The sequence below is a fragment of the Artibeus jamaicensis genome, unplaced genomic scaffold (assembly GCF_021234435.1).
Source record: "Artibeus jamaicensis isolate MK-2021 breed Jamaican fruit bat unplaced genomic scaffold, CSHL_Jam_final scaffold_369, whole genome shotgun sequence".
NCBI classification, from domain to species: domain Eukaryota; kingdom Metazoa; phylum Chordata; class Mammalia; order Chiroptera; family Phyllostomidae; genus Artibeus; species Artibeus jamaicensis.
Window position 1 is genome coordinate 5714337 of NW_026522042.1, and position 144179 is coordinate 5858515.

The following is a 144179-nucleotide window of genomic DNA, read 5'->3' on the forward strand; positions in this document are numbered from 1 at the left end:
TTTTATTTTACCCAATGTCACTGTCTCTAAGCATCATCTGTAGCTACATCCGGGGAAGACTGCAAGCCCCAGCAATGCCTTCAAACGGGCACCTTCCTCATCCAAAGAAATCCCAGGAGGCACGCTGCTACTGACGTACCCATGGGGGCTGCGCCACAGGTTTTGCAAGTGAGGCCTGCACTTGCCCACTTTGTAGAACGGCTTGGCTGGCTTTTGACCTTACTTTGTTACTATCTGAGTCAGCTACTGACGCTGCCTATAACATCACACATAATAGAACACACATCTTATAACTAAACCACAGAGAGTGCCCAGGTACAGAAAGAACCCAGGAAATGCACACTTAAACCATAAACTGCTCAAACAGAATAGCTACCGAAGGATCTGCAAGTATAGATGCCAAGTGCTTCTCAGGGGTTAAATAGCCACATTTTAAGATTCCTCCATGGCTGCTGCCCTGGCCTCACTTTTAAAAGCCTCCATCATTTCTCAAGGAATCACATTGAACAAAAGGCCACATCTAGTTCCCCTGAAATCAAGATTTAGCCTACTATTACTGGAGCTGTTTAGGGCATAGAAATAAAGCATGCCTTCCAGAGGGTGAAAAAAAAGAGAGAAAAACAGCCTTTTCGAATGAGTAGGTCTCACTCTAATCTGAAGCTTGTACTGTCCTTTTCAATTGCTGCAGAGAAACAATTAATAAAGGAACCCATTAAGACCTGATTATTGCTGCAAAAAAAGGAAGGTAGAGTTTCAGTCCTTTGAAGTAACTTAGAATGATTCAGGCCTCATTACAGAGATATAATCTACATTCATACATTTATGTTAGTGATTCGAATCTATTGGGAGAGATTGAATTCCGTTAAATAGAGCATCTTTCGTGCAGAACTTTTCTCAGGCTTTCTCCAGCTAACCTCAGAGGCGACCTAACAATGCAAAGCACTGGACTATTTAGGGATTCGGCTGTGCTGCAAAAGAAAGGCTGCACAGAAAAGAAAAAGAAGAATGAGATATAATCTAAAAAGCTATGTCAGCTTTTCCTTTGGGCCGTTTTGTCAATACCCTTCCTGTCATCGTGCCGTACAGGAAAGCAGGGAAAGGACTCTAGAAGTTTAAACAGCGCACCTGCTGCAAACAGATTTTTAACATCGAACTTTGGAAGATGCATTTCCCCTAATGTCAGACAGAATAAAAACAGAAATCTTCTACTTTAAAGATCTGAATAGCTTCTTCCACTGGCTCAGAAAGTCAGAAGATAGATATGGGTGAGAAAGATGGGTGGGGGAGAAGGAGAGAGAGGAAGAGAAAGAGAGACTCCTTTTGGGGTGGGGGTGGGGTGTCTCTTGTAAGTTAAAAGGTTCTCAAGTGGCATCAATAGTGTAAATGTCCAGTGCAGAGAAACCTCAAGTAACTTCTTGTGTTTTGCAATTTTTCACCACAGAATTTTTATTGTATGCTTTCATCAGACATCATTTAAAAAAAACATATAATTTTAATTAGTTGTCAATTCAAACATTTGGATTCTGCTGAACAATTGGGCTGAATGAAACTCTAGTCCCTTAGGGAAACTACACTGTCTTTCAGGCATTTGTCAGTTCAAGTAGAAAACTGCGAACTAGAATATTGAAATTAGACTGTGAGTTCATTTTTAAGTATCCTTGCTGAAAGAGCAAGATTTGTTTGACGTATGTTGTTTATTTGCTTCACTCTCCAATTAATAGCTACGGAAATCAGAACTAATTATATTACATTTAAAATTTTAAAATGTGGTATCACCCTATTGTCAAAATCTTCTGAATGTGCGTTGCAATGGCTTCAAAATAATGCAGTTAAAACCTCTGATTCTAGTTTTAAATGCTTCTATTTCAAAGGCTCTAAATGCACAGGAAAACATAGGAATATTCACGTAAAGTCGTTTTTTGGTCACTAAACAACATCAGTGGGCAACATCATTCCAAATGCCTATCTCAAAGGTGAGGTTTTTTTTTTTTCCTTCTTTGTAACTTCTCCTGTTCCCAGTGAAGATTGAGGCCAAATTGACAGCGGAGGGATTCTGGCTTATTGTATGTACACAAGCTCTTCCGACCAGGTGCCTCCAAATTATAGTTGCAGAGGGCAAACTCCCAAGTTCACCTACAAGTGATGCTTCCTCTTAGAACAGCAGCTGAAATATATTAGGTGAAACCACATGAAATTGCCATTTCTTTTTAGGTGAAAAACCGGCAATTTCACATGGTTTAACCTGACACAAAAGTCCACTTGCTTTACAAAATACATATATTTTACACCAGTTCACCTTTAGCCACTCCCCCCAAGCAAGCTTTCCCTAGTTTGATGTAATTCTTCAAGAAGTGACCCTGAAGGCGCTGTCTCTCACTCATATTGGAACCGGTGATCACGGTCTTTCTTCCTGTCGCTCTTAATTCTTGGCCAAGGTTTTCTTAACTGAGGACTTGGTTTTGCCTATGCCTGGGCCGCGTGCGAGTTTCTGTTAGCGATGAGGGCGTCGTGGGCTGGAGAGTGTGAAAAAGTCAGAGAGACTGGTAGTGCAGTTACGTTGTAAAATGCAGCTCTTTGAAACGTTACATTTGAAGATAGAAAAAAGAAAACGCCCCTTTATGGCAAAGTGCAAAGGAAATCGCGTGGAAAAAAGAACAGCAGAATATTAGCCAAATTGTGTGCTTAAATCTCTGCAACCCTAATAAAGTGAGTTCACTTTGAAGTGCACGCAAGGTTCTGTCAACGACTCAGGTTAGCAATGACAGATCCGTCCATCATTGGGGTCCCCGATTTCATCTGCGCCCAGAGAGGCAACCTTTACACTCCGTGAGCTTAAAAGGCAGAGAGGGCCCAAGTGTGAACTTTTTACTCCAACAGCGGAAGGAGAAATCAGTGACTCATTAAAGCAGAGACCTCCTTGGAAGCTGGCAGAGAGGAGGGAAGAAAGCTAATTATTCTCTCTCTCTCTCTCTCTCTCTCTCTCTCTCTCTCTCTCTCTCTCTCTCTCTCTCTCTCTCTCTCTCCTGTGCTTGCTTCGACCCGTTTATACTCTGCTGGTCTGGAGCGTTTGTCCTCAGCATCCTCTGCTTTCTCCCACCGCCCTCCCCTCCTGCTGGGAGTGCGAGGGGGAGGGAAAAAGTCAGCCAAGCACCAGGCTCCAGGTGGCTCTCAAGTACTTCGCTGCCAAAAGGGGGGAAAAAAAGGAAAAGAAAAAAAAAAAAAAAAGAAATCCTACGCAGGAAAACAAGTGAGAAAGGGGCTCCCCGGAGGGGATTGGTTCCGGCTGGAAGGCAGCAAAATTGGGAAAGCCTGAGGACAGGGCTCGCGCTGGTGGCCTGCGCAGGGAGCACAGGGCACCGCGGCGGCAATTAGCCGGAGCTGCAGGCGCAGCGGGGTGGAGGCTGCGGCTGGGGCGCGGGGAGAGGACCCACAGCCCCCCAGCCCCCGCAGAGCGAGCGCGCTCCCTTCTCCTCGGTCCCGGCTCCCCACTCTCGGCCCCCTCCCTCCTCCCTCTCCCTGGCGTTCCCAGCAGCCCGGGGTTTCAGATGTCCCACCGCCGTTTGACCCCCTCCCCCTGCTTCTCCACCCTGCAAATGAGGTTTGACCAGCAGACGCAGAGCCCACCTCTGGCTCAGAATCACTGACATTTAGACTCCTGGCTTCAACCTGTTTACAAGCCGGCTTTCCAAAGGAGGGGGGTGGAGGGACACGGGGCCAAACAAAACACCAACTGCCCAACTGCCGTCCCCCCAAAACCAGAAGTGACTTTCTGCAGACCTCACATCCACAGGCACCACCAAAAAGAGAAAGCAAGAGGCAGAAGAGAACAGCGGCTGGTGACGGGGCAGCTGCCTCCGGCCCCGACAGCCCGGGAGGAGGGACGCGGGAGCCGTCCAGGGGCTGGGGCTCCGCAGAGAGGGGCCGGCGGGCGCGACCTCGGGCGGGAGCAGTGCGCTGCCCCAGCCTCGCGCCCCAGCCTCTGCGGGTCTCGTTCCCCGTGCTGTCATCTGTTTTTTCAGACTATTTTCTTTTTTCGTCTAACATGGTGAAGAAAGGAGTGAAGAAGAGAACAAAGTAACTCCTGGGGGAGTGAAGATCGCCGGTGACCCGCTGCTCTATCGCCACCCAGCAGCTCCCGCGACCGCGGCCACCCACCCTGGTCCACCATCGCCCGGAGCCTGCAGGGGCGCCCAGCGGATCCCGGACGGGAGCGAGGAGAGGCAGCGGCCCGTGCGAGGAGTGATGGATGGTGGTGCATTGCCTGCTGGCCAGATCTGCACCCAGAGGGAGCTAGGCAGCGGCCGCCACCTCCAGCTGTCTCCTTGCCGCCGCGCACCGGGTCTCACCCTTCCAGTATGTTCGTTCTGATAAGACAATCTCCAGCGCCGAGAGTTTCAGTACAATGTGGAAATGGATACTGACACATTGTGCCTCAGCCTTTCCCCACCTGCCCGGCTGCTGCTGCTGCTGCTTCTTGTTGCTGTTCTTGGTGTCTTCCGTCCCTGTCACCTGCCAAGCCCTTGGTCAGGACATGGTGTCACCAGAGGCCACCAACTCCTCTTCTTCCTCCTCCTTCTCCTCTCCCCCCAGTGCCGGGAGGCACGTGCGGAGCTACAATCACCTCCAAGGGGATGTCCGCTGGAGAAAGCTCTTCTCTTTCACCAAGTACTTTCTCAAGATCGAGAAGAACGGGAAGGTCGGCGGCACCAAGAAGGAGAACTGCCCGTACAGTAAGTAACCACTGTGCACTGCCTCCCCGCAGGCACCCACCCCCACCCCGCAGGGGGGAATCTGTTCCAGATGTGGCCGGCTAAATATTTACGTCCCCAACCCCTGTAAAATGATTAAGTGGAATACTTTCACACTAAATCACCCCCCCCGCCCCGTGTATACATTGTGCGGCCTCACCCCTGCCTGCGGGGCCGCTGCACGTCCCCCCACTCCCTGTCACCCTGTCTCTGGGCTTGTCACTCGCCTCGCGGGACGCCGCAGAGCGGTTGCGGCGCACCGACACCCCCTCGGTCTCCATCGCCCTTGCCTACTTCAGCCAAAGGTCCCCTTCCCCTCCCTTCAGAAAATGGCTCAAGTAAACACATTTTGTTTCTTTTCGCTGGCAATCTTATTAAGCGTTTTTTGGGACAGTTTCCTCAAGCTGAAAATAATTACCCGCTGTCAATTACAGGGACTTTATGGCAACTTTATTTAAGAAAGAAAAGTCCATTCCACTCGCTCCCCACCCCCATCCCGTTCCCCCGCCACCTCTCTAGATAGGAGCGAAAGCATTTTTCTGGTTTTGATTGTTTTTTTGGGAGGGTCCCTCATGTTGGCTTGAGTGATTGCAGTCCACAAAGTCCGCTTTTCCGGCACCGCTATTAGTCCCGGGCCTGCCTTCTCTCTGGGTAACATGATGCTCCTGTCTGCGCTGTCTGTAGCGTCTGCGCTGCTTCGTGGCGTCCCGTTGTACCGTTTCTTCTGAAACCTCTCAGATTGCAGAGCCCTACTGCTCCGGCATTGGGAACATCTGGGGCCGGATTCACACAGACCTCACACAAATTCCATTGTCATTCTTCTGTTTTCAAAGTAAAAGTCATACGTCTGTTTCCATGGCTGAAGTTTACCCCGGGAGCATGAGGTTTTTCTCCTTGCTCAAATTATGCCCTGGATTTCTGGATTTCTTTCCTTTTTGCCCCCCTCTCTCTCTTTTCTCCTTTGGCTCTTTTTCTTCTTTTCTTTCTTGCAGGGGTGTGGGCTGGGAGGGGGTGGGAGCAGTAGAAGGGAAGGGTGGATACTGTGTCTCTTCTTGAATCAGTCCAGCAAAGCCAGATGACTCTGTTGGCTTCCTCTCTGAGTTACTTTCAAGTGGGGAGACTTACTCACCCTCTATTGATTGCTGTTTGAAAGGGTCCCAGGCAATGCCCCGACACCACATACAGTAGACAAAGGCGTTTCAACATCTTTAAGGACCAGTTCGAATCATCTCAATGGTACTTTCAAGTCACCTTTCAAAGGGACTTTTTTGTGTCAGCTGTTCGGGAATCTGAACCCTGTTTGCCCGTCACTTAAATACATGGGTCCCACATTTCAAGGTCCCTTGGCCCAGAAAGGATCTGGTGTGAACAGGAAAGACGGTTAACCAGAACTTAGCATTTTTCTTTTTAAATAAGGATGGATGAGAATGAAGACTTCATTTTCGTATGAGGGGCTCATGGACTTTCACCATTAACTTCTGTTTTCCTTAGCTGCTTCTTCCATGTCTAAGATTAGCACTATGTTTACAAGTAATCATAGTTGTAGAAGGATTTTGAAGTATTCCATTTTACGTTCGATACTAAAGGTGTGAAAAGCCCATTGCCTATATGTGCTTTTCATGCTGGTTTATAGAAAGCGGCTGGAATAATGTCATTTACGATGAAGATTTTTCTGATTGTTGCCTGAATTCATTAGGTTCTCTCTGTGGAGATGCCACCGGTGATTAAAAATTTGACACTTCGTTCAATGACTGTGGTGTCATCCAGGAAGGAGCGGTCCAAACACTTACTGAACAGTGAGCCGAGAGGTTAAAACAAAAAATATCCATGGACCGAAATTCTTTTTGTATGTTTAGTTCATAAAGATAACTCAGAGAAACATAATAAAATTCTAAAGTGTTACCCTTGAGCAAACTTTCTTTCTCTCTCTCTTTTTTTTTTTTTTTGACACTAACTGGATTTTGCTGTTGTTGTATGTCAAGTGTCTTTATGATGTGGGACCCACCCACACTGGTTTATTTATGCAACTTGAATTACTAATTTCTAAAATAGCAATCACTGTGTGATTAATGGTTTCACAAAATGATTTCCAGGGTGCAAATTGAATTATGTTTTTACAGTTAAGAATTATCTGCAAAGAGAAAGGTATACGACTTTCACTGCATAGAAACAAGTGTGAAAAATTTTCATCCTAACTGTCCAAATATACTCATGTCTCTTCCAGATGATAAAGTACACTAATAGTTCTTGTTAAAATTACAGTATCTTATATAGCAATGCAATCTTAACAAGTGGTTGAAAATGAAAGGGGGAGGGTCTCACTCTGTTAAACAAGGTCAAGCAGTAAATAATTTAGGCTTTTAAAGAACATCTGTATAAGGACATAGCACGTGGAAAGTAAAGGTTGAAAGAGACTTAATTTCACATGTGGCCAGGTAATCAGAACGCTGCTACAATTTCCAGCTGGACTGATGTAGCTGAACTACATGGTATCATTAAGATATTGTCTAAATGCTCCATAATTACATGTGAACTAACTTGCGCCATGCCCACGGGGTAACCAGCCAGCCAGCCCTCCCACCACATGGTAGCCTGTTAAATATTAGGGTATCTAACCTCTGAAGAGTGTTAGTTCCTTATCCAAAAACCACATTTCAGTAACATTTTCCTAAACAAGTTATTAATTATTCTCAATACACAAAGCTGTTCTTTTGAGGTTTGCTTATTTGAAGCTTAATTTTCTTTGTTACTTTTGACCCTAGTATTGCTGCTAAAATACAATAACAGCTTATCTAAGAGGTTACATGTTTGTGATGTTCAGAAGCTTAATTAAACAACTGCTTTACTGGCTCTCTGCCAACAAAATGCTAACAAAAGGGAAGTAAGGAAATCACCCCTAAGCATTGCAAAATCATTTGTAACTTCTACCTCCAAAGCTGGTTCCCAGAATTTGGGTGGTTCTAAAAATATTGCATGTGCTAAAGAAACTCTTCTCAGTTTGGGTGATTATTGTAATCTCTTTTTTGGAGGGGGTATTTTTTTTTCTTCTTAGCCATTATAGGATAGTAGAATAAAGGAGAGCAGAGCTGAATTATGTTTCTCCCGTTAGAGGTCTGAGAAAGCCTGAATAATTTAGAGTAGCTGCGGTGTGTCTGTCACTAGATATGCTCAGGCTCATTGAGGTCTGTTTTATCATTCTTTACATCTAGAGCTTTGCCCTTGAAACATTACCACTCAGCTCCAGCTCTGGCCTCCTAGGAAGGCTGGATACAGCTGTTAGGTACCCTTGCAACCGGGGCTGGTGGATGAATTTCAGAACATAAGTAAAACAGCTGTGAGCTTCTCCCATGCTCGTCACTTACTTGGAGGAAAGGGGAGTCTAGGGCAAAGAAAGTGTAGCCCTCAACTTGAGACAACAAAGGCTGGATATTCTCAAAATGGAAAGCCACCATGCCTATGAGTCTTTCCAGAAAAGGAGCATGGGCAACAGTAGAGAAATCAGTATGTACTGAATACGCAATACATGCCTTACCTCATTTGACACCCATAAGAGGCCTATGATTTACATATAACTACCCACATTCTCCACATATGAAGACTAAACATGGAAAAAAGTAAATTATTCAAGGTCATCGACTAGAATTTGGCAGAGCTTAGATTCAAGCCCAAGTCCACGCGGTGATATCGCTCCTTATTTCCCCTACCTCTCTGCTACTGGCAACACTGGTACGCACGTATCAGGATTATGGTGGATGCCCCCAAACTCTAAAAAAACAAATTATGCAAAAGCATAATACCAACAACTCCTCAGATTAAATTGGAATGGGAGCAAAGTGATGGTGGAAGAGAAAAGAACTACCTCAAAGGTGTCACTGCAGGTGGCTGTGTGGCATCATAGTCTGCTGGGCACCCTCTAGGTGAAACAACTTGTGTGATATGATGTTTGGGAATATGATCACATACGGGTACACAAAATACACATACATCAATCTCACTCATTTCAACAGAGGGCATTAGAAATGCAAGACTATTGAAGAAAACTCCATGAATGTCATTGTATATAGTAATTGTTTACAGCTGAGGGTGGAATGTTTAATTGATTCCATGTGTAATAAAATAATTGGATTGTAAATACCAGTGTGAAATTGGGCTTTTGCAGAAACTTCTGAGATATGAATCTAAATGGAGCAAACTCTTAAGAGTCCTAAAGACAGATAGATCTATACACAGAGACTACAAGCTTCCAAATGAGTCTACACGTGAAAAAGACACTTCACCCCCCCAAAACTAAACATTATTGTTTAGGATTAAAGGTTCATATTATTGCTTTTTAATCAAAATGAAAGCTTACTGTAGGAAGTTCAATAAAGTGAGAAGATTGTTGAGGAAAATGGGGATTCATATATTGTCTCCTAAAAATAACACAACAGCTTCCCAGGAAGGAAGCCAGTATTACAACTGGAGGCTTCCACTGGTGTCTGATTTAAGTTGTGGTCGTTTCTAGAGTTCGGTTGCGTAATTTATAACCGGCAGCATTTAATCACAAGCACTGAGGATTTATGAAGGGAAGGCACTGTATTTAATGTTTACATGACACTGGTCCTGTTACCTTTACTGCATCCCTACCATGTGGACCCTCCACTTCGATGGCTTTATCATAAATCCATTAAAAATGCACAATTACAGAGAGTTTCCTCTTCATAAACCTGATTTATAACCATCTACCAGGAAAAAAAAACACAAGAAAAAAACAGAAATCACATGCCAATACTAAAGTATGAGAATTCAGAGACGCCGATGTCTAGGGCTTGGGTAACCTAGTACCCAAAGGTATGGACTAGTCTTTCCAAACAGGCTTTTCACAATGATGTTTAAGAATGGAATTGGAAAGAATGTCTTATAGAAGGAAGGAAACTCCATTGTATGCATGTTTCCGGTACATTTTTACTATCCAGTTTAGAGTGCAAAGTGTTATTCCAGTATATTTCTTTTCATGTTTAATGAACTTATAGAACATGAATGAGCACTTTAAATTCCTGCACAATTACCTTAATGTTCAGAGGCAAACCCCATTTATTATCCACATGTCTGACTTTCCACAAGCCAAAATGTTGGGAAAAAAGTTGACAGCTCATTTGAAATGGAGTTAATGTTCCTTACATTTATGAGCTGCCTATGAATATCTATATCTCTCCTAAGCCTTAAATGTCTATATGCTTATCCAAAACTGTAGTACAAATGATATTTCTTTATTATGCTTCAGAAGGAAGATGAATGCATGTGTATTAGTTCAAAGTGATTTTAATCTATCTTAACATTAATTCTGTGAACTTTGCAATGAAGAGTAATTCAGATGACGTTTTTAGTATTACTGTTCCAACATTTGTCAGCATTAATAGTTGATGTTTGCTTAATGTAAGTCAGTAAAATATTAGCGTTTCCCTCCAAGAAATTAAAGTTCTCTTTTAATTTTCCAGTATGATGGCACATAAGATTCATGTTTATGTAATTTTAATACAGTTCTATTTGTCTAGAAAAGTAATGAGCCTCATTTTGTCTCAAGTCCTTTATGCAGAAGTACTTTAATCGCATGGTATATTGCAATGATGGAAGGTCATTTACATTTGCCATTTGACCAATAGTATTTGTTATTTGGGTTTGCAGATTCAAAATGTTTACTTTTCATAATTGGCACTCTTCTTGTTTTCAGTGCCTGTTAACTCTACCCCTGCCTGTCAGTCAGTAGAACAAGTGATAACCTAGAAACTCGCCCTTAGTGTTAGTGAGAAAACAAGGCTACATCCTGGGAAGCCACCAGCGACATTCAGATCCTGAATTAATGAATACAAAATGGCCATGCATGTCAGATACGGTGGCAAACCAAGTATTTCATTAACACAGTTTTTACACAAATTGCAAGTTTTAAGATCTCTAAAAGGAAGCCAGGTGACCCACCAAATAATTGTCTTCAAGGCTCCCTGGCTATTAAATCAGGTCAGTTGTGTCCTTTCTTTGAACACTGTGTTCTAATTGGAACAATAAATCAAAGATGACGCACAGAGTAGATTCCCATGTAAGGTGGACAACTGGACAGTGACTTTTTACTGCTGCTAACACGTGCATCCAATTACCATCCGATAGATCCGTGGTGCCAGCAGTAAAGCATTGCCTCATTTTATAGTTCGCCTCATAATTCTTCACCCTAAGTCTGTCCAGCTTTACCTATATCTAATCTGTCAGTATGCATGTTATCATTAACGAGGAATTTTTGAATGTCTGGCATGCTTCCCACAATGAACAATGACACTGAGATATTAACGAATCATTTAGTTAATCAGAATAGAAGAGGCAAAGTATTAAGTCGCTATATCCCCAACTTCAAGTCGTTGTGAACTAAATATAACCTAATAATTAAATTAACACTACAATTTAATTATTAACAGTACAGTTTAACTGCAGTTTACTTTTACATAGTAACAGTTAACTACAAAATTAGGAACTTAAAAAAGACATTTTTTGCCCTGCCTAACCCAAAACATATTTCTCTCCCTCTCTCCTTCCCCCCTTCCCCTCTAAAGATAAATAAATAAAATCTTTTTAAAAAAGACATTTTTCTATCATTATTATTTTCTTTCATGGCCCTTGAGTTAATGTTCTTCACTGAAAAATATCCATGGTAGTTCATGCTTGACCTTTTTCAAGGCATTGCCCTGTATCAGGATTTGACATATTCACTGAGTCTTTACAACTCAGTCCCATCAGCTTCGTGCTAATAGTTCTGCCTTGAGGCAGTTTGACTTCTGAAATACTGGCCACCTGAGACAACGCTGCCTCTGAGACCTCGAGAATCCCTGACACTTTATCACCCCTTCACCACTCCATTATTTTCCCCTCCTTTTTTCCCTTCCTTTAGCTCTAAACCCCTTGCATAGTTTCATCCATTATTGGTGCTTAGCATCCCACGGTACAGTGCAAGTCAGTGGCCTGGACAGTTTTGGGTGGGTAGTATCCAAAATAGATAGTTAATAGTCTATGCATAAAAGTCTTCAGCAAATTCAACAGGCTCCAAAGGGAGCCTTTCCTAATTTTGAATCACCATGGAAGTCACCTTTCTCCCAGCAGGCAGGCCAATTTCTTACAGCTTTGCCTTTTAGTGAAGTTAGAAAACCAAAGATAAGCACCTTCAGAGAATGGATGCTGACTGTCTAGTGACTAGACAGTCATCACTCTGCATCTTTGCGCCAGACTCAATATTCTGTTCCAAATGACTCTTCCTGCAGGTTCATTTAACCTTTCTCTCAAATTGTTTTAGTACCTGCAGCATGTACCAGCTGCTTTGTCAATTTCCTTATCTTTTGCATTTATCTGGACTCTTATAAGAGGAAGAAAGTGAAGATGATTGAGGAAGTCAAATAATTATTCCTCTTCTGTTTTAGTCATCATTTATTTCAAAGAAGATGAATACTAATTGAGAAATCTTTAACATTTCCAACTTTCAGAATGCCCCCTACATTATAAAGCTTCTCTGTGCAGTCCTGCCAAATACGGCTCCTTAGAATGAAACCCATATTCTCACTCATAGTGGTTATCAAAGGGGAAAAATGTACAGCACTCACGCATGTCCACTCCAGGCTGACCAAATAGAGACATGTGCACATCTTCATTAGAAAGATTTTGAGATGCCAACGGAAGTTAGAATTCTATATAAGCTTACTTGTGTTCACATCTTTCACTGACTGCCAAGTTATTTTTATTATATGCAGAAGCTGACTATTTACATATGTCAAGTCGGTTGTTCCTGTAATGATAATTAAATGCCAACCTTCTTTTTATAGTTGGTTTCAAATTATGTAGTGATACAGATATAAGCATATTTCCATATCCTAAATATCTTTGATGTATTGATAGAATTATTAAAAGAAAAATTAAAATTTCACAACATGGGTAAATGATAATACATGGATGCTAAACTGCATACTATTTATGATATACAGTGAGCTATATTTAAGGACAATGCTATTAGTAATTGTCATTTACATTGTAATAAAACTTTTAGGGGATTTTTTTGGACATCTCTGTAGAAGGCTATGATTCACAAATATAAAAACAAAAGTACTGGGGATGCTTAATGAACAAAATTACAGAAGGGCTTTAAAGCTGAAGCAGGAAAGATGGTAAAAGGTATATAATTAGGATGTTAAAAGCCAGAGGAAAAGCAGAAGAGGCCATGGAGCATTCAGACAGACTGTGAAGGGGGGAGGAGATGTTTGGCTGGAGTGATGGAGACAAGGGTTTTGAACTCCCAGGGAAGAAATCAAGCTAATGAGTCGCAATGCACAAGGGCTGACATGACGAGAAAGGTGTGAGGGAAATATAACCCAAGCCCTGGCATTTGACTGCTTGTTAAATGAACTGAAATGAGAACCTGTGATCTAAAAGGAATCCCACTGAAGTAATCGCAGCCAGGGTATCAGAGGCAGGAAAGCTACGTCTAAGCTGCTGCTCGAGGCAGTGGGCTGGAGGGACTAAAAGTGTGGACTCGAACCAGAAGTGACCCCCAATCCGGGCCTGGATTGAAAGTGAGCTTTGGAGACACGGGGTGGTTGCATTTGAGGCTCCGCACTGCCAAAGAATAGTATGTTACTTGGGCAAGTTGTCATCAGTGACACAGGATATTCACAATCCCTACCTCTTTCCTACATGGTAAAGATTTAATGAGGTCATTCCTTCATTCAACAGAAATTTATTGAGTGCCTGCTTTGTGTCAGATACCGTGTGACACTTAAATACACGGCTGGAGAAAACAATGCCGGGTCTGCTCTCACAGAGCTTTCTTCCCCAGTGTCAAAAACTGAGCAAGTAAATAAGGAGATGTGTGATGAAAATTTGGGGGTTCTGTAACAAAACAATTGGGACCTCTTTTGAGCCTCATGGCCAGAGAAGCCTTTGAAGGGGGGAGGGAGGGACCCCTGTGGGGTGAGTCTAATGCATACCCCAAAAGTATGGAAAAGGCACACTGAGCCCAGGCAGGGTGAGAAGTTTGGTGAAGTTGGAGTTAATGCATATAACAGCTTAACAGTGCTTGGTGCATCATAAGCCCTTATGAAGTGGATAGTATAAAAAAAATAACTATGATGCTTCCCCTTGTGTGAAGGGAAAGCATTAGAAAAGCAACTAGATGATTTGATGAAGTTGGAATTAAAATATGGGAATTGAAGAAAGAGGCAGGAATGAGGAATACACCTGGCTTTTTGTTTTTACAAAGGGAAAAACCAGAACCTCTGAAATTATTGAAGATTTAGAATTGCAGTGTTTATCATGTTGTGAAGCTTTGAGAAAAAGCTGGTTCATTGCGAGATGAGCTGCAGATATTTGAAAATTGAAAGTAACTTGAGGAGCGAGGGAAGAGCTGAAAAGAAAGAATAGATGGTGGGGAATATGTTCAAGGACTCAACTACAAAACAGAACAAAAGAAAGTAAAGAACAAAAATAGGGCCCACACAGGTCCTGGATGGAGCTGGGAGAAGGCAGAGTATTTGGTAAAAGGCAAAAGGGAAAGTGACTCAGTTTTTAAATATTTCAAAACAAATCTAGTATTTCAAGTTACGATATGGTTTTGAAGCAGGATTATCACAGTTGCTCGGCTTTCAGTAAAGTCTGCGGTTCAGGGTCTTGCTTCTCCTCCCGTGACTGTGACCTTTTTGGCCCAGGCCCTCCCAAGAGTCTGCGATCCGGAGACAGGAGAATGTCACGGGGAGCTGGAAGATAATATAAGGCCATTTATACTACACGCCAAAGAAGCAGGGCAGAAAACCAGCAACCTGCAGGAGAGGGAGGGGTGAGTGACCTGAGGAGGGTCACACTGAGGATAAGGGAGTAGACATAGACTCAGATAAAAAGAGAGGAGCAAGCACATCCTTAAAGAAAGCACCGAACCTTACATGAGGTTTTCCAGAAATAGGCAGGCCAGAGGGCCGGAGCAGAGTGGACGAACTGGTGGGTATATTATGAAACACACAGCAAATGCACTGAAATGCGTTACCACCTACAAGCGAAGCAGGTAAATATCCTTTGATTTGAGTACTTAGGTTTCTTTTTTTGCTAAAATATTAGGTTAGCAAGGTTTTCACTTAAAATTGGCCTTCATTTGTTTATTTTACTTTTCGAAGTAAAGAATAAACAAAGAGAACGCAGGGGAGTATTTGGGAAAAAACATACACTGAACTACAATGGACATAACCTAAATACATTACAATTGTAGTTTGATTGGAAAACAAAAACAGTGCTTGTTTTACACTAGGAGCATGAGGCTGTAGTTCTTCTGACATGGACCGAATGCCATCGTCCTCAGCATTCCTGATTTGCTAAATGGTCACAGCTTAAAAATGTAATAAATAGGCCCCACTGCAGAAGTGAACGCATGGCCTGTCCCTGGGGGTCAGGGGGTCTGCCCCTTCACAGCAGGTCCCCAAGGGAACTGGGGAGGCTCCAGGATTACCTTCTGCCCTTGGGTATTTTTCCTTGTCATTCCTGTACTAAAACGTTAAAAAGAAACAAAGGAGACTAGAGCTCTTCGTCTTGCAAAAGAGGATGCTTAAGGACTTCTTTTTAAAACAAATTAGGGCCATGACACAACAAGACAGCCTTATGCAACCAAGTCCACTGGCAAGACCTTGGGCTCTGGGGACAAACTTCTTCATGAAGAATCTAGGTTCCTAAACTGTGTGGCTTTGGACAAGCTACTTCCTGGGCCTGGATCTCTGCGACTGTTAAGTGAGGATAATATCACCCACCTTAATCACTGTTGGGAGGGTGGGTTTGTAAATTTACAAATGAGGCTCTAAATGCAAAGGTCCCAGTACAGGCCCTGGCACATTTTCAGAGCTCAGAGATGTTAGTTCTCTCTACTGGTTTTTTTGTGCTATGACTACTGTGTTGATTTTAATTTTACCACTTGATGAAAAGATACCCAAGTCATAGGATAATAAACAATTTAGAAAATTGGTATTCTATCACCTTATTTGATAGGTATAAAGTGCTTGGATGTTCTCATAAACTGGTTGTCAGAAATGGATGAAGTGATCATTGTTACTGTTGTGCTGTGTTTGGGTGAGAAAATCGGGGTTAACAGTTACGGTGCAGCCTGCAGGGTCACAGCCAGCCAGGCACACTTGGTCAGCAACTGTGATTCAGAATTCAGACCTAGGCCGTCTCAGCTAGTGTGACCCTCTGCTTTGGCATGCCTGGGACAGCCTCAGTGTGCAGGCATTGTTCTAATATATTATTAAGGAGACCCCATTCATTCTCAAATGACCCATCACAAAGTCACCCCTGTCTTAGCCTCTCTGGTTTGCATGAGGCGCAAACCCAACCAGCTGCTTTCCTAGCAGATACGTGTCTTCCCAGCATCCTCAGATAACAGCTACATTTTTTTTCATGTCAGGATTTGTTCCCTGCCGACCCCCTTCTACCTCATTTTCTACGATCCTCCCACTACAGATGCGCTGAGCTCATTTTAGTTCCGGAACGTGCCATTCCCCAGGTGCAGCATTTGTGCACAGGAATGGGTCTGGCTGGGGTGATATTCCTGCCCTCGCTGTCCCCAGGACTCTTTCTTTTCAGGTGTCAGGTAGACGTCATCTCTAGGAAGCCTTCCTGACCACTCCATTTTCCCAAAGCCTGTGTTCCCCAACACCCTGAATCTACTATTTTAACCCGGTCTCACGTTTGATTAATTTGCCCAGGCCCTTTCCTCACACACAGAGAGCTTGTTGAGTGGGAGGGCTGGGTGTCCCCACTGACCTTTGCCTGTAGGCCTTGATACAATGTCTGGCATATAATGGCTTCTTTCTATGTAGTTATCGGGTAAATTGCTTTGTAACTGCGTCCTTGACACAGGGCACCAAGACTCTCTTCGGTTTAGTCGCCTGGCCTAGAAAGTGTGATTAATACACTACCTACCTGCAAAACTATGGTTGAAGTCAATTGTGTTTTAACACTTCACTTCAGTTCTAAGTTCTACAATTCTGAGAACTTAGAAAATAAGTGAGAGCCACCAATTACTTAAATGAATGTTAAGTATTTAATGTCATACAAACGTGTGAGTGGAAATCATGTGTAATCCTTGCAAAGGATTGTTTCCTGTGTATGTCTCCGAGTCACCTGAGGTTACTATTGGCTTTGTTGGGGGGGGGGATACATGAGGACCGCACTCCACCGCAAAACTGAGACTGGCTGTGAGATGGTTGTGGATGGTTTCAGAGCTGCCTTTGGGCTGTGGGGTAATTCGGTAACCGTTGAGAAACAAACGAGCCTTGGTACTTCATGGAGAAAAGAGTAATGAACTGCAAAGTGTGGGAGTGAAGGGACCTGGTTCATAGTCTTGGCTGTGTCGACACATCCGCCATTCGGTCCTGGGCAGGTCTGCTCGTTATCTGGCCCTCAGAGACTTAATCTACGAAATGAGTGTACTGAACTAAATTATAATTCATATTTGTGTTCAATATGTTCATTTCCCACTGTCCAGATGAAGGACTCAATTCTAGGAGCATACCTGTTAGCAGATAACAGATGCAGCCTGCTGAATAATAGGCACCCGGAGATACCAGGCCTTGATTCCTGCAGCCAGTGACTGTTACTCCACAGGACAAAATTTTTACAGATGTGATCAAGTTATGGATTTGGAGATGAGGAGATTATCCTGCCTTATCCGTGTGAGCACTAAATGGGGTCACTTGTTCTTAATTATAAGAGAGACAGAAAACGGTTAAGCTCATGGAGAAGGCAGAAAAGGATTTGATGATGGAGTCGGAGAAAAAGAGAGTTGTAGACACAGTTGTTTGGCTTCTAAGGCAGATGAAGAAGACCTGAGCCAAGGAATGGAGCTGCAGAAGCTGGCAGAGGAGAGAAGCAGTTTTTCCCTCTAGACTCAATGGGAGGAAATTGGCCCTACTATTGACTTGATCTGGGCCCAGTGAAACTGATACTGGACTTCTGGCTTCCAGAACTGTGAGGGAATCAATTTCTATTGTTTTAAAACACCGATCTTTGGTAATCTGTTTTAGCAGCCACAGGGAACTAATATAGATTTTGATACTCAAAGTGGGGTGCTCCTGTAACAAATCCCTAAAAGTGTGGAGTAGCTTTGGAATTGAATAATGGATATAGACTGAAAAAATGTTGAGGCACTCGATTAAAAAAATGTCTACATTGCCTTCAACAGACTTCTGGTAGGAATATAGATGTTGGAGTCCCTCTGGTAAGGGCTCAGAAGAGCACAGTAGACAAAGCCTGGGTCATTTTACAGAATACGTATATCTTCATCACAGAGAGTTGGTAGAAACATAGCCGTTGAAAGTGCTCCCGGTGGGAGCCTGTTGCTGGAAACTGGAGGGAAGGCAATCCCTGTCACAATGGGGCAGACACTTAGTTGAACTGGGCCGTAGAGTTGTATGGAAAGCAGGACTTGAAAGAGATGAGCTTGCAGATTTAGTTGATGAGATTTCCAAGAAAAATGTTAAAGGTGAAGCCCATTTTCTTCTTGCTGCTTATCATAGAATGTGAGAGGAAAGAGGTGGAGTAAAGAAAGACATGTCTCATGAAGTAAAACCAACTCTTGATGATTCGTGAATTTCTCAGCCTACCCAGATTGCAAAAGAGGCTAAATTAGGAGGTTTATTCGTCGGAAAGTGTGCTCTAAGGCCAAAGATGTGGCTGGATGGCCTTAGGCTAGTGCTGAAAGATTAGACATGGGACTGATGGGTTTCCCCCAGCCATCTCAACAAAGCTGGGAAAAGAGATTGTCAAGGGAAAATCTCCGGAGGACGATATACCCAGGAGACACACAAACTTTTTCAGAATGTTGTATCAGCAGAAACACTGCCAGCTTGGACAGAAAGAAATAGAGTTAGGACAAGATGAAAGAAAGCTCTCAGACTCCCAAAATTCTACAGACAGGAAATAAGCTGGTAAACCTATGCAGCTGTGAACATATGGAATCTTCAAGCAGAAGGAAGACTCGTGGCGACCGCAAAGCCTTGGGCACAGAGGGCAGAACCACAGGCCCAGAGGCAGAGAACCTAATAACCATAGGCCCAGGAGCTTCAAGCATAGCGGACTATTCCTAGGCTTCGGAACATAATTTAACTTTTCCTGCTGGATTTTGAAATTGGTTGGGACTGGTGAGGCTTTCCTTCCTTCCATTTTTCCTTTTCTGTAATGAGAATGTCTGTAATTGTTGTACTGGGCCTATCCCATCCTCCTGCTTTGCAGCGGATGCCTTACTGTCTAGTTTTACAGATCCAGAATAAAAAAATTTTGCCTCAAGGTGGGTCATAGCCAGAGTCTCACCCATACCTGATTTAGATTAGATAGATGATGAGATTTGGGGTTTTTGAGCTGATGATATTTAAATGACTTTCGGACTGGAGCTTCTGCTATAATGGGTGGTAACTTTTGCAGGTGGGGTGAACTTAGTTTACGTATGGGATGGATGTGAATTCTGGGGTCTAGGAGGTGGGCTGAAATACAATGAATAATGGCCATTTGAAGATATCAGGTCCTAAACTCTGGAACCTGGACTGTTATATGAGTAAATTTTGACTATATAAAACATTATATAGTAGTTTCACATATGTGATTAAAGTAAGGGTACTGAGATCAGGAGGTTATCCTGGGTTGTCCAAACACCACCAGAAATGTCTTTACAATGTAGAGACAGTGGAAGACTTGATGTAGATACAGAGGGTAGCAAATGAGTTGATGATAAAGGCGTAGAGAGAGATCTGAAGATGCTATCTTGCTGGCCTTGAAGAAGGAGGAAGAGTCCTTAGTGAAGGAATGTGGCCCAAGGACTGGTTTGCCCCTAGGGACCCTGGCATCTTAATTTCAGTCCAGTGAACCTGGTATTGGACTTCTGGCTTCCGGTACTGTCAAAGGAGAAGTTTCTACTGTTTTAAGCCAACAATTTTGTGGTTGTTTTGTTACAGCAGCCACAGGAAACTAATACTGTAACCCATGACGACTTCGTGTGGTCCAAATTAAGGATAATTTGACCAAAGGGTATTTTAGCATAGAAAGTACTAAGCAGTGACTCACTCACAGATGTGAGTTCAAACACTTTATCTACCTCTTATCAATTGTGTGACTGAGATAGGTCTCCGAGCTTCTGAGTCTCCAGCTGATGAAGGAAGATTAGAATGATTTATGCAAAAATACCTAGCAAAGTATCAGGCTCATAATGGAACCCCAAATTTTAGTTTGGTCTAAGTTGTTCAGTTTCAGTGACTATCAGTAAAAGTGTTTAAAAATATAGTACATTTGCTGAGTATACTTGCTGCTGGGCACTATGAGAACAAAGGGGTGACTTTGATGGTTGTGTGCAGAACCTGGCTGTACAGGTGGTCTGGTTTTGCATTGGGTCATAAATTCAATCTGTATTAAAGAGAGTTGTTCTCTTCCTCCTCATGCGTCCAAGAACCACTCTCCTGAAGTTGAATGCTAAACCCATGAGAACCTTTCCAACCTAAAGCAGATCCTTTATAAGTTATAAGTTAAGGATGACAGAAGAACCATTTACTAAATGGATAATTAGTACAATTAAAATGTGAGCGACCTTCCTGAAATATTTCAGTGTTTAACTCTATTGGAGTTGGTGTACATTCGTTGCTTTCTTTGACGCCTGTACTGTCTGTCCTCTCTCAGTAGGGATAACATCCATGCGACATCCTACATTTCGGCTTCTCACATCTAAAAATGCTTCCATCAAAGTGCCACTCTCAAAATTTAGTAATCATGACTGTTTATGTCACTGAAATTTTCAGGCCTGGAACAGAAGCATGGTTCCAAACCTGGCCTTTCCTTGCACAGAAAAGTAGCTTCTCACACTCAGAGGGGCCACGCAAGTCGTAGACAGCAGATGGATGTGTGGCTCTGTGTTAGGGCACCGGGACTTCTTAGGAGCTGAGGCCAACAGCAGCATCTCCAAATGTCGTGTTACAAGCCCACTCCCATTTCTCTTTCACACTCGTTGTTAACGTTGTTAACCGAGGGCTGGGGCCACAGTCATTTGAAAAGACAGGTCGTGGTGGTGGTACTGGGAAAGGTGAGTGCAGTCAGGAACAACCTTCTGCTGCAAGGGGCGTGGATACCAGGTCTGACCCGGATCAGCTGGAGCGAGCTAGAGATGAGGGCCAAACGACCGGCCATGGTGGCTTCAAAGAGTTCTACTTCTATTCTCCAAGACCAGGGGAACAGCATCAGTCCTTCCAAATCGACAGGAGGCTTTTGAAACTTTCTTGATAATGGAATGGCTGTTGAGGACAATTGTGAATGCTTTTGAGATCCAACCCCTACCATCTCCCTTCAAAAAGATAAGATTCCTCTAACACATACTTAGAAGAGAGGTTTGAAGCAAATGGAGAAAGAGGCCAGATTTCAAATAGCTGGTAATACCAAGTACTAGGTTTTTCTCAAATGTGGGCCTATGGACCACATGCTCAGAATAACTAGGTTGTTTGCTCAAAACACAAATCACCAAGTCCTATTCCAGAAGTGCTACTCAGGGGAAAAAGGATGGATCCAAAAAGGGGTCCACGCAAGGAAACCTGAACTTTAATAAATACCCCAAGCATTTCTTAATCCCAACCCACCCCTAAGAAACAATAAAACTAAGGTTGACACTGTTAAGGGTGGATGTGACCGGACGAAAGGCCGAAGGTGTGCAGCAGAATGAATTTCTAACACACAGTCCACATTCACAGATTTCCCTTCTTACACATATTGTGGCCAAGGAGAAACTGCCGGTATAAAGAGGAAGTCATTTTTGAAGTTAAAACATATGCTAATGTTTAAATACTTCTTGGTTGGTAGAAGATTTTCCAGTAAATCTGAGATTAGATCAGTTTTCAACTCAAGATTGTAAACGTGCTAAGTCTGGGTGAGGGGCGGGAAGACGAGGTACCCACTGAAGCTGGCTGTTTGCCCCCACATCAGAGACCTCTCCCTCTGCTATTTAGGAGGAAGAGCTTGGATGCCACACCAAATGACAATAGTGTAAACACACCCTCAGAGATTCGGGGCTCCTCCCTATTTTTTTTAAAGCCACAGGAATTTGTGTATAACCGCCTCTAACCCCAAGAGTGTTGGCCGGAGCCTGGCCCTCAACGTGACCGAGGCACGGCTGTGGCACGGCTTCCAAGGCTAGACACGTGGAACAGGGAATATTGATGAGATTCCATCGTTTCCTTGGGAACATTCTTTTGAACTCAAGCAGCCCCTTCACATCTTATCTGTTACTGAGAGGAATTCCTCTTTATTGTGAGAAGTTCTTTCCCTCAACTGTGGAAATTTGTTTTGTTTCAGTTCCTGTAAATGACCCTTTGGTCAGGTATTGGGACAAAATGGCCTGCAGGAAAGCTGCGACCATGTCCACCTTGGGTGTCTCACGGGTAGGAAAGTTATGGGCCCCTGTTGGTATCCTGACATTTCTTTGCACCTCCAGAAGACACCCGAGACTAGATGGATGGCCCCATAGAACAGGAAAATTACAAAGTCCTGTTCCCCATGCCAAGTCACGGGGAATGTGACTCTGGAAATGCTAATAAAAATTAAAAACACTTAGCACACCCTCTGATGCATCTTTATTTTTTCTCTATATGTCTTGTACACATATTTCTTCTTTGTACTGAAGGCTTCAAAGTCATTTAATGAGATTAACCAGGATCTGTTCAGCTGAGTTTAGCAGTACGTAACCACTGTCATTGGCCTTAATTTATTAGCCCGAAGTGGTTACTGCACCGGCCAACTGAAAGTGCTGTGACTGGGTTTTTCACAATCCAAAAAGACTCCAAGGGGTTTGAAATTATTTGTTATATCCTGTTGTGCTATGAGTATATGAGGCATTCGGCCAAAGGCATTTTGCCCTAATATTTTGTACTCCAAAGAATACTTCAAATTATTTGAACTATTGCAGAATCTGAAATAGAACACTACGTATTCTGTTCGGCACAAAGGAGGCCATCCATCAACTGTCATATCACTTTTCCTCTTGGTGACAGCGGTTATAGAATAAAAGCGTGCTGCTCTGGACTCTCCTAAGATCACATGCCCTTACTTAGCAACTGATACTTGCATTGAATGAACAACGTTTTCAACTAATGACAGTGACATTTTGTGATGCAGTGGAATTGAATACTAGAAAGAGAAAAATTAGAACTTGTAACAAGTTATATTATTAAATTCATCTTATATTAAAAATGAAGCATTCAGTAATATTCCTACAATCTCTTAAATTGACTACATAAAAACCTTTGTTTTTCTATGTTGATCGTGGAAAACATTTTGAGGCAGTTCAGTTTTAATCACCATACGGGTTCTCTGCGGACCATTGTTTATCATTTTGGATACTGGCAGAATCCACTGAATGAAGTTATTTTTTTTTTAAACTGATATAACAAGGATTGTTTTAGGCAACATTGGATAATCGATTTAAACAGATTGAACAGTAGCAGCCATTTCAGTGCGGTTTTTATAATGGGATAAAATAATAATAATAGCTAATGGCATCAAATGCTTAGTTAGTGCTAAATAGTTCACATGTGTCCTCATTTAATCTCCAAACAGTGCTAGGGTATGAATGTCAGTGTCTTTCTCATTTATAGATGGGAGAATCTGAAGCTGCTAAAAGACTGAAAAACTTAACTGCAGTCGTACAGTTAACAAAGTGGCAGAGCTAGGATTTGAACCTGCTGAGAGTGACTTCAGTGCCTATGCAATCAATCACTATATTATTGTGCCCTTCCCTAGGTAAAATATAAACCAGTCCACTGTGAAATCCTTTGTGAAGCAAAGGATTGTGAAATCCACTGTGAAGCAGAGGCAAACCGAACACTGTGGTACATCAGCATATTCAATTCTATAGCTAGAAGTGTCTGTGTAGTATCCTATGCTTTCTTTATTCAACTTCACCTACATAAAGACTGAAGAATATCACTCCTTACCATTGACAAATTTATACCTGAAGCTGCAAAAATCTACCTACTGATCATTTTTGTCTTGATACTCCCCGTGACAAAAAAAAAAAAAAAGAGAGAGAGTGAGAAAATATGTGCTTTTCCAGTAGTGACCTCTTTAAAGAGTGATAACTGGACATATTTTAAAGATAAAGTTTTATTGTACATTAATTTTTTTAGCTTGAAATTCTTTCTGTAATTTATTTAATATCAAAGATGATACTCTTACTCAAGTACATATGAGGAAAAAATACTTATTCTGATTTCTTGCAGTTTGGAAAATATTTGTCTTGATGCCAAACTGCCCAAAGACATCCTCTTTCACTATGAAAGCAAAGTTTTAGGAGAGTTTACTTAGAATTGCTGATCTTTTTCCTTTTCTTTAAGGTTCCCATAGTGCCCAAGTTCACCACCTGGAGTATTCTCTTTACTAGAGTCATTTGTATTAAACTCCTCTATCTACATGCAGCCATTTTTAAGTCCAAAGCAGAACTTAAGAATGATCCAAATATCTAATCAAATGAAAGATTTATTTCTTCATCTTGGCAAATGTCTTTCCTAATGAGTTTCAACCAAACTAACCTAGAATTAACTTTTGGCATATCTCATGCTAATGGTAGATTTGCTTTCTACTTTTGAAGGCAAATTGATATTCACAAATCATACGTCACAAGCCACTAAAAGTGTCAGAATCCTACAGCAGGCCCATGGTGGCTTGTTAATCTCTCCTGTTTAAAGGAAACAGACTAATTCACTTAAATATAATGAAAGCCATACCTACTGCTGCCCAGTCCCTCAAAGGGTTCCAGCCCATGCTAGTCCTGCCTTCTTTCTTCACCTCCTTTCCTGGCTTGGACCATTAGACATGAAGCGAAGAAGCAACGATTCCCTTAATGTTGCCATGTCTGAGTTACTTCAGATGCCACATGTTTCTGAAATGTAGAAGACTTTTTCTTTTTTGCATTGAAAATATACGCAAGTAGGGTATCCCTGCCCCTCTTTCACCATTGTTTTCAACAAAGCATAAAAGATAAACCAGGATGTTAAATCGAGGGGCCACAGGTATATATAACCTTTTGCCCTCACTATTCTAATTGGCTTCCAGTAGGGGGAGGGAGAGAAAAATAAAATAGTACAACACAGGAAAAAATAGGTGTGAGAGTGAACTTTTATAGTGGATTGGCTAAAATCGACATGCTATGATTGTGACGGAAGAACAGTTTTCAAAAGGATCAAACCAAAGATGATTGGCATAATATTAACAGAAAGAGGAAAAAAATCTTCATGTATGTGTCCAGAAATTGTCCAACTGTGATCAATTGTCCCAAAGACACATTCTTTTTAACATTTCTCATACTGACGTTCATTGCTGTACTTGGAAGAGTCAGACCTTCTCTGCCTACTGCACATGCCCTACACACGTTGGGCTAATAGTTTTGTAGTGAGTTTTCCCCTTCCCTGCACGTGTCTCCTTTCTGACAGCACTATTTGTGGCTCTCCATGCTGAAACTAACTGCCACGTGTGGGTCTTCCTATCACAAACCCTGAGCTAAAAACTCCCTAGAATGAAACAGAATTTTACTGTTGACCTGTGTCTTAATCAAGGACTGAAAATCTGAGTGTTAGGATATTTAGGGGAAAGCAATTTCCATTGCAAACATACTGTACATGTTAGTCATGGCCTGATAGAACAGGAGAATTGTGAAGCAAGAAGGGGATTTTGAGTTTTCTTCTAAATGAATTTTTAAATAGCATTACAGAATCAGAATTTGTGAAGAAAAGAGGACAAGAGCAACAACAAAGAAAACTTCTTCCCTTGGCAAATTACATGAGAACTGAATTGACCCCTGGGAAAGGGCATAAAGAGACTGCAATGAGCTGATTGATTGAAGAGCCCCAGAGCGTAGCAATGTCTGGGGTCCCCCAGGACAACCTGCCAGGGCTTCCTGACAGCTAATCTCGCAGTATAAAGTCTTGGTGGAGGTTGTAGGTTTGGAAGGAGCTTTCCAAGGTCACCTAGGTCACCCCTACTCTTCCCCCAGAAACCACACTCTTCGTCATTGGAGATATCTCACACCCACACCGATGTTTGACAATAATCATCACAATTGGAGGCTCTACCATACTCAATAGCCAATTATGGTGTTTAGATATAATATGTGTATATACATATGCATATTTAAATTTTTTAATTTAACCCTTTGGTTATCTAAGTTTTAGCTTATTTTGTATTGAATCCTCCTCATGAAACATGAATCCAAATATCCTGCTTAAAACCCTTTACATTTCTCATGTATTACTATCTTAATTATTTCATGGATGCTCTATTACTTTCCGTGTACAGGCTGTTTCTTCTTTGTTAAATTTAACCCTGAGTATTTTACAGTGATGCTGCCATTAATGGGATAGTTTTCTTCTTTTTCAGAGGGTTGGTTGTTTGTATACAGAAATATGGCTGATTTTGTATCCTACAACCTTCCACTTTCCACAGTATAACCATCTACAGAAAACCACCAACAGAGATTATATTGCTATATTTCTACCTTAATTTTCTCAAATCAAAGGGATTCATATTATGATTGAATTCATTTAGACACTTTCTTTGGTGGACAGGATACTTTTACATATAGGATCATATTTGGTTTTCCCAGCAGCTCTTTCAGTTAGGCAGGGCAGGTGGCAATATCTTCACCACGTCTGTGTACACACTGATGATTCTGCACTTACACTAGAATCCTCTCCTCTGATGTCTAATCAATAATATTGCTGCTGTACTTACCATGTCTCCTAGATCAGGGTTTCTTAGCCACGGCATTGTGGATATTTTGGATTGGACAATTCTTTGTTGTGGGTGGCTGGCCTAAGAACTGTAGGATGTTTAGCAGTGTTCCTGGTCTAGATGCCACTAGACACCAGTAATACCCTTTTCCCAGTTGTGACAACAACAAAAAAAATTATTGTCATAGGCCATAGGCTATGTGAGTGACGGTCTGATTATGTACGGAGAATAACTGTATTAACTTACTGTTAGGTGTCATGAAATTCCCTAGATGTTACATGTGTATCTTCATATTAATATGGAGAGGACTGTGGCATCGTCACCTTTTTGATAACAAAGGTGCCTGTCTAGTCAGGAAGGATATCATTCAGCACCTCCCCTTAATGCTGCGAAGGCCTTTAGTTTCCCATCATAAAGGAGTTTTCCATCTTTCCTACAGGAGGAGTCGCAGTAAGAGTGTTAACTGGGTTTTCTTTGCTTCTCTAAAGTTTAAATTGCAAAAGAAGACATGTAACTTGGAGTTTGGAAGTCTCTTAGCCACCTGGGCCTTGGTCTATAGCCCAGGCCTGAGCCAAAAGTCTTTCTTTTTTCAGTCCGAAGCTGTTAGCTTCTGAAAAATTTCATGAATTCTACAGTATAACTCAAATATGAGGAAGTCACGTTTATTGCCTGGGACCAATTCGTCAACTCATTGCCCTCTGACCCAGAGCTACGTCACCTTGTGCAGTGGTGGGTATACAAGAGAGCTGGGGAGACAAAGGAAGGAGAAAAATGTATCTGTGGAAACCAAGAAGATAACTAAGGAGAACAAATAGAATAATTAAAATTTCCAGTGGACCAAGACCGTTTACAAATTTATGAGTGATTTCAAGTTGATATGTAGACAGTAACACTCTACCTTCCAAGTCAATGATAAATTTCCTAATAACACAGAACAAATACCAGGTTTCCAAAAATTACTATCTTCATAGTGCAGACAAGGTCTCATCGATCAGCGAAGAAAGATATTGGCACTGATCTCATTGGAAAGTCACATTTAAACTGGACAAATCCTTCACACTCTATTTTCACTTTTCTACAAACTTATCATTTTTAGTAATTGTTGAGTATATAAGGCAATTTGTGTGAAACTTTCTCAGTCCAAATTCTTAGAGAAAATTTATAGCAGTCAAGCTTTATTTGAAATGTCTTTAAACCTTCTAATCTTTATCTTTTTTGAAATCACTATTATTTTAAGAATATCTAATGGCTGAATCTTGCTGGGTCACCACAATTAGTAATTTTATTTTCTTATCAAATTTTATTACTTCTATTTATCTAAGTTTCCTGATGACATTCACAATTATATATTAAAAGGAAATTATTTCTAATTGAGATAGATCAGTTATTTTAATGCTAGTCTTCACTTGAAAAGCCATTCATTATCTTTTGTGTTGCAAATCAAAAATTATGGAAATGATGGATATTTAGAGATCTGAGCAAGTGAAACACAACTTATTTATCACATGTAATTTTTGGTAAATTATATTCATCTGGTGTTTTTCCCCACAATGAACTCCAGGAAAATTGATATTGTTGTAGAATACTGAAAAAGTTACAGAGCATAATTATTTGGAAATGCATTCATTATTTAACATATATATTATTTATCCTCAACCAAGGATATGCTTATTGACTTTTTTAGAATGAAGGGAAGGGAGGATGAAAGAGAGGGAAGCATCTATGTGAGAGAGAGAGGAATCAATTGGTTTGCCATTCATACGCATACTGACCAGGAACTGAACCCACAATCTAGGGTTGTGCACTGAATGGGGATTGAGCCTGCACCCTTTCTGTTTACAGGACAATGATCCAACCAACTGAGCCACACTGGGCAGGGTGTTATTTAACAAATACTTTTTGAGAACGTACTACATAATAGGCCCTGTGGAATATCTTAGGGACAGCAAAATCTGTCACTGCTGTGGGAGTTACAGTCTATAACCAGAGATAGACTCCTAAGCACAAAATCCTACAGAACAGCAAAATAACAAAGCAATGGAGACACAAAAAGAGGGAAGAGTTTGGGGCAGGAATACTCAGAGAAGAGTGATGTCGATTCAAGTTTCTCCAGGGTCAAGGAGGACCTCTTCGACAGAGAAGAATACATAGAATATCTCCAGGAGTTCAGGTACCTTGTGGGTAGGGTGAGAGGAGCACACAGAAGGGTAGATTGGATGAAACAATTTCTCATGTTTAGGGAAGCAAAATACACTTTCCTTAGTATTTATTCTCCAGCACATAGCATCCATTGATACGCCATGATATGTCTACACAGAAGAGAGAATAATGACAAAACGCAAAGGACCAAGCTACTGTCAATATGTTAATGCTGTCAGATTCAAGGAAATATAAAACTAGCTACTATATTCTATGCTGTGTTATAGAAGCTTTACATATGTCTCAGCTAATTCTACCAAAAATATTACGAAACAGATGTGGGTATTTTTTTTCCATTTTTTAAGCAGAACTAAGGGATAATCTGTCAAAGTTGACAAAGACAGCAAGTAGCTATGGGGCCAAGCTAGTTCTCCAATCTCATCATTACAGAATGTTGACCCTCTTCTATGTGCTTCGTCAGGTATAGTAAGACTTTTAAGAGAGTGTAGTCCCCTCAAAGGACCTTCAGGAATGGAAGTAGAAAGCATAAAGTCACAGGATTTGTTTGGATAAAGGAAGTACCAATCACTTTTCTAGTAAGAAAGCATCTGAGAGAGTGGTAGCAGGTGACTTTGTGTGTATTTTTTGAGAGAGACTTTTTGCAAATGCAGATGAAAGGAGCAAGAAATGGCGTCCAGGTACTTAGGAAATGGAAACTACAAAACTGCTGAGCAGACAAATCAAAATCAGCAAAAAATGTCAAGTAAATTTACAGAAAATATCAAATGCAGATTTATTAAGTGCAATGTAATAATGAGTTTGTGAGGCACAAAGAATCTGTCGAAGTCCAACATTTCTAAGGCTTGCCAGACTATCCAAGACAGGCTTCTCTCTCCTCCTTGGCTCGGCTCCTAAACAGAGCTATTATCTGGAGAGATAATTCCGGATGCTCTGACCCCTTCCAAATTCTTATTTGATGATCAGTCATCTGGAGTGGAACTCTTATTCTCATTGGGTTTTCAGAGTGATGCACCAAGCTTTGCTCTCCTAATTAACCCTCTGGGTCATCTCCACGCACCCAGTAGTTCTTGAAGACTGTCAGAATTCTCAAATCTATGACATTGCCCTTGGGAGGGGAGGGTTGGGCGGACCCCTTGAGTGGCCTTCAGATGCCTCAGCATTAAAATAGAAGTTTCTCATGAGTGTCTGAAAAATCTCAGCTGTTATTTTCTCCAACTTAAAATTTTCTTGAACTCAGAAAGCAATAAACTACAAGCTAGCGAGACCCAGAGAGCTTCCGTGGGGCGGCAGAAGCTGTTTCTTAGCTGAATTAGCAAACTCTTCATTGTCATCATTCCAGTCAGGATTTCAACACTGAGGAATAAACTTGACAAAGAGAGTTGCATCCACAAGGCCATCTTTCCATTTAAGATTTTTATTATTGCCTGTAAGTACATGGAGTGCCTATTAACACAGACATTTCAGGGCCTGTTGGTTTACGTTTTATATGGGTCAATGAGATAACTAGGGCACTTATTCAGAAAACATTAGAAGTCAAAGTTAGAAAAAATTAGGATTTTGTCCATGTTTTCATCAGCAGAGTCCTCCGTAGAAGATCCAAATCTTAAAATACCATTTCGTAGATAAAGCCATGCCCTTAATATTGTTTGTCAAACATTCAGTTTGGGATGGAGCAGTGAGAGGTGTCTTGCTCCTTTGGGTGGAAGTGATAATGATTGTTATCATATGCTGCAGACCTTCATGAAGAACCTATGGGCATATGGTTCTAGCTCCCAAGCTAAAGAGTCTTACTGTCTCATTTAGGACAGAGGGTTGATAGTATAGTAATGAGGATCTATAAAAATACCTAATTATTGATTTCAAGTGAAATGGTAGATAAAATCAATACAGAGGCAGTCATTAAGAAGCAGGAAGAATTATACAATCAGAGAAGTGGCTGAGACAGCAAGGAATTCAAGATGGTGGCCACGGATGGAGATAAATAATGAAGCTAGTGTGTTCAGGGATCCAGAACCAGAGGAGTGTGGCAGAATGAATGGTGGCCACAGAGAAGGGGCAGTGGGGGACCAGCAGGAAAATCTTATGGGGCGTAGCAAAAGCCATCAGAAAATCTCAAATGTGAGAAAGTTCCATGAACACCTTAAATGCCTTACCCTTCAAAACTACTTTTCTTGATGCAGTATATATTGAACAATGAAATAAAATCTGTTTTAATGAAAGAGGATTCTTATGTGGTTAAGATAATATCATTTCATAGTGGAATAATTCTAACATGTGGACTTCAAAATTCTCCAAATGTCACCGTGAGCCAGGACATTGGATGGACAGTGGTAGGTGCAGGGCTTTTTGTGGTTTGCAGGACTAGGAGGTAGGAATGATTTGAAAAGGGCGACTTTTAGGGTTCCTAAAGGTCACAGGTATTCCAAGAAGGTGATTCAGTTCAGGAAAATGGCATATTCTACCAGAGGTGTTCAACCTTTTGACGTCTCTGGGCCACCCTGGAAGCAGAAGAGTTGTCTTGGGCCACACATTAAATATACAAACAGTAATGAAAACTGATGATCCAAAAATAAAGGTTCTAAGTAAATTTACGATTTTGTGTTTGGCTGCATTCACAGCCATCCTGAGCCACATGTGGCCCGTGGGCCACACGATAGATACCTCTGTTTAAACATAGACAGCATATTTTCAAGATGGACTCAGGTTTTCCAGTCCAGCCAAATGAGACCACCATCACCTAGCCAAGCTCTCTGGGGCTGTAAGGGGCCGTACGAGAATGCTAGTGTATAGGTGTGCACTGAGAAGTCCGATGAACAGCACTCTCTCCTCTGATTCACTCTGCAGGATTGGCCCCAAAGACGTTATGTAGTTCCAACTCCCCCCTCCCCAGTAACGTGGAGGACTGTGTGGTTTCCCGGGAAAGCTGTCCAATGGCCGCTTGGTAGAATAATTAAGGATTATGTTGCTTAGGAGATCCAAGACGTGTCCATGTTTTCGAATACTCATGTGGTTTTTGCATTACTATCTTTCCAATGTGTGTCAACATCATTTTCCTTGCAAAATCCCTTTTGTAAAAATGTGCAGGTTCAGAACATTCCTAAAGCAGAAAGAAAACCCTCAAATTAAAAGAGAAACTAAGAAAATAAGCGCTCTGTGAGCTACTGGGGATGGTTCAAGAGAAGTGCATGGTGGTACCCCAACTTCACAGATGTTGGCTGTCATTCAGAGGCTTCCGCTGGGGTGTGAGACTGCACAGAATCCATTGCTGAAAGGCTTGAGCCCCTGCACGGGCTGCGGCGTGGAGGTTTGGGACTGTGAGCATTGCATCGTGTTGAAAACAATTGCACCACAAAAGGAGAGAGTCCCTCTTGGAAAATATCATTCTGAAATCCTCTATTTTTGGAGGCTAATCCTATTTATTATATAATTCCATTTGTTTCTTTTCAAAAGAGATACATCAATTTAAGATACAATGTACTAACTTTCAGTGTTGTCATGGGTAGAACATGTACCATTCAAACTGATGTGTGGAGATAATACACACCACATGGTTTCTTATGTCTATATGTCTGGCTTTAATCACAGATTCTTCATGAAATGTTGCAATCCTGGGGTGAGCTAGCTGTGAGATTCTTCTGGGGTACAGGCTGGCCTGTGGATTATAGGTGGGACTGCATGACGAGGCTACTGAGGTTAATTACGTCTGAGGGTTTGCAGTCCATCCACATCTGTTGACACTCCGTGCACACTACATAAACAATCTGGAGCCAGTGAGCCCTTTATTAGCAGAGCAAGAAAGCAGCGAGCTGTCTGTGCTCTATAACGTCCTTTTGTTTTTTAGAGCTTCTGACTCAGCCCTTCTGTTTGCTTAACGTATGCTTAGTCAAAGGTCTGGGTAGTAAGCCAAATCATTAAGAGCCAAGAGGATCGAAACGCGGAATACAAATTCTCTGTCGAAGGGAACGGTTCTCGTGTTAAGATTCTGGGCTCCAGCACAGCAGGCCACACTGTGCGCCCGGTGTTTACCCGGAACTTGCATGTTCGTGATTCGTGCTGGGAGTCTTCCTAACGTGCAGAACTTGTATAAAGAAAGCCAACAAGCACAGATGAAAGATCTCCCTGGAGTATGTGGTCGGTGCCGTGTCCACTGAAGCTCGTGCCATGTAGAAGCCTCCCAAGTCTCAATGAGTCACAACGCTCTTATCTGTAACTCTTTTAGTCTCAGACAAAGGAAGGGCGGAAACACACCAGGGGCACCATGGCCTAAGCCGACTGGGAAATGCCTTTGCCTCCCATCCAGTCTCCTGACTTTGCAGTCACTCAGCCTCTGAAATTGCCCAGCCTCTGAAAGGCACTGGCTCTCCTTTTCCTCACATGGGCTCTGCTTCCTCATCATATAATTTAGTGGGTATGGTAAGTTCTGTAGGAGAAGGAGGGAAATGAGCAAGTCCTATAGGGCCTCCTAAGTGCCTCTGTGGCAGAGAAGATTACAAAGCTTTAGGGTCCAGATAACCTGACAAGTGAAAACGCGCCATACTTAGCTACAGAGAGAAATCTACAGTTACCAAGAAGTTGAGAAAGCAGGGAAATTTTGTCCCACATGACACCTTTGTCATTAAACTCCTTCAGCACCTCACAAAGAGAGGCAAAGTAGCATCATGGTCAAGAAAAAAGACACCAGCTGTAACATTGAATTTGAATCCTGGCTTCCCCATTGAACAGGGCAGAAGGCCTCAGGCAGGCTACTGAACTCCGATGCTTTTAGTATCTGCAAAACAGATACTACCTGTGCCTCACTCATAGAGCCATTGGACAGCTAATTCATATGTCAAACAAAATTTCTACCGGAAATTCTCTAGTACATCCTTTTCTCTGATATCAAGTTCACTGTTAGTCCCTTACCTAGAGATCAATTCTTATATCTGTAAACTAATGAGAAAAGAAATGCACGCAAGGTACAGGATCATCTGTTTCCTCTCCAGCCCTGGCAAGTTATGTGACTGGATCTTTTCAGGTTCAGGCTCAGGTTCCCTCCGCGGTAATATGAGGAGGTGGACGTAGGTTGCTTCCTTGGCCCCTTTTGGGGCTAACATCCAGTTACTTCGACTTGAGTTTTGTGAGTGCCAAGGCTAAATAACTCATCGTGTTTCCAAATTGCATTAGAATGTTTTTTTCTTTATTTTTTTCAGGTTTCAACTACAGTTGACATTCAATATTATATGAGATCCAGGTGGATAACAAAGTGGTTAGATATTTCTATAATTAATTACAATGTTTGTTTTTCAATAAAATCTTGGGAAATTACAGGTAGTGTGAGTGATCTAAATGGCATCCCTTACCTACGCACGCATGCGTATTTTCTGTAACAGATTTTTTTTTTCTAAAAGTTTGGCCAGTGGAGCAGGAAGTGAAAGACTAGATTTCTGAAAGTCAAGTATGTTGCAGGGAAAGGGTTCCAAGGTCACCTGGTTAGTCTGAAGTGTGCAATTCTCTTCTCTCTCACCTCATTCTTGCTTCTTCAGAGAAGCAATTGAGTAACACTGCATCCCTGTGATAAGGGCCTCTTGCCTTTCCAACAACTAAAACCATCCTGGACACCTTTCCACGGACACTCCCTCCATTTAGAGCATCAGAGAGCTTTAGAGCTGCTTTTAAAAGTAGCAGATAAATTAATGATTTTCTTGAGAAATACTTTTCACCAAAGAGTTTGACTGAGAAACAGTTGACAGTGCCGTATCAGATCCTTACAGGGGATAAAGATAGTGAGCATTTCTGCACTCAGAAAACATCCCTGGGACGTAGCGACGAGAAAAGGAACAGACACAAACTCCAGTGCATTTGGCTGCCAGTAAAAGAGCTCGTTTTGTTTACATTAGTGCTCTCCAAAGAGACAAGATGAGATTGTCATTATCCAAATGTTGTCCAGTGTTTTCCAGCTCAGTTCCTGAACTAAAATAAGAGATTGCCAAAAAGCATGTTTACAACATTGAATGCATTGTGTAATAAAGTGTTAGGTAGATCGCTAATAAAATTACTTCTTTTAGACTTAAATCTCAGTTGAATTGGGGTCTGATTCTCTTCCCCAAAGAGGACAAAGAGAGTTGGCTTTTTGATAAACTGAAACGTACCCAACTTTTTGTTAATAATAGGGGGCAAGATCCCTTTTCCAGATACCACCCTGGGGAACCACTCCCTTTCGATGGAAGAAGTTGGCCAATCTCAACTGAATTGCTAATGGTCATTATCTAATTGATTTTGATTCTCGGATTTGTTAAAACTAAGTTGGCAAAGAATATTTTTTGTTGTCCCTATCGGCTCTATTGGCTGACCTATGAAGGCCGAGCTGGAGTGGAGTTGGTGCGAGTTTAGGAATGGAACTGAAACTCAATCCTTAGATCCTCATCATTGATTTCCTAGGGGAGATGGTAACAACTTCACCTCCCACCCTTTCCTGACACGGAGAATTGTCTGATCAGCATTCTCGTGTTAAAGCATTAGTGGACCGAGCCTCTTGGGAAAGGCAATGATGTGTTTTGAGTATTTGGCCCAAAGTACCACTTAAGATAATTTATCTCAATTTATTCTACTTACAAATGCAGATTAGGAAAACTAAATCATGATGCTTTCAATGTAAGTGTGTCCTACTCCCAAAACATCCATGCAGATTCGCACATCAGGACTCTTTTTTGCTACATTGTAGATACAGTGATTGTTGTAGCACTGCTAAAGCATTGTAGGAAAAAAATGGGCCCCTGGATTGTCCTTGTTTTCATAACACCTTTGTACACTCACACCTAATTAGTCACGCTTTGTTTTGAGTTCAGGAATCTGAGATGCTTGTTAGTTGGCTACTTTCTTAGGAAATGGTTCCATTTGAATGTCGATTGTAACTGTAAAGAGTAGGATATACCCACATTGTGGAGTTCTCAACAAACTTCCTTTTCCACTGGAGTCTATTCATATCAACTCCTGATGCACTGTTCTCTCTCTGTTCATTCCTTAATCATGTCCACAACAAAGACACTGTTATCCAAAGTAGAACAGGAATACACTTTGGCTTTTCCATAAATAACCACTTTGGAAGAGTCTTTGTAATATTAGGTTGGGGCCACGTGCCTCAGAGTTTTCTTTTTTAAATCTCGGGTCTTTGAAGAACCTGGAGGACAATGGCTCTGCTTCCGAAATCAGTCATCGTCTTTCCTCCCCCAGTTTTGCAACCAAGTACAAGTCAAATCATGTTCTTGTACCTTCTAGCTCCCTTTTCCTGCCACGGCGGTCACAGTCTGTGACACATCACCTGGGGACTGGGTACATGCGAGGAGGGTGCCATTACTGTCTCTTTCAGGTCAAAGTTTACATCCACCCTGCGAGCCAGATAGAAAACCTAATGAATGGACAAGGGAACTGCTATTGCAACAGTGAATCATGAAAGCTAATAAAACCAAGACCCGACCCAAGCCCCATCTGGGAGTGAGGTTTTAAGGAGAAGGAAGGAATGTGCACTAATTATCAGATTGTTAATAAGTTACATGTGTTTTGGAGAGGAGATAGTGTGACTCAGGGCAGGCAGTAGCTGAACCAGTAGTCCTGGGTTTTATCCACCACAGATTGAGTAGTAAAGCAGCAGCTGTATTGTAACTTTTCTAATGGAACCAATTCCCATACATGACCTGGTGCTGCAACCCAGCATCCCTACCACTCTCAGCAATTTCAACATTTATATGGAGACTGGTGTCTGTAGAGACACCTTCTGAACAGGATGAAAAGATTAGGTATATCCATTAGGTGATGTTTATGGCTCTGTTGTGTCAATAAACAAAATTGAGGGCTCTTAAGGTCCTCAGATGTGATTAGAATTAAGAGTAAATTGATCATTTGACTTTAAAAAGCCAATGTAATTGGCTAGGAGGGTGAGGTAGCTGAAGAGCCAAAGAAAGATACATTAACTATAACACTAATTATATTATATTAATGTTCAATAAGGACTTCTACTTAAAAGTATACCTTTTTTAGCTAGTCTGCAGAATGCCAATAATTACAATATTAAGCAACACATATAAGTGTATTAGGCAAAAATATTTTAGTAAGAACTGAGAACATGGACACCATGCCACCAATTTTAAATTTCTATTTAAGAGTTTTACAAAGGGTTTTAAGAGTTTTACAAAGAGTTTACTTAAGAGTTTTAAGAATTTACAAAGAAGATTTCAGTGTTAGTAGAGATGCAGTTTAAAAATCTATGTTCTTTTTTAAGTGGTCTATTCCTTTGTATCTCAGAAAAGGGAACTTTCTAACTTTCAAAAGGAAGGTAGATCTAACCTCCTCTAATTCATCTAAACTAGGAAAAGAATGCCAGGTAATTATAGCTTGTTATTCACCATCTTATTCTGAGCTTTGCTTTATTACCTAGGTCTATTGCTGTCAGTATGAGATACAAAAATAGAAGAAAACAGTCTTCAAATTATTACGAAATAAGTACATTTGTTACAATTTCCTTTTATTTCAGAAATAGAACCATATGACCTAGCTGGATAAATTAGAAGTGCTATTTTAAGCTAGGCTGTATTCAGGCAAATAAAATAGAACCTTTTCTTTTTAAATAATTTTTATGATATTTATTTATTTTTAGAGAGAGGGGAGGGGAGGGAGAGAGAGAGGTAGGGAAACATCCATGTGCAAGAGAAACATGTATCAGGTGTCTCTCAACACCTACCTGGGAACCTGGCCTGCAACCCAGCATGTGCTCTGATCTGGAGTCAAACCAGTGACCCTTTGGTTCACAGGCTGGCACTCAATCCACTGAGCCACCCCAGCCAGGGCTATAGAACCTTTTCTTCATGAGCAATTACTAAGTTGTTTCTGCCCAAGGATGACTTACTTAGTAGACAGTTCATTTCATTATAAGGCTAATAGGAAGAGTCTGCAAAACCTCTAAAAATTTCCTTATTTCCCAACTTCTGTTGCTGAAAAAAATCAGATATATCTAATTTTACAAACAGAATCTTCCGATTAGAAGGTATCTAAGAAACACTCATGATGATATTTGGCTAGTACCCTCAGAATTTCTTTTTTCAAAATTCCTACATAATTACTAAAGGATTTGAGGCAATTTAAAATAAAATGTAAATGCAAACTAAAAACTGAAATAAGGAAATACAAATAGGAATTATGTATAAGGGCTCAATTGCATTAGTTTTACTAGAAACTATGTTGGGGTTGTTATTAAGCATAACATTTAACTCTAAGCATACTGAACCATGAAGAGGGGAAAAAAACCAGAACAAAACATATAGTTCTCAATAAGAAAAAAAGAAAAACTAACCACAACTATAGAAAGTTCATCTGACCAATAAAAATAAGTCTTGGCACTGGATTCTTTCATGGCTGCTGAACAGGGAGGATGGATTGCAGCTCTGGAAACTAATATTAACAAGAAGAAAGACTGGCCAGACTTTGTTCTAAGTACTTTACCTGCATAATTTAGTCCATAATTATCATAAGATCTTTATGAAATGAGTAGTATTATCTCTATGAGAACACTAAAGCTATATGATTTCATTCTATCTATATATTGTGCTGTTATATTAAGTCAATTTTAATTTAATTTTAAGAAAGTATCTCTTATCCATTCTTTTTAATAGTTTATTTTTATTTTATTTTCCATCACCATTGATCCCCCTTATACCCTCTTCCACCTCCACCCACTCCCCTCCCCCGCAATCACCACACTGTTATCCATGTCCATGAGTTTTTTTCTCTTTTTTGCTCGTTCACTTTACCCTCCAACACCCTGTTCCCCACAGAGCTATCAGCCTGCTCTTTGTCTGTTAGTTTGTCTCTTTGGCTTGTAGCCCTATGTTCATTGCCCCATTTAGGTACAAAATCCAGGACAGGGAAGCAGCCCGAGCGCCCACTGGGGGGTGTGCGTGGGTAACGGGGCTGTGGTGCACAATGGAACACTATTTGGCTCTTATCCATTCTAATGGCCAGTATAGACATAATACTAAGTAAGCCTGGAAGTTTATTTTTAATTGTAACAGAGCAACTCTATTAGCATTTATCGAACACATTTTGTATATTAACTCCTCTAAATTTCAGAAAAATCCTTGTTAAGTACTATCAATATCCCCATTTAACTGATGAGAACAAAAGAGTCACAGAGAGATCAACTTGCCCTGGTTCCCATAATTACAGAACCTCGGCATTTCCCAAGTTAGTGCCCACGTGACGTGCTCCTGGTGACCTAAATGAGCACGGGGGTGGGTCTTTAAAAATTATACCTTGGTATATATCCTTAGGCTATAGGGTGCTGATCTCAAAAATCAATATCTCCATCAGAAAGTCATGACTGGAGCTGTGTAGGAGTCAAGTAGAGTTTCTGAATCGCATAGTTGACATTTTGTTCCCATAATGTGAGAGCCTGGCTTGTACCTGGGCCCAGGTAAAGGTGATGCCACCTCTGCATTGGTGTTGCTTTTTGGAGGCATGAAAGATGAGGCATGAGTTCCTTTGTGGTAGGTTTTGCACTGAAGATGTGAGTATTTCTTGTACTGAATCCTTGAGTGCTGACAATAGATTCAATGCACCCTACCCTGGTGCATCGAAAGCATGGTGTTATTTTTATTCATCAGTCCTGATGCTGTGGCCAGTGCTGAATGACATCAACTGCCCACATCAGTACATTTGCGAATGTGCTTCTCTTTCATCAACTAAAATTCTAGTTAATTTCTGGTCCACCTTAGCCTGGGATAGAATCACTAACAGTAGAATAATTTATTCTACAAATACCTACTAGTTTCTGAATTAAAATTAAAACATAGTTCCTAATTATCTACAAAGTGGAAATTTACATGATTCAATTCAGTACATCCAAATACCAAACTTCTAAGAGTAGCAAAATATCAATGGAAATGAGTCATTGGTAGCCTAGAAGTCTTCCTTTGGGTTTGTTTGTTTGTTTGTTTGTTTGTTTGTTTGTTTTTTGAGTAGATAGGATTTCAACAATGAGATGTCTTGGAAATCACATACTTCTGCCTTTCCTAAGGAAAGTACACATGGTAGCATGTTTCCCTGTTTAATTAAGCACATATAGTATTTATGGTTATCTAATTCCTTTTACTTAAAATTCACAAAGCCTCAGACCTTTTTCTGTCTCTAAATATTTGGAAAAACCACTTAACTTTAAAAACAAATTAGGTCACATCAAATGGGACAAATCAAAGTACATGATTTGTGTTATAGCAAGCATACCCTCCAAAAATCAAGAATATAACAATGGACAGTGAGATTGCTTCCAGATTTTGGCTTTTGTAAATAATGCTGTAAAAATGTGGGGGTACCTGTATCTTTTCAAGTTAGTGTTTTCCTGTTCTGTAGATAAATACTCAGAAGTAGAATTGCTGAGATGCCTGGTATATCTGTTTTTGGGTTTTTTTTTTTTTTTAGGAATCTTTATAGTGGTTTCCACCATGGCTGCACCAGTCTGCATTCCCACCAACAGTGCACAAGGGTTCCCTTTGCCCCACATCCTCACCGACACTTATTATCTGCTGACTTTTTTGATGATATCCATTCTGACGGATGTATTTCACTGGTTTTAACTTGCACTTCCCTGATGATTAGTGATGTTAAGCATCTTTTCATATAATATGTCTGGTGGCCATCTGTATGTATGTCCATCAGAGATGAGTGGATTAAGAAGATGTGTAATGAACTATTACACAACAACAAAACAATGAACTTGTCATTTGTGACAACATAGATGAACCTAGAGGGTATTATTCTAAGTGAAATAAATCAGGCAAAAAAAAAGACAAATACCATATGGTTTCACTTATATTAAGAATCTAAAACAAACAAACAAAGCAGAGCAAAAACAGACTCTTGAAACAGAGACCAGAGGGATGTTTACAAGAGGGAGAGAGTGGGGGATGGGCGAAAAGGGGATGGGTGGTCTAGTCAATAATATTGTGATAAATTTACATGGTAATAAATGATTACTAAAATTAGTGTGGTGATCACATTGGGGTATAAAAATGTTGGATCACTATATTGTACACCTGAAACTAATATAACCAATATAAGCTTATATACCGACTATTCTTAAAATTAAATTTTGAAAAGGAACATAAGAATGAATTACTGACTTCTATTTTCTTTCTATTTATTTACCTGTCTCTGTCAGTAGGTGATAGATTAAGCTACTCCTTTAAGAAAATTGATAGATACCATTATGTCTTTAAAGTATGCCCTGTGCGGCTCATTAGTGTATTTTAATAAGATAAATTAAAAAGCTCATAAATTATTATCTTCTTTCAAAAAAGAGAATAAGAGGTTATTCTCTTTTTTTTGGAATCCCAGATAATTCAAATTTCAGCATGGCCTAAACTCAATTAGCTTATTTTTATTAATTTAACTAATTTAACATTTACTAATGTCAGAGTCAGCAATCTAACCTGAGAAGATTAATTTCAACAAATGGATATTTGTGTATTTTAATTAATTTTAAAATTCTTAGACAAATGCAATAAAATACATAGAATAATTTTCATTGGGAAGTATTTTCTAAAATACCTAATGATGCAAATACAAGCAAGTTTTCTCAGCACGGAAGTTTCTAAAATCAGCATTCTTCTTTAAAAAAATAACTGCACTTCGACCAAAAATGTGAACCAAAACCAAGAATGACTATAGTGATTTCCCAAGCTCTCTGTTTAATCCAGATGCTGTTTTTTTAATGCAATGAAATAAGGATAGAATAAAAATATTCTTCTTTCATTTTCAAGAGTTTTTATTGATCATGTTAAACTGAATATATTTCTTAGGTCATATATAAAATACATATAAAATCCAAATATATAATTAAGAGCACACATATTACATATATAATATATATTACATGCATACTATATGTAATATATACACATATACTTATGTATTACACATGTGTGTATACATATGTTATATATTTGTGTATTACATGTGTGTTATACGTATATGTTTCCATATACACACATACAGTTTTCTTACTGTTAATAGTATTGCGTGCCCATTGTTAGAAATATGGAAGAAAAAGAGGCATCAATACCATAATGACTCCTGATTCTACTACCTAGAGGCGACTGCTATTCTATTTTGATCAATTTCCCTTCACCCCTTTCTCTGTACCTATGATTATGTAATTCTAGATTATGCAGCTACTCCTAGTGGATGTCATACTGTTAATAATATATTTTATTCTGGTTATAGTTTTGTTTTTCTCATGGACACTTTTTATGTTGTTAAAAATATTTATAAATATTAGTTTAAGACTCCTATAAGATCTGATTTATAGCCATCTCATGGTTTACTTAACCATTAATGTATGATACATATTTACTATATGTATTTAGGAAATATATGCATATCGAGATTAAAATATTCAAAAATAATTCTATTTTAATATTTTGTTATCTACAAGCTTCAGATAAACAAACGAGACTTTCATTTCTATAGCTAGTACATAACGATACTAGGATTTGTACTTAAGTCTGTATAGTTCCCAGCACTATGCTTTTAACCACTGAACTTTACTGTAGTCTTCAAAAGCTGACTTTTTAGGTAAAAGAATATACAATTTTTTAAGTTATTGGTACATACTCCCAAACAGCTTTTCATTGTATTCTCAAGATATTTAACCAGAGCAAAATTAGAATATCAAACAATTTTCCAAACCAAGTATGAGTCAACCTGAAATGACATATACAACAAGTCAACATAAGTTTCAAGATAAACAGATTGCATTCCAGCAAGGGAAATAAAATGACTTTACCAAAATAATAGTGAGAGATATATATAGATATAGATATAGATATAGATATAGATATAGATATAGATATAGAGATATGAAAACCATTACAGAAAAGAAGCTCTGTCTCACAGTGCACCCAGTATTCTCATATAGGAACAAAGATTCATGAAAAGTAAGATTGAAGTTTTAGTGGACATACAAGATTGAGAGTTTAGTGCAAGCAAAAATTTAGATCCAGAGGTGATGAAAAGATGCATAAATCACTACCTCCCAGAATTCTCCCCAAGTAACGTTGCCAGATAAAATGCAGGACTCCCAGTTAAATGTGATTTGGGATAAACCACAAATGATTTTTACTATAAATGCGTCCAAAATATTTCATGGGATATGCATATACTAAAAAAAATCCATTGTTTATCTGAAATTCAAATTAATTGGACATTCTGTATTTTTATTCACCAAGTCTGGCAACCTACTTCTAAATCCCTCCAGAGGTAATAGGAAGAATGACAGATTCTATCTTATCTCAAATGGGAGTGATTGAAATTTGCACCAAATTTTCTGTACAACTCAGAGATTAGAGCAAACACAAAATGCATAGTTACTGTCCGAATGATTGTAAAGTCCAGATCCCATGTTAAGTACCTGCTATGATCTAAGTATTTGTGTCCCCTCAAAATTTGCATGTTGAAATCCTAAGCCCCCAAAGTGATGGTATCAGTAGGTGGGAACTTTGGGAGGTGATTAGGTCATGAGGCTGGTACCCTCATAAAAGTGATTAGTGCCCTTTGAAAAGTGACTCCACAGAGCTCCCTAGTCCCTTACATGTGTAAGGACACAAGGAGAAGTCTGCAACCCAGATGAGGGCTTTCCCTTGACCATGACCTCAGACTTCCAGCCTATAGAACTATAAGCTCCATGACCTCAGACTTCCAGCCTATAAAACTATAAGCAACAGTTTCTGCTGTTTATAGGTCACCCAATCAATGATATTTGGTATAGTAGTCCAACCAGACCAAGATACTACCCTTTCTCTGTTCCTAGTTCTTCTTCAATCATGGCAGGACTATTCCACTGGTGAGTTTCATTACTGTTCACTTTATTTAATACTTATGGCATATTTCATCCAACTATTGGTTTCATAAAAGAAAATTACAGTTTTCATAATACTGCTGGCCCACCTTTAAAGGTACAACTCTTCAAAATAGTTAAGACCTTTCCATAAAGAAATCCTGTAAGACTGGCAATGCCCTATTAACCTCTTCATCCATGGTACAGCTAGAAGGCGGGTGGAGTCCTTGGGATCTTCTGTTAACCATCCTCATATTTGCAAGATATTTTCTATTTACATTTTGTGCCAAATCATGACAGCATTAAGAAAAATGACATATTGCAGAACAGGTGTATGGCAGACTCCTATATTTAATTCAATAAAAATATAATTTCATGGCCCCAACATAAATAAAAACATATTACACAGACACTAAAATCAATTTTTATATATAAAAAAATGGAAGAAAAAAAGGAAATTGTTTTTCTGTAGAAACAATAAAAGCCTCAAGCCAGTGCCTTTTGTATGTCTTTTATACAAGTTTCAATCTTGTATAAAAGACATACAAAAAGAAAAACAAAACACTAAGGAGGGATTCCCAACAAGAGAAGGAAGGCTTGCCATGGGTGAGCCATCGTACAGAGCATCCCTTCAGGTATTTGAAGGGAGAGAGTACTATTATTAATAGTCTAAACTAGAGATATTATGGCACAGGGCTATCTGTAGCCAGAAGCAGAGAAGACGAATTCACCCATTTATTCATTTGTCCATTTTGGGGGTAAATACTTATTGAGTACCTACTATGAGCAGGGCCTCTTCTAGGCAATGAGTATATAGAAGCAAACAAACAAAAATGTCCCTGCTCTATGAAGTCTATTGTAGAAAAGAAAAATAATTTTTTTCAATGTAGATTAGTAAATTAAAAAATAAAAAATGTGATTTTAATTTAATTTTTTTAAACATAGAAGAAGGTGCTGTCCTAGAACTACATTTTCAATATAGTATCCACTAGTCACAAACAACTATTTTAATTTAGATTATTTATTAGTGAAAATAGATTAAATTATTCAGATTTTCAATATCAGTAATCACATTTTAGGTGCTCAATAATTACATATAGAACAGCCTACGTTATTGAACATTTCTGTCACTGCAGAAACTTAAGGATAGAACTACTTTAAGATACTTTATTCCTAGAAGATTTATTTATTAATTTAGGAAGAGATGATATTTGTACTGAAAACTAAAGGATGAAGAAGAGGCTGCTGTGTCAGAATTATAGGAAGTAAAGCTCAGGTACAAGATACAATTGCAAGAGTCCTGAGGACCTAAGTCAAGAAAGACGAGAAGGCCAGCGGAGCTGGAGAGCGGGGTATGAGGAGGGGAGTGGGAGGCAAGTTTCCAAAGTCAGTTCTGGGCCATTCTTAGGAGTCCGACATTTATCCTAACTTAATAGGAAGCCAGGGAAGGAATATAGATAAATGACATGATATGAATTATGTTTTTTAAATCACTTCATTTGGGGAACAAGAGATGATATAGCAAGAGGGCAAAATGAAAGCATTATACCAGCGAGGAAAATGATGGCTGTGGACATCACTAGCAAAGGAGCTGCAGAGAAGGGGTAGAGTCGAGACACATTTTGGAGGTAAAGCAAACAAATCCCTGTTACAAGGTTGAGAGGTGAAGAAGTGAGAGAAAGAGTGACTGGTACTGCATTGCACTGAGATAGGGAAACCTATGGGAGCAAGGAATAGCTTGGGGAGAGATTCAATTGTTTGATTTGTGTAGATACTAGGATCACTATTAAAATATAAGGTCAACCGACAAGTAGGTCGTAGCTGATGAGCTTAGGTTAGAAATCAGGGATAGAGATGTTTTTCTATCATATGTGTGTAACTTAGGTTATGAAACTTGGAGATCCCTGTGGAGACACAATGGACACCTGGGGCCAGTCCAAAGTCAACCTGATATCTCCACATTGAGTAGGGCAAGGGCAGAAGATAGAACAGTCACTTAGAAAGGGTGCCAAAGAGATAGGCGGCTATCCAGAGAGGGTGGTGTCTCGGAAAACAAGTGAGAACTGTTTCCAGTAGTACGGAGGAAGAGCTCTCTCAAAGGCTACTGAGAGAAGCGGGGAAACCACTGGCACTTAGCAGTGTGGCAAGATGGTACCTGATGGGAGTGCTCAGTGGAAGCTCGACTTTATGGGGTTGAGGAAGAGAATGAAAAGCAAGAAAATGGGGATATAGAGACAACTGGTATTTTGCTGAGAAGGGCAGAAAAACATGGAGAAAAACTTGAAGTCAAAGGAAAGTTGTTTTTAAGATGAGAGAGAGCCAAACATATTGCGAAGAATGATTCTGTGTTTGGGCAGAAACTGATGATAATTGTCATTCACTGGAGCTGAGATGAATGGAAATTTAATCATCATGAAAATTTTTATGCATTAATATTCTTATAAACAGAAGAATAAAAAATCTGGTTGAAGTCTCATGCTCTCAGAAAATACAATCTTCAATTTTATTTTACTTATGCTTTCCCCAGTGTGTCTTCCAACCTCATTTTCTCATTCTATCATTCATTATTTTCCAATAAAATAAATAATGTCAGTAATTCCCAACTTATTGGCATTTGAAGACTATGTTTAAGGTTAAGCTATTTTGTAGACTCCCACATGGAATTATTATGCTTACATAATGATAAAAAGCTAGTGTGAATGCTTTAAGAAATTTATCATTTTATCATGACAAAATCTCCAAGTGTATTTGAAAAATAATATACATGCATGAGATACGATGCCTCTTTGGGCTATGCACACTGTGGAATGTAACTGCGTTTTACAATGACTAATGTCCTCCAAGCATCCGAGTGCACAGGCTGGAGGGCCTTACACAATATAAAAAGAAAAAAGCCAATGAATAATTGTATATACCACTGTAGCCTGGATCAGGGGAGTTAGTGGGAGTATACGAGTGCTTTTATCCAAATTCAAAAAGTTATTTTTCAAATGGAATCCTTTGAAAGTCCAAAAACTTCCTTCCCTTTACTGACCCTTAGAAACCACTGACCCAGTACACACCATAAAATTAGAACAATGCTGAAACTTACTTGTTATTATTAGCAAATGTTTCACAGAAAATCATCTTGAAGGAAAACTTGTACTCTCTCAATACTAAGTATTGAAAATACAAAATATTTGTAACTAGAAGCAGAATTGGGTCAGAGTCAGGAAAAAAATCAGTAAAACCCTAATTTTGGAAAAAACCTTATTTTTTTCACAAATTATAACTCTCTTAAATCTTACATTTTTTACTGTTTTTAATTTAATTTTTTCAACTACAGTTGACATTCATTATTTTTGTATTGGTTTCAGGTGTACAGCACAGTGGTCAGACAATTGCATACTTTACAGAATGTCCCCTGATATTCCCAGTCCCCACCTGGCACCATAGTCATCACATCGTTGACTATATTTTTTGTTGTACTTTACATCCCTATGACTATTTTGTTTGTTTTAAATTTAGGAAGCAAAAAGCATTCTCTTAATCTTTGGGTTTTTTTTTTAATTTTTCAAATATATCCTGCATATTTATAGCAACCTAGTGGGAAGTACAATTGCTCCAAACGCTATTTTGCTAACAATTTGTCTTCCACTGAGTGGTGTCATCGTCAGCCTGAAGTGGTGAAGTTTGCTTCAGCGCCTGAACCAGACTTGACGAGGAACTTCCTTTGGGGCCCTGGGCTGGGGATGCAGCTTCCTCTCCCGCCGTTGTCAACCTCACCTGTCTCATTGTCCTTTGTGGATGTCCCTTCATCTGCTCTCTGCCCAGATTTCTGATAGAAGTCTTATACTTCTGGCCCCAATGCCTACATCCTGATCTGCCCCTCTCTCTGCTTCCTTATGCACAGCCCTGCCCCAACCTACCTGCTTGCAGCAGGAATTTTTTTTCTCTTAACATAGAAAAAGTGGCATCCTTGGTTGGACACATGTCACTGAGCTCCTCTAAGAGAAACAGCCCCTCAACTGAATGACTAAAATATCCCTAAGTGTGTAATTGACCTTTGTAACATGTAGATGAAGTTCAATGTGGGCAAGGTTATATAGAATTTCATTTCCTTTACTGTAAACGTCCCTAGGCTTTCTCCTCCTGCCTGGATTTTACTAGCATGCTTGACCTAAAGCTGGCAGTCAGTAAATACTTTAAATAATGGAGTCTGTTTTTTCCATAAAACCTTTTGTAACTTTCCCAATCCAAAATTCCTTTTCCCTTGAACTCCCACTGAATTGATTGTTCATACTACTTATTTAGAAACATATATTCTAGATGGATTTGTAACATCTATAACCAACCTTTATTAAGCTTTCACAAATGTTTTGCCTCTTCACAGAATATGCCTTCACAGTGAATTTCAGTGGCTGAATTAAGCATAAGGTCTAGATCACAGGTGGCGAACACAAGGCCCATGGGCTGAATCCGGCCCTCCACCTTGTTTTATCCAGCCCAGCACCTTGTTTCTACCTGGTGGCAGCACCAAGCTCTCGCTTAACTGTTAAGGAGCAGTTACATTTATACAGTCCTAACATTACATTCGGCCCTTTGAAGGCAGTCACAAGGCTGATGTGGTCCCAATGAAAATGAGTTTGACACCCCTGGTCTAGATGCTGGAGTGTGACTATCTACTTTTTTGTGCCCTGCAGTAAATAATACATATGCAGTACTTGACAAATAGTCATTGATTTGTCTGCAATGCTTATGAAGATCACATTTGAAGCTAAAATAATATAATGTTATATAGGAGACAAATGCTTAAGGAATAAACAGCAACAGGTGACATGGAATGGAAACACAAATGCACTAACTTCCAAGTGGGATTAAATTCACAAACATTAAAAATGCAATGGTTTTATGAAGGAATCTAGACCTAGTTTTGAAAGTTTATGTTACAAAACGCAAGGCTGCCTCTCTCGTCACCAGTGGTTTCTCTGCAGAGCCTACTGGATCAGATGGAATACAGGACTAAGAACACCTATTGCTTGTTGAACACTTTTCATGCATTAAATAATTTATTTCTGTTTTTTAATAATTTTTTTATTTATCTTTAGAGGGGAAGGGAAGGAGAGAGGGAGAGAAATGTCAATGTATGGTTGCCTCTTGTGTGTCCCCTGCTGGGAACTGGCCTGCAACCCAGACAGGTGCCCTGACTGGGAATCAAACCGCGATACTCTGGTTTGCAGGCCCTCGCTCAATCCACTGAGCTACACCAGCCAGGGCAGATAATTTATTTCTTATATAAATGTTACAAAAGACGATCACCCAAAATACTAAAACCCGACCTGGGCATTCAGGTCTATCTGATTTCAAATTCTAGGATCAATCCACTGTCCGTCACTTTAGGCAATTTTCAGGAATGCCTCTATTTCTACATTTAGGTCCTAAGAGACCACTCTGAGCAACCCTGGCAGGGCCCCACTTGAATTAGGTCTAAAATAATGACATGAAATCTCTTTCCAGGTGATTGTCCTATCATAGGGGTGGCCTACAAGGTGGATATTCATAGTTTCTGTTTTTGGCCCCATGTCCTGAGTTTCAAAGTAACTCACCTACTTGTAAACTCTAGTGAGTTTTATGTCCTTATTTCCTGATGCTGGGGTGGTGGGGTGTGAGAATAGCTCAGACCTCTGTCTGTCTGTTTGTCTGTCTAACTAAATATGTAAAATAATGACCCATATTATGCTGGTCTTTCATTCTATTCAGTAAATCAGATCCACGACTTAACCACATAAAACCAAGCATGTAGTTTTACTCTAAATTCTTTCTCCTTTCTAATAATTCCCTAAAAGGTAAACCTAACCAACTTTATTTAGCCCACTATTTACTATATATATCAAATTTCTAAAAAGATATGTTCAGTAAATCTTCATAATATAAATAGAAAAGCAAGTTCTATTATAAAAACATACAGTGTAACATGTCTTAGATTAGCAAACGTATGTATAACTATATATTTTGCCAAGAATCTATGTTCAGACTTTTATTCTGGAAACTAGTGATTGGACAGACCCCAGAGATGCTCAAAAATAGAAACAAAGGAAGCATTTATTAGAACAAATTTTTCTCTCATTAGATGGACTGTATTTTTTCAGATCATCATATAAATCCATCCTTAATCCAGGGTGCTCCTCACATTAATTTCTAGCATTTATATAGAAAAGTGGATTTTCTCCTTCCTGGGCTGAGTGTGTCTTTTACTTCCACATTTGGGGTTGGGGGGCACAGTATGAGGGGGGCCAGGCAAAGGAGAATGTATAAAATGCTAACTCTCATTTCTCTTCCTGAATTTACCCCAAAAGATATTTTCTAAATCCTAGACAGAGAAGAAGCTGTGTATCAAAAAAGCTACTCCATTGAAGCCTAAATTCTCAAAGGACACTCTCTTTCACAATTTTATATTTGATGATGACACCCTTCACCAGTCCAGTAAGAGCTGCAGGCCAGCAGTCATTTACGTCAGTACAGGGAGAATAATGACAAGGAAAACGATCCCATTGACCAGAGGTGATATCTGTAACCACCATGATCAAGAAACTTTGAGCTGTCCTGGGAGTAACACTTCTTGTCTTAATGCCTGCCTAGGCCATGTTCTCAGACTTTCAGAAGTTTATTACATCTCACATATTTTGATATTAGCTCACTGCTGAGTGGTTTTTAAAGAGTTATGCTCTGGCTGGTGTGTCTCAGTGGATTGAGTGCCAGCCTGAGAACCAAATGGTCACTGGTTCAATTCCCACTTAGGGCACATGCTAAAGTTGCATGCCAGGTCCCTGTTGGAAGGCACTCAAGAGGCAACCCCACACTGATGTTTCTCTCTCTTTCTCCCTCCTCCCCTTCTCTAAAAATAAATAAATAAAATCTTTAAAAAAATAAAGAGTTAAAGGGGGACATCAAGAGACTGAAAAAGGTGGGTGCTTTATGGGTACAGGGGCGAATTTCAAAGCTTTATTTATGACCCTTACTCAACTTTATAACTCCAGGGAATTCTTGAAGGGATTGGAGAAGAAGCAAACCCAAGAATGTCCTTCCTGTTCTTTCGGCCACTCTCATTCCACGCTTCTGCTTTCGGCCTTGGCACCCACTGTTTTGGCCTCATCGGCTACTGCCTTTGTAGACATCCCTCTCTTTGGAATCGCCACTCCTCCTCGGCGGTCCAAAGTGGTAGACAGGTGTGAAGTGGGTGACTTCATGCTCACTGGCACTGGTGGCAGATGGTGATTGAGGAAGAGACATGGCTACAGTCTAAAATTCCTCTCCCCCAGTCTCCCATAAATTCTGATTTCTTAGCATTGCCTGTCCTATTAAGCAGGTGGTGGAGAAAGAGACTCAACGTGACGGGAAAGGAACAAGGTTGCATCTTATTTTCAGAGGGGTGTGAGAATGGAGACCTAAGCCTGCAGAGGCAAGAACTGGGGGCTGATAGGAGCCTGGACGGAGTGGGCAGATGGCCTGCAGGGTAGGACTTTGTGCCAGACAGTAAGGAGCTTGCAAGAGGGGGAGGCTCCAGGCCCGAAAAAAGAAGGTAAGAAGCTAAAGAGCAAAGAGCAGAAAGTGAGATGTTAAAGATAGGGGTCGAATGGCCAGAGGAAACCTTTAAGATAAGAGGGCTGCAGTCAAAGAATTTCAAAGAGAAAAAAACAAGTACATGGGAAATTCTCAGCATGGGCCAAATAAGGCGGCTATTGGTCTCTACACTGCTGATAGGAGGTAATCACTGCACTTTAGACAATCAGCAAATACACAATACGGAAAATTCTAGGAAAGAACATAGTCCATTCATATGAAGGAGGATAATTTCTAGGGTGACTGAGATGAATTATTTTCATTTTGTGCTTTGTATTTTATTTTCCTCAACCCCACATCGCTTTCAGAGTTGTTATCTGTACGTTTAAAAATTGAACACCGACTAAATGTCAATATGTGTAACATTTCTGAGGGCAGATTAGTCATACCCACTTGCATTACTGGATCCTGAAATGATTTAATTATTTAAATCATCACTTTACAACATTTAGAAGCTAAGATGCACAGGCTTCAAGTGAAAAGAAATAACACTTTTAAGATGTTCTTTGTGCTGTTTTGAGACAGATTAGATACTTTGGAAATTTTTTAAAAAACAACCTCTAAGTTATATTCATTGCTTGCTCTGATCGCTTTTGGAAAAGAAAAATAGCAAAAGGAAAGGGGCTTTTTAAAAAAGATTTTATTTATTTATTTATCTTTAGAGGGGAAGGGAAGGAGAGAAGGAGAGAAATATCAATGTGTGGTTGCTTCTGGTGAGTCCCCTGCTGGAAACTGGCCTGCAACCCAGGCATGTGCCCTGACTGGGAATCGAACATTAATCGTATGGTTTGCAGGTCTGTGCTCAATCCACTGAGCTACACCAGCCAGGAGGAAAGGGGCTTTTAAAAATTAAATGTACAATATGTCCCCTAGAGCAAGGAATATAAAGGAAAGAATAAACAAATGGGACCTCATCAAAATAAAAAGCTTTTGCATGGCTAAAAAAACAGTATTAAATTAAATTAAAAAGACAACCAACTGTATGGGAAAACATATTTGCCAATGATACCTCAGACAAAGGTTTAATCTCCAAAATATACAAAGAACTTACATGACTCCACTCTAAGAAGACAACCAACCCAATTAAAAAATGGGAAAAGGACTTGAACAGACACTTCTCCAAGGAGGACATGCAGAAGATCCAGAGACACATGAAGAAATGCTCAATATCACTAGCTATCAGAGAGATGCAAATTAAAACCACAATGAGATACCACTTTACACTGGTCAGAATGGCTATCATAAACAAAGGAACAAACAACAAGTGTTGGAGAGGCTGTGGGGAAAAGGGGACCTTAGTTCACTGTTGGTGAGATTGCAGACTGGTACAACCATTATGGAAAACAGTATGGAATTTTCTCAGAAAAATAAAAATTGACCTGCCTTTTGATCCAGCAATTCCACTGCTAGGATTATATCCTAAGAACCCCAAAACATCCATTTCAAAGAACCTATGCACCACAATGTTCGTAGCAGCACAATTCACAATAGCCAAGAGCTGGAAGCAACCTAGGTGCCCATCAGTAAATGAATGGATCAAAAAATTGTGGTACATTTACACAACGGAATTCTATGCAGCAGAGAGAAAGAAGGAGCTACTACCCTTTGCAACAACATGGATGGAACTGGAAAGCATTATGCTGAGTGAAATAGGCCAGGCGGTGAAAGACAAATACCATATGACCTCACCTTTAACAGGAAGCTAAACAGCAAAAGAAACAAGCAAGCAGAATAAAAACAAAGACACTGAAACAGAGAACAAGGGGACAGTGAGCAGAGGGGAGAGGGGAGGGAATTTAAGGGGGAAAATGGGAGGGATTTAGAGAAACAAGTATAAAGGACACATGGACAAAAACTAAGAGGGGTGGAAATGGGAGGGAGGTGGGGTGCATGGGGTGGGGTGGGGTGGGCTGGGCTGGGAGAAATAAACAGAAAACTGTACTTGAAAAATAACTAAATTAAAAAAAATTAAATGTACATAGTCCTAAATGAACAGGAAATCAGAGGCACCGATTTGCCTTTCCATGAACAGATACCCACATTCTGACGTTCGTAGTGTGCTCTAAGTTCATTGTTAAGTACAATAGCTAGTTAGGTAATCTCAATCCAAATATAGTTTGCTTTTCTGCATTAATTCTCTCCATCATCTCCTTACATTCCTTGGGGAGGAACAACAAAATGCCTCTATTGTCTTTGCTACCAAAACAGCACACTAGTCACAAATGGCTAATAAAGTTATAGAGCAGTTTAACTCAGCTGTTAGGGCATTTCTGATAAATGAAGTTATAGATAACCTTCACATTGTAATCCAGAACCGGGCAGAGGCTCTTGTTACAATTTAGTCTCTTTATAATAAATGCTTCTTTGAATTTGCACTGCAAGAGGGGAAGGCAAGGGGAAAGCTTCGCTGATCTTTTAAACACATCAAAGCCTTAGGAAGCTGAACTCGGGACAGATGCCTTTGTCAGTCTGAATGGGATCTGCACCCCTCGTCCTATGGAGATGTGGTCTTCCTGCCTCTGATATCAAAAGGCGCTCCTGTCGCTCAGGGACTCTCAGGGGGGTACACAGACCTGCCGAATGCCCACTTCTTTCCATGTTTCTACACTTTGGTTATTAGTTATCTTTTCTAAAAATCAATTTTGTACTAAGAAAAAAAGGTCTAGGTACTCACTGTAGAAAATATAGATGCTTATGAAGAAAAATAGAAATTACCAAGAAAGCCACCACTCAGAAATAATCACTTATTTTAGATTATCTTTCCACTTTGTGACACACACTATATGTAAGACTATGTATACAGAAGAAATATATGTATATTGAATGTAGCTTTTATATAATTGTGATGCTCTAGTACCATATTTAAAGCTTACATTATTAGCAATTCCTCAAAATTAAATAATGTTATTTCTAACATTTTCTATGACTGCTAGTGGAAATATAACAATTATATGTTAGAATAATTATTTACTTAAACATACTCTTAGTTGGACATTTCTATTGCTTTTAGTATTTCAGTATTATATAGAATGAGTTCTGTGTACTTTTTCATGCATAAACCTTTTTTGGCATCTCTATTTCTTTGGCATTGATTTCTAAAAGTGAAATGATTTGGTGAAAAGAAATAAGAGTTTTAAGGCTATTCTAGCAAGCTGCTTACTTGCTTTAAAAATGTTATGATTTACAGCCCTATTAGCAATTTACCAAATCCACACCAATGGTGGTTATTGGTTCTTTTCATCTTAATTTAGTGAGCAAAATATTTTTCTATTTTAATTGGAATTCCTTTTACTAAATAAAGGGTTCAATATTTTGGATGCTTAAAACCTATACGTGTCTTCTCTTAAATTGTATTTTTCTTTTTCCAACTTTCTGTCAAGTTTTAGTTTTTCTCTTTTTTCACTGAATTTAGGAGGGTGACATTAGTTAATAAAGTTATATGGGTTTCAGGCAGCAGTCCCCAACCTTTTTGGCACCAGGGATTGGTTTCGTGGTAGGCAATTTTTCCACAGACTGGGTGGGGGGATGGTTCCGGGATGATTCCAGTGCATTACATTCAAGCCCACCTCCTGCGGCACTGCTTAGTGCATCACAGGCCCAGACTGGGACCGGTCCATGGCCCGGAGTAGGGTTCTAGAACACATTGTCTGTACACTGTATTGTGTGTTCACATTCCAAGTCAAGTCTCCATCCATCACCATTTATCCCCTCTTCATTTTTCTTTTCTGTTGATTTATATGAGCTCTTAGTGGACTGGGGTTACCTTGTCAAACTTATGGCAAAAAAAATGTTACCTTTTAAAAATCTTTTATTTTCGTATTAAGCTTCATTGTGATGTACACTCACATTTTGTATATTAAAAATTGAAATTTGCACTTTGCGAACACGTCCTTGTATTCTGTGTTCTCAAACCTGAGACCAGGTTATGGCCCTGTAGTTTTACTTCTGATTCTATCTTGGTGGCATTTTTTAAGGGTGATGCTTTCATTAACTTGGATTTAATTATTAATGTAATCAAAGGATCCAACAAAAACTCTTCGGTTGCCCAAATAGTTAGGTAATTAGGTAGTACCCTATAATGAATCTTTTTCTGATTTTTCATGCTATCATACTCATAAACTATATTTGACATACTAAATATTTGTTATTTACTTATCCCTGCTAAAAATTATCTGAGAAAGTATGTAAAGATAATGGTTAGCCCTGACTGGTGTGACTAAGTCAGTTGAGCTTTATTCACAAAGTGAAACCTTGTGGATTCTATTCCAGGTCTGGGCATGTGCCTGGGTTGCGTGTCCTGTCCCTGGTTGGGGCATGTGTGAGAGGCAACCAATCGATGTTCCTCTCACTCATTGATGTTCTCTCCCTCTCTTCCTTTCTCCCTTTCCTCTTTCTAAAAATAAGTAAATAAGGCCCTGACCGGTATAGCTCAATGGCTTAAGTGCAGACCTGTGAACCAAAGCATCACTGGTTTGATTCCCAGTCAGGGCACGTGCCTAGGTTACAAGCCATGTCCCCAGTATGGGGTGTGCTAGAGGCAACCACACACTGATGTTTCACTCCCTCTCTTTCTCCCTTCCTTCCACATCTCTCTAAAATAAATAAATTTTTTTAGAAAGATGATGGATAAAATAAATAAGTAAAATGAAGCAAAGAAAAACAATAATTGAATTAATTATACATGGTGTTAAGAATGAGTCAGGACAGATTTTCACCCTTTGATTGTTATAATTTATGTGAAATGAACCATAAATAGTGACTCAGGTTTTCAGCAGCTGGTGAGAAAAGGCAAGTTTAGTAATGTTCTGAGATTCAGGATTCACAGGCCTAAAAATTAATGTCTAAAAAATCACAAATTATCTCCTCAATTAACCATAAAGGAGGACACTGTGTAATATGGTGAAATATATTCTTTCTATGTTTTTATAACAAACAGAGGAACGCTGAATAAAGAAATCCATTTTATACTAACATTTAGTACTATTTTCAAGCCCATGGCTTTGATTTGCTCGTGAGGTTAATTCAAGAATAGTTTTAAAAATCATATTTGTAAGAATGGATTTCACATCCCTCTTAATTTTTAACACTCTTACTTTTAGAAGACATTTAGTAGCCACACATTCAAGAATATTCAACCTGAGAGTCCCTGGGGCACCACTCCCATGTGCAGCCAGCTGGGAGCAGAACAAGGAGTAACACTCGGAGAGTGAGGATAGAACTGGCATCTTCTCCAGACACTTGATGGATATCACAAGGTCCTGTCACATTTCTGAAAACCTGTCCGTTGCCCCTCTGCTTGAAGAAATATTTTGTATGCTGGGTAATGAGGGTCTTAACTATCTATTCTATCCATCAATCTCTTTACGCCACTATCTTATTTAACTTAGTATATCTGTATAGTATATTTTATATCTGAGAGTAAAGTGTTTGCCTCAAAACGATGTATTTTGAAGGTGAAATTTGACTTTTTTAACTGTTTTTTCCAACAAAATATAAGATACCTTTACCAAATTAAAACATTGAAATTGCATTAAGTACCTACTAAATTAAAATCTGAAATGTTTATAACATTCATATCTCTTAATGTGTTTTATACATCTCTTGAAATTTTGTTTCTTGCTGTTAAGTCCTATATACTTTGCTTGTAATTATTTTTGTTTTCATTTTCTTTTATAAAGTGGTTTTAATTGACACTTAAAACTCTAAATCTTGTGTTGAAGCAACGTAAAAATCTGTTAAGGCTTGCAGGGTGTTTTGGTGTTTTAGTTAGGCAACTCTGTCCTCTGAAGGCAATGAGAGTCTGGCTTCCTCTTTTCAATACTGATCCTTCTAATTTGTGTCTCAGGTTGTAGTACACGGATCCGAACTTCTTGATTAATGTTCAGTACTGGTTGTGTTCATGGGTGTAATTTACCTGATATGAAACTGTATTTGAATTGCTAGATAAATCTCCTTTGATCATAGGCATCTTCCTGTGCCATACTATTGTATTAATGATTAATTAATTATTACTTCTTTTGGGATTTAATAGTAGCTGTCTTTTGTTTATCTTTATCATATTTTAGTGTCAGAGGTTCTTCCTTTTGCAAAAATAAGTTGGGGTTATTAACACAGCATGTGCTTACCTGTTTAGAAAACTTAGTAACATTCACAAATATAACCATCAGATCCTAGGGTCATTCTAGGACTGGGAATTGTTTTACAATATCAGCAGCTGTAATGGTGGTATTCTATCTTATTTAAGATACACCTTTTCTCTGTTTGAGTTAGGTAATGAAGAACATAGGTTCTGAGGATATTTGAAATCATTATCATTATTAACATTCATTAATTATATTCTGATATTTTTAATATCCAAGAAGATAAAGTCATATGAGTTATTAAAATGGGTATGCATTTATAATATAGCATCTTCTATAAGGGTTGTTTACAGCATATTTTTGTTATTTTCACAATCTGTACTTTTCTAACATGTGTGGTCAATAGGGAGGAAAACATAAAATTAAAGCTAGACACAGAAGCAGTGTAAGAACGTAGCTTCAGTCCCAGGTGACTTTGCCAAGGACTTATTTTCCATGATCAACATCCATGTGTTAAGCAGTGGATTAAAATAGTGACCTAAATTAATAGAACTTCATTGATCACTACCAACAGTCCTCACGGTGGAAATCCATGAATAAATTAGCATGGCAGAAATTATATTTGACATGAGCTCTGCAATCATAAAATCTGAATGTGTCTTCCCAGTAGAATTTCCAAGGCTTTTGTTTAAATTTTCTTTTACTTTGATGAAGTATCCTGAATATTAAAAGAGATTTCCATTAAATGCATACAAAGCTATATACTGAGTAGAACACTAGCTATGAACAGGATTGGAGAATGCAGACAAAGTGAAGCTTTTCAGTAATCAGATTTCCTCAATGCAAAAAGAAATCTGGAGACGTCTCCAATCTAACAGCACTTGCTTCAGGGAAGATGCGTTCGGCCTTTTCTTCTCACGCCCAAGATGCCTGAGTGTGTTTGGTGAGTGACAACTGCAAATGATCATTGTCACTTTGTGATCCCCAGATTCCCACCTGGAGGCATAAGTCCTTCCAACCGATGGTTAGAAAAAGACAAACTATACAGATTTTTTAACTTATTCTCATTGTTATGCATCATACTTTATGTGGCAGTTAAATTCTGAATTGGGCACTATTTGAGAGAGATTAAATTACACCAAATATTATTATATCTTTTAAAAGCCTATATCATTAACAAGGAGAAGTGTTCGAGTAAAAATGATTAGGAGAAAGAGAGGGACAGAAAACATTTTCCTGTGCCACGCAGACTTTCCTCACCCTCAGGTACAATTTCCCCCAGCATTTATGATCGCTTTGCACGGAGCCTTCCTGGGTTTATGATCAGTGTACTCATTTTCCAGCACACTGAACAATGTCAGATGTCAGTTCTCTTGTTCTCCTGGTATGACCATCTCAGATGGAAGCTACTTTGCACAGTATTGTTTTTCTAGAGCCAATGGAAAGAATATTAAGCTGGGATTGAAGAATACCTAGGCAAAGTACCCATTGTACAAAGCTAGGCATCTCATTTAACCACTGTGTACACCCATTCTGTACCACCCAAATTACTGACATTCTTTGATATGACCTGTAACGGCACTCCTGCTGATACACTTCTGGGGCACTTCTATATTTAGGGTGTGTGTGTGTGTGTATATGAAGTGACCATATTCCTCTTTGTAGTGGGATGAGAAGGTGGCAGACATTACGTTCTAGTGAACTGAAAGGAACCTTATGTTGGCATTAGATTTTAATAAATCTTTGTAGAAAAGGCCTAGATATATTCCAAACACACTTAAAGAAAGGTCTAGAAGAAGTAGTATTTTTAAAATGGATTCTCGCTCTAGTGCTGGGGTGTCAAACTCATTTTTACTGGGGGCCACATCAACCTTGCGGTTGACTTCAAAGGGCCGAATGTAATCTTAGGACTGTCTAGATGTAACTACTTCCTCACAGTTAAGTGAGAGCTCGGCGCTGCTGCCAGGTAGAAACAAGGTGCCAGGCCGGATAAAACAAGGCGGAGGGTAAATTCAGTCTATGGACCTGGTGTTTGCCACCTGTGCCCTAGAGTGCTGGGATAATAGGGTAAAATGGAAGAAGCTGGAAAACCAAGTTAAGGACATAACGTGATAGAGCATTTCTAGTCTCATACAGAAAAACAATTGGGGACATCATAAAGTTTCAAGATAACTGAGGCTTGCTGAAGCAAAATAGTGGGAAGATAAATTTGCAATAGTGTTTACCACTATTATAAAAAAGGAGTGGCCATTCCTGGTTGTCAGCGTAAAAGAAATGAGAACCACCTTTCTGCACAGCCTGTGAGCCTTTGTTTCTCAAAAGGAAGAGTGAGGCCGAGTGGAGATAGTGTCAGAGAAGGAAGCTCTGGTGAAGGAATCAGATCTAAAACACAGAAGGCTCTGCCTTCTCTCCCACCTGCTCCTCCCTCTTTCTGCCATCAAAATCCCCACACGTAGAATTCAGATGTAGAGACAGGGGGATCCAGACACACATCGTTTATCGTTCAAAGTGGCAGTCTCAGCCTCATCTCCTTTCATTGCAGTAGTGAGGCAGCTGCTAGGGCATGAAAATCAAACCACGCAGAGGAAAGCACCCCCTTCCTTCATCTGTTAGTCACTGGAGTTAACAGTGTGGACAACAGTAAAATGCAACATGATCTGGTGGTTAAGAGCCTAACCATGTGATGTCATGTAAGAGTTTGGACCTTGACTCTGAGCTCTTTCCATTTCACCTTTCTTATGTATATAATGGGGTGTGCAATGGGGCTATCAAGGTAACAACTAGAGTGTGCTTAGCACAGGGTCAAGTACATAGTGAAACCTCATAAAGCAGAGCTGTTGTTAATCTCCTACACTTTAGCATATATTCATTTCCCTTCTTCTGCTCTGGGAAATGAACTCAAGAGAAAACAATACTTTTGTCTTCCTTGTTCAGATCTATACCCTTAGCACCTGGCACAGCGCTTTGAATATACATACATAGATATAATTTGCTTATTTTTTGGTTTGCTTTGTTTTGTTTTGTTTGCTGCTAAACTTAAGTCACTGTGCTGAAATCCAGCTGTGCAACAGTGCAGAGCACCTGGCCGTACCTACTCATGTTGCATCAACACAGCTTACTTCTAGAACACATTATACAAATATGGTGGATATTTTCTGTCCAGAGTGATTTTAATTGACTTAGGTTCAGCTAAGTTTTTGTAGGCCTGCTAACTAATTTTACTAAACTACAATAAAATATCAGAAGGACACATAAAAGTCTGAGTGCAGGCTAATCCGTCATAGTGAGCCAACCTGCACTTAGAAACTTTCTGGAAGTGCCCAGTGACCATCAGCAATGTGGTGTTGCCTCCCAAGCCCTTTCAGTCTGCTGATTTCCTCCTCCCCTTCCTCCTCTTCTTCCTTTCTCTTTCCTATCCTCCTGTCCTTCTTCTTTCTTCTCCTCTTTCTTCCTCCTCTTTTACTAACTAGAAACTTACTACTTACCACATGCTGAATGTTTCCCTCCTTACTTGAAACGAGTGTGTACCAAAGAACACTCACCACTTCAACTCTTGCTTTTCCAAGGGTGGTCCTAGGACCAGCAGTATTGAAATCCCTGGGAGCTAGTAATTCAGAAGCTGAGGCCCCATCTGCCTTGGGAATCTGTGAAGCTGGAGAAGCTCTATGTTTATCATATCTAGGGAAGATATGGTTTTACCCACTAGAGGGCATTATCACTAGGCATTCCATTTATTTCAAGTTGGATAAAAAGTTCCTTTAAGAACCACCCGCAGTTGCCAAAGGGATAGTATGCTTAGTTCCTCTAAAATAAAAACAGCAAAGTCAAACCAGGTTACACAGAGAAAGGCAACATGTGAGATTAATGAAATACACGATTCCATGGCACCAGCAAAGCATAAAACCAGGTGCCAAATCTTAAATTGTAATGTTGGCTCTTGTTCATGGATCATAGAATTGTAAAGCAGGGAAAGACTTTGATAATCACCTCTGGGGCAACCTCCTTATTTTACAGACGAGGAAGGAGATTCTGAGAAGTTAACTGGCCCTTCCTAACTCATACAGCTCACAGTTTGCCAAGCCAAAGCTGGATTCCCCACCAAGAGTAGAAGGAGATTTTAACAAGTTGCTAAACATATCTCTGTAGCATTCCTGGGTAGAATGGAGTTCATACTTGTCTTTTGCACACATGACAGGTTTTAACACTGTTAGTTGTTGTTTCTTAAGAGGAGGGAGATAGAAACAGGCATTTGTCATTGTTTTCTTCAGTTATTGACGTTGATCTCCACTACATCTGAACGCAGCCTAGAAGTCTTCAGCTCAAGCCCCAAAATGTCCACGTGGAAATATCAACCAATCACCCAGTGTTGAGTAACCATAACGCCCTATGGCATGGCTTCACATTCCTTTTACCATGATGCTAGCATGATTTCTGCTCTTGGTGGTCTGTGGTTATGGGTGTTACAATAGCTTGGCTGTTAACTGCTTTTAATTCTCAATTCCATATGTTTTTCTTGCATGCAAAATGGGATCAACAACACTGTGTCACAGACCCGAGGACACAGAAGGCGATGAAAACTGAGCTAGTAGATCCTCATTCATCTGAGAAGCTGGAAGGCTTCACAAAGAGAGGAAACCTAATTGCACACACAACACCCTTACTACAACTTGCTCACATGTCTTCAAAATGACCTTTAAAAGAATGTTTTAAATGGCAATGCTTTTTAAGAAAACACTGAACCAAACATGGAAATCACATGGGAAAAATTTCTAAATCATCAAGGAAAGAACAAAGAACCACATTTTCAATTTTCTCTGCCTTTTCTCTTTCTCTCACTTACCAATGCAATTACTTAGTAAAAACTAAAATCGCATAAAATGAGTAGGCAAGCATTCGGATGTTGATGGGTAAAATGCAAGCAGTTTCTTAGACTGAATCCCAGGGGTTGAGCAAAACTCCAAGATGAAAAATGTAGTGAAGCGAAATCTTTGTGGATTATCACCCCAGCAACAAAGAAGCTCCTAAAATAAGTATGTAAATGTCTTAAGGAACAGCTAATCTTGCTTAATTTCTACCTTGACAAAAAAATTTAAAACCATACATTGATGTTTCTCTCCCTCTCTCCTTCCCTTCCCCTCTAAAGATAAATAAATAAAATATTTTTAAAAAAAATTTAAACATAGCTCCCCAAATTATTTTTCATAGTCATGCCCCATTTTCTCATCTCTTACTTTTAGCTACAGTTCATAAATGATGTCATAACCAACTGTCATAATTTTACCAGCCATAACTGCTTATAGTGAGTTACTCCCAAGCTTTTAATTATGAAGAATATAAATGCAAAAGATAGTCACTGAGACTGGATTAGAGTCTGAAGTAAAAGATCTAAGTATTTTTTTTCTATTTTAAATAAAATAGGCAATGATCTTAGCAGAAAACAATGATGTCTGATTAATTGAGCTAGTAATCATAATCTATAATTTAAAAAATTTTTAAATAGACAAGATTATATACTATTTATATAAAATGTATGTTTTCTCTACCATAACCACAGTACAACAACCATAAAGAGAAACAGTCACATTTAATAAACTTTATATTTTAGCATTCATATAAAATGTATATGCAGCTATTTTAGAAGAGCTATATTACCATTTGGTCCTACCCTACCCATTCCATCTGACGATATTCCTTTTCCCCCATTATAATAAATGAATGGCTCTCAATTATTGTGAATAATATCAGTGGTATACTCATGCTTATATCTCAAATACACTTTTAATTTTCTGAGGTGGAGGCAAATTGCCGGTGATATCTGAATGTTTTGAGGTAGTTAATGCTAAAAGACTTGGACCTGATTTTAAACTGAATATTTCCCAGATGTGTGGCAGGGTGAGAGGGGAAAGAGCTACAGAAACCAACTTCCCATCCATGTGAGACTTAGCTGGGGGAATCTTGAGTAAGGATTAATTAGGCTATGAGGCCCTATAAACTGTCAACCTCACAGCTCCCGGCGGGAAAAGCTGGGCACCTGCTCGCTTGTAACATAAGCCGTATGCTGAGAAAGAGGAGTATCAACTACTACTGGGTCCTTGCACTTTGTTTACCATGTTCTTTGAACCAACTTGCTCTTGAAAATCCAATTCTTTTGTCAGTGCTAAAAAGCTTACTCACTAAGAGATTAAGGAACTTACAGTTTTTGAATAAGTATCGGAAAGATACTGAAGTAGCAAAAATATATGCAAAATACTTAACTCATGAGTATGAGCTTATAGATATAAAAAGCTTAACGAGAGGACACCACTATTAATGAGAGAATACTGCTATTAATGTGGCTCATCCTAGACAAGCTTTGTAGAGGTAGATCCCCCAGGGACACAAAGGTGCTGAAACTCCGTGTCTCTGTGGGAAGCCACGCTACCTATCAGGGGAAGAGGCATTTGGTACAACTTCACAGTTGTCTGTTCAGATTCAGTAGAGACTGAAGATGCCTTGGAGCAAGATCTTGCCAATTACCCGTTCTTTGAGGTTGGGTGCTTTAGCTGGACTTGACTTTGCCACCTAAAACAAACAGCTCATCTTTGTTGGAGACTAGGTAGTAATTTTCTCAGGACTACCAGTATTTAGAAGGTCTGGGCCCTGAATGTCAAAGTGAGTATTTCTGATAGGGTACATGCCCATTTTCTGATATTTTTAATTTAAATTATCATGAGAATATGAGTGCTGGGTTAAATTGGAGGTACTGATGGAGAAGACATATGTCAACATAAAAACCTATGATCAATACATGTCAGCCAATTGAGATCTGATCATTCAACACACATAAAAAACTAGAACTGGTAAAGTCAAAAGAAATCAATGACATGTACCTATTTGCTAACAGTAACAGCAAAATCTTCAGTATCATCAGTTCTTCAAATATGTCAAGTTATTCTGGATTGGAGTCTACTTGAAATAATTTTCCTCATATGTATTTCTCTTCCTCAGACTTTTTAAAAGTATTTATTAACATGCATGAGATTGTCAGATTATGGTAAGGACTAAGGGAAATGTACAGAATATGAGAAAGTGTCTTGCAAAGAAAATAATTGATATTTTTTTGGCCTCTAATAAATTTGCCAGAAAATTTTGTCTACCAAAAGAAAGGTTAGTGTGTCAATATTTTGCTTCATTTTAAAAGTCAAAAATATATCTGACTTCCCAATGTGATTGCCTTACACAGTAGTTACCTAGCAAGGGCAATTGAAAAAAAGAAACCTATCAGATTCCAATGAGTAGTACAATCCTCACTCTACAGGGATGCCGGAATCTGTGGAGGGGTTGAATGAAGGTGAAAGAAAAACACAGTGAAAACCATGTTCAAGTCTAGCCATTTAACAGTACGGAGTGCACATTCCTTGAAGTTTTCAGCATGAAGACAGCTAAGAAAATGTCTCTCAAGCTCTCTTCTGGGAAATCGAGTTGGTGTAATTGGATAAAACATGTGGCACAAGTCTGTGCAATTAGCTCACATAGCTCGTACATCAAACATAATTATTAGTGGCTGTTTTTGTCAACTGGCAGATTAGAGAAACAATAGAGAGGAACTGATGATGATGAACAAGGCAACCGGTGAAATGGTCGTACTCTACCCAGTAGCTTTCATGTCTTGACATAAAGAAAAGACTTCCTTATCCTCTCTGGACTCAGAGTATTGACTGAGAAAGCAGAGAGGAATGAGAGGGCTGTTTGCTGGCTACAGGGCTAAAGATAGGATCTCCCACCAGTCAGAAAGCTGTTAAGCTCTCAAGATGAAAAGGCCTACCAAGGACTTAGAGTCAACAAGCAGTTGTTTATATTTGGACATTTGCAACAGACCGCATTACCTCAATGTCCTTGACCAAGTTTCTGAAACAGAGGCTTTAGGCGTTGTGGTTAGGGTACTTCTTTAAAAAACCCTTTAAAACAGGTTCTGATTGCACACCTATGTAAGGAAGAGAAACAAAGTGGTCCTTGAATTTTGCTGTGGTTGAAGCAAGTGGCATTCAGTAGGAAAAGACCGAGCAGAATAATTGTGGGTTTAGGCTTGGAACTCCATGTTATTCCTTCTCTTCCTATAACATACAAGTCATGGTGGATCTTTTTATGCTCGGTTGATGGCTGCCATATAATGTGATTTTCATAGGGTTACATTTGGTAATCAGTCCTAAGGGTATGTGCTCATATCTTTGAGCTGAATACACATACACAAAGTAATGGGAGGCATCCGTCTTCAGGCAAGAGATCATGCTGAGGACGCAAGACTGATTGGGGTATAAGATGTGGAGGGGAGAGTGGTGTGCTCCTCTCTGTTCCGTGGCTTCTGATATTACCCCGCTGAGTACTCTGGGGAGAGCTGGCACATTCTGATACAGAGGGAATACCTGCCAATGGAGATTAGTTTTCCTTCCCTCTTTCCGGAAGAAAATAAGTTCGCCAAAGTTGAAAAAGGTACTTTGCATATTACTTTCTTCAAACAAACTAATTAATTTTGTTCCATGATTTTATATGGATACCTGCTATGTGGATGGTATGGAGAATTGGAAGAGTCATGCTTTCAATAAACTAGGGGCAAGTTGAGTCTCTTCCTACCTCCAGCCAAATTCTCTCTCCTCTTCCTTCACCATAGTCTTGCCTTCTGCCAAGTGATCAAAGATTAGACTTTTAAAAGAATCTGGAATCTGCACACCAAATGTTTTCCCTGATATAAAAACATACCTAGATCTTATATCAATGCATAAAAAAATAAGTTCAGCTACACAGTAGTGGTACCCTCCCCATAAAACTGCTTGGTAGAGTTCTATCCTGACTTCCATTTCCATGGTCTGACATAGTTTAATCAATCTTTTTAAACTTTGTAAGGGCATGACTACTTTTATTTATTTCCATTTGATTGTTTTTTTTTTATTTTTAAAATTGTTTTTCTATCCGATTTGTCTGTGTAAGACAGATGTGCATCCATTTAATAACATGACTATGAAATGCATACCGCATTATGGGTCCTGATATCTGAGTCTGTTTTCGTAAAATATGGAAACTTCAATTATATTCCCTTCTAAAATTATATTATGAGACTAAACTTGACATGTATTTGGACACGATTTACAAAGATCCTTATATGAAAACAAATAGGGTTTACTTTGACTCTTACCCAAGAATAATCCACACTGAAGTATTTCAATGTTTTTACTAAATTAAATTATATTACAATCACAGTTTTTTCCTGACCTTCTAGAATCAGTAGTAGAGGAAGAAACCTTCGAAAGAGCAATTGAATGAAATATTGAATGTTGCTCATTCTTCTTCACAGATGTTTTATTTATTAACCTGAGTTGCTGAAAAGTCAGGCACTTTACTGAGAATTGTTTTTGCCATGTTGAAGGTAATTTCACAAATTTATTTCCAAATTTTTATGGTCCTTTCTAGCTTCTGTTTTTCCCTATCCCATACTGATGCACCAAAATCTTAATCACCATAAATTATTATAAATTAGTCATATTACTTCAGGTGTGCTTAATTATTTGACAATGCAAGCTTATCAGAATTGAGCAAATCAATTCAAGTTCCATCTTATGATTAATTGTATGAGTTAAATTATATTAAAAGTGTATTTCTTTGAGGGGAAATGCTTTTTCAAATTTTGACAAATAGATGTAAATGGAAACACTTCTTCAAACTTAGTAGAATTTTATCCAGCTGAACTGAGTATAACACAAAGAAGCTTAAGATAACTTTCCTTTGAATGTTGTTCTTTTTCCCCCAGAATTTTTAAAGGTTTTAACAATTTTGTGGAAAAAAAATGAATTGAGTAAAATGAGACATTTATAATCAGCATGGTTCGAATGCATATTTTAATGCAAGAAGTACAAAATTAAATTAGTCTAGTAATTTTATTTTTGTCAGTGTTTCTTCCCTACTAACTTATGGGTTTGGGTTTCCTTTCTACGTCTTTTTCTTGTAATCTGGATCCCAGAAATACCTTCTATTCATAAGAACTCAAGTACATAGTAATTGTAATCTATCTTCTACCCTTAAATACTGGACTTTCAGCACATTTTATCCAGAACAGCGTGCTAAGACTTGAACCAAGGCTAGTATAAAATAACATTTGCCTGAAATATATATATTTTTCCACTTATCTGTCTCTCAACATTTTTTAAGATCTCCTGATTGTCCCAACACTAAGTGATTCTTTGAAACCACCCTCTACCTATAACGTTCCCTTAGCCATAAGTTTTCAGTTTCAAAATTGGATCAGATAGATGTTTTCTCTTAAAGTATTTCTGCACTTTCTTGAGAGTTCACTTCTTCAAACCAATTTAGGCACTGGCTTTTAAATAAGATGTAATATCGAGATAATTTCTGGTCTTTGTCCACCACGGGAAAACAGATATCATGAGTCCGGTAGAATTCATCTCTTTAAAGATAGCTTATCAACTTAAGAATTAATGAAACAACAAAAATGTTCATTGAGAGTTAAAACGTTCCATTACCTATGCACAACTACCAAGAACAGTGAAGGATCTATGTTGGGTGTAATATCAATCTGTAGTTGCTTGTCAGTAAAGAAGCAGTAACACCTTCCTCCCACCCATATGTGGTCAAGGTAACAACAGTCTCTCAGAACATCTCTTTCTAGCCCAGTGCTGCTGCTTTTCCTGTGTTGTGTCTGCTAGAATGTCTTACCCTTACACCAACACTCCATCTTTGTCTTTGTACTGTCTCAAACATCATTTTAAGTACCAGAAAAAATAACTTTACCTTAATTTCTATGAAACTATCCCCCGCAGTGTACTCTGCAAAATCCTGGCTGTGTAATTTACTGGTGATTAGAAATGGATGGCGCTGACCTTTTCTAGTGCCAGCCTCAGAGATCCATTTTCTTTGCCAGCTGTGTGTTGTCACAATGACAGGGCACCTCCATCCACCTCAGTGTAAAGGGTCACTTCTGCCTTGGTGTGTGGCCAAACCAGGGCGGTCTTCAGTCCAGAGGACCGTGATGTCCACAGGTGTCTTGATTACACTCCCCCTTTTCAGCAGAAGGCAGAATTTCTTATTCCAAAATCATGAGTTACAGAAACATGCCGTTTTATCTATGGCAACATAATGTTTCACTTTGGCAAGTATATGGGTTATTGGTCTTTTGCACAAATAAAAATATACAAACTGATAGTAATATATGTATTTCTTAGTGAGTATCATAATTACTCACTCTCTAAGTGACTATGGAAAGAACCCTTGAAAGAGTGAATAAGCTAATTATATGTTATTCCATACCGTGTTGAAAGCTTGGCAAATTTACAACACACATGTGCAAAATGAGCTTTGAGCTTGGACCTTAAATCTTGCTATACATTAGGCATTTTAAAACTACTGAGCATGGTTCATACTCAGCTAACTCGTGAACACTTCAGTGCATCAGATAAGGTTTTTTTTGTGCCAGAAACCCAATATCAAGATGTGCTCTACTGACCCATTTTATCGTTCTCATCAAAATGAGGAGAATGGGGACTCTATCTTATATTTAGCCATCCTAAAGCAATTCACAAGAACTTGAGTAAATGTGGCAGGCATTTTGAGTAAATGTTTTAGGAACACACTTAGGGCAATTAGATATATGGCCAAGATGACCATTTAGCAAAAGATGCCACAGAGTGATTCCTCCAGCCCTTTATGTTGGCTTTTGAATGTTTCTTACTTAATTAATTAAATGCAGTGGTTGAGCCCCACTAAGATGAATTGTTTCGGTGTCATGGATGAGGTAAAGCAGCCCATGAAACAGTAAGTAGGTATAAAATCTTTGCCTGGCTGCCAACAGTGCAAGGATGCTTACAGGACCCTGGGAAGTCCCAGAAAGAACATGTACAGACTATTTGTTTCAGGCTATAAGGAATCTAGAGGCTCTTGGATAAGTCCCTCACTGGCCCTGATTTTCCAGGGATCAGTGATCATGGCAGGGCATTGGGGACATACCAAACAATCCATAGATTTCATCACACTCATCTCTGATTCCACAGTTTACTAAAACCTAGCTTTATCTTAAGCCTCAATTGATCTAACTTTTCTCAGTAAATGAGACTAAGTTTTCCCATTTAGTCATTTTAGTTGATTTTGAGTCTTTGAAATCTGTGCTTTAAAATTAGACTGATTAAAAGTTTTGATTGAACATAGCCGACTTCTCAAAATAATTTATAATGCCTGAGTCCCTTGAGGGAGGAGGGAGAAAGTTTTACAATCGACATGCCTCCAAGGCCTCCTTACCGAAGGAGATCCAATTTAGGGAGCTGCTTGGCTTCTGTTAGAGCAAGACTCCTTCTGGTGTCATTCCGAACTCTCTATAGATGTGCCCAGCAGCAGTAACATGGCAGGGGTTTGTCCCCTATGTCTACTCGGCTGGTTTTTAAAACTCCTCCTACACAGAATTTCCCTTCCTTCCCTCCCCTCCGAGAGGACAGACAAGCCAGGCAGGATTGTCTCCCTCAGGCTTGTTCCCCAAAAGGGAAATGCAGGGGGTGTGATGGGAACAGGGCCCAAGTGGGCTGTGGCCAGGCTGCCCAGCCCAACAAAAGAAAGCAAAACAAGATTTCTAAATTTCCAGAACTTTTTGAAGAACTGATTTCTTTATTTAAAAAAAACAAGAGGGAAGAACAAAACTAATAAAGGGCTTTATAAAACTTTATATACAAGTATATTTTCTTATAGAAATATATGTTTATCTTAAAAAAAGATAAAAAGCTTGGATGGATGCCATTTATACAGTGGGATAGATGGTGAAAATAGCATACAATAAAAAAGCTTAGGAAGGGAAGAGGAAGATACACGTAGAAAAGCCCAGCACACTTTATTTTAATGGTAATAAGATCAAGAGCAAGGCAGAAATCAATTACTGAAAATATTACTTTTTAAAAGATAAATTTATATTTATATAAGAAAATATACTTGTATATAAAGTTTTATAAAGGCCTTTATTAGTTTTGTTCTTCCCTCTTATTTTTTTTAAATAAAGAAATCAGTTCTTCAAAAAGTTCTGGAAATTTAGAAATCTTGTTTTGCTTTCTTTTGTTGGGCTGGGCAGCCTGGCCACAGCCCACTTGGGCCCTGTTCCCATCACACCCCCTGCATTTCCCTTTTGGGGAACAAGCCTGAGGGAGACAATCCTGCCTGGCTTGTCTGTCCTCTCGGAGCCTGGGGAGGGAAGGAAGGGAAATTCTGTGTAGGAGGAGTTTTAAAAACCAGCCGAGTAGACATAGGGGACAAACCCCTGCCATGTTACTGCTGCTGGGCACATCTATAGAGAGTTCGGAATGACACCAGAAGGTGTCTTGCTCTAACAGAAGCCAAGCAGCTCCCTAAATTGGATCTCCTTCGGTAAGGAGGCCTTGGAGGCATGTCGATTGTAAAACTTTCTCCCTCCTCCCTCAAGGGACTCAGGCATTATAAATTGTTTTGAGAAGTTGGCTATGTTCAATCAAAACTTTTAATCAGTCTAATTTTAAAGCACAGATTTCAAAGACTCAAAATCAACTAAAATGACTAAATAAGAAAACTCAGTCTCATTTATTTACTGAGAAAAGTTAGATCAATTGAGGCTTAAGATAAAGCTAGGTTTTAGTAAACTGTGGAATCAGAGATGAGTGTGATGAAATCTATGGATTGTTTGGTATGTCCCCGATGCCCTGCCATGATCACTGATCCCTGGAAACTCAAGGCCAGTGAGGAAGTGAGTAAGGATTGAGAGTGGGAGGTGGGGATAGATGGGATGGGCTAAGTAGTCACAGGAAAATAGAGACAACTATACTTGAACACCACAAAAATGCAAAGAGTAGAAATAAATTGAAAAAATTTTTCAATGGGATCCAATGTCAATTACCTTGGGTCACAGCAAATGACTCAAACATGTAAGTATTTCCAGCATTTTTTCTCCTGGATTGCTGGTCACTGGGATTGGGGGTGGAGGTCCTATCTCCAGGGACACACAAGTTTTTCTAGGTATTCATGTCGTAAAATGAGGTATACGATCTTTTCTCATTTTGCAAGTTAATTAGATTTATTTTTTGAAGATTTTATTTATTTATTTTTAGAGAAGAAGGGATGAAAAAAGAAAGGGGAGAAAACATCAATGTGTGGTTGCCTCTCGAGCACCCCCTACTGGGGACCTGGCCAGCAACCCAGGCATGTGCCCTGACTAGGAATTGAACCAGTGACCCTTTGGTTCACAGGCCAGTACTCATTCCACTGACCCATGGCAGCCAGGGCATATTATATTAGCACTTACTATGGACAACTCTCAAGAATTTTAAATAAATTCTTATTCTTAGGAACACGTAATTTATGTCTCATTGTGAATATAACCTAAAAACACAGAAGATAATGTTTGAAAACATGGCATGGCTGTAATACCGATAATTATCTATATTCCGACATTGTTTGATGAAGTTAAATGGACAAACAAAATCTCTGCTGGTGCTGAGTTTACTAAATCTGTTGAGCTAGCACAGTGTCAGAAGGGGACACATTAGATGATCATATGCAAATATCTGTTGACTAATGATCAACATGAAAGAACCCAGAGTCCCATTTCATTTGCAATAGAGATGCCACAGAATATTAATCTTTAACACACTTTAACAATTAATTTATAACAAGGGATTATTGTTCACAGATTGTGTTGTTAGTTTTTGATACTTTTAACATTAGATCAATGATGATAGTTAAATTACAATAGTCCATCAAAATAACCTTTAAGTTGAGATTAGTTTTAGAATGTGCCACTGTGTATATCAATAAAGCCAACCATCAGTGTGTTTGTTTTATGACTTGAAGTGCCAGATGAGAATATAAAAGGTCATTTTGGTCTTTCGTATATTGGGGAAGATATATCTTCTCATATAGAAATGATAAGGTCACTGCAAATGCAGGTCCTTTTTCCATGCACAATTCTAAATGAATGTCAAGGGTATCTGAGAGAACTGTGGCTAATAGAGAAACTAAATAGCTCTATTGCATTATGCTGAACAGGCAACCAGAGTCTATAATAGTACATGGTAGACCAGACATAGGTTAACCATTAGCCCACTCTGCTCTCCTCTTTTTAAAGGTGGTGAGATCATTCTAAAGCAAGTGTATGTCTTTCACTCTGGGTAACAGGTAGGCAATCAAGTGAATGCCTACTGATTTATAGCAATTTCTTGGCCTAAGTATAGTTTAAAGGCCTGGTACACCTTTAATTCCTAGTGTCAACACAGTTAATCCTATAAGGATGTCTATGAAATACTTAAAGGGGTAGTTGAAGACAATTAAGCTCCCACCTACACTTCCACGCTCTTATTAAAGATAAGAAAATAAAGTCTGATAATAATCTTATTGCAAGTCTGAAAAACTGACTATAAAAAACAATGTAGTATATTTGTAAACAAATTCCAAATCCAGATATCACAGTGATGCACATGTTAAAGTCCCACACTTATCAAAAACAAGCATAACACAAACCCAGCACTTCTTTCCACATTCTTTAAAAATTGTTCTTTGATGTTAAGCTGCTGCAGTTATTTGTTTCTTATTCCTGTTTGTGGTTCTGTTTCTCTGCACATGTTTCTGTCAATACGTTTTTATGTCATAGGCCTGCTCTATCTCTGAGTCATAGTTTATAGAACAGTGTGTGGTCTGTGGCCCAGCAGAATCATCATTGCCTGGGAAATTGCTGGAAAGTCAAATTCTCTGGCACCTTCCAGATGATTCTTACACAGGCTCAAGTTTGAGAACCACTGGTCTAAAAGACTGAATCACTTGCCAGCCATTCTGATTCAGCACACAGTAAATATACCTATTCAGTATCCATCACTGAGATTCTGTGCAATCCTGTGAGCTGCGGGCAATTAGCCCCAAGGAAACTGAGACTCCAGGAGTATAACTGACTTACCCAAGCTGACACAGCTAGTTAAGTAACAGAGCTGAGATGTTAAGACAAAGTCTTCTGCTCTTTTAGAGAGACCTCTTTCTTCCCTCCCATTCACACCCAAGCTCCTCCATAAATTTCATCATATGACATGTGACTCTGCTGTTTCCTTTAAAATTTTGTGTGAGGTCATTACCAGCCTCATTGAAGGGGGCGAGAGAGAGAGGGAGAGTCAGTCACATAGACATGGGCAGCAGGGTGGAGAGAAATGAAAGGAAAATAAGTACATAACACAAAAATTAGGTGCCTTGTGACACTCTTTCAAGGGAGTTCAGCTAGATCTAGATGCAGTTTTTGAAATTGTTGAATCAAGCAAATAGGCAGTCTCACACAGGTTTAAAGCACGTGGGGGTCCTCAAACTGACCAATACAAATACAGTTCTGTTACCCCATAGTTCTGTTACTGTGCAATGAGGCGCTTTCCTTCCTAGTCTTCAAACACCCATTCTCTTCTTCCTTTTGGCATGCACCACTTGTGGGATATTTTACTGGGCACATGAATTTGGTGACCGTTTTCTACTCCATAATATCCGTGATATTTTTTTCGAGCTCATGTAATTGTCGAGCAAACAAACAAATAAACCCCAAACCAGCACCAGATGCTCATTAAAGGCGACAAAGCAGATTTTGTTCAGACGACTGCAGTAAGGGAGGGAGACTGCAGTATTAGCAGAGCTCAACTCCAAGAAAAGGGCAGCTGCAGTTGTTAAGGGGGAATAGATAGGGAACCAAGAGGGATTGTGGAGGATTAAAAAAGGTGCGACAACAGAGACCAAAGGCTATGCCAAAATGAAGAATTACAGAATGGGGTGAGCTGAGAACTGCTAAATGTGGTTGGGCAAGGTGGGTTGGGATGATGTAGCATTTGCAGTTTGGCAGCTCTGAATTGTCTTCAGTAAAGCCTCAGCACGAAGGCTGGGGCGCCTTTGGGGACACAGCCTAGTGAAGATGGTGGCCAAGCTAAAGTCTGGTCAGGTCTCAGTGCAATGTCCAGGAAGAGCCTTTGTGCTGTGTTGGAGTCCAACAATTCACATAATTTTGTTGAGGCTTCATTTAATTTAGCTCTGTTTCACTTTAAAGAGAGGTGAAAACATTTGGCGTTCTCAGTATTTCTAATCATGGTGATGGAAATTATTTAGATATTGAAAACCACTATACATTTTTTTTCTGGACATGATTATATAAACCTGGAATCCATTGGACTTCCTGAATGTACAGTAGCACTTGACTGTCAAGAACTGTGAGCGGAGCCGTGTTTGAAACAAATTCCAGGGTGTAAATGCGCTAACTACCAGCTGGAAAGAAATAATTGCTGTTCAATTTTGTCAACACTAATGTTTATGAAGCCACATTATACTCCACTTGATCATGTGCAAATTATCTATTATAATTTTTACAACATAGGAAAATTACTACATTTGTTTTCTCATAGACATGACAGATAAAACTAATATAGTTCATGATAGACATAAAGCTGGATATTTTTATGTTTCCCCTAGAGTTTCAGCGCCACATTTGTGAAGATGTGCACTCTTTGAATGTATGGGAGGACCTATAAATAAGAGATATCGGGGTTTCTACACTAAACCTCATGTCCTTTTTTCAGAAACAAATATTACCAAAAGTTGCCCATATTTTTGGTTTAATTCTAACCAGATTAAATATTTAGTTCGTCCGCTGGTTATCATGCAGGTACTCAGGAGCTCCTGAGAGCATTCTGTTTTCACAGCAGAGAAGGGCATCAGAGGTAACGGTGAAGACTGAGTCAGCAAGAGAAGCATTAAATTTTGATGACCAGCTATATGTATGAATAAAGAAATAAGGGGGCTTAAACATTTAAGTTCCAAATTATTTTTAATAAAGTCACAGGGCTGTAAAATTTTAGTTAACCTAGAAAAATTCATCTATATAAAAATTAATCCCTTTGTGTTGATAAAACTATATGCTTCTCTAAAAAAAATTCTATGTTTAATGAATACCCAATCTTCCTGAACTCAACCAGTCATTGGACCAGTCACTGATTTACTTGTTTGTTTATTCAATAAATATATATTGAGCACATATTATGAACTATGAACTGTTCTAATAAAAATTAAAGACAGCTGCAATTGGTATGGTACTTCGAGGAAGATACACAATTGAAGAGATGAGACCCACAGTGATTCTGAAAGGAAGACCACAGTTGGAGCATTTAGCCCCACACCCGTGGGTACGGCCACATAATCAGTGACGTGTATAGTGTAAATTCAACAGTTTGAGTGACAGCAGACTCAAGGAGCTCAGTGGGTTTTCCTATATTAGAATATATTAGACCTTCCTGGGACACTGGTAACAATTCATGAGGAAGAGAAAGAGAGAGTTATCTTAGAGAGGTGAGGATTTGTGAATTGTTATGCTAGTCATGATCGATTTCAGCACATTGACTAACACTATCAAAGTATAGAGCTTTATAATCTATTTTGAATTAAAATATTTAGAGAAAAATAACAGACATGACTGATTCTGAATTCATGAGGCTCTGACATTTATGAGCTGCCTCAAAATTTCACACCTAATTTTTTGAAAAGTATATTCCTCACCTGGGAAAGCACCACTATTATTCAACAAAGCAGAACCCTTACCTTTACCAAGAGTGGCTCTCGAAGGGCCACTGGCAGGAAAGCCAGCTGTGGCTCCGATGCACACTGAGTTATCTTCCCTCCTTAGGCCCATCTTTACTCATTGACTTTCCTCTGCCCAGAATGTTCCCCTCAATTCTAGAAACTTCCACCCATTCAAATTCTTCCCCTAAAATCCTACCCCAGAAAGGCCATCTCAAACACCAATATCATTTTCAGGATGACCTCTCTACTACTTACAGCCCTGACAACACATTTTTAGCACTTAATGTATTATTTCGTACCATAATTATGTTAGTTAATTGTGTCATTATCCTACCTGGTTTTAAAAGTACTTGAAAGTAAAGACTGTGTCTTGTTTGTCTTTGCATCCTTCAGAGAGAGAGCTTGCACAAACCCTGCACATTTGTGCTTAATATGTGTTAGCTGAATAATCTGTAGGATTCCTTTGTATATTCCTATTCTGTTTCTCTAAAAGAGAACAATAGAACAATAAATTTGACATTTAGTTTTTACACCTAGCTTCCCCATGTATAACCATTCTATTAAAGTTTTGTCTTTTACATTGTTGTGTTGTGCCCATGAAAAAATATTTAAAGAGGAAGTTACTATCAAGCACAGTCACTTTTTTATTCTAATAGCCTAAATCATCTTGGTCCAGTGAGGGCTGGGGAGAATGGGGTCAGATGCTTCTCTTCTGGAGAAGAAGGAAAAGTGTAAACTGGGAAAGATACTTGTGAATGGCCACCTCCTCAGATTTACTTCTCAAGGATTCATCAAATATTATATAACCTGCAAGTTAAAAGAAAGGAAGGTTTAAATGAAAACTATGACTTCTGCTTATGACATAAATATAAGGTCTATTAGATTTCCTTCTCTGAAACTCAGGCATTGTCCTCTGTTGCATGCCTGTTGAAGACTGTCATCTCAATGAGTCATTTTGTCACATGGCTTCCCAACAGGATCCCCTTGTGGGAACAGGAAAGAGCAGGGAGACATGATGTAGAGGCAGAATAGTCAGAGACTGAGAGCAAGATATTCCAAGGTATAAATGTTGGGTCCATCATTACTGACCTGTATGTAAGTTACACAACCTCAGTATCCTCCATTTTTTTATCTTCAATGGAGAATAGCAATACCTCCTACAATGGTCATAGGACCATTATGAGAATTAAAGTAATAAACTACAAAAAAAGGACTTTTTACAATATGCAAATGAACATGTGTTGATGAGTTCATACCTTAAACGTAACTATCAACATGAAGAAAATGGATGTTAAAAGTATAGGAAATGTCTCCTTCATCCTTTCCAATCTTTCCTTAGTGTGAGCATGTCAGTCGAGATCTATCTTAAACTCTGGTAACAAGAATGTGTGCTGTGCTAGGTCAGCAGCTTCCTGCAGGACACCTGGACAGAAGGGTCCCTGGCATGCAGTTCTGGCACACGTCTCTCTGGTTATGTCAACTTTGCAGTGGGGAAACTCAAGCATTTCTATTGACTTCCACAGGGCTTATCAACCTGTAAAAGAAAAGGAGGCATCCGTGTCTTGAGAACAAGCCACTCTTTTCTATTGGGAAGGGTATCAACACACAATTTGTCGACCATATTTAGGATGGTATTTCTTATGATAGCTAATATATGATGAATGACAACATACAATCAACTTCCAGATTTTATGGGATAAACCAAAAGGAATTTGTGGGTTCTGTTCAAGACTACCAACTTGGTGAAGAAGTTCCAGAATCTAGAACTCTTAGGGGAAAACTTCCCTCTAATAATAATATAGAAGTCACTAAGCTCTAGGCAATTTCTAATTATTTAATGTATATCTAAGTTAACCCTCACAACAAGACTATGAGGGTGGTACTACTGTTGTCCATTTTACAAATGAGATGAAGACACAGGCAGTTCAACGACTTCTGTACCAGTCACTCACCAGTAAATGCCAAGCCGGCATTCAAACTCAAGCATTCCTGATCTCAAGGCTTTTGATAATCACCACACTGCTTCCCTACCCTGAGGAAGCTTTCCCAAGAGTTATAAAATAAGAAATAAGAGTTAGTATCCAAGGTCTTCTTGACATAAAATAGGTGAATATTTTGAGTAGACTATCAAATGCCTTTTCTCTAGTTTCCTACAAACTTTTCAAAGAAAATTATCTCTAGACACATCAACTAAAACTTGGGTATTAAGGGGAATGGTGTCTTCTCTATCAGTTACTAAGTCCCTCAGTTCATTCTTTTTAGAAAAAAAAACATAAAAAGGCTGATGGGTATTCTCCCAACCTAGGGTAGTGATTCTGCTATTTCAAAGAAGAGGTGGATGTGGGATTAGCCTCTCTGTACCTTGAAATGTCAACACATTTGCCAAAAATAAATTGATCAGTTAAATGTAGCCAAAATATTTAGTTTATCTAAGTGTCCTGCAAAGAAGAAATAGCTTACCACTGTTTTTACAGATTGAGGTAAATCTTACATATTATTGACATGTGCTATAGATTTAATTTAATACCATACTACAGATGTGTGCGCCGATAAGCTTTTGTTAAATCTAGGCTAAGATGAGTAGAGTTGTTTCAATATTTATGGGGTTGAAAATGCAGAGTTAGCAAAGGAAGCATTTTAATTAAAACAATATTTCCTCCTATATGCTCAGAGTAAAATACGGGGGAATTCTTTTAAAGAACTACTACTTTTTTCCTATATGGCTTCTGGGTTTTTAGGCCCATTGAAAGAGGTTGGAGTTTTATTTCCAGTTTTTAAAAATCTTTTGATTTTAGAACTATCCAAAATAAACTCACTAGTTTCTTCTGATAGTTCTTTCTCTCAATTAATGTTATGTGACTCTTTAAGTATGGTTTTTTTTTTAATTGTGTGTTTTAGGTATCCTGAAGATAACTTCAGTGGAAATCGGAGTTGTTGCCGTCAAAGCCATTAACAGCAACTATTACTTAGCCATGAACAAGAAGGGGAAACTCTATGGCTCAGTAAGTATTCTGCTTTTATTTTCAAAATTCACTGCAGTGAGTGACTACCACAGTTTTGGAATGTTTCCCCCAGACATTGAATAGCTTTGTTATCATTCCATAGCTAATAAATAGAGCCACAGTGGGCTGGTCGGCAGAGTTTCAAGGGCTGGCAGGGCAGTTCTCTATAACCCCCCGCCATTCGCCCATTAGGGTGCCACGCAGGCTGTTGCTGCCATCTGTCAGCCCATGCTCTGGGTTGGTCACCAGTCAGGCTCTCCCAGAAGCATCTAGCCAGACTGGCATTGGCACCGCAGAAGACTCAGACAAGATCATTGAAAACAAAGATCTTGAATTGAGTAGAAAACCATGTAACATGTGTGTTGCAGCTGAAGATAAAACAGGGATTTGGATGATTTGTATTCCATCAAAATCTGAAATGGGGAGATGTAGCAAAAATTTTATCATTTCACATGCTATTGGAATCAGCTCCAGAACTTCATTTACCTAGACAATAGACAATGGTGATTAATTCTGTCATCAAGCTGGAACAGCGGATGCTTTAAGTAGATTCATCCTGGTGTTCCATAGCAAATATTAAGAAATATCACTTTAAAATGTATAAATAAACTTATTTTGTTGATTAACATAGGACGGGAGTGCCAGCAGCTTTCACACTTGTGTATGTGTACGGATTTAATAAATCACTGGATTTATTAAAACACATCCCCAGATCTTCTGAATTAGTAAGTCTGTGGTAGGATCTAAGAATTTGCACTTGAACAAGGTCCCAGGTGTTCCTGGTGCTACTGGTTTGGCAACCACAAGTTGTCAATCATGGGAACTTGATTCCATAATTGGTCTAGACATAGAATAAATCTTGTATTTCATTCATATCAGGTCCACTTAAAATTGGAGAGTCAGACATACTTTGGTTCAGTCCCTTTGATTGGAGTAAATATTTTTTGGATGGGGGGAGTGAGAAGAATTTTAGTTAAATTTTCCATTATATATTGCTCTATTAAGGAGCCTAGAAAAGTAGTAGACTATTTTAAAAAGTGGTTTCAGTTAGGGGTTCATATCATAATCACTTTTGAGGCTTTTTCTTTTTTCAGTGAGCATGCCCAGGTCCCTCCTTAATTACTACTACCAGAATTACTGGGTAAAAAGAGATTCTGATACATACACACAGTCAAGACCCATACTTTAAAGTCAGCTACTGTGAATTTAGATTGAAGAGAAAATGTAAAAAATTACTTGCATGAAAAGATTGAAACCATTTTTAATTGATAAAGTACACTTTTTAAAAAGGTGACACCAAGGAGAAATAAATAACTCAAATTAGGCACGGCATACAAGTATTTAACACCGTTCCTCCCCCTCCCCCATCCTTTTCTCTGCCCCAGCTTGGCCCATGCACTGCGCCAACACTTCTTCCCGAGCTCTGAGGTCTATGAATTATTTCATTCTCTCTCTTCACCTAAAGTAGGTGCCCAGCTGCTTTCTGTCACACTACCCCATTTTATGATCTGCAGTGTGGCTCTTATCAGATATTTCTCTCATTAATGTGTTTTTAGCTGACTTCCTTCTCCTGGTAGATGAACTTGAGGAGGGCAGGTCTGCCTTGTCCTCCACCATTTTCTCATCACTTAGAACCATACGATCCACAGAGTTGCACAAAGCTCAAGCCTAACAACCTCTCCCACTAGCTCAGCCCACTGCAGTCTACGCTCTCCACCTCCAGCCTGTCTTGGAAAGAAACCCATTCTCTAACCACAGTGCACTGTCCTGCGATTCTGCATTACCATCTGGAAGAGTGAAAAGTTGTAACTTTTCAAATTGAGTGGACTATCTCGTCAAGTTGAATGTCCTATTCAGGATGGAATTGGAATAGGAACTTAGCATCTAAAGCAGAGGTGACAAACACACAGCCAGCAGGCCGAATCCGGTCCTCCACCTTGTTTTACCCAGCCTGGCACCTCGTTCTATCTCATGGCAGCACTGAGCTCTTACATCTATACAGTCCTAAAATTACACTGGGCCCTCTGAAGGCAACCTCGAGGCTGATGTAGCCCCCCGGTGAATATGAGTTTGACACCCCTGCTCTAAAGGGTATACCATCAAAATACATGAGGGTACACCTAATATAATTCTTTATGCCATGTGACAACACTTGTAATTCCTGCCTTCGTTGTGGGGGGAGATAAATCCCATTGATGTCATAAGCCTTTTTAAAAATATCAGTTAAGCCCTGACTGGTGTAGCTCAGTGGGTTGAGCATGGGCCTGTAAACCAAAGTATCAAGGTTCGATTCCCAGTCAGGGCACATGCCTAGGTTGCAGGCCAGTTCCCAGCAGGGGACACATGAGAGGCAACCATACGTTAATATTTCTGTCTCTCTCTTGTTCCCTTCCCCTCTAAAGATAAATAAATAAAATCTTTTAAAATATATATCAGTTAGGTACCCAGAGTGATTGATTAAACCAGTTCCTTATTCTAGTCTCTCTTGTGTTATTCTCCTCTATTTCCTTTTGGAAAATGTATACCTCTTATATTTTCATCATTCATTTTCTGAACAATGCATCTATTGTATTATTAGTGTTCTCTTGATTGACAGAGTCAAGAAAACAAATAAGAAAACTGAATTTAAACAGAACAGGCCTCAAAGAGCATGATGTAAGGACCAAAGAAATTTACTGTTATCTCAAAGAAATCTAAAACTTTTTTCTAAACTAAGGCCCTACTTTGAGATCTAACTTGAACCTAGGTTTTAAAAAAAACTTTAATACTTAGGATTTACCTAAATGCTACAAACAACCTAGTTCTTGGCCCCTCCTGCAGATATTCTGGTGCAGCATTTGAGCTGTGCTCTAAATATTAAAAACATCTGAGAAGAGGTGTCCGCCACAGGTACACCTCACTTTCAGAAGCATCAACCTACACATTTATTCCAGGGAGGAGAAATAGTTAAGTATCTACTGCTCCGTGTCTACACACAGCTGTTTCAAATACAAAATTACTTAAAATCATCTTAGTCCTCCCAGTGTCTAAACTGCACCCAGTTTATTGAAATTAATATAATTATCCATGTAAAAAATCATCTTTGCTTTGAAAACCATACAGTTTTATATATTTTTAATATGTTAATTTTGAGAGAGAGAGAGGGAGAAACACTGATTTGTTGTTCCACTTATCAATGCATTCACTGGTTGGTTCTTCTATGTGCCCGGCCAGGGATTAAACCTGCGAACTTGGCATATCAGGACGATGCTCTAAATGACTGAACTACCCTGCCAGGGCTAAAAACCATAGAGTTTTAAGCAAACTAAGATGAATAAGTAGGAAAAAACCCTACTAATGATTTTAAAAGGCAGAATTTTTATCATATTAAAATCTTTACCTAAAACTATGTACCTTTTTTTACTTTTAACTAAATAAAGCATTCGAATGTTACTTTTAAATATTACTTTATATAAGAGAAGCACACAGGATAAATTAATTCCAGGTAACCAAACTTAAACTAACCACAGTTAAAATAAACTATAGCTGTTTAGGATGACTGACAATTTTCAAAATTATGATCTAACCCACAGAAACCTGAACATTTAAGATACATATGTTTAGGAATTTTAAATTAAGTAGAAATTTCAAAAAAGTGAGAGAAACTGTTTGAACTGCCCAGTAGAGACCTCAACTGAAATATGCCTCCAATGCTATTCATTGGTTTAGATGGAGAAGGTAGAGCCAGAAGAGAAAAAGCCCCAATTCTTGAGCTTCTTAACTCAAGAACTATAGTTTGGCTATAAGGGAAGAAGGACAGTTTTGAAGCCAGAGTTAAGAGATTAGTGAGGTACCTTCCCTTTGTTATTAACTCCAGAGTGAGATCCTGGATTTATGGAATGAATAAGACATCAATCCTTGTCCCAAAAGATTCCCTTAAAAACACATGGTCACTTGAAACGAAGCCAAAGCATGATAGCCATAGAGTGGAATTTCCCAAGATCAAAGTCCTCAGGCCTATCCAATATAGGCAGTGCTAGTCACCGTATTTATAATTTCTTTGATATGGTAATTTACAAAGTAAGGCACTCCATTTCCTACTTTTCGATCATTCCTAGATCTCAGAATAAAACTTATCAAAATTCCAAATTATGGAAAATTGTACATAATTTTCAAAATTGAGAAATCTGGAATTTAGAAGAGAGGAAGTCACCCCTGCCTCCACCCAGCCTCGCAGTTACCTAGATCTATTATGGTTTTGCTATGAGATCTGCTTTCTCATCAGTGCGGGTGTGTTCATTGTGGATTTACAGGTAAAGTTTGAAAACTTAAAAAGTCCACCTTTTTGTGTAATTTCATTTTTCCCGTGCAGTACCCTAGTTACTACTCTGGAAAAAAAGATTTTTACACTGTTCTTTACCATAGACTCATCACATAGATTGTCCATGGCATGTTTGTTTCATGATAATTGTCATGGGCACTTACACCATGTCATATTCAAGGTGTGCCAGCTTTTTAAGAGGACCCCAGTATGAGGTTATGATGGCCAATTAAAATAACTATGTGCCTTCAAATACGGAATCTGCTTCATGCTTATGAGTTTAACTCTTCTGTTGTAGACACTGTGTATTAATTGCACAACTTATGGACAAATGTCTGCAGCAAACAAGCTACAGCTAACTACAGCCTTGAACTGGGTGGGGTTCTACAGATGGTTTGTGTCAATGGAATCAAGTATTGTCATCGCAAGAATAAAAGATCTTGTTTTTTCTTTGCAGAAAGAATTTAACAATGACTGTAAGCTGAAGGAGAGGATAGAAGAAAACGGATACAACACCTATGCATCCTTTAACTGGCAGCACAATGGGAGGCAGATGTACGTGGCACTGAATGGAAAAGGAGCTCCCCGAAGAGGACAGAAAACTCGAAGGAAAAACACCTCAGCTCATTTTCTTCCCATGGTGGTGCACTCGTAGAAGGCAGTGCTTGTGGGTGCAGCAGAACCGGAGGCTCTTTGGCCGGGAATAGTGGGTATTCTTCATGAAGATAATAACTCAAAAGGCAAAGACACACAGCAGACATCTGTTTGCTCGAAAGAAAGGGAATCTTGGATGGTTTTTTGTACTCACTGCTGAAGTATGAGGTTCTTTTATTTAGTCCGTATCATGCCTTATAACTGAGATAGAGGTGGATCAAGTGGGATGGAAGTTATTCCCAAGCGAACAACCTTATGGCTAGGTTTTTGCTTGAATTTTGTTTTTTAACATCTGAGATAGAACGTAAAGGACATGAAACAACCTGTTGAATGATCTTTGGAAAAGTTATTTATGGAATATGAACTCATATCAAAGACCTACACTGCTCATTCAAGCCTGACGATTCAATGAGCAGTAAGACATGCGTGCATGTGCTGGAAAGCACTTGGGTGATGCTTGTGCACAACCAAAGGAGCTCTGGGCATGGCATCATGGAAGCATCGGATAGGACTGAAAAATGTACACAAGTTAGTGTGAAACTGTTCTAACAAAACCAATAGTACGGTATGCTTGTGCATTCTGCCTTCATCCCTTTCTATTTCCTTCTAAGTTATTTATTTAATAGGATGTTAAATATCTTTCGGGGTTTTAAAGAGTATCCTCAGCAGCTGCCCCCTGATTGGCCCTTTCTTTTTCTTCAGCACACCACATGCATGTTCATGACAAAGCGTTTTTAGAACTTGGCAAACACTTCCGGACGAGGACCTGACATTGCAGACAGAAGCAGAGTGAGTGCCCCACAGGCCATCCGTTGACTTAATCAGCATGTCCATAATGAGAACCATCAACCATACCCATCTGACAGTGCTGTGGCATGGCTTGAGTGACAGATGTCTCCCATCGTTTAGAAACGTATCACTGCTAAGTCTTCCTTTCCTAAGACCTAGACCAGAAGGCTAAACTTTTCTCTTCCAATACATCAATGGGTCTCCAAGAATATACCAAAAGAAGGAAAATTAATTGTTAAGTACACCTTAGTAGCCTAGCCTTATTATTTACTAGTGATTTCCTGTCATGTGTCACAGTGGGAGGTGATGAGGAGGCTGTCTTTGTACAGGAGAATGCTAAGCCCCGCCCCCGGGGTGCATCTTCCCCACGGGAGGTCTAAGGAACTTGGTATGAAGGGCAACTTTCCCAGGGGCTTCACCTAAGCAGATGTATCCTAGTATATGTGTAACCATGTACTGAAACCTGTTCCATCCGTACGATCTAGTCTTTACACAACCAAACACAACTTCCTTTCTGTAGATTTGAAGACTATAACGTGTTGAAATTCATCTTGTTAGAGCAGGCATAGGAAACAGTGCATCAGGTTGTATTCTACTAAAGAAATACATAAGCCTTATTTGCAGTGTCTGTAGTGATTTTAAAAATGTAGGAAAATACTATTTGTTCTAAATATTTCAAGTGGTAACTATAAGAGTATGTTGATGCTGCCATTTTATCTTCCTATTTCTTGTCTTGAAAAGGTCTGTGTATTGTTTGGATGTGATATTTTGGAACAAGAAAAAAGACTCACTAAACGTGTTCTTTTACTAAAGTTTAACCTCTAGAAAGGCTGGTGGTTTGTGATCTTCTCTTAGAACTTAATTGTGTCAATGCTTAACCAGCTCTTCCAGTTAATCTGTGATTTAAGAATTAGCTTTATTAAGAAACTTTCCCATAGAGTAATCCTACAAAAGGTCATATTTTTCTCATTCCTTAAAAATTTGGGGATTTCTAAAGAAATGCATCCGAAGCAGTAAATTGGCTTATGGCTTAAGTTGCCTTTCATGGCACCTGGCTTCCAACTTGCTTTTTGACAAATGAGATAACTAAAAATGTTTAATTTTTGCAGTTGGACTCCGCAGGTTAAAATTGAATGAGTAACAGAGTCTGGGACCTACAGTGTAATGCATTCCTCTCAGAACTAGGTTACCTTTGTTCTTTTATTTTAAAATAATAATTGCACCTGACACATGAACACGGACCACCCACAACCCAAATTAAATGTTTGATGAGACCAATATAGTATTGGATGACCGTGGTAACAGCAGATAGGGCACAAACTGGGTTCCGATTTCACATGGCCATTTAGATTGCCACAGAGACCGTGTAAACAGTCATCATTATGTACTCAGAACAGCAAAACAGCTCCTAGCAACATGCATCAAAGCTTGCAGAAGCAAAAAATGAAAACCATCTCCCTTTCCTCTCCCCCCTCCAACACACACACACACACACACACACACACACACACGCAAATTGACAGAGATGCAGAAACATTCTGATAAGGAGTAATGAGGTTCTCCTGTATTTAAAAATGGCATCTTTGCTCGATATTGAGACAGAATTCTGGTCCTCTTTGCCGCTGGATTGTGCTACTGGAGAAAAAGCAGTTCCAGTCCTGAATGTTGTATATTTTTTTAAAAAATCATCACGATCTTGGGAGCTCTGCCTCTGTGGGAACTGTCTTCCCCCAACCCCCGGCCCAGCCACAAGGTCAAGGTACATCAGCCAGAAACGGGCATCAGCCTTGAGCTCAGGCTCCTGAGGAGACGCGTCATAAAGACACAGCATCCCTCTCTCCTCCCACCTCCCAGATGGCTGAACAGTGTATAGCATGTTACATTTAAATAAATTAATAAAAATGCTGGAAAAGGAAAATAAAGATATCGTCCTTGTTTGCTTTATTAGCCTAAAACCTCACCTGGTCCTAAAGAGAGACGCTCCTGGGTCGTGTGCATGGCAGGATGTGGTTAAATGCCCCGCAGCCCCAAACAACAACAACTGAGAAAACATCACTCAACCATTTGTAAGATTTCTTTAATGCTTTACATGTGTGAGGCCGCTATCCCTACTCTAATAACAACCAAATGCTTTCCATTTTTCCCCACGTAGCCAGGTCCACCTCGTTTACACAGTGGATAAAGGAGGATGGATTGAACACGGGAATGGCTTGTGAAACAATGACACTTTTGGAGGAAGGCCAGGGGGCTGCCAAATCTGATTTCAAGGGGGTAGAGCAGGCCAGTGACTTTGATTGGGAAAGCAGAGAGAAAACAAAATACAGAATCACTTGGATCCAGGGCCCACACAAGGTTATTGACACTATTTAAATAGATACACATTCATGCCACACAGATTTAGTGATTTTGATATTGTGAATTCAGGGTTTATGCTTATCCGCAAAAGTAAGATTTATCTTCTCCTTGTCATTGTTTAAATACAGATAGCTGTAGGAAGCCATGATATATTTCAGGGAAGATATCAAGTTCATTAGAAGTAGCACATTTACAGTTGGTGAACAATTCTTTTCTATTTCACTGCACGGGACTCCGGCCACTTACCCTAAGCAGTAAGAAAAGGAAGGGGGCATTTTGGAAGGAATCCTGGACAGACAGGGCAGCTCTATGTGCACCAGGACTAGGACTAGGACAGGACGCAGTTAAGACCCGCCTCCTTTCAGGCTCTCATTTTGCTCTTATCTCTGATTGGCTTGATTTGCTTGGCTACTGCTTGCGTCCAGTTTACTTCTTTCCAACTCCAACACCCAAAACCTTTTTCTCAAGGCCCTAAAATGGAAACATCCTAGGTATGAGTCACATGGGCCAAGTCTGAATAACACACCGACCTCTAGAGCAACCCGTGTGACAAGGGATATGGGCATTGTGATGACCAAGCTTCGGTAACACGGCCAAGGTGACAAGGTGTGGATTTTGGCACCCTCCGCAGTTGGAACTAATAGAAAGCAGTGTGCCAAAGGGCAGTGCTGGGCAGTTCAAAAACACAACGGTCTTTATCGACATCTGCTTAAATGAGACTACTGACTTACATATCTTTAAATCCTGCATTTGTCACTAATTCTAATTAGCCTCCACCTATTTATTCAAATCAGAGATTTCAAGATCTTATTCTATAATGCATTTTTTTTTAATGGGGAAGATTGGATTTGTCTTGTTTTGTTTTGTTTTAAAGCCAAGACCAGGGCTCTGACGATAGCCAGGCTCACTATAATTCTGCAAACTTCACAGAATGATCATTGAGATGAATGCAAGTTTTCACTAAGTAAAAAAAAGGTGGTCCTTCTACTAAGTATCAACCTATATCACAACGTGACAGTATAAGTATTCCTTTAAGTTTATCCCAAGAGTTTATGTACTAGTATTTTCAAGTATATCAACATGTAGAATAAAATCTAAAAATGAAATGCCATTTGTTTTTTTAATTGTAAAATAAAAAATAAAAAGAAAAAAATCTGCTTTATATCTTTTACTATGTCTTGTGTACATTCAATGAAATTTCAAAAAACTTTATAATGTGCATTTTTCTTTCTTTTGCTGGTTAGAGAGCAATAAAACACAAAACGCCCTTAGAAGTGAATAATCTACCAGAAACACCTCTGCAAACCCTGTATATTATTTAAAATGGAATATTCATGATCAAACCAGTGAGATCAGGGGAACTGATCTCATTCCTAAGTGGCTAATAATGAACATTTCCAGGTGGTGGCTCCATGATAGAAGCTATAAGGATCATAGTTCTATACTCAAAGAGAAAGCCATATGTCGACCATATATTCATGTGGCAAGTATTATCTACCATATTTTTATCATCCTACAGAAAGCGTCTACGTTCATGTTCTAATACAGGTGATTGCGTCCTCCAGAGATGAGCGCGGCAAATGGAGAACCAGAACACCCCAGGGCCTCATTGCAACTGTAAACTGAACACGTGCTTCCGTGTAACTCAGGCAGGGACCCAGCTGCAGAAAACCAAGTGCGGCAAAGCCTCGTCCTCTTAAAATTTGGGTTTAATCACCTTATACATGCCTCAAATGCCCAAATAATCTTACAATTTTCTAAATGATTTAGTTATCATGTCTGTGGTCGATTTAAGCTGCTGATAATGCAGATATTCCCAGAGAAGTCTTTCAAAAAGAGTGATTTAAAATCAGCATTTCATGAGGTACTGTAAATCAAGAAAAGACTGCTTTTTATGGTTATAGGAAACATTTAGGTTAGGGGTCACTTATCAATTCAAGTCAACCTTAAAAATATTTAACAGCTGGTATTGAAACACCAGACTTTTCAATAACCATTTTTTTGGGGGGACAGTCACGATCAAAGTGTTCAGACATGAAGCAATGTCTACAAAAATTACATAAGAAAATATCTGCTTGAGGGGAGCTTTTTTACTAAGAAAAACAAAAAAGGAAACCCAAAAATGGCACTGTGTAAAGACACAAACAGTATCTTATTAGTTTTCCTGATAAATTGAATATTGGATGTAAAGTGCATTTTACAACGCAAGCTTAGCCTCATGCAGGAAAAAAGAAACTCAACAGGAACTTTTTTTAAATAGTATTTTTAAGTCAGTTTGGCAATCCTTCCTCCTTATCTTCCCGAGGAGAATTCTGCATTCCATCCCCCAAGATCCCCTGACAAGTAGTCAAATCAGCATATTTCAACTGCAACAGTTTCTCTTTCTCCTCGTTTTTAACTCCAGGTGATGTTTAATTGCTGTGTGAAAAGCTCTTTCCTTAAGACTCAGAGATAGACTTTAGACCAATACCTACTCGAGCTACTTAAGTGAATGAAGACTCCGCAGTCATTTTAGCGGAGACTATTGGAAGCGATTAATTAATATTGGGTACCTGGAATTATTGTTAGTCTCCTGTCTACATCTTTTTAAATGTAATTTTACTCTTTTTTAAGAACCTATTTATTTATTTTTAGAGAGAGGGGAAGGAAGGGAAAAAGAGAGGGAGAGAAACATCGATGTGTGAAAGATACATTGATTAGTTGCCCCTGGTACGACCCCAACTGGGGCCCTGGCCTGCAACCCAGGCAAGTGTCCTAACTGAGAATCAAACTGGTGACCTTTTGCTTCACAGGCCAGCACTCAATCCACTGAACCACACAGCCAGGGCCCTGGTCTCTACTTTTTAATCATGTTTGTCTCCATGTATATAAATATTCCATAGTGACAAAATTCATGGTTTCTAATCATTGAAGTTATTCATTACTAGCATTGGAAAAAAATACATACAAAATGTGGCCACAGGGCCTGTGGTGGGTTAGAAGTCCTAACCTCTGCCGTTCTTGGCCGTTCACACCAGAGGTAGGTTCCACCAGAGGTGGGTTCTGGTTCCAGCAGAACGCGGATTCCCCGCGTTCACATTGACAATACCAGCTTCCATCTTCCCCGTCCTAATTTTCCCAGTAGAATTGCAGAACCAACTTTTGAATCCAAATACATTACTGAACAGGTTTCTAGGATCCTTCTGTGTGAGACCACAAGATAGGAGGATAATAAGGGTCTCCTTCTCCAAAACCTCTAGTAAATCCACTTCTAAAAACTGATAAGGATCTTCTGTAAATGGAGACACATTTGCCAAATGTTCTCTCTTCCTTTCTTTTCTCTCCCTCTAACCACTTACCAGTGAAGCCAATCATCTCCAAGATTCCTAAGGTGCTCCATATTTTACCCCCATTTTTTACCATCTCAGCCTCCATACTCATCCTGCACAACTGGTAGTTAAGCAAGCAAGGGTCCAGCAGGCCCCCAACAGAATAGAATTACTGTGGGAGGGCCCCGTGCTGAGTCACTGCTGCAAACAACCACCGGAGTACTCGGCATCCCGAACATCACAGGGTGGTTCAGAGGCTCCCCGGAGTCCTATCGCTGGAAAACTTGTTCGAAATTCGTCTCATACTGAATGCAGTAAATCGCTGTAGTGTAGATCGCTGTCATTCTAGTTATATCCCAACTTTATAAATAATAAAATTACGGACCATTTCCTTGCCCAGAACTCACCACTAGGGAATGAATGCAGGTCTCCTGATACCAAAACCACACTTGCCTTCATTACATGGGCACACTACCAAAAAAATTAAACCTGTACCATTTACAGCCCAGTGTTTTCTTCAATTTTTTAGAAATGCAATTCTAAGGATAATGAAGCTGTTTCATTTTAGTGACACATTTCTCTTTATGAATACTTTTTTGGGAGGAAGAGCACGTATTTTTTCCATCAGAGAGACGATTTTTAATGCTGGCTCTGCCACTTCTGGCAGTATAAACTTTGAAAAGTTGCCTTGTTTAAAATAAGAATGAATGACCGAAACCCTTGAATACATCTAACACAGTGATAAAGATTGAATGTTACATATTAACTGTTTTTTTATAACAGCTAATGATCAATAAGTGCTCAATACAGGTTCATTTTCTGCCCTCTTTTGGGTCAGTTGTGAACATTTATTTTAATAATTTCCTAATGTGAAAAACTAATGACTGAATATCTCTACATTCCCTTGAGATTACTTTGTGACACAGATATCCACTTTATGTATTCTTTCTTTCTTCTGACCATTGATTAGACCACCATTGCATGTTAAAACACCACTTCTAGGCACTGTGAATACTGGGTTCAGGGTCAGCTCCAAGGAGGGAATGTGTGTCTGAACCACAAATTTCCCCCTGGAAAGGAGGGCTTTCTAAGGCATTAGAACACAGTAGGTAGAAATACAGTGGAAAGAACCCAGGCATAGACACAGCTTGCTCGCTGCAGGTAAGGAGGTGGCATTATCTGTGGACTGAGATTTACAATATTTCCTTGAAAGGAAGGAATGAGCATTTCTAGAAAGTTACACATGTCTCAGTAGAGCAACAGTTTGGCAATTATTCAGCCTTTTTTTTTACCACCTAATACAAAACATCATTTTCATCAACAGTAGAAGTGGTGATTGTCCAACCCACAAAGTATAGCAGGTACAAAAAACAGGCAGAGAGCTCGTGTATTTTACACTCTGTGGCACCTTCTGCTGAATTCTTAATCCTTTTGAGACTATATTGAGAAATAGTAAAAGCTATGCCTACATCTTTGTTTCCAAGAGAACTATTCAGTGTTTAGAATCCTGCGGAGAAGTGGGTGGCACACTGCCCCGATCCCCTTTCAGGACCTAGGACTCACTCCCCAGCTGCTCAAGGCAAGTGGCAGGACCCACCCTACCCCTACCCCTACCTCCATGGAATGTGCAGCCAATGACAGCTCCATGTTGGGTGGAAAAGCCTTGTCCCTTGGCTCAACGGGGGATAATTCCATAGGGTCATCCCCTGTGGAATCAGCAGAGACATTTGTTGGGACTGCATCTCAGATCATCTCCCTTCCCTCTGCCGGACTCTGCTTCCTTCACTCCCACCCGGGTGCCCCAAGTGCTCTCCAGCAAACTTCCTCCCAGCCAACCTCTATCCCAGAGTCTGTTTCCCCTGGAACTAGATCCAAGACATCTCATACGTGCAGCTGGTTTGTTTTTGAGGTGGGGACGATTTGACAAAACGGGAGCAAACCAGCTATTTCTTCTTCTGAATGATGGTTGCCTCTGTTTTAGCTTAAATCGTATATGAGTTTACAAAGCCAATGGGAGAGTTTGGACACACAATGCTTCTAAGGAACAGACCAATGAGAGAGATGCTTGGGACCAGCTCTGTGGTGCCAACAGCACTGGGGAATGAGAATGGGATCGCCAGCCTAGTGCCAGGTTAGAAACCAAAGGCACTGGGCACTGAGCTAAGTGCCAACACGAGACAGAAGCAAAACAGCAATGGTCTGAAATCTTTCTCTTTTGAAGTTACGAAAGAACCAGCAAAGAGAACCTGTGAGACAGTTCCGTTGTGTAGAACCTAAGGTTAGAAAAGTATACTCAACATTTCACACATATACAAAAAAAATTCCCAAATGTGTCCTTACAGGAAAAATAAAGTCCGTGTAAAAAGTAAATGAGAGATGTATAAGTATACAAACTCTACTATCCTGAAGAGGGTTCACTTCAATTTACCATGAGGCCAAAAGGCAAAAAAAAATAATATTCTCAAAACTAAGAAACTTCCAAAGTATCCCATCCAAACAGTTTCTGGGACCTAAATATTTGTCTTTTATAAAGAAAATCACTGATAACAATTTGCTATTATTTTTTTTCCCAAAGTGCTATGTTGAAATTCCATTACTGGGAACCTCAAACGTCATTATCCAGGACAATTCCCTATTATTATGTTGGAAATGGAACTTAACTTTAGGTTTCCAATTCCAAGTCCCAAGTGGGAACTAAATGTCACAGAACAAAATGTCACGCAATGAGATCGGATACTAAAGTATGTGACAGTGAGCAGATGTTTCCCTAACAATTACCACATAGCAAAAGCCAGTCAAAAAAACGAGGTACAGCGCTTCTCACAACTCAAAGTGCCCCCACATGGTCATGTAGCGCACTAGTATTGGCCAGTTTATATTCTGATGAGCACAGAAATACAGAATGAAATGCAAAGCATGATTATTACAGGAAATACATTTTTAAAGAAATTATTTAAAAGGTCTCCAGGGGACAACTCATAGTATCCATAATATAATCCAGGCTCTCAATAAAACATGAAGCAGAGGGAAATATGCCCTTAACTAGCCTCCTAAAAAACTGATCACCACCACCTCTGCCTAGCTAACACCTTCCCATGAACCACTTTACCACCTGGGGTTCATGAGAAAAGGCAAAAAGAAGAGAAATGGGACTTAAGGAGACAGATGTTCAGCTCAGGCATAAAAAGGCAACACTAGGCCAGACCAAAGAACTAGACCACTCCCCCTTCACCTTGGATACTCTGCTCCGCCAGATCCCTGAATTTAGCCCTTGGATTGGTTCCTCAGCATCAACCTCAATTTGCCAATTTCAGGAAGCAAATGATTTGTTTCAGGGCAGATGCAGATACGCGCTTCTAACACTGTGGTCAAGTTACAGTGGCGGGTAGTGAAACCAAAGACAAGAAACAGAAACACTCTTCAGGCCCGTGGAGGCAGATGCCCAAACCTCCATGAGACAATGGTAAATGTTAGTTTAATGGTTTAATGGATCAGAGGAAATAGTGCAATAAGCAAAAGTCAGAAATAGATATAGGGACTACAAACCCATCTGATAGAAAAATAAACTTAGATTAAAACAAGTCTTAGCTATAATCAGCATGGTATAACTAAGAGTTTCACACAAGAAAACTGAAAATAATACACAGTTCACATGATATGTGTAATATTTCTTTTCTAGAGGCTCTAAAATATTCTGTTGACTAATATAGTTTATATTAATATGCATGAGTTTAATATAGGAGAGGATATCAATTTGGGAAGTGTTTTAAGTTCTAAAATGTACCCTTGAATTTTTTCATTCTTCAAGGATACTAATGATAGCCCTCACACTTCATTATACTTAAGATTATCACTTAAATAGGTGATATAAGCCACTTATAAATACGATATACTATAGCTGAAATACGATATACTATAAACAGGCTGTTTTTTTAATTTCTGAGTTTGCTGATAAATCTTATGTTCCCTGCTGGGAACTGGCCTGCAGCCCAGGCATGTGCCCTGACTCGGAATCGAACCACGATCCTCTGGTTCGAAGGTCTATGCTCATTCCACTGAGCTACACCAGTTAGGGCTGCATAAATCTTAAAATACAAAAGTATATCATGTTCCTCTTTATTCACTTTCACAAAAATAATCATTGAAATGTTCATATGCCTTCAGCAGCCTCAGTACGTAGCATGTAGGAAATAGGACAGAATCAATTTAAAGAGAATAAGCCCAAGATCTGTCCCTCTGTGATTCTGAGCAAGTCTGTATTCAGCGTGTGTGTTAGGGGCCATTGAGTCAACTCCGACCCTACAAATGAGTGAGGTCCGCATACTACTGTGTTCTCTCAGCCCTGCTCAGCTCCTGTAGCCTCACACCTTTGGCTTTTTTTTTATGGAGTCGGTACCTCTCATATTTGGTATTTCCCACTGCCCTCTGTTTTTCCCTGCATTATCATCTTTTCTGTAGAACCCTGACTTCTCGTGATGTGACAAAGTAGGACAGCATCTGCTCTATCATTTCCACCTCCAGCAACGTTTCCGGCTTCGTTTGCGGTAGGACCTGCCAGTTCATCTTTCTGGCGGTCCAGGGTACCCGGAGAGCTCTCCTGCAACACCATCTTTCAAAAGAATCAATGTTTCTGTCAGCCTTCTTCCCTGTTCGACTTTCACATCCATACCTAGGGATTGGGGAGACAAGGGTGTGGATGGTCTTAGCCTTGGTCTCCAATGACACAGCTTTGCTTTTGGTGACCTTTCCTAATTCTTCCATTGTGGCCATTCTGAGTCTCAGCCTTCTCTGGATTTCTTGGCTGGGTCTCCACTTGCATGGATGATGAACCAAAGTAAGCATGACCTCGAACAATTTCAGTGACTCCCTTACATATGTTAAAGTTGTGTATGTCATCTGTAGTCAGGATTTTTGTCTTCTTGATGTTCCAGTGCTGTCCTGCTTTGGTGTTTTCTTCTTTCACTTTCATCAGAAGGTGCTTCGCATCATTGCTACCTCTGTCAATCAAATGGTATCATCTATACATATTAAGTTACTGATATTTCTTCCACAGATTTCCACTCCCCTTCCTCTGCATCTCATACTGTTTTTTGCATGATATGTTCTGAAGCAGACTACACAAATAAGATGAAATGCACCTTGTGTGACAGCTTTACCTAAAGGAAACCATTCCTTCTCTTCATGTCCTGTCCTGAAAGTGGCCTCCTATCCCCACTACAGGTTAGGCATCGGCATTGGGACACCCAAGTGCCGAGGCAAGCTCGTTTCTCTCAGAACGGCCCATAGCTTTTATAGTCCATGCATTTGATTTCATTGCTGTATGGCATCTTATGTCATGAAAATAGCCCAATTTATTTACCCACACTCAAACTAATGCACATATAGGCTGTTTCTAAATTTTTATAACTACTGATGTGGTAAGTGCCTTGTAGAGAGGTCCCATTGTGTAAAAGGTCAAAAGGCCTCTTCACCGTGTAACCAGAGATGAGCATCTTCGAACTTTCCCACATATTGTCAAGATGCCCTTTTAAGAGCCTCCAAAGAAAACATTGTAATATGGTTTGTTTTCTTGTCATTTTAAAGAAGCTCTTGCCTATCTTAATACAAAGATTTCCTCTTATAATCATTTCTAAAAGTTTTGAAGATTTCTTTCAGTTCACACTTTGAATCCCTGGGAAATTTACTTTTATTATTATGTGGGATCTGGATAAAATGTTTTTCTTTTTAATGTGAATAGCCAATGCCATCCCCAGTTAACTTCTAGGTCCACCTCTGTCACATATATAAGATGACAGTATTAGTTTTTCTGACCAAATCAAACAGCTTTTGAAATTGGAAGGGGTGTTATTAATAACTGGCTCAGAGCACAGGCATGAGCAGGAATAGTGCCAGGCAAACGGACATGCAGGCATTTCACTCACACCTGAAATTCAGATATGTGTGGGGGTCTGTTTTTTGACTACTTAGTTTTGTCTGTTCAAACTTATGTCTATTCCTACAGCCACAGCACAGAGTTTTAATGATTAAAGGTTCATAATGCCAGATAGTTTGGGGAAAGCCTTAATAAAATGTTCTGAGAGGCAGAAGTATATAGTATAGAAAGTATTACATGTGAGGTTCAGATAGGAAAATGATATTTGTAGCACATAACCCTGAGAAAGATGAGTATGCAGAACACCTACACATTTCTAAGGAAACAAAACAATAAGAGACCACTTCACCTCCATCAAAATAAAAAACACTGGAAATTCTAACGACACTAAGTGGTACAGAAAATTGTTAAAATGGAAAATCTTCTGTACTGCTGTCTCTTGGCAGATGAAGAAAAAAGAGAACAACCTACGAACTCCTTCTTCACCAAAAACATTCCGAAATGCTGCGTGGCCCTTTTCTATTGGCTGTGAGTTTTCAGATCACTTGTCCCGTTCCTGTAAAAACCATTTTGGTTCAGTTGGGAGTTTTCTGCTCTCAGCAGGCGACATCACAGCTTGGAATTTAGAGTATGAGTAATGCTGCTTTATTGCACTCAGGGGTACATGTTCTTTACTACACTAAGGAGTGAAGATTCCATAGGACATTCATTGCCAAAACAGCCTTAGCAGGGACAGGAATGGAGAAGGAGGGAGTTCATCCACTTCAGACTGTCCTCTAGTATCACAATGGTCATCACTTTTTAAACTTTCAAATTAAACATTTTGAGATGCTCGTAGATATATGTGCTATTATAAAAGAAATAAATGGTGAGATTCTGTATAATTTACCTAATTTTCCCCCATAGTAATATCTTGCAAAACTATAGAACAGTATCGTACACAGGATACTGGGATCGATAGAGTCAACATATGGAGCACTGTCCTTGCCCCAAGCATCTCTATGTTGCCCTTTTATAGCCACACCCACTTCCTTCCCTCCCTCACCCCCTTCTTAACACCAGGCAAAAACCAGTCTGTCCCTACTGCTATACTTTTGTCATTTTGAAAAATGGTATATAATGAAATCATACCACATGCAACTTTTTGAATGGAGAAGGGAGGGAAAGGAAGGCAAGAGGAAAAGAGAGAAACTAAAAGCATCACTTGGGGGTTTTGATCAAGTTATTTGAAATGCATAGCTTAATTGGGGGAAATAAATTTTTCCAAGTAACTCCTTCTCTTGTTGAAACAAGCTCTCTACCTCTTCCTGTGTATGTAGGTTGCCTCCTTCTTAATTACATCCATGCCAACGGTCCCAACAAAGTTGGTGAAGGAAAGACTATGGAACTCGACTAAACTCAAATAGCAGAGCCTCGTTGTCCTTCTACATCATGACAGAACAGCAACCGTTTCAGTGAGCGTGCTGGTTACTTTTCCTTTCCTATATAAGCATGTACCCTGGACTTGGGAATTGAGGGTCTCTTTCTTGCCAGCATGGTGAGCACATCTCTTACCACCGTCTTCCATGCTTAGTCTCCTCTAGCACGTTGTTCTCACCACTTATGAAATCCACAAACACCAGGGCACCTCAGGACTTCTGCACTTGCTTGTCCTACTTTGTGGGACCCTTCCCCCAGGGCATCTGTGTGATTCACTCATTTCCATGAGGTCTTTACTTAAAAGTCACTTTTCTGAAAGTCCTTTCCTATTTTGCTTGACACAATAATATCCAACATGTTATACATTGGTTTGTTTAATCTCCAGTGGAATTTAAGGCCCATTAAATAGATATTTTTGTCACTGTTATATCCCCAGAAATTAGACCAGCTCCCATGACATGTAGTTGGCAAGTAAATATCTGTTGAGTGAATAAGCACACAAATGAAAACAAGAATTTGCACACCCTTAGAATGCCTGTGTATCCCTACTAATTGGGCTTGGGGAGATCTTACTGCCGTGTATTTGTAAGTTAGGAAAATTCAGAGGAAAATCTGGAAAACAATCACAAAATGAATGACAAAACAAAGGAGAGAACCCAAGTTGCAGGATCCATAGCTTACACTCTACCCCTCACCCCCATGAAGCTTTTGACAATTCGCTACTTTTGCTTTATTATCTAAATTTTGTTTTATTACCTGCCATTCTTACATCTGTTCAACCCACTTGAAGTTTTACAGGCAGAGCTTTTTTTTAACTTAAAATCTACAGCAAGAGGTGGCTTCCTCAGATCAGATCTCTATTTCTCCAAGAAGATGCTTTCTCACAGTATTTTGGCATTTCCCTCCCTTGCTCTAGTTGGGTCCCAGCGGCCGAAAGGTGTTCCAAAATGAAAAGTAACAAGGAAAAATGAACCACCTCCTGAAGCCTCCAAAGAAGTTTGGTTTCAAGTTTCATTGGCATAGTGGGGTGGATTAGTCAGGAAAGGTGAAGGGGGAGGGTTACTATTTTATTCAGTCTAAGCATTGAGGTTTCAGATATTTCTCTGTTAAGCTATTCTTCAAGTTTCTTTATTGAAATCTCTCCAGTTTCTTGCTGACTATTTATTTTTAACCAGGTTTCCTTCATGTACACTTAGAGAATTTCCTTAACAGGAGCCAGAACATGTTTCACGTCATCGGGATGGGCCTCGTTAAACCGGGGACAGATGCTGGTTTTTCCATAATACATAAAAATCTTGTAAAATTTCTTTTTAATTGAGCATGAAACATATAACAGATTTGTTGCCACCTATGTAGAATGACATATTCAAGAATAAATATAGATAATAGTGTACACACACACGCACATAATAGTTTTTTCAAAGATTTGAGGAAATAAAAAATAAACACCTGCAGAAAAGATTTTATATGTGATTTGTTATGCAGGTGAGCCTAACCTCAAATTCTCCATCCATGTTTGAGACAAGAACTACCTTCTATTCCTTCAGTAACATAAATACATACTGTACATGATGAAAATCGTTATCATTCTTGGCCTTTCTCACTATTGCCTTACCCACCCGCAAAACCCAAGGTAAAATAACATAATACTTTTTTTGTACTCTATTTCACAGATCTATTAAAGATCTGGCCTCAACAATCTCAGCACACTGGAGAGGATATGGGATTGGGGTCCAACATACCTGCATTCAAACCCTGCCTCAGTCATTGATTTGCCAAATTGAATGTCAACTGACTTACAGCAAAATAGAGACTAAGAATCTTTTCTTGAAGGTTGCTATAAAGATTTGAACAGAATGAGTAAAGTTTCTCACAAAGCTCTTGCTTTACAGGAAAAGTATAATAAATGCAAAACCAACTGAACTTTGAAAAGAAATCTAAACAATTTCTTACTGATATTTCTTTCACATGAAAAATTGATTTGCCCCCTAAATTTGCCAGATACATCCACCTTAATAGTGTTAACATTGGAAGAGATCTTAGAGAACAACTAGGTTGACCCACTCATTTTAGAGACGATAAAACAGAGGCCCTGAGAAGATAACTGATAGGACGAGACCTCAGGTAGCCTGGCTTCAAAGTAATAACAAAAGACTCCATAAAAAATAAATCCATAATTCTATGATGTATCACTTTCCTTTTCCTGTTGTTATTCCTTCCACCTCTTTTCACAGAGATACTTCTCCCTATTTGTTGGAATTACAATTTTACAGTTTTTTTAAGTCTATGGTTTAAGAAGTGGGGGAAGGAGAAATGGAGTTGAAGAAACACAGAAAAAGAATATCCTGTTGAGAAATTACTGCTGTTTATAGTCTTAAATTCTGGACAGCCAAATGTCTTCACACTTCCACTCACTCGGTTGGAATTTTCTTTTCTTTACATCAGAGTAAAAGACCACTACACTTTATACCATGGTCTTCGACCAGGCAGGGGTCGTGGAGAGGAAGGGATATGTGTGTGTCAACTGTGAGTTTCCTTGGTGATTCTTCATCTCCCTCTCCTCCACTAATGATCACTAGATTAATTCATAGGATCTAGTGATTAAAAGTGGGGTGTTCAAGCCACAACATTCTCTGTGTTCTACATGAAAAATTATGTTACATATTTTAAGCATTCCTAATGCCTAGAAAACACAGAGAGACCGTTGACCTGTCAGTCCTTTGTCCAATGCTCATGAGTACCCAAGCAGGTGAGACACCCAAGGGGAGAGAAGGGTAAACAGTGAGACAATCAAGAGTTGTTTGCTTTTATGCATACAGTGGAACTCACACATGGCCAGCTAAGTAGATTCTCAAGTTATATTATCGACTTTTAATTAAACTAATCCTAACAACATGGACAATTGGCTTTAAAGGCCTTCTATAAATAGTCAGAATAAGGAAAACATTACTAATAGAAACATAAGCAAACAACTAGAAAATAGCAGAACTGGCACTTTTACTCCTAAGGCAAGCTTTTAGCTGCATTACAAGGTTCAAAATGGTAACTATACAATCTGATCTGACATGGTAAGCTATGTGTAGCTCTCTTTTTTCTTTAATAAATAGTCTATGTTTTCGAAGTAAAGTTTTATCAATGAGCTTGAAAGTAAAGCTTTTTAAAAGTATATATTCATTGTGTGGTGAGAGTAATTTGAAAAGATTTGAAAATATTTCTATCACTACACAATTTTATGTTGAAAATTATATACATTTATTACTTAAAATTGGTTGTAAAAATTACAGACTTGTGATCTCTTTGAGATGGTAGCAATATAAAAGGAATCATAAACAAATAAATAATCTTGTACAAAGTATAATGTGATAAATAATATAAGTCATATTACAGAAAAGGCTGGGTAAATTCTGGAAGAGGATCATGGACAAATGACATTTTAATTTGGCTATTAAAACAGAACAATATTTTAAAGGTGTCGTGACTTATATTTAAATCTTTTATCCACCTCAAATTTATTTTTGTGTATGGTGTAAGTTGGTGGTCAAATCTTTTTTTGCATGTAGCTAGCCAGCTCCCCCAACACCATTTGTTGAAGAGGCTATCTTTGCTCCATTTTATGCTGCTGCCCCCTTGTCAAATATTAATTGACCATAGAGACTTGGGTTTATTTCTGGGCTCTTTATTCTATTTCATTGGTCCATGTATTTGTTCTTATGCCAGTATCAGGCTGTTTTAATTACAGTGGCCTTGTAATACATTTTGATATCAAGTATTGTGATTCCTCCTACTTTGCTCTTCCTTCTCGAAATTACTGCAGCTATTTGGGGTTGTTTATGGTTCCATATAAATTTTTGAAGTGTTTGTTCTATATCTGTGAAGTATGCTATTGATACTTTAATAGGGATTGCATTGAATCTGTAAATTGCTTTGGATAGTTTTGTTTGTTTTTTTTATGATGTTAATTCTTCTGATCCATGAACATGATATATGTTTCCATTTGTTTGTGTCTTCCTTGATTTCTTTCTTCAGTGTTGTGTAGTTTTCTGCATACGGGTCTTTTACCTGCTTGGTCAGGTGTATTCCTAGGTATTTTATTTTTCTTGTTACTATACTGAAGGGATTTTTTTCCTGATTTCTGTTTCTGCTGTTTCGTTGTTGGTGTACAAAACTGCTCTTGATTTCTGGATATTGACTTTGTATCCTGCTGTTTTGCCAAATTCATTTACAAGGTTGAGCAGTTTTTTGGCAAAGTCTATAGAGTTTTCTACATACACTATCATGTCATCTGTAAACAATGACAGTTTTGTTTCCTCTTTTCCAATTTGAAGGCCTTCTATTTCTTTTAATTGTCTGATTGCTGTGGCTAGGACTTACAATGCTATGTTGAATAGAAGTGGTGAAAGTGGACAACCTTGCCTTGTTCCTGATCTTAGTAAGAATTTTTTTAGTTTTTGCCCATTGAGTATGATGTTGGCTATAGGTCTCTTGTATATGGCCTTTATTATGTTGAGGAATGCTCCCTCTATTCCCACATTGTTGAGTGTTTTTATCATAAACGGTGCTGTACCTTATCAAATACTTTTTCCACATCTATTGATATGATCGTGTGATTTTTATCTTTTCTTTTGTTTATGTGATGGATTACATTTTTTGATTTGTGAATATTGTACCATCCTTGCATCCCTGGGATGAATCCCACCTGGTCATGGTGTATGATTTTTTTTATAAGTTGTGACACCATTAAAGCCCTAGTGGAGAATATAGGCAAGAAAATGTCAGATATTCTATGCAGCAATATTTTCACTGATATGTCCCCTAGAGCAAGGGACATAAAGAAAAGAATAAACAAATGGGATCTCATCAAAATAAAAATCTTCTGCACATCTAATCAAAACAGCATTAAAATGAAAAGAGAACCAAGCATACAGGAAAACATATTTGCCAATGATACCTCAGACAAAGGTTTAATCTCCAAAATATACAAAGAACTTACATAACTACACTCTAAGAAGACAAGCAACCCAATTTAAAAATTAGCAAAGGACTTGAACAGACACCTCTCCAAGGAGGACATACAGAGGGTCCTGAGACATATAAAAGGATGCTCAGTATTGCTAGCCATCAGAGAGATGCAAATTAAAACCACAATGAGATACCACTTTACACTGGTCAGAATGGCCACCATAAACAAAGCAACAAACAACAAGTGCTGGAGAGGATGTAGAGAAAAAGGAACCCTAGTGCACTGTCGGTGGGAATGCAGACTGGTACAACCACTATGGAAAACAGTATGGAATTTCCTCAGAAAACTAAAAATGGAACTGCCTTTTTACCCAGCAATTCCACTGCTAGGATTATAAACTAAGAACCCTGAAACACTAATCCAAAAGAACCTATGCACCCCAATGTTCATAGCAGCACAGTCTACAATAGCCAAGTGCTGGAAGCAACCCAAGTGTCCATCAGTAAATGAATGGATCAAAAAACTATGGTACATTTACACAATGGTATTCTACACAGCAGAAAGAAAGAAGGTGCTCCTACCCTTTGTAACAACATGGATGGAAATGGAGAGCATTATGCTGAGTGAAATAAGCCAGGTGGTGAAAGACAATACCATATGATCTCACCTATAAGTGGAACCTAATCAACAAAACAAACAAGCAAGCAAAGTATAGCCGAAGACATTGAAATTGAGAACAGACTGAAAGTGATCAGAAGAGAGAGGTGAGGGGATAATGGGGAAAAGGGTGAAGGGTTTATAGGAACAATTATAAAGGACATGTGGACAATAACAAGGGAGGGTGGAAATGGGGGAGGGAGGCGGGGAGGGGTTGGAAGGAAGGAAGAAAACTACCCCTTGAACAACAATAAAAAAAACAGAATAAGATTTCACAGGTAATTGTTAGACGAGGAGAAAAGAGAGGTAAAGAGCAGAATTAATAGTACTGTTAAAAATGGAAGGAAGAGCAGGATTCTTGGGGAATGTTAGAATAGTCATGCCACATTTTTCATGATGGTTTTATCACATATGAATGTATTCCTAAACAATTTAGTATAGCTTACTTTTGAACTTTACATAAATAAACTCAAATTCTATGCTCTTCCTCTTACTTTTTTCCTCAAGGTTGGGTTTAAGACTCATCCATGTTCATAAATAGGTTGCAGTTCATTTGTGTACATTGTTGTATAGTTTTATAAAAATTTCACTAATTATTTATTCTAGTATTAAGGATCTAGAGGTTTTGTTTGTTTACTTTTCCTGTTTTTGCTGCTGTAAACATTGTCTAGTATGCTCATTCACCTAGGAATAGACTTTCTGGACTGGGTACATCTATTACTTTACAAGGCAACGCGAATGATTTTCACAGTGATGATAATACATTCACAGGATGTTCTGCTCACAACACCTCCTCACCAACACTCTGTATTTTCAGAACTTAGATATTTATAGAAATCTGGAGGTGTGAATGGTGACTTTGACTTATTTTTTTGATTATTAATAAATATGAACATTTCATAAGTTTATAGAGCATTCTTGGCTTAAGGTCTATCCTCAATAACTATTTTTTATATATAAAATTTTATTAGACTTCTTATTCTATTGTAATATGATATCAGGGAACTTTTTTATTGTTGTTTAAGTACAGTTGTCCCCATTCCTCCCCCCAACCATGTCCCCCTGCCCCACCCATCCTCACCTCCCACCCTTGTACCTACCCTCTTTGGCTTTTTCCACGTGTCCTTTATACATGTTCTTTGATGGCCCTTCCTCGATTTTCCCACATTATCCCTCTCCCCCCTAACTATTTCTTAAATTAATGAATAAATGAATAATCAAACAGCAGTATATCAATTCTATTAAATTATAGTGTTACAGCAGGACTTTTCGTACCCTACTTTTCTTAGGGTACCAAGAATTTTGAAAACCAAACTAATGTTATTTGGAAGATGTTACTACACGTTTCTTTTAGGGGTTGTAGTTACCCACTGTATATCTACAAGGGAAGTGCTCCTAAAGTTTTCAGTCGAACAGAGTTTCTAGCCCTAGAGAACTCACATCAGATTTCTGAATGTGCCACGACCTTTGTTGCCTCCAAGTCCTTAAATATACAGTTCTTCCTGTCATTACTGCCTCTATCCCAAACATCTTTCAGGTTACGAGTTCAGGATTCTCTTAGATTTTACACATCAAAAGACTATTTTTCCAACACTGATTCTAAAATATGATGGTAGATTCTTGCAATTACTTCTTCCTTTCTGTTTTTACACAATCACATTTTACTTTATCACCTTTCCTCATTACTCTAAGCAGACAAAAATCATGTAGAAAGCTGTTATTCTGAAATTGTGTTTTTGAAATAATCATATGTTTAATAATATGCACAGAGTCCAAAACCCCAATGGATATTTTTATTAAAGGCATATTTTAAAATAACATTAATGGCATAGTTGTCAGAATCTTTTGTGTGTTCTTTACACTCTTTAACATTTGGGAACAGTTATATTCTTTCCATTACAAATTATATATATATATTTTAGGAATACTATTTCCATAAATATATATTTACTATTTGAATTAAACCCATTTGTGTCTTTCTGCCATACTTAATACATGTAGTTTAAATAAGAAAGCATGTTTAATTAACCATTTCAGTGAAAATAGTAAAAAATAGCAATTTCCAGAAAAATAAAAGAATCAAGTCAATAGAATTCTGCTGACACCAGATTAAATATTTTTACTTATTCAAGTATGATCATATCATTTTTTTTTACAAACAAACAAAGTTTGTTCTCTGAGGGCAAAGTAATTTTCTGGGGGAGCCCTTCCCCTCCATAAAATGCAGAGTGCAAGAGTGATTCTTAGCGCTTCACACGTGGGTTTGATTTTCATTTGCTTCCCCTTGAAATATGTGTATTATTTCCATGTTTTAGACATTACTGTGTGTCTGCATCTGTAGAGTACAATATCAGAGATATTCCGTTTTGAAAGTGTTGTATGTACATATTATTTTCAGTGTTATTCTCTAGCACTTTCCTGAGCATAAGAGAAAAATCAGTGCCATGCACCAGAGGCACAAATGTGTTTCATTTCCATCCTTTGGCTCCAAACACTCAAACGCTTCCCGGAGGGGAGAGGGAAGACTGCACAGCCTCTTGGTACTTCATTGCCTGCTGGCACTTGGAGAACACGTTTTCTATTACTCCGAGTAATTATTGGTGTTGCCCTCTCTAAGTCACTAGGCATTCCATCTAAGGAGTTGTAACTAAGGTTTTAATTCTGTTCCAGGAACACTGAGGTTCACCTTCACCAACAAGAGCTTCTACCAGGAGGGAATAATGTAAATGCTTTGAAAACAGTGTTTTACCCCATGAGCAAAGGGGCATTATAAAGAAACAGAGATGAGAGGTGAAGCTCCCTTTAGTGCCTTAGGTGAGGGGCTAATGTGTAGCATTGATTATGGCTTCAAACTGACCACACATATACCTCCCTTTCAAAATACTAACCCATTTGTTATTGCCCTTATGTTTAATCTAGCGAAGCATCTTTTTAGTCTGATTCCAGCATCTTGAAATAGAACTCATGTTTCCAAACTTCTTAATGTGCTGTATTTCACCCCAAATTTTTTAATATTACTAATTAAAGCTAAATATGAAATTAGTTATTTATTTTACTTAATATTTGATGTGGGTATAGCTGTTGAGGAAGAAACAATTCCTATATACTTTTTATATTAATTATGTCAATACACCTTTTTAGAGAAAGTGTTTTGTTACCTCCTGGTTTGATCTTCCTTTATATGTGTGCCTGTAAATTATAGTAATCTACATTCAATTTATACATGCATACACTCACATAATAAAGAAGTCCTAATGGTTGGGCAAAACCTAATTTTATGTATGCTATATATTACTATAATTTCCACAGAAATAATTTAGTTACATGGATTTTTAACTTTTTACTATGCTGGTGTTTTTCAACCCTGTGAAGGAATTTAATGAATATTTTTGTTTTAAGTTACTAACTTTGGTGGTTATCAAATAATTTTGTGGTTTTCTTCTTATGTTTGTAGTGAATAAGTCTCACACCATAGATGAGTAGCCTGTAAAATGAATTCAAAAACCTCGCAACTGTGAGTCACTACATCAAAAATTGGACATATACACCCCAAGAAAAGAAAGAATTCAGCTGCATGTCAACAGCTTGTAGGATAATTAGACCACAAGTTTTGTAACTTCACTGGACCAATTCTACGCATTAGTTAGAATTTACAAATGTCATTTTCCTTGTTACCTCTCTCACACTGTGATATGTGGTGAATACAGGAAAGCCCACCTAAGACCAGTAAGTGAGACAACCCAGTGTTTAGGGGGAGATGGCAATTGAGCACCCAGAGTGGACTTGACATAAAGTATTTTTGTCTGATTACTAACCACTTATCTCTCATGAGTTTTTCTAACCACTCCTATCTAGGAAGATGCCTAAGTAACTCATTTCAATTTCCTGAAACCAATCCATCCAGGTGACACAAAGATAGAGTGATAGGACTGAGAACAGCAAATTGAGAACCTACTTTCCTATCTCAGTACTAGTGTTTCTGTGTATTTGTTTCTTTGACTTTCAGACATTTGCTCCTAGCAAGGGTTGATGCTGTGGAGAGTAGGTGATAATACTATTTTCATGGCCTGTTGGTCGGCTTGGAAAGAAGAGGAATAGACATGAGACTAATGCAAGTGAAACATAACTAAGTGTGAATTAGGTCTCAGCCTAATGTTAGCACCCAACTAGAAAGTGACATGACCACAGGTGCCTTAGCTGCCTTAGTCAGCTCTATCCTCAGGGCCCAGAACAGTGCCTGGCTGACAGTGTCAACAAACTCTGAGTCTGGACTGTCTTGACCATGATCTTGCTGGTGAACGTGGCAGCATGTGAAAGAGGAAAGTTCATTTGGCTCAGAGTCAAAACAGTCAAACACATCTTTGATTCTTACAGGGCTGTGAACCGAGAACTAATGAACGTCTTAAGTGATTGATAAACAACCCTCCTCCAGCATGCTCCACTGGCTTCCAAATTCTTTGAAAACCGTTTCCGATTCTCTTTCCACCAACACTACTACTATAATGCTACCAAAAATGCTTCACTTTCAACGTTCTTATTTTTTAAATATTTTCCTTCATGGTTTTCTTGTGTACATTTTTGTTTATTTCTGTTTAATGTTTTTGAACTCCATTACCACTAGGTATATGATAAGGTACTGAGAGTATAAATATGAATGAGACATGGTTCATTCCTCAAGGACCTCATGATCCAGTATGCTTGAAATGCAATTGCCATATTAAAAAATAAATGCTATGGCTAGAAGCAGGGAAGCAGGTTATTATCTGGGACCTCCTGCCTCCCCTGCTTGTGATAAAGCAATATGCTACTACTTTCCTTAATTTTGCAACTTAGGTCCCATAACATTTGATTTTACATCTGAGGGGTCAGTATTAACAAAGGCAGAATATCTTTTCAAAGCAAGAACGTGTACTGCTCGGGCCCACACTTCACTGTGCTGACTACACTATACCACAACTCGTACCTCTGGAGCCCAAACTTCATTGTACAATTACCCCAAGTTGAGCTACCTCTTCCATCACTCTCCTTGCACTTCCTACTCTTCTTATCCCTGCCATACCCTCTGGCATGAGTCAATGAAGTACAAAGTTACCTAAGCTTAGATACTCCTTGGTAAGACATTTTATACATTCTAAAGTTTCTTCCCATAGTCAATGAAACCTTACAATTTGATATGGTGACCTCATATTCTGTGTTTTAAGAAATTCAGAATTGTTTTCGCGTTCAGGGAGATCCAAGGCATAATTCAAGCTGATTCAAATACTGTTGTTACTAAAGACTCAATTAACTCAACAGGAATGTGTTTCCATAGCTACTCCAAGACTTCTGGGTGTTTGAATACATCCCCTTGGGCCACACACAAGAGCCTTCACCAAAGAAATAATAGCAAAGTGATGTTTTCTGCTTAAATCTGCTAGACAGTTCAAATACTTCATTTGTAAAACTCTATAAGGATCTACATACATTTCTACTGGTTTCATCTGAATCCAGATCACCAGCTTGTAGGTTTTTAATAATGCACTCTGCTAACTAGACACCCAAACGTAAATAGTCAGTTCAAAACAACCTTGTAAAAACTAATAGATGCCATTTATGTGCACTAAGTCTTGTCTTTGATTTCATAAAATTCTTTTTCCAATGGCATCATTCATATAAAAGAAATATGTTTGTTTTTAAGGTTTTTTCTTCTCCACATTAGTGGTAACTATTCACTCCTCATTATTAATATTATAATACAGAAACTGCACTCCTCTGAACAATGGTGTGGCTACTGTGGCTGGAAAAACATAAGATTTTGCTTACAAGGAATTAGCCACCAAAGCAAATAAACTGGTTTTGAACTATACAAGCTTCCCACAAAATGTTTCTGGGATTTTTGACCTTGTTTTTCCTTTGCGTAAACAGAACTAAAGGACTTGCCGACATGAAGTACTCAGACTTCACTTACTAATTCACCCTTTGCCTGTTTCCAAGCTGATACTGCCCTTCTGTTCTATAGAAACAATCTGATAACAGAACTTTTAGGCTGGTCTCACTTTCTTACAGCCCCAGTTCCTTAAAGTTTCTTTGGCAGAGCTGTAGGAGGCTACATATTCTTTTACCTTTCAGGCAAAGTTTTATATTTTAAATGTTTTATATATTTAGTTTGTCGTTCCTCTTGGGAAAAAATACCAGGAAATAAAATTGGCCATGGAATTCAAAGTCATAGAATGGCTGTGGTGTTGGGCCATAGGACAATTGTCTTTTACATAGGTTCCCTCCCAGGCAGACAGCAGACAGGTAACCTTACTTGTAAACAGAGGGAACTCATTTGAGTATTTATTACCTCTGAATTTGGAGAGTTTATTTTTTCTGGGTTGACTAGTTCTTCGAAATAATTTTGTATAATCCTGTTTCACTCTGCTTCCTGCACAATTACTTGTATATCTTGGTTCAGTGTGTGACACATACTAAGTTCTCAAGTATTTGAAGAATGAATGAACAAATGAATAAAATAATATTTATCGGGAAATACTTGAGGAAAACAAAATCATATCATTATGGAATATATAAAAGCCTTCTAAAATAACTATTTAACTAGCAAATGGATAGCTTTTAGTGTGGCTAACTTTCTACTAGAATAGTGGGTGTAGAAATGCCAGATGTTTCTACTTTGGTCATTGTGGTGGCCTGAAAATAATTATTTCCTCTTCTGAGTGCCTTGAGGGTATGTGGCCAAGAAAAAAGTTTCAATGTCTTGTAGCTGTAGTGGACACACATGTGATGGTGTGTCTATCATCAAGGCAGCTTGGGATAAACACCTTGGCAGCCTCTGAACATGGCTATGTCATATGTAGAATGCACCTTGTAAAACTTAGGCTGAAAAATCTGTACTAAAGACATAGGAACCCACCATGCTTAAAGTCATGGTCTGAAGAAAATTTAAGAGTAAACAAAAGCTGACCTTATCCAGACCACATCTATGCTTAACTTGCAAGTTATTATCTATTAATAGGTTCATCCTGTAAGCAATTGAGAAAGATTTTTTTTTATGAAATGCATAGTGACATTTTGGGTTCCAAGCCATCTGAAGGTCTTTTCAACTGACTCCTTTTACAGTCCTGTTCAGGAGATCTTTCACTTGCTGTCTCTTCTTTATAAGGGAGGAAGCGTGTATTTTGGGTGAGAAGATGCTGCGATGCAGATCTACTATTGAAAATACCAGTTCTTGTCAGTCTGTGTTGCACATAACTGAGTTCTCACTGCACCGCCAGCGATGAGAAATGACATGAAGAGTAGGTCGAACCACGAGAAGTCCAATCCATGGAAGAAATTATTTTGCTTGAAGGGCTCCAAAAATCCAAATCAAATCCTGACCAAATATCTTAATGGCATACTGTATGAGAAAAATAAAATTAAGTGTACTAAATTCATGGGTGGACAGTCATTAAACTTTTTTCTAGGGCAGGGGTGTCAAACTCATTTTCACCGGGGGCCACATCAGCCTCACAATGGCCTTCAAAGGGCCAAATGTAATTATTAACTGTATAAATGTAACTGCTCCTTAACTAGCAGCAAGGAGCTTGGTGCTGCCACTGGGTAGAAACAAGGCGGAGGGCTGGATTCTGCCTGTGTGTCTTGTGTTTGCCACCTGTGTTCTAGGTTTTCACTTCAATCAAATTGTTCATTACTAGTATATACCAATATAATTGATGGTTGTATTCTGACCTTATATTCTGTGACTGTGCTCAACTTTTTAGTTCTAACAGCTTTTTTGTAGACTGTCAAGTTTTCATAGATAATCATATCCTCTGTGAATAGGGAGTTATCTCCCTCTCATTCTGTATGACATTTATTTGCTTGTCTACTTTTGCTTTCCTGCCTTTCTTCTACATAAATTACTCACCTTAATCACTTTTATTTACTTACTTTTACTTACATTTCTTACTAATGGGCTGAGATCACTGCATGAGGCTGGACTAGTAGTGATTGTGACAGTGAGTATATATATTCCTCTCCCCCAACTTAAGGGGGAAGAATTCAGTTCTTAACAAATGAATATTATGTTGGCTCTATTTTTTTGGTATATTTCTTCACTGTGTTGAAAAAAGTAACCATTTTTCCTAGGTTTTCCTTTTTTTATTTAATCTTTATTGTGTCTTTTTCATTACCATTTAGTTCCTTTATGCCCTCCTTCCCTGCAGCAATCACCACACTGTTGTCCATGTCAATGAGCCCTTTTTCCTTTTTGTTCAATGCCTCCACCCTTTAACCATCCCCATTAGCTGTTGCCCTACTATCTATCTATGAGTCTGTCCGCATTTCCCTTGTTAGTTCAGTTTGTCCATTAGATTCCACATGTGAGTGAAATCACATGGTATTTGTCTTTCTCTGACTGGCTTATTGCACTTAGCATAGTGTTATCCAAGTCTATCCATACCATTGCAAAGGGTAAACTTTTCTTCTTTTTTATGGCTGAGTAGTATTCCATTGTGTAAGTGTTCCATAGCTGTTTTATCCACTCATCTACTGATGGACATTTGAGCTGCTTCCACATTTGGGCTGTAAATAATGCTGCAGTGAACATAGGGATGCTTATGTTCTTTGAAATTTGTATTTTGGATTCCCTCAGATATATTCCCAGAAGTGAGATCACTGGGTCAAAAGGCAGATATATTTTTAATTTTTTGAGTTATTTCCATACTGCTTTCCACAGTGGCTGTACCAATCTTCACTCATACCAACAGTACAAAAGAATACTGTTGTACTGTGGAGTACTTTCTGTGCATCTTCACCAATGCTTGTTGTCTGTTGATTTATTGATGATGGCCATTCTGACAGGTGTAAATGGTATCTCACTGTGGCTTTTATTTACATTTCATCTGATGATGAGTTACATTGAGCATCTTTTCCTATGTTTGTTGGCCAGCTGTATGTCCTCTTTGACGAAGTGTCTATTCAGGTCCTTTGCCCATTTTTTTACTTGGGGTGTTTGTTTTTGGTGTTGAGTTTTATAAGTTCTTTATAAATTTTGGATATTAACCCCTTTTCAGATATATGGGACAATATGTTTTCCCATTCTGCGTTTTTTTTAATTTCATTAATGATTACATTTGCTATGCAAAAACTTTTTAGTTTGATATCCTATTTGTCAATATTTTCTTTTGTTTCCCTTGCCTGGGGTAATACATCTGATAAAATATTCTCATGACCAATGTACAAGATTTTGTTACCTATGTTCTCTTAGAATTTTTATGGTTTCAGGTCTAACATTTAAGTCTTTGATTCATTTTTTAATTTATTCTAGTGAGTGGTGTAAGAAAGTAGTCTAGTTTCATTTTTCTACATGTATCCGTCCAATTTTACCAACTCCATTTATTGAACAAACTATCTTTAGCCCAATGCATGTGTTTGTTTCTCTTTGAATGTTAATTGACCTTAGAGGTATGGATTTGTTTCTGGGCTCTCTATTCTGTTCCACTGATCTGTGTGTCTGTTTTTATGCCAGTACTGTGCTGTTTTTATTACTATGGACTTATAGCATATTTTCATATTAGGTAGCATGATTTCTCCAACTATGTGGAGTCTTTTGTGGCTCCATATAAATCTTTGAAATATTTACTCTAGTTCTGTGAAATATGTTATTGTATCTTGATAAAAAATGCATTAAGTCTATAGATTGCTTTGGGTAGTATAGAAATTTTAATGACCTACCTATGAAATGGAATGTGCTTTCAATTATTTGTATCTTCTTTGATTTCTTTCTTCAGTGTCTTATAATTTTTTGTGTACAGGTCTTTTACATTTTTGTTAGGTTTATTCCTAGGTATTCTTTTTGTAGCAATTGTAAATGGGATTGTTTTCTTAAATTGCCCTTTCTGCTATTTCATTATTGGCATATAAAAATGTAACTGATTTCTGGATATTAATTTCATATACTTCTACATTGCTGAATTCATTTATCAGTTCTAGTAGCTCCTTGGTGGAGTCTTTGGGGTTCGCTATGTACAATATCATCTGCAAATAAAGACAGTTTTTCTTCTATCCAATTTGGATGCCTTTTATTTCTTCTCGTCTAATTTCTGTGGCTAGGATTCCTAATACTATGCAGAAAGAAAGGTGAAAGCAGACATCTTGGTCTTTTTCCTAATCTTAAGGGAAATGCTTGTACTTTTTAGCTATTGAGTATGATGCTGGAAGTGGGTTTGTCATATATGGTCTTTATTATGTTGAGATATATTCCCTCTAATCCTACTTTGCTGAGATTTTTTAATCAAAATGGGTGCTGAAAATTATCAAATGATTTTTCTGCATCTATTGATATGATCATGTAGTTTTATCCTTCATTTTGTTTATGGAGTGAATCGCATTTATTGAGTTGTGAATGTTGTACCAACTTTGTGTTCCCAGGATAAATTCTCCTTGATTATGGTATATAATCTTTTTGATACATCAATGTATTCAGTTTGCTAATATTTTGTTGAGGATTTTAGCATGCATGTACATCAGAGATATTGGCCTATAATTTTCTTTCTCTGTAGTGTCTTTATCTGGTTTTTGAATTAGGATAATGCTAACCTCATAAAGTGAGTTTGGGAGCCTTCCAGACTCTTGAATTTTATGAAATAGTTTGAGAAGAGGTGTTATTCTTCTAGGAATATTTGGTAAAGGTCCAGTCCAGGGCTTTTGTTGGGAGTTTTTTTATTACTGCTTCAATTTCACTAGGCATAATCTGTCTACTCAGATTCTCTGATTCTTCCTGATTTAGTTTTGGAAGATTGTAGGTTTCTAGGAATTTATCCATTTCATCCAGATTGTCCAGTTTGTTGGCTTATAATTGATCATAATATTTCTTTCAATCCTTTGTATTTTTTGGTGCCCATTGCTATCTCTTCTCTTTCATTTCTTATTTTATTTATTTGGGTCATTTCTTTTTTTCTTAATTAGTCTGGTTAAATGTTTGTCAATCTTGCTTATCTTTTCAAAGAACCAGCTTTTGGACTCATTGATCTTTTGTATTGTGTGTGTTTTTTTAGACTCTATTTCATTTACTTCTGCTCTGAACTTTATTATTTCTTTTTTTCTACTCACTTTGGCCTTTGTTTGTTGCTCTCTTTCAAGTTCTTTTAAGTGTGAAGTTAGATTGTTTATTTGACCTTTTCCTTGTTTTGTTATGTTTTGTTTTGTTTTAAATAGGACTGCAATGCTATGAATTTCCCTCTTAGAATTGCTTTCCCAGTGTCCCACAGATTTCAGATTGTTGTGTCCTCATTTTCATTTGTTTCAGGTATTTTTTTTATTTCTTCCTTGATCTCATTGTTTACCCATTCATTGTTTAGTAACATGTTGTTTAGATTTCAGGTCTTTTTGTGTCTTTCATTTTTCTTCTTGTGATTGATTTCTAGTTTCACAGCATTGTGGTCAGAGAAGATGCTTGATATGATTTCAATCTTTTTAAATATATTGAGACTTCTTTTGTGTCTTAACACATGGTCTATCCCAGAAACTGTTCCATGTGAACTTGAAAAGTATGTATATTCTGCTGCTTTGGGGTGAAATGCTCTGATGATGTCAATTAAGCCATTTGATCTTTGTGTCATTTAAGTTTGCTGTCTCTGTTGATTTTCTGTCTGGAAGATCTGTCCATTAAAGTCTGTGGGGTGTTGAAATCCCCAACTATGACTGTATTTCTGTCATTATCTCACTTCAGGTCCACCAGGATTTGTTTCACATATATAGGTGCTCCTGTGTTGGGTGTGTAAACGCTTACTAGGGTTATGTCCTCTTGTTGGATAGTTGCCTTTACCATTATGTAGTGTCCCTTTTTTTGTCTTTTGCCTTGGTTTTAAGGTCTATTTTGTTGAATGTAAGTACTGCTACCCCAGCTTCTTTTCCTTTCTATTTGCATGAAATATCTTTTTTTCATCCTTTCAAGTCTTTGTATATCTTTGAATCTGAAATGGGTGTCTTGGAGGCAGCAAATATATAGATCTTATTTTCTTTTTTTATTGTTGTTCAATTAGAGTTGTCCCCATTTTTCCACCATTAGTCCCCCCTGCCTTACCCACCCTGAACCTCCTATATTCAATTCTCCCCCCATTGTCTTTGTCCATGGGTCCTTTATACATATTTCTCGACTTGACCCTTCCCTTCTTTCCCTTGTTATTGTTTTCTTATCCCTTCAGCTACCCTATGTCTTAAATGGCTTCATTTAAGCCAGTTATAGTTAAGGCAATTATTGATAGATATGTTTAGTGTCATTTTATTGTTAGATTATTTTCTTTCTTTATTTCTCTTTCTTTTCTCCTTTTTCTTAAAGCAAGCCCTTAACATTAGTTCAGTACAGGTTTGGTGTTAACAAACTCCTTTATCTTTTTCCTGTCTGGAAAGCTTCTTATTTTTCTTCCAATTTTAAATGATAGCCTTGCTGGGTAAAAGAGCATTGGTTGTAGGTCCTTGCCCTTCATCATCTTGGATATTTCATGCTACTCCCTTCTGGGCTGAAATGCATGTGTTGAGCAATCAGATGACAGTCTAATTCATTGTCCCTTGTATGTAATCACCTGCTTTTCTCTTGTGGCTTTAAGGATTCTCTCCTTGTCCTTAAGACTTGTCATTTTAATCATGATGTGTCTTGGCTTACGCCTCTTTGGGTGCCACTTGTTTGGGATTCTCTGAGCTTCCTGGACTTATGTGTCCTTTCCTTCACCAAGTGAAATTTTCAGTCATTATTTCTTCAAATAAGTTATCGATCCTCTGCTTGCTCTCTTCTCCTTCTGGTATTCCCATGATGCTGATGTTGTTATGCTTCATGTTGTCCAAAATGTGTCTTAAGCTCTCCTCATTTTAAAAATTTCTTTTTCCTCCTCTTCCTGGGTGTTTTTTTCTACCTTGTCTTCCAAATCACTGATTCAATCCTCTGCTTCATATAAGTCACTGTTTATTCCTTCCAGTGTATTATTTATTTCGGATATTGCATTCCTTCTTTACGAGTGATCCTTTCTTTTTTGTGGTTTCTAAGCCTTTTTTGTCCTGTTGAATATCCATATAATCATTACTCTAAACTCTCTATCTGGTAAATGGCTTGCCTCCATTTCATCTAGTTCTTCTGCTGGAGAATTATTTTGTTCTTTCAGTTGGGAGTCTGTTTCTCTGTCTTCCCATTTTGGCTGCTTTTTTGTATTCTTCCACCTTAGTTGTTAAACTAAACAATGGCACAGCCTTAAGCTATAATCAGCAGCCCAGCTTGAGCACCACAGGGTGGGGCAGAATAATTTCTACAGAAGGCATTATTGCTTCTCTTCTGGCTGATGCCACTTAGAGAGGACTGCTTTCTGAGAAAGATGGCTTCTAGAGTATGGGAAATGACTCAGTACATAAATCCTGGTGGCTGTTCCCTTAGTTCTCTCTCCAGAGCCACCAACCCCAGACTCTCCTCAAGTATCTCTACTCCACTCTGCCTGCCTCTGCTGGAGCCCAGGGTAAGTGGCTGCAAATGAAATTTTGTGCATTGGTAGGAAGGACACAGGGACGAGAACTAAGGGGGGTGGAAATGGGAGGGAGGTGGGGAGCAAGGGGTGGGCGAGGCTGGGATGGGAAAAATAGACAAAAAACTGTACTTGAAAAATAACTAAATAAAATTAATTTAAAAAAAAAGAAATTTTGTGCATTGGTCCTTTAAAAGGCTCTCTGCATTTCCAGTCATCTCTCCCCATCAGACATAAATCCTGCTGCTATTCACAACTGGGTGTTATCTGGCTTTTTTTTTTTTTCCTGAGCTCTGGTGCTATAAGCTGGGAAGCCTGGCTCAGGGTTTAGACCACAACTTCTCAGGGGGAACCCCCCCCCAGCACTCAAATATGCTTCCAGAACTTCAGCTGCCACCCCTGGGAGCCCAGCCAGCCTTCTCATGCCTCCTCTGTACTCTCTAGCAGTCTTGTTGTGGTGAAGTGGTTACTTCTGACTTTTCTTAGATATATGGCTTTTCTCCAGCTCATGCTTAGTTGGTTACTCAGGATGATTTCTCTACAACTTAGTTATAATTCCAGGTTAGTCCAGGGAGGAGGTTAGTGTAACTTTCATTACTCCTCCACCATATTGGATCTCTCCAAGAGCTCTTTGTTTTCAATTAATTCTCTCTGAAGTCAGCAAGAACAGAGAGGCAGAGTGAGCAGGTGATGGTGAGCTTCATCTTGCCCCCACAGTGAAAGCAACAGTCCACTGAGTGTTTTTTCATGAACGGATGTTAAATTTTGTCAAATGGTTCTTCTGTATAAATATAATCATGTGGATTTTCTTTACACTGAGATACTGATTGAACTGACTGATATTATATCAGCCTTGATTACCCTGGATAAATACCACTCAATATTAGTATCATATTTTTTAATTGCTGATTTTAATTTTTGTCAGTGATTTCTGCATCTATGTTCATTAAAAATATTAGTATATGATTATCTTTTCTTGTATTACCTTTGTCTCATTTTGTTAAAAGGGTAATTGTGACTTCATAATTCACAACTATGGAACAGTATATTTTCACTCCTCTTTTGTGTTCTGGAACTTTGTGTTGAAATGGTATTACGAGTGTTTGGCATAATTTTTTTTTAATATCTAAATCAATTCCACCCCATTAATCATAATCTAACCTCAACAGTTTTATCTAAGCCAACACAATTGGCACCAGAAATGGCATGTGACAACCTCTTTTTTGAGTAGGACTCCTTAATGTTTCAAAATGTCACCTTTTAAACTGACTTTTGCTTTTACTGAATTTTTATCTAAATTCTAATAGGTTTTTACAAGGAAATTGATAAGCTGATTCTAAGTTTATGTAGAAGAACAAAGAATAATCAAGGCTTGGTGAAGAAGAATAAAAAGATGCCATGATGTGCTCCACAAAGTGTCAATGTCTGCTGTGAAGCTATGATATTTAAGACAAATATTTAACAGAGTTTCCACACAAAAGGAATGTAAATGTGAATAAATAGAAGAGAAAATGTGCAGTCTTAGTAGCACTCACTTAAATTCATATTCAGATTACAGTGAGATACCATTTTATATCCCTACACTGGCAAAAAAATTGTCTAATATTGCCAAGTATTAGAGAGTACGGTGGATCAACATCAACACATATACATTACTTCTAGGAAAGTTGTTAGGCCCATTTTGGAAAATAACTAGGCACTCCTTTATAAAGTAAAACATTGTCATGTCTTAAAACACAGCAATTTCACTCCCAGAGAAATTCTGCATATGTGCACCAGAACAATGGGGACTGGAACACCCTTCAGCATCGACAGGGAAATAAATGGATTGTGAGTGTATGTAAGCCTTTCACCACACACGATTAATCCTCTGCAGAGAGACTGAGCAAATGGTCAGATTTCCCAGATTCTTCCTACACTGAGTAATGGGAGAATAAATTTGATCTGGATTAAGGACTCAATGACCATAATGTGGTTCACTCCAGCACTGCCCCACTCCTCCTCAGAGACCCAAACCCTCATCCTGTCTCTGGTTTAGTAGTCTGTTCGGGGATTTGCTCTTTATGGTTAAGACACAGAGTCAAAGAAAAAGCTTTATCACTAGGGAATGAACTCAGTTTCTTGCTTCCTTAATTGCCTCCCCCCACAAAGAGAAACAAATAGAGGACCAAATCAGTTACAAACCCAAAACAGTGAATCATCCCAGTGCCTTCTGTAATCCTACAACGCATCCACTATCTTCTCCTTGAGAAGAAAAAGAATCAAAAAGGCATATATGTAGCTTTCAGATAATCTTGTACAACAAATTGATTCAGCTAAAACAAAAATATATTTCCTCTTGTAAAATAGTTTTTCAAAACTCTGCAGTTTTCTAGAAATACTTAAAACATTCTATGGACATCTCCCTTAGATGAAAATACTCTAGTGATACATATGCTACGGATCATAAATCAAGTGGAGAGAAGCGACCCTTCCCATGAGATGTTTTTACCATGATCTTGCCAAAACAAGTAGAAGCATCCTTTAATCTATCATAATTCGCACTCAAAGCAAAATTTATATCTATATAAACACTATGATTATGAAAATCTTAATGAACATATGGTGGTTTTCACACACACAAAAAAAAACCCTGGAGATCTTACGAGAATTGCTGTGGGAGATATATTTATTACAAAGTCCTAAAGCCGTACCCCCCCTGGACTGATGTTTAACCAGAGATAGACATAGAGCAATACATATTGGGTTGTATTGGGTTGGCCCATAAGTCCATTTTTTTCAGTAGGATGGTTCTAGTAGTGCATAATTGTCTTTAACTTCATTCAAAACAATTTTGTTAGTCATATCAGCAGGGATTTTTAAAAATATCAAAACTGGTGAATTTTTGTACAGCCAATTTTAATACTGAAGATGGAAGAAGATAAACATTTTCAGGATATTATTCTTTATTATTTCAAGAAAGGTAAAAATGTAACTGAAACATACAAAAAGTGATTTGTGTAGTGTATGGAGAAGGTGCTGTGTCTGATTAAACATGTCAAAAGGGGCCTGCAAAGCTTCTTGGTACTATAGACATTTTAGCCAATAATTCTTTGCTGTGGGGCTGTCTTATTCATTGGAAGATGTTCAACAGCACCCCTGGCCCCTAGCCACTAGAAACCACTAACAGGATATAGCCAAAATTACTCAAAATATCCAAATCAATATAGTTACTGGTGAAAATGAAAAATGTGTCTTATTTTATGGGAAAAAAACCATGAAGACATTTTGGGCAACTTAATACTTATTTCACTCAAAAACACCATTAAGAAGATATACTCCACAGAAACACTTAGTTTAAAATTTCCTCCCTCTGTCCATAAGTTTTTCTCATATACTGCTGTTTTCATTCTAATTTCTCTCTTAATAAAAAAATGTGATAGAAAAAAAATAAGAAAAATTCTTTTAGTGTTAATCAGCCTCATTCTCTATCACCTTTTTCATTTCCTTTCAACATGTTAGGTCAGATGCTCCTAAAAGGAAAGAGGAGGAAAAAACTGAGTTCACAAAGTCAGAATTCTCTTTAGTAGTCAGTGGAAGAGAAAGAACTGTGGACAAATTTAAGTTGAAAATCCTTGACTATATCTCTTTATCAAAATTTTCCATATATTCTTGAAATATAAGCCACTTTTACTTAAACTTGGCTGTGGTTCTGACATACTGACTAGTTTTTATTTTTCTTTCACTATGGTAGGACAGTTTTGCTGGATATGTAATTCTAAGTTGGTTGAGTTTCTCTTCCAACGCTTTAAATATTTCAGTTAACTTTCTTCTTGCTTGAATGGTTTCTGATGATACATTTGATTTAATTATTATCCTGTTTCTCTATAGATAAGATATTCTCTCTGGCTTCTATCAAGATTTTCTCTTTGCCTTTTTTTTTTTTTTTTTGCACTTTAAATGGGTTACGCCTAGGTGTGCATTTTGGAAGTATTTATCCTCCTTGGTATTTTCTGAGCTTCCTCAATCTGTGGCTTGGTACCTGTCATTAATTTTGAAAGGTTCTAAGCCATTATTACTTCAAATATTTCTTTGACTCAACTCTATCTTCTCCTTGTGATATTGCAATTACACATATGTTATATCTTTTAAAATTGTCCCACCATTTTTGGATGCCTGTTTTGTTTATTTCTCTTCACTTTTTAGTTTGGGGAGTTGCTATTTACCTATATTTAAGCTCACTGATGCTTCCCTTGGCCACGCTCAGTCTCCTGATTAAATGAAAAGCATTCTTCATTTCCATTACAGTGGTGGTGTGTTTTTTTTTAAATTTCGGGCATTTCCTTTTTATTCTTACCTGGATCAGTCACCTTTTCCATTCCAAAACCTGCTATTATCCCGGAGAATTTCAAAATCAATATAAAAAATCATAATCTCCAGTCTCATGAATCTATGACTTCCTCAAGTCTTGAGAACTTTGTGTTCCTCTTAAATGGCCAACCACATGGTTGCCCTCTCATCTTACCTGTCCTCAGTGACACTTTGCATCATCAGTCACTCCGTCCTTGATGAGAGAGTCTCTCATCCCTATCATAATACCCTTCTGGCATATCTGCTCTGTCTCTGACTATTTCTTCTTGTTGTCATTAATGGGCTTCTCTTCCTCCATCCTCTAACTGTGCCTTTCAGTGTTCCTCTTTTTCTATTCCTCTTTGTGTTATTTCCCATGGGTGACTTCATTCTTATTTTAGCCTTCAATTATCACTCCTCAGTGAAGCCAAAAACTGTTCCTCCACTTTCTCTAAGAAAACACGTTTAAAAGCAGATATTTTTACTATTGGTTATATATGTGTGTATATATATATGTATATATGTATATATGTATATATATATGTATGTGTGTGTGTGTGTATCATAAAATGAAGATCGATTTTGACCACTCAGCCATCCTGACAAGCTCTCAATTTTTATTCTTATTAGTTAATTATACAGTGTCATGAATTAAAATATATTCTTTTTACTGAAGTTTCAAATTCTCATCAAATTCAAAAAGGGCCTATCACTAAGAAAAAATTAAACATCACTGTTCTCAACAAGAGACATATCATTTCTTACTGACTGAATGAATTTTAACCAGCTACTTATTCCACCAATGCAGAAAAATAGAAAGTCTCTTTTATAGCTGGAGAATTATAAGTTGTGATCAATGACTTACTGTTTTTATTTTCTCTGTGAGAGATCTAGTCTCCTAAACTATATAGTATCTTGGGCCCCCTGCAGAGGGACTTAGGTGCTTCACTTCTTTAGGGTGACTCTCCCAGATCAACAAACCTCCAACGAGGCTTGTGATAGAACTCTGGTTCCCTTGGCACTATCTGAATTCACAAACTGCCCAGATGATTCTGTCACAAATCATGCTAGATCTTCTAGTAGTTACTGGTAGGTATTTATTAATCGATTGAGTGTTTCTGTTTAACACTGTCAACTTAATTTCATATTTAACACACAGAAAAGAATGCCAGTTTTCTAATAGGTCAAAAGTTCTTTGCTCGTTGTTTTGGTTTTCTTTGCTTTTTCTTGTATTTTCTGTTTAGCAATTTGACCTTGGATGCAAATAGGACAACTTTCTTGCACTAATGGGACAATTATTCCTCAATTTTCCTTGACACTGTATGAAAAGCTTAGAGTTATTTTATGAACATATATAAATCCTCCAAAAATTCTCATTAGTCTGTAGCATATCCCCCCTTTTTATGAAAGATAAATAATTTATTCATGGTTATTAAACATAAATCATAATCTGTTATTTGACTTCCAATGTTTCTTCTTTTCATTTTTTATAGATAAGCAGCCACAACTCCATCATTAAATATCCTTCAAATCATGATTATATCAAGAGAAAGTAATTTCAAATGTGGAAGAACATAAAATCTAGATTTAGCACCAACTTGAGCCAAGTTAATCTGGGGGGGCACCATTTGGAGAGGAGAGATGTGGCATAGGTTTTAAACTTAGCCCTTAAGCACAGTAAGATGTTTAGTGGGCCATTATTTTCACAGTTCATCATAATGAGTAGCTTTGCCTTATTTGCTTTATAGGGAACATTTTTATCCACTCCATAAAAAGTCTTATTTCCCTCCCCTCCTTTTCAAGCAAGGGTTGATGATTAGACACTGAATTTTAATGAGTGTAAGAATATCCTAGTTCACTGCGATTAGCAGCTTTCATGTGCAAGGTCCCAGTCTAGCTCCAGGAAAACTTTTCTAACACGCTCCAGTATATTTGGTCATTCACCAAATAAGTCCATTAATTAGCAGCGACCAGACTTCGCTTCCCTGCAATGTTCTGTGCACCTGGTTTGCAGACAGAGCACACCCAGACTGCAGTACAGGCCAGAATGCTGGCTACTTGCAACTAATTTTATGTGTCTGTGGAAAACAGAGCTTTGGATTTCAACCAGCTGAAGTTACTGTTTGCTGTTTTCTCTATTCAACACCAATGGCGTTCTGCACAAAGACAGAGCAAGAAAAGTGAGCTTTCAAGATGTTGATCAAGTCATCATTTAGTTGCAGCTCTACTCAAATAATTATGAATACATGTGTTAAAATAGAAACAACACGGATCAAAGTCTGCAATGACTTGGAGCTTTGTCACTGATTTTGCATATGAACAATATGATGCTAATCTAGTAATAAGTTCATAATAAAGGCTGAGAGTGCCTTTACGAAAACAAACAAAAAGTGCTTTTATATTCTGCATCCTTGTTTACCATTTCTACCTGTATTAGTTCAAGGAGCTGAAACATCTCCTTAATGTGAGTCTTAAAATGCTTCTCTGCATGTGGCAAGGCTGCCTGTCTGCACACGCCAATAAACACCAGGCTAAACAACACTGTTTTTTTTTATTGTGAAATCAGACTCTCTCCACTCCCATTTGTCTCACATGAACATGTTTTGCCATATTCAGAGGAGGTTGTCTGACCAGGAATTAGCCACAGGACCCTTTCTTTGGGCCTTGCTTCTGCAGGACCTCTCTGCAAAACCCTCCAGATAAAACCAGCTATGGTGTTCTCGAGACAGGGCTTGTTGAATGTGAGCAGCAAGCTCGCTGCAAGAGTATGGGAGCAGTACATTCCCCACTTTGACTAGGGGAGGGGGGTTGAGGGGAGAGGACATGGCGTAAAGAAATGCATTTGGGGCAGACAGTGTGGCATAATTCCTCAAAGATCCCCAGCACAGCTGAGTTGAGATTGATAATTACCGACCCTTCTCATGTATATCATAAAAACTGTTACATTAATTTCAGCATTCCGAAATAAAATGAAAAATAATTTAGAAACTCTTGTAGAAGTTTAATATGCTGTGTTTGTACCCTAAGGACCTCATCATAGGGAGGTCTGGGATTATGTAAACTATCGCCAGACTGCCTCCGGGGCCACTGTGTGGCACCCCAGGAAACTACCAGAATCTTCTCCTAATAATAACGGCACAGTTTGGCTCAAATTTATTTTACTTTCCATAGTGTCATCAAGAAAAATGGATGAGGACATTCAAGGTGATTGATTTCATCAGGGGGGCCAGGGAGAAAGGGAGACATGATAAAGATACTTGAAATTAATCAAAACTGAAACTTAATTTTTTTCTCTTTTACAGAGATGATCACTTCATTAAAAAAAAATAAATAGTTTGGTTCAAAAAAGATTCATTACTTCTTTGCCCTAAAGTAAGAACAGCTATAGAGGTAGAACAAAGGCTCAGCTACACAACACAATGACATCTACAGCACTTCCTCTAAACCAATTTCATCATTGAAAAATTGGGATTTTTCTCCTAGAAAAAAGATTTTGATAGAAATGTCAGAAGATTTTTGCTAACTTTATCTTTTAATCTTAATCTTTGTGGCAATTATTCCCAGATCTTACTGTGGTTTCCTGCACAAAATTATACCCTTAAGCATAGCAGCCTTATATTTACCACAGATCCAGGACAATAAAAAATCAACAGCAAAAGAAAATATGTTTTATATGTTCAGTTAACTTTACACAGAACTGGAAAACACTGGCAAGTGGCACTTACGTTACTCCAGTTTCTTTAACAGAGTTCAGAAACTGCCAACCTAAGAAGAGATTACTAATTTCCACTTGAGATAAAATAACTCTTTCTATTATTATTTAAGGACTTTAAATAAGTCTATGATTTAAAACTTTTCCTCTGTTCAATTTTATGGCATTGTCATTTTGTATTTTAACTTGTCTTCAAATATAAAATGAAGAAAAGGTGATTTTATTTGAGACACACAAAAATATAAATGAACTAGACATAAGTAATTCTGATTTTTTAGCAGTTTGATTTGGGACTTGTATTGGTTTATTATCATTTGGATTAGAGATCTTCTCATCGATGGTTGAGTATCTATGTATTATATGTGTTGCTACATAATGAATTACTCCAAAATGTGGCTGCTTACAATAACACACATTCATTTTTGTACAGTTTCTGTGGGTCGGGAATTCAGGGGGTGGCTTTGTTAGGGGCTCGACTCACCTGATGAGGTTGCACGCAAGATGCTGGCCAGAACCTCAGTCATCTGGGTGTTTGGCTGGGCTGGAGGAAATGCTTCCAGGATTGCCCACTCTCATGTCTATCGGCAAGAGGACTTGGGTCCACACTGGTCAATGGGCTTTGCCACAGGGCTTATGGAGTATCCTTACAACATGGCAGCTAGCTTTTCCCAAACCAAGTAATATAAGAAAGCAAAAGGAAGCCAAAAATTCTTGTACCATCTAGCTTCAGAAGTCACATTTCATCATTTCCACAATATTGTATAGTCATGTAAGTTGTCTCTATTCAGTGTGGGAGGCTGTGAATACCAAGAGGCAGAGGTATCGAGATGAACTACAACCATCCAGTCCAGCAGAGAAGGAAAAACACAAGGACAGAAAGAATCCCCATATACATAAAAGATGGACTGCAGGGGTATAGAGGGTAGGGATTCCAGAATGTGACTAGTTGGCACATTTTTAGTATTAACACTTTAAAATGAAGCCCACACACAAGTGACCAAAACTATGTGGAATTCTAGAACATCCACCTGCCTTTATTCATTTAATTTCATTTCTCTTCAATCATTTAATAATTAATACCAATGATCATCACTTGGATTCTCTACGGAGGACATACAGAGGATCCAGAGACACATGAAAAGATGCTCAATATCACTAGCTATCAGATAGATGCAAATTAAAACCACAATGAGATACCACTTTACAGTGTCAGAATGGCCATCATAAACAAAGCAACAAACAACAAGTGTTGGAGAGGTTGTGGAGAAAAGGGGACCCTAGTTCACTGTTGGTGGGATTGCAGGCTGGTACAACCACTATGCAAAACAGTATGGAATTTTCTAAGAAAACTAAAAATGAATATGCCTTTTGACCCAGCAATTCCACTGCTAGGATTATAACCTAAGAACCCCGAAACACCAGTCCAAAAGAACCTATGCACCCCAATGTTCATAGCAGCACAATTTACAATACCTGAGAGTTGGAAGCAACCTAGGTGCCCATCAGTAAATGAATGGATCCAAAAACTATGGTACATTTACACAATGGAATTCTATGCAGCAGAAAGAGAGAAGGAGCTCCTACCCTTTGCAACAGCATGGATGGAACTGGAAAGCATTATGCTCAGTGAAATAAGCCAGGCAGTGAAAGACAAATACCATATGATCTCACCTTTAACAAGAATCTAAACAACAAAACAAACAAGCAAGCAAAATATAACCAAAGACACTGAAATAGAGAACAGGTTGACAGTGACCAGAGGGGAGAGGGGAGGGAATTCCAGGGGAAAGGGGAAGGATTTACAGGAATTAGTATAAAGGACACATGGACAAAAACTAAAAGGGGTGGAAATGGGAGGGAGGTGGGGAGCACTGGGGGGTTGGGCTGGGATGGGAGTAAAAAACAGACAACTGTACTTGAACAATAATTAAATAAATTAATTTAAAAACACTAAGATGATGCAGAAGAGTAGGTATAAAAAGGACCTCATGAAATTTGCAAACAGAAATTAAATTCAAATGGCATAAATAATAAGTGGCTACCATTTGAACTGTAAGCTGACACCACTCTTTGGCTGTGGCTAGATAACTAAAAAGTAAGATTTCTTAACCATAACATGAATTTGTACATATAAAAATGAAGCCCCTGCTGGAAATACCATATGTCTGCCTTGCATGTAATAGAGACCATAAGGGGATATAAACAAAAAGCATTTTTGCAGTTTTTTAATGTCCTACTGGATGACTTATTCATTGGTTCCATTTCTGTTTGGACAAGAAGTGTTCAAAGGAAATACCATGGAGCCTGGATTGGTTTTGCTTCTTCAGAACTGACTTTCCAGTTGCCTTGTAGGGTGCGATGCCTCCAGAATGCAAATGCACCTGATGAAATTTAAAAATGGCCCCCGCCATCTCCGAAATGATAGTGAGTAACACGTCAACAGCGAGGTCAAATACTTCATTAGCCTGAAGTCAGCCCTTGGTGACAGACGGCCAGGACATACACAGCCTTAAATTAAAGATAGACATGAAAGAGAAGCACAGTGACTGCAAGGGCAAAAGATGGAAACTGGCCCCAGGAGAATGAAAGTAGGCTTAGGAGGGAATGAGCTGAAGGCCAAGAGAAACGACATAGAGAAGCTGCAGTCACATGGAGCAATGAAGAAATGCAAGTTCAAGTAACAAACATGCAAAAAATGAAAATCAAGAGTAGGAGAAAAGGCAGAGTTTTAATTGACTTTGCACCCAGCACAACAGATACCGAGAAATATATTGGAGAACAGCCAGTACCTCTAGAGAGGTACTCTCATCCACCTGGAGATATCATAGAAGAGTCAGTGGATAGTCCTGAGGTTCTAGCTGGCTCAGCTGTCAGAAGAGAGGAGTGAAGTTAAGGATAAACCCAGGCTTGTACTTAGGGAGTGCTAAGCCTCACTCAGAAGGGCATCTTGTAAGGTGTGTGTTTGGCACTGAGGTAGGAGGAGGTTCACAGGTAGGGTTGGAGCTGGGGGTAAAGTGCAGCATAAAAAGTCAGGAGGACCCCTAATAACATCAGGTGTCCCAAACTGAGCAAAGGAGTTGGAAGAGCAGAGTTCGGGCAAGTTCCAAAGGCTATATTCTTCCAGTTTTTATCTCCCTAAGCACAAATGTCAGAGCTCCAGTACAAAATTCACCTAATGGCCCAGAGCAATTTATCACAGGAAAGGAAACTATTAATCAAGAAAGCATGAACTGAACATTAATTATCCATAACAAGAGAGACTATGGTACTCATAATGCCAAGGTGGCCTTTACTGAAATTCTTAATTTGCAGGGTTCCAGGTATGGAGTTACATTTCTGCACACAGCCTATTACCAGGCACTCCGTGGATACTAATTGAGCTGCCCTTTCATGTGTATTTCTTATTTCCCTTAAATAAGAAAATTAGGAGAAGAAAGCAGTTCTACCTTTAGGCATTTTGAATAGGAGGCTAAACAAATGCCAGTGGGAATAACCATGCAGAAATCAAGGATGTGGCTCAGAATGTAGAGGTGGAATAAATTGTAGAGCCAAGGAGTTGTACAAATCTGTGGTTCTATTGACCACATTTGAGTATCAGTTTATATAAACAGGGAAGTTATAATCTTTTGAAGTATTTCCACATATTTTCCATATTCCCTTTCATATCCTTACAAAAGTCCTGGAGGAAGTTGGGTGGGTATAATTACATCTGTGACTTTGGCCGGAGAAATAGACTCAGAGAGCACAAATGACTCTTAGAAGCTGGTAAGTGACAAAGAGCCGTGACACATAAGTGCCCTGAGCCCAGGCTGGCGTTTGTCTCCCATAACCCCACATTTCTGGGTGTTAACACAGATCACTAGGACTCTTGTTAGACTAAAAATTCTGATGTAGTCGTGTGAGGGCAGAGCTTGAGATTCTGCGTTTCTAACAAGCTGCCAGGGGACACCAATGGCATCCATTGCTCTTTTGTAGACATGGATTCAGGGGATCTAGCCCAGAGGATTCAGTGGGTCTGGAATAGGGCCCTGAGATCTGCATTTTCTTTAGTGCGATTTTGCTTCATAACCAGGGCTGAGAGCTTTCGCACACTAAGAAGTCATAGCCCTTGTAGCGTACATGTTAGAAATTTCCAGTGAGACTCTTTCCTGCAATTGTACTGACTCCAGGTCAACCCCAACTCACAATAAAAGAACTATTTCATGCCTGAAATAATGTTAAGCTTTATTTCTTTCAGATTTCTATCCCTCATCTTTGGATCTGAAGATCCTAATATTTCACTAGTTCCCCAAGTAGAAGATATCATGACACTCTATAACGTCACAAGATGTCAGTTTCACTCATTCTTGTTTGAAATAACATCGCTGACAAATTTCAATTCCTCTTGTCTTTGATCTTTTAAGATACCTATTCTTCTTGGAGAATTTATGGTCAGGTGTGATTTTCATTATAAGGCATATTTTAGAAGTCTGCACATAGATAAGAAGGAAGTGTTTACGATGTAAAAATCATTTCAAGAATTACATGTTGAAAGGGAAAAAAAAAACTAACATCGGAGTGACAAAGAGATGGCACCCTCTGCTGCCCCAGTTAAGCTTCCCAAGTGAGCATGTGGCCAAGACAGGTTGAGATAAGAGCCAGCACCAAAAGCAGGTGCTGGGAACCGCATGCCAAGCTGGGCTTGCCGGTGACCTTCCAAATCCTCCCCTCACTTATCTGAGGGGCAGGTTGAGGGCAGTCGATGGACACACAGAGCTTTCTTTTCTTCGTGAGGCTACCTTGGCTTTCCCATTGCTAAACTTCTCTGTAGCCCATGGTTACTTTTTCGATAAAAGCAAACAAAGGTGGTGTCCATAGCCTTTTAGACACTGAAAGAACAGTCCAAAGTACGGTGTGCTCTCTTCACCCCCAAGAGCCCTCCCTCACCCACGACCTCCATTTATTCATCCTATTGCCTTTGGACCCTAATGGGGTGAGGTTCCCAGAGCAGAGGTGCTTTCTCACTTTACTGTGCTCTTACTGTCACAATAATTTCTTCACAGCACACCCTAAACTCTGAGAAATAGCTAACAGCTCCTCTTATTAAATGGTAATTACAGGTCCTAACGAACTGTAAGTATTTTATCATAATCATTCAGCATCTACTGAACACAGTGCAGCTTCTCAGACCTTGGAATCATCGTCATCACAGCTACCTGAATTTTCTGATTTTAACTTATTTTTATAAGGTCCTTGCTTTTTATTATAGAAAAGTCAGCTTTACAAAGATATAGCATGAACAAATTGAACATAGCAACCTAATGTTGAAACTGTTAATAGTTCATGTGATATTCAAAAAAGACTACTCTATTTCCCTTGAAATTTTATAATATCTAGTTATGTCCCTATGTCTTAGCACATAGTTTGGGAGTAGTGGGGATAGCACTCAAATCTGAGGCCCAAGACTCAGATTTCTGGTCCCGACTGCTGAATTTTTAGCCTTGTCTTATGGGGAACCTGTCCATCCATTAATTACTCTGAGCTTTGATTTCTTCATTTTAAAATAGAAACAATATCTTTCAGCATTTTAAGAGGGAACAAAACCAAAAGAACTTTATAGATAGAAATTCTAAAGATGTAGTATTTTCTTAAAGCCGGGTTAGTATAGTGAATATTATACTTTTTTGAATACAGAATCACTTTCTCAAGTAAAACATCCCTAAGATGCAGAAACAAACACGAGATCAAACATGGAGGTGTCCCACTGAAAAGGGCATGCTGGCTACTTTCCTCATCCCCTTCCTCATCCTTTTTATGCTCTGCTCCAGTTTCCAAGGGGGGTAGATTCCCACTTCACTTCCCAGACTTTCTTGCGAATAAATCATCTTCCCCCCAGACTTGCCTTGTAGGCCACTGGAGGGAGAAGTCAAGGTTTTCCCTGGCTCTGTCTCCCAGAAGCACCCTCAGTAGTCCTGTTTCCAACCCCCCATCAAAAGTCCCTTTCAATAAGGTTCCCATTTTCGTCTCGTGGCCTCAGCTCCTCCTCCCATCTCCCCTCCAGCCTACTGAGTAATGGTGGACTTTTGCAGTTGCTTACTATTGATGTTGCCTCAACTTCACTGAGTTGCTCGTTCAAGTTCCTCTCATCTACAGATAATTTTCTGTATTAAATGTCCTTTATCAGATATTTTGCTGGTGGTTTTGTATTCATGCCTAGCCTCTGATATATTAAACTGGGGATGGCCCTGAGGGCCTTGACTCTCAGCCCCCAGTTTCCTACTGGGCTTCCTTGGACACGTCTGAAATACCCCTTAGCTCATCCCTCACCCTAACACAGGAGAGCTGTGTCATCCTGGGCAAGTCACAGGGTACTGCTGAGCCGCACTCTTCTCCTTCTGTGAGAACAATACCAATTTTGACCTCTTAAGATAAATGGAAAATATTGGGGGATGATTTAAAACGTCAGACTGGCCTTTTATTAACATCCCAACACAATGCATTCAGATGGAGGGTCAACATCATAAAACGAAGGTGTTGGTTTCCCAGGGACCCCAAAATGTGCCTCCTCGTTCCCCTGCGACCTAGGCCTGGCCTTGAAGACAGGAAATTCTGAGCAGTTCTTTCAGACAGTTAGGAAAATTAAATGAGGATCAATGGACTTCTTGCAATGGTAGCAAAGCTATCACACATCTTGGTCACAGCTACTGATTCATGTTTCTGTTCCAATCTTGGTGTTTATGCCTAACAAGCCACACTGGTGCTGTGGTAGTTCCTCCTCGTCCTGTGGTTTCAGCATGTCCAGAGTGGCAGTAGGCACTCCTAACCCAAACTTCAGGTTCACAAACTCAGAGATGACTACCTTCAGCTGCATGGCAGATGCGTATATATGACAGCAGATGGAATCAGACAATTATGGTTTGGAGTTGCTGCTTCAAATAGAAAGGTTGCAACGTATGTGTTTATAAATAATCATGGCCTAGTGGCTATTGCAGGGCATTTTCTTAATACTTTTTTTTATGTTTCACTTTCTGAGTTGCTGTAACATCAGTTTCATCTGGTGGAAAAAAGGCATTTGGGTCAACGTCCCAACCACACATAGTCTGATCCATGACTGAGATGACTGACTGAACTATAGCAATATTTAATACACTGTATTGTGATTGCCTCTCCACTTATCAGCCTGGCCCACAGGCTATTATAAAGTTGGAACTGAGTCTTCTTCCTCGTGTATTTCCAGTGCCAGTACAGCTGCCTGGAACTCAAGAGACTTTCAAAACCCCTGAGATGAATGAATGAATGAATGAATGAATGAATGAATGAATGACTCACTCACACAAGCCTGGATGAGGACCATCTGGCGCCCTCAGCCCAGCCCAACCCAACCAGGGTGCACCCCCAGCACAGCCCCTCCGCTGCTCAGAAGAAAGAGCCTGAGGATCATGAGCACAGCTCCGCTGGTGAGCTACGTACCAGCCAGACTCACCAGCTATGTTTTTGATAGATACAAGAAAAACTCTCAAGCCATCAGGCGGCAACAAATGAAATATCTGACAACAGCTTCGAACCAAACTTTTAAACTTCAGTCAGTCATCGCGACAAAAAAAAAATGCTTCATAATACGAATTAAAGTGAAACATGGCCAACGGAGACAATGCAAGGGAAAGAGTGAAGGGCGTGATGGCGGGGGAGGGGGAGGGTAGTGTCCTTGTCCCTCCGTGCACCGCTCGTTTAGTGGTTAACCCAGGGCTGGACGCATGGCAGGAAATGCGGAGCTGACGAATACGAGAGAAAACATTCTGATGGTTGCGAGAGGGGAGAGGGGTTGAGAAGACGGGTGCAAAACAAGGGGTTAAGGACTCGTTGCCAGTTAAAAAACCAATCAGCGGGCTGTAAAGTGCAGCATGGAGGATACAGTCAATGATACGTAATAACTGTGCGGTGCCAGGTGGGCACTAGACGGGGTGTCACTTTGGAAGTTATATAAATGTCCAATCCCTATGCTGTATGCCAGAAACAAATACAATGTTGTGTGTCCACTGTAATAGAAAAAACGAATTTTTTCAACAATTTCTAAAAGCGAAGACTACTGAGTGACGACTGGGTGTCTCCCACTCTGTGGATCACTTCCATGTTTTAGCTCATAGTTCTCACTCCAAGCCTGTAAGGTACACAGTAGTGCTGCCCTCATTTTAGGGGAAGTAAGTTGAGGCACCAGTGGGTTCGGGGACTTGTGAGGGTCTTACGGAGGGGAGGGGAGGGGAGGGGAGGGAGGGGAGGGGAGGGGAGGGGAGGGGAGGGGAGGGGGGAGGGGAGGGGAGGGGAGGGAGGGGAGGGGAGGGGAGGGAGGGGGGGGGAGGGAGGGGAGGGGGAGGGGGAGGGGAGGGGAGGGGAGTCAGGCCTGATCTGATGCTCATCCCAAGTTCTTACTCACAAGACTATGTGTAACTATTAAAGCTTTTTTATACTTTGGGGGGAAATCATAATCAAATGGGATTTTGAAAAAAAAAACCTTTTGATAAGGAAAAATTTAAATACATAACAAAAACAGAGAAGATGGTACAATAAATCCCCACGTGTACACATCCATCATCCAGCCTCAGTAACTGCTGACGCATGGGCGAGCGTGTCCTGGGCACGTCCTCCTCTTCCCCCTCCCCAATAGTCCCCTGAACTCTTCTGAAGGAAATCCCTAGACATCATGTCACTTACATGTGTATGTGTCACTGGATATCTCTAAAAGACATCTTTTAAAAAAAACAACATAACCATGATGCCATTATCCCACTTAAAAAAATTAGCAACAATCCCTGCATGTCATCAAATGTCTAATAGATGTTCAAATTTCTCTCGTATATTGTCTCATACTTTTTTTTACAGATTTTTCAACTCTGGATCTCAATAAGGTCTGTCTAGTTTAATTAGACTCTAAATCTCTTTATCCTACAAATTTTTGCTTTCGATTTGCTTCCGGAACATTTGTGGAAGAAGCAGCTTCTTGGTCCTGGGGTATCTCCCAGAGTGGAGTTTGCTGATTTCATTTTTGTGCTGCTTTTCATATTCTTCTCTGTCCTTTTTATTCCCTGCAAATTAGTAGTTAAACCCAGAGTCTCGATCACATCTATGTTTGATTTTCTTTTCTTTTTTTTGTCAAGAACACTTCACAGATGTTACTTTGCACTTCTGTTAGGAGGCTCATAATTTCTGGCTGTTGCTCTTTGCTGCAATGTGAACAGCCACTGATGTTCATTCCTTAGGCATTATTTCATTACAAAGCAGTGATATTATCATTCAATAGTCATTTCTTCATTTGTTACTTGGAACTTTTATGTAGAGAAACTTTTTCTTATTTACTAGTTGATTACCTCATGGTAATTTGTATTGGAAAGGCCATATAAATGTTTAAATCCTTCTTTTCATTCACCAGTTTTCTAGATAATAAATTGGTGTCCTGGCATGATATTAAGTTGAGAGCTTAAGCATTGTTTGGTAGTATCGTAAACTTATGGATGTAAGCATATGAGGGGGTATCCAAAAAAAAGCAGCAAATTATCTTCTGGAGGCCAGGCCCCTTGTGGTACAGGCTTCCCCCACTAGATGAGTGTTCTAGGAACCCATCTGTATCAGTGCACCAGCTGGCATTGTTGTGAGAGGTTGTGTCCAGCTTCAGTGAATTTTTTGAAGACTCTTTCAATGCATTTGCCCATCTCATAATGGGTGATTTACAAGCACACCTGCCTACACCGTGCAGAGTATTCAGCAGTTTTTGACCAAAAATGTCATGGTCTTCATGCCCCACCCTCCTATTCACCAGACCTCATCCAAAGCAACTTTCTTTTTTGTTCTGCTGGATGAAAAAAGTCCTCAAAGGGAAATGTTTTGTGGATGTGGAAGAGGTGAAACAAAAAGCAGCAGAAGCAGTAAAAGGCATGAAAATCAATGAGTTCAAAAACTGTTTTGAGAAGTGGAAAAAACATCTTGATAAGTGTATTGCACCAAATGGAGAGGACTTGGAAGGCAACTGAAATTTACACATGTAAGAATCAACACACAATTTTTTATAAATAAATTCCATTTTGCAGGGAAGTCCCCCTCATGTTTGGTATTAGAATCTGTTGCAGTCATTATTCTCATTCATGTTCAAAATTTCCCAACTTTGACCAGGGCATCTCTTGAACCAGTCTCCCATTGTGCACCCAGTAGTCTTTGCTAACTTTCTTCCTGTTCAATACAAGATGTTCTAGGCTGATCTTGCCATTTCCTAGAATCAGCCATTTTCCCAATGTTCCCTGGTTTATTTTACTGGGAGATGTTATCAGAGACAAGAATATCGATGCTAGTTATGCTTGCTGTCACTGGGTTGGTCATTTTTATAGACTTTTTCAGTGGACAGAGAGAGGTTTCATATTTGATTTGAAGCCAAAATACATTACAAGTTTATACCGATACTTCTAATTTACTGTCGAGACAATTGTTTTTTACTTAATGTCTTTGACAATATATTTCTCCTTTCACAGGTGCTAAAAATCTAGATTCCATTAATATTGCCATAATAACTTCTCTGTAAACTTGTAAAGTTTTTCAGTCTTGCTCTAGACCCATCAATGACTTCAGTGCCCAGAAGGATCTTCACAATCATGAAACAAAAAGAGGCAACAAAAAAAAATCTTACATGTTTCTGTTTTCTCCCTTGAACTTCCGTGATTGCCACAGAACATGCCTGGGCTAGCCCAGAGCTACCAGGGTAAAAGACACAAAAGATGTAAGAATAAAGCCACACTGATCCTGTTGTCTGTCTCATCCAAGTCCTTCTAGATTTGTCAACAACCAACTAAATCCCACGTTGAGCCCACCAGGATCACCAGAGCCATCTAATCAACCTAAAACTGACCATGTGCACCCGAGCAAGGCCAGAACACATGAGCCAAATAAATACTTATTTTTTTTTGTTTTGTATTTGTTACTAGACATTTGGTAGTGAGGCACAGCTTCTTCAAATAACACAATGTGATTACTCTAAAAGAGTGTAAGAGGTTTTTTTCTAATTCATTTTGTTCATAGCATGTTCATATTTCACTACACATGTGCAATCAAATTATGCTTTTAATACACATGAAGTAGTTCCACTCTGATGGTTACACACAATTTGACACAAAGTAAAGTCCATTAATTTTATTATGCCTTCAATTTTCAAGAATTTCCATTTCATTTTATTTCATAATAATATAATATTTACATGGTTCCCAGGCAAGCCACTAAACAGTATATGTTTGGAGATGTACAATGTATATTTCTCACCCTCCACACTGTTTTCTCCCCACACCTATGTAAAACCATTATTTTATGTTGGTTTATCCTTCCAACTTTTTCAAATAACAAATAAATAGCCTAATATATACAAATGTTACCCCCTTTCTAATCAGGGTTAGCAGAATACAGAGAAAGCCCAAACTGACACTGATTTATGCCTAGCATCCACCAAGGGCCTTTGTAATAGCTGTGCTCCTTGGCAATCTAATGAAAATGGTAAATGAAATGACTTCTGCGGTCCTGTGAAGCTCGCAGATTCTGCGACCCTGTCCTCCCCCAGTCTGCAGCATCCACATAATCCAGATCGCACAGTTTCCCACTGGGTCACTGATAAGTATCCTAAGGGTCACACTGCTATTGTGTTTATACGACACCACACGCGAGTGCCTTTTGAATGTCACAAACAGTAGAATTCTTTGAACTTAATGACAGAAACTGCATTCAAAGTAAATCTAAATAAATAAGCAAACAAACAAACAAATTGAGGTATTTGTCACTAAAAAGAATGGGACTAGTTACCTTCAGGCAGAGTTAGAGGACATGCGTCCTCATATGCTATTATCAGCAATGTCCCTCTTCAGGTAGCTCTGCCTCCCTCTGGTCACCCTCACTGCCAGGTAACTTTTCCTCCTACAAGAACATGTTCCTATAGCTTAGCAAGACTGATGGAAATAACTTTTTAAAAAATCAGTACTTCCAAAAGAAGTCCAGAATTGGGTACCATTCATCTGACGTGGGCATCAATGGGGTCACAGGAGGACGATGTACTGATGGGAAAATCTGGGTCATGCAGCCACTTTTGGCTCCAAGTGGAGAAAGTAATTCCACCTAAACCCATGGAATGAAGACAAGAGAGAGGTGATTCCTCAAATAAAAATCAGAGAGTTGCTACCAAAAGAAAAGTGGCTACATGTTTCACAAGCAAATACAACTGGTACCCTTTGCAAAGAGAAGGAAGAAGAGTGGGGTATGCTCAGGATGGGTACGTAGGTACAGTACTACAGAACAACCTTATTCCACAATTATTCAACATCCCTGAAAAGAAAGCCAGGTGGAAAAAGGAGAAGAGAAACAGACAGTTTTGTGAAGCCGTCCACACCAGCTAACCCAGCAGTAACCTCATGCTCCTGTCTCCCTTCAGAAGCCTGGGAAGCACTCACTGACAACTGGATGGGAGTGAAAGAATCCGTTTCAACGTAGTACAGCAGTGGACACTGCTAACTGAGTAAAATACTTTCCCTACTCTTTCTCCATTCCAAAAGGCATAGAGGCAATCACTATTCAAATCGAGGAAGAAGAAAATGGAGTGAAAGGTGTTGATTTTAAAAGATTTCATTTGTCTTAAAGGAGAAGTCTCTTAGCTTATTCATATGTTTCTTTTGAAATTCCCTGCCTTGCAAATTGTTGGATAAGATGCTAATCAAAGAGCTTTGAATTCTTCAAAGAAAAGTCTGTAAATGTAAAAAAGTCAATGCTAAAATATTAAAACTTGGAAATGAAAAGTTATTTGGATGTTGTAGACCACAACAAAAAGAAAAGGAATTTTTCAGTCTCATTTAACAGTTTAAACTCTTTGATTTCTTTAAAATCAACAACCCCTTTTTGATTGGCATTTTATCAAATTAAAATGTATTCCAGTTTACACACTGCTTTGTATACACTCTGAACATCAGAGCATAAATAATATACATACCAAATGTTGACTCCAAAGCTGTATGTAGGCAAAAAATTTTTTCTCAAAAACAGACATAAAACTAAGGAGGCATTTTCAAACTCTCATATGAAATTGACTTTAGCCTCTGCTGAGGATTTCAGAAAAACACAGATTTTTGTTGCTGTTGCAGTCTATCTTTAAAAAGGAGACAACTGAATAAACATTTTTATTTTCTTATTGTTTTTAAATTTTTTATTGTATTTTTCCATTACCATTTAGTCCTCTTAATAAACATGTTAAAAATATATTTTCTGTAACATTATGAGTAACCTTTGTGAATCATATACTCTGTAATACTTAGGACCCTTCAGCTTTTGCCCCATCTAAGTATAAAAATCAATCCTACTGAAAGACTCAAAAGTGCAATTTTATTCACCAAAGTGGAATCGTGGACATTTAACACCATCCATTCACCTCTTACAACTTTCCAGGGCCAAGGTTAGCACTTCACTGCATCGTCCCCAACTTCTCCCACTGTTGTAACTCCCTTATTCTTCAAACCTGCTCACAACACAAAATAATGGTGGCATCTGCACTCTGTGCCCGATGGAAATACAATTATTCCCATGTAAATCCAATGCATAGGAGCTCCTATACGTGGGTCCTACTTTATGCTCATTCACCCAGCTCCGGGAGACAAGAGGTCAGAGTTCCAATTCTTAAAAAAGGAATTAGTTTTATGCAACTGAAACTACTCTTCTTTTACACATCTTAAAATAATATTCTTTGGCAAGAGCCTAGAAAAATATTGTATCTGCATTTGAGGGTGTTAAACACACATTTTGAGAAATATATATATATGGCCTGGCCAGTGTGGCTCAGTTGGTTGAAGCATCATCCTGTGGACCAAAGGGTCATGGGTTCTATTGCCAGTCAGGGCAGATGCCTGGGTTATGGGTTTGATCTGCAATCAGGACACATACAAAGGAGCCAATCGATGCTCCTCTCTTGCATTTATGTTTCTCCCTTCTTCTCTCTCTAAAATCAATGAAAAAATGTTCTCAGGGGAGAATGAGGATTGAAAATCTAAAAAGAATTATATATATGAGTACATATATACTATATATGAAGAATATATATACTTTATATATGTGAATAATATGATAAATGATAGGTAGATAGATATTTTTTATATCTAGATTTCACATCACTCACATAAGAAGTTAGAGTAGAAAATGCTTGTAATTCAACTTCTCCAGAGGAGACTGGTATAAGATTATTCTTGATGAAAGCTCATTTAAAATAGTTTAAATGTCAAAATAATGGATCATTTACTACTTTCATTTAGCCTGCTTCCCAAAATATTTAATGAATTGGAAATTTCTGCTAACTATTTTCCTAGACATTAAGTTTGAGTATAGGTATTCCCCATTCCCCCCCCCCCCAAGTTTAGATGTGTGCCATCCCATTTCCGGTCTTCCATGGGTGATCATACTCTAGCCAACATTTATGTTCCCTCTCACTCAATGAGACTTAGCTCCGTCACTGCAGAAACACAGGCCAGATTCTACCCCAGATCTGTTCTTCTCACACTGGAGTCAAGAGTTCTGTGCAGGCAACCGAGAAGAGCACAGAGACAGAAGCGCCTTTCATCTCTCTTCAGAAGATAATAGCTTCAGGCTTCTCGATGCTTAGTTCCTCTCCTCTGAAATTCCTGGACTGTTTTCCACTTAAAGGCCAAGCTACTGCTTCCTTAGCTAATATCAAAGGCAAGAACACCATAGCTGCCAAAAAACAAACCAGAGAATCATAAACTAGCCAACACAGAATTCTCAGCAGTATCCATTAGCTGGCTGATTCACATGTTACTGATTCCCTATTAAAATACAGAAAGTTATGCAATGGGAAAGCACAGCCTGTTTAACCTGAAGCTTTGAAATGTGCACCGATGATAGCAATGCGTGAAGTCAACACGGACATTTAAGTTCAGAGTGACGGCAAGCTCGGAGAGTTACTGGGACCACAGGTCTCACTCTGATGCCCACAACCACTTCCAGCCAAAGTGGCACTTGCAGAGGAGAGAAGGCCATCACACAACTTAGACTAACATTTCTCAAGAGGGTTTTTCTTTCCTTGGAGAAATTATCTACCTCTTTTTTCACAAAGGGCTTTAGAGTGTAAGAATTTACCAAAGTGACAAGTAATCTACCAGGAGTTAAACCAAAATGCAAACTTAGCTTTACTCTTTAAAACCACATGTCTTTAAATCCCTTGATTGTTCACTTTTATCTCCCACCCTCCAAAAAGAGGTCTTAACTCTCATTGACTCTTACTAAGTAATAACTGGACTATTTTGAGTCATATTTCCCCCTAACCTCGACAACTTATTTGACCTGTTAGAAGTATAATTTACTAAATAAAAATGCTTCAAAGGTACTGAATAAATTTTTATAAGTCACAATAGCATATATCTAAAACAGAGAGTAGAAGGGAACAAAAATTAGGCAATTTTAAGAAACCCAGAAGGACCATGCTGATGCTCTAATTGCTATTCAGAAACATTTGTTCCAAAGCCTTCACCCAGCTACCTCCTTCAGATGTCTCATGGCCATCCACACGGCGACTTTCTTTGGAATTAAACTCTGGAATGACTTGTTTATACAAGAAAACTCATCTCAGATGTAGCATCTGTTTCTCACTAAGGCTTAGCTTTCACCTAATGCTCCAAATGGGTTGACTGAGGTTCAAGAATGTGAGGTGACTCGCTCAGGAACATACAGAGAATCCAGGGCGGGCGGCGCCCTCACTCGCGTAGCCGATGAGTATGTTGGTACAAAACTCCACGCATGCTGTTTGACACATGCTTATGTCTACTCGTAAGCCTCGGCTCGTTGAGTGAAGCACGTGGTGTCTTTATATTTTTAACTCTATCAGAAGGAAGGGAAAAGTGCCATGGAATTTAAATATGTTCACCAGGTCTTCCTTATTGAATTACATGTCCTGACTCCAGAATCAGCTAACCTAAAATATTCGATTATTAGATCCACGGGTAATATTATATTCCTTGTATAATGCAGCAAGAATGTAGTAAAGGAAAAAGAATAAATGTGAAGTATATTAAAGGGTAGAAAGCTATCTGCAAAAACCTGTTTACAAAGCTCTATGTATTTCATATGAAACACATTTTACTATCTTTATATATTATGAAAGACTATAAGTACAAATTCTTGCCTGTATAATTATTTTTACATTACCCATTGCAAAGAACCTTAAATAATACTTACGTTTACAATAAACTTAAAGAATTGTATTAAAGGAAATTAACTGTGCCATAATATAAGTATAAATCTACAGATACTCAGCTGAAATAAAATGAATACTCAATTCGTCTCTATGTAAACTTACATAGTTTCTTATCAGTAAGGCCATATATGTTAACATTTTTCATTTTAATCATGAGTTATCTTCTTGAGTTAACTGTAAATATATAGAATTGTTTCATTCCTTTCCTAATGTACAGTAAATATAATTATTCAGATTCTCTTTTTCACCATTTTCCAGAGAGTAGTATCTCTTGTATCCATTATTATAAGAATAGCTTCAAATCAAGCCCCATATTCACGGAGGTTACTTTCAGACTGAGTTTCAACAGAGGCAAAGTTCTAAGTTCAGCTGTTTCTATACAACGGCAATTATCTATGATTGACCTGGTGATTTCTAAATCTGGCACAGTAACTAAGATGTGCTCTTTTATGACTTCCAGTGACTATCACATAATTCTTCAGACACTCCTACACTTGCTCAGAATCACCTTCCACTTCATTTTAAACACAAACTAAATGGGTTACATAAGATGTTAACATTAGGAAAGCATAATCTAGGGTGAAGGATGTATGAAAATCCTCTTACCATGTTTGCAGTGTTTCTGTAAATGTATAATATTCCCCAAAATAAAAAGTTTCATTTTAAAGAAGTATGCTCTGTGTGTCCTGTGTCAGTGTGAAGAGACATGAGACGCCGGTCAAACGTAAAACAAATAATCAGGTTCTGAAGGTAGAAAAAGCTAGTTCATTCTTGGAAATAACTTCATGGCTCTTTCATAAACTTTATCAGCCCTGACCTGTTTCTCTTCCTCTTAAGTTCTCTGAAGCATCACTAGTTTTTTTAAAATATCAAAACATTGGTAGTGACGTCAAACACCAAAAGTATGACAGAGCCTTTCCACAATGATGGCTTGTCATGCATGTGAAGGGCACCTCGTGACAACACTTAGGGCAACAGCTTTTGAGAAATCATTTGGCAAACCTGTATGGAGTGCTTGCTGTGTCCCAGATGTTACACAGGGACATCACACTGGAGGCACCAGTCGAAAGGCCTGGTCCCTGTGTGCAGAGAGCAGATGCTACAGCAGGCAGACTCACAATGAGACACCTCCTCCGGGTGAGACGGTGCTCCACAGAACTGGTTATCTTTTAACTCTATAATAGTCACAAAGCTTATACTTAATACCGTACGTAATTTACGAAGTGGTCTCACAGAGTTTTTCTCATCCCGGCCTCATCACCAGCTTGTAAAGCTAGACAGGCAGTCTGCCCAGCCCCATGTGACTGATGGAAGTTACACCCCTGGACCCAGGACGCAGAGTGTGACTCCCATCCCCTGAGCCCCTGCCTGGGTCTGTCTCCTGCTGCTCCACACATCCCTCGATTGGATTCTTCTATGACGACTCCATTCTTTCTTGACACTAAAGTGAAGGTCCAACGTATTTATTTACACTTGACCTTTCTACTGTTCTCACCTGGTTTTTCAACATGGTTAAATACTGATAATTATACTCATTTTAAATCTTCTCTCCCACAATAAGAAGTTCACTTTTAAAAATGGGGGGGGGTGTTGAGAGTTAAAGCCCTCTAAGTAAATGAGACACATTTTAGAAGTGAACTTGGTCTTTTCAAGCCATTCATCGACTTTAGTGTACTGAAGAAGCTTATTCATGGAAAATATTCTGCATTTAGTGCTTCCACCAAATGCAGCAGTTTGCCTCTTTTATGGGCCAGGTGTATGCTGAGCCCCAGAGATGCAAAAATAAATAAGAAATAGAGTCTTCCCTACCTAGTCGAACGCAGGCAGGAAGACGCATGATGGTAATGCGTATGAGAATTGCTGTCATATATGCAAGCCCAGGACCAGAAGAGAAAACCTACAAGGGGTTCCTAATGCAGAAGGTTGCAGAGGGGCACAGTAGGCTGGGTTAGAAGCAGATGGAAAGGTTCGAAGTTAGGGGCGTAGCAGCTGAAGAAATCGGCAGTAATTCAGGAATACTGCACAGAGAGGAAATCGGAGGGCTGGGGAGAGATGAGCTTACACATGAATGGCCTTGCCTGTCAGACGCAGGATCATAGGCTTTATTCTGAAAACGAGGAGCCACAGGAGTCCAAGCATGAAAGAGGTGATCAGAGATAGGATACGAAAGATAGGAAGATCACTCTAGCTGCCGTGTGGAGAATACACAGGAGCAAGGAACCACTGGAGTCCGACATAAGCGAGGAGAATCTAACAATAGCCAGGGACACACTGGTGAGAAGAACAAACTCGTTTGACCAGGTGATGACAGCTGGCCTTGGGAAAATCGGAAGGACTCAAGAGCCTTCAAGGAGGCTGCTATGATTCAGGGGACGATAGGGTGTCAGTGGAGTGAACACGGGGATGGAGGGAAGAGTGTCGAGGAGGTCTTCCAGATTGCTGGCTTCGGTAGCGAGGAGGGTTATTTATTAAAAAGAGGAAGGGGAGAGGTCAGACCGGGAGGGGTTCCGGAGGAGATGGAGACACGCGGAGTTGGAGGTGCCTATGTATGGGCTGTCTGCAACCCAGAAAATGCCTGTGGTAGTAATGCTTCGCCGTCATTTACTACACTAATATTTGGGTTTCTGAACACCGCATGGACGTCGAATTTAAGGGCCCAGGTTTTAGGAACAGGCAGACCAAGGTTACATCATGGATGTACCTCTAACTACTTGATTGTCAAAGTCTCAGCTTTCCCTTCCGTTACTGCCTGTCATGTGATTGCTGCAAGGGTAAAGAGATGTGTCAAGTAACAAGCATGGTGTTTGGCACAGAAGAGGAGCATAATCGTTGCACATCCGCAGTTTTCAAAAATGCTTAAAGTAAATGTCTTAAACTAATGTGTTTTATAAAAAGTCCTTCTCATAGGGAGGAGAGTAAATACCTCTCCATTCAATTATTTGATTTTTGTATGCTTATACCATGACTCATCAGGGTTTACAAAAGGCAGATGATACTGATTTCTGTCGCTGTATATTACAATTACTTTTGGAATGTAATATGCAAATGAAAAACATTTAATTCCATCTAAGCAAATAAAGCCCTCTCATTCTACAAAAAGGTGATGTCTTGTGGTATTGTGAACAGTTTTCGCTGCCTGTACTCGCTAAAGGTCAAGGTGACTATGGAGGAATACACAGAGCTACCCCAGCTTTTAATCGCCTACTGTAATTTTTTGTTGGTAGTTTCTGTTTTTTAAAGAAGGCAGAGATTATAGTCCAAAGTTTTCAGCTGGACTTAATAAGCTCACGCTTTATAAAAA

At 39.0% G+C, this 144179-nt stretch overlaps 1 protein-coding gene across 1 annotated transcript; it reads left to right on the plus strand.

Moving 5' to 3' along the window:
- The first annotated feature begins 3600 nt into the window (after positions 1–3600).
- On the plus strand, positions 3601–88016 carry FGF10 (fibroblast growth factor 10). The gene is made up of 3 exons (XM_037145104.2): positions 3601–4730; positions 78711–78814; positions 83572–88016. The coding sequence occupies exons 1-3, from the start codon at positions 4403–4405 to the stop codon at positions 83767–83769; spliced, it is 630 nt and encodes a 209-aa protein (XP_037000999.1). The 5' UTR covers positions 3601–4402; the 3' UTR covers positions 83770–88016.
- Positions 88017–144179: the final 56163 nt, after the last annotated feature.

Excerpts from the sequence above, each read along its gene's own strand:
- FGF10 (XM_037145104.2), top strand. The coding sequence starts at position 4,403 with ATGTGGAAATGGATACTGACACATTGTGCCTCAGCCTTTCCCCACCTG. Across the intron at positions 4,731-78,710 it reads GAAGGAGAACTGCCCGTACA|GTATCCTGAAGATAACTTCA; the intron begins GTAAGTAACCAC and ends TGTGTGTTTTAG. Across the intron at positions 78,815-83,571 it reads AGGGGAAACTCTATGGCTCA|AAAGAATTTAACAATGACTG; the intron begins GTAAGTATTCTG and ends TTTTCTTTGCAG.